The sequence below is a fragment of the Mesoplodon bidens genome, assembly GCF_964165515.1.
Source record: "Mesoplodon bidens genome assembly, chromosome: 7".
NCBI lineage: Eukaryota > Metazoa > Chordata > Mammalia > Artiodactyla > Ziphiidae > Mesoplodon > Mesoplodon bidens.
In genome coordinates this window covers 68,975,212-69,089,431 of record NC_138164.1, presented here as the reverse complement: position 1 = coordinate 69,089,431, position 114,220 = coordinate 68,975,212, and the positions used below count along the sequence as shown (strand labels likewise).

General features: G+C 39.0%; 3 protein-coding genes across 12 annotated transcripts; 1 reads left to right on the top strand and 2 right to left on the bottom strand.

Annotated features, from left to right (window-relative positions):
• Window positions 1-18,843: 18,843 nt before the first annotated feature.
• Window positions 18,844-39,220, bottom strand: DDIAS (DNA damage induced apoptosis suppressor). 6 transcript variants are annotated; one of them, XM_081240494.1, is made up of 7 exons: window positions 39,093-39,154; window positions 32,965-33,090; window positions 32,031-32,077; window positions 31,572-31,700; window positions 24,592-24,753; window positions 23,171-23,288; window positions 18,844-21,741 (listed from the first exon to the last, which is right to left on the bottom strand). In XM_081240494.1, the coding sequence occupies exons 4-7, from the start codon at window positions 31,682-31,684 to the stop codon at window positions 19,147-19,149; spliced, it is 2,988 nt and encodes a 995-aa protein (XP_081096620.1). In that variant the 5' UTR covers window positions 31,685-31,700; window positions 32,031-32,077; window positions 32,965-33,090; window positions 39,093-39,154; the 3' UTR covers window positions 18,844-19,146. The 6 variants fall into 6 exon arrangements, with proteins under 6 accessions (XP_081096620.1, XP_081096622.1, XP_081096621.1 ...); XM_081240496.1 differs by lacking the exon at window positions 39,093-39,154 and adding an exon at window positions 39,018-39,056; XM_081240495.1 differs by lacking the exon at window positions 39,093-39,154 and adding an exon at window positions 38,857-39,011.
• PRCP (prolylcarboxypeptidase) lies at window positions 39,211-108,835 on the top strand. 5 transcript variants are annotated; one of them, XM_081240504.1, is made up of 11 exons: window positions 39,211-39,284; window positions 40,804-40,986; window positions 75,389-75,529; window positions 78,626-78,727; window positions 81,812-81,993; window positions 82,230-82,387; window positions 83,081-83,253; window positions 98,167-98,331; window positions 99,278-99,465; window positions 108,090-108,306; window positions 108,408-108,835. In XM_081240504.1, the coding sequence occupies exons 2-10, from the start codon at window positions 40,819-40,821 to the stop codon at window positions 108,304-108,306; spliced, it is 1,494 nt and encodes a 497-aa protein (XP_081096630.1). In that variant the 5' UTR covers window positions 39,211-39,284; window positions 40,804-40,818; the 3' UTR covers window positions 108,408-108,835. The 5 variants fall into 5 exon arrangements, with proteins under 5 accessions (XP_081096630.1, XP_081096626.1, XP_081096627.1 ...); XM_081240501.1 differs by adding an exon at window positions 40,392-40,449 and having other exon boundaries at window positions 39,259-39,284; window positions 108,090-108,835; XM_081240500.1 differs by having other exon boundaries at window positions 108,090-108,835.
• Window positions 58,598-59,154, bottom strand: LOC308619751 (small ribosomal subunit protein uS11-like). The gene has a single exon (XM_081238873.1). The coding sequence runs from the start codon at window positions 59,112-59,114 to the stop codon at window positions 58,659-58,661; it is 456 nt and encodes a 151-aa protein (XP_081094999.1). The 5' UTR covers window positions 59,115-59,154; the 3' UTR covers window positions 58,598-58,658.
• Window positions 108,836-114,220: the final 5,385 nt, after the last annotated feature.

Genomic DNA, 114,220 nt, shown 5'->3' with positions numbered 1-114,220 from the left:
CAACCACTGCGCCACCAGGGAAGCCCCAGGAGCACTTTTAATATACAATTTCCTTTACATATATCGACTGTCTTTTAAAGTTTGGGTTTTCCTTCTTGAAAAAACATTGTCAAATTGCCAAACCACTTGACCGTCCATTGTAGCTTTGGTTTTTATTAAGAAATAATTCATACTGAGAGTAAAAGTAAAAAGAATGTATTTTGTGTGCAAAGGATGAATGTATTAACTTTTTATTTGTAACAGAATTTTTTAAAAAGGTGAATAGAAATTGCTTTCTCATGTACTTGTAAATAAATAAACATTTCCTGTTGCCCACATTTGGACAATCATATGCCATCAAACTATGTAAAAAGCATACAAGCTTTAAGTACACTAATGTCCTTCAGCATGAAGTGTGCTCTGGATTTGGGGATCTGGAGTTTGAGTTTGAATGTCGATTCTCTAACTGGCTAACCTTAGACAAATTGTTTAACATTTTGCACTATGGATTTCTTCTCTGTAAAATATGAGGCTATATTGAGTAAGGCCTCCTCCAACTATAACAGTAAATAAGATTCCTCTGCTATATTCAGGATGTGAAAATTATATGCTAATTATTTCTAATGGTGAGAAAAATGTTTTATCCTATCATATATTGGAAGGAGTATTACACTGAGAAGCATGAGTCAAATTCTAGTCCCAGCTGATACTGAGAAGCTGTGTGACTTCGGGGTAATCATTTAATTTCAAGCCTTAATTTTCCCAACTGTAAAATATGGGCACTAGATTAGATATCTTTAAGATACCTTCCAGCTAAAACACATTATATGGTTCTATTTTTTTAGAGATATCATTTAAAATATTATCCTTCATAATTAGGAATGAGACTACTTATGCATTAATAGTAAGGTACTCATTCATTCACCCATTCATTCATTCACCATTTATTGAGCATTTACTATAGGGTAGGTGCAGGAATCTTTTAGATGTCTCTCACCTCCACTGCAGGAGTCATGGATTTGCACCTTTTCTTGAAACTCATCCCCACTTCACCTCTTGCCTCTCACTCTGCCTTGTGATATGCATTTGAGAGACAAATGTCCTGGATTAAGACTGAGTACAGTGGGTCATGGAGCATCGTAGAGTTAACAGGATAAAAAGGAATCGCACTATGACTTTGGGCTCCCTGGCATGGTGTTCTTTAGTTAACTGAGCATAGGCAATCTGTAACCTTATTTGACATTAACATTTTAACATTCATAAATATTGGGCTTTGCAAAATCACTTACTATAATTTTGTTTTTGTCCAATAATAGCTTCTCAGCAGTTGGTATGAGACTCAATTTTGCTCTTTTAACACGTTTATTAAAAAGATGTATTTGCAGGAATTTCTCTTCTGAATTTATATATCCTGTGGTTTTAAGTGTTCTATTATTAATAGTAACTTGAACCATGTGAAATTGTGTTTTTTAGGTCAAAATCAGTCAGATATTGGCAATTTCATATGATTCTAATATGACCTAGTTAGTCGTAAGCAGCAAAGACTGGGAGGCAAATACCACCAGTTGGAGGAGAAACTTTGACTCTTAAGTGGTTTTTTTTTTTTTTTTTTTGCCATTAAGGGAATTTTGACAAGTTTATGTCAACTTGCGCATTGGTTTTTTCCATTAGTTAAATGGAACAAATTGCAAACTCGAATAGAATTTTTAAATGCTTATTCATATACAAATCAGTATAGATCACTGGAAGAAAATTATAAATGTGGTTTATTCCCCAAATACCTAAATGTTTAGGTCATTGTGTTTCTCATTTGGGCAATGTAATGATTCAGATACACAATTCTTTGGCAAATTGGAAATGAGTGTTTTGAAAAAACTTGAGGATCACTGTCATTAATTTACTCAATTATTTCACATCTTCTGACTGGCAGACTATACCTGCTATATGCTATCTATATACACCCAAACACATCTGCAGCTGAGAGATGAAACCTGGAGCTATTTTTTAAACCATAATCATGTGGCTGTACTTTTGGCCAGGTGCTCACCTCTGAAGATTTCAAGAACCAAAATATCTTATTTCCATTACTTGCAGGAAACCACATATTAGTAACATAAGACAGACTATCTAAATTTTAATACTTGGAATTTATTCAGGCTTCCCAGAGAATAGTTTTATTTTCACATCTATATAAAAATAAGCTTGAGGAAACAGGCTAATCTTTCTGATTTTGATCTTAAAGATGAAACCACAAGAACTAACAACTTGTATGTGGCCTAAAATTCTGTAAAGTTTACCAATGTTCATATTTACATTTAATCCTGATTGTAAACTTGTGAAATACTTTCAGCACGTTTGGAGTAGAAAGTGCACAGGTAGGGACTTCCCTGGTGGTCCAGTGGTTAAGACTCTGTGCTTCCACTGCAGGGGGCACAGGTTCAATCCCTGGTCAGGGAACTAAGATCCTGCATGCCGTGTAGCCAAAAAAAAAAAAAAAAAAAAAAAAGTGCACTGGTATAGAAGACAAAGATTAAGACCCTGCTTTGAACATGGAAAGCATTCTAGCAAGTTATTTAACCTCTTCTTACCTCAGTTTCCTCATTATAAAATGAGGGTCTCAACACTGGTATTCATTTATTTATCAAGCACCTACTATGTCCCAAGTAGTGTTCTAGTCACAGAAACTATAGCAGTGCACAAAGTTTAAAAAAACAAAACAGGGTGCTTCCCTGGTGGCGCAGTGGTTGAGAGTCTGCCTGCCGATGCAGGGGATGCAGTTTTGTGCCCCGGTCTGGGAAGATCCCACATGCCGCGGAGCGGCTAGGCCCGTGAGCCATGGCCGCTGAGCCTGCGCATCCGGAGCCTGTGTTCCGCAACGGGAGAGGCCATAACAGTGAGAGGCCTGCATACCAAAAAAACCCAAAAACCCAAAAAACCAAAACAAAAACAACTTACTTTCATGGAATTGATTTAGCATGGGAGGGGTAGAAAATATGAACCTGGGCAAGGAGGGAAGCAGTGATGGTAGTGTTGATATGTTATATAAGGTGGTTAAGGGAGGCCCTCATTGATAATATGTCATTTAACAGTAGACCTGAGAGAAGTGACAGAGTGAATGGTGTATGTATTTTGGTGAAAAGTGTTCTAGGAGAGGGAACAGAATGTACAAAGGCCTCAAGGCAAAGGGATGCCAACAAGGCTAAAACAAAATGAAAAGGTGAGGGGCAAAGGTTTGAGGGGAGTGGTGGCATGGATCACTGCACCTTGGAGTCCATTGCAAAGACTTTGGTTTTTAGACTTTGAGTGAGCTGGAGCCTTTGGAGGGTTTTGAGTAGAGGAGTGACTTTACTTACATTTTAACAAGATCACCCTGCTGCCCTGTTGAGGGTAGATTATAAACAGGCAAAGGCAGTACCAGGGAGACTATTTAAGGAGATCACTGCTATAATCCAGGTGAAAGAATGTGACTTGGGACATGGGAGTAGGTGTGGAGATTGTGGGAAGTGCTCCTATTCTGGCTCTATTTTATTTAACTTTTTTTTTTTTTTTTTTTAAATTGAGCTGGGGCTTCCCTGGTGGTGCAGTGGTTAAGAATCCACCTGCCAATGCAGGGGACATGGGTTCGAGCCCTGGTCTGGGAAGATCCCACACGCCGCGGAGCAACTAAGCCCATGTGCCACAACTACTGAGCCTGCGCTCTAGGGCCTGCAAGCCACATCTACCGAGCCCACGTGCCACAACTGCTGAAGCCTGCGTGCCTAGAGCCCGTGCTCCACAACAAGAGAAGCCACTGCAATGAGAAGCCCCGTGCACTGCAACGAATAGCATCCCCTGCTCACCACAACGCCCGTGCACAGCATTGAAGACCCAACACAGCCAAAAATAAAATAAATTTAAAAAAATAAATTTTTTTAAAAAATTAAAAATTAAATACTAAAAAATAGAGCTACTCATATTTTTTAAAAATTGAGCTATAATTGACATATAACATTGTATTAGTTTCAGGTGTGCAACATAATGATTTGACATATGTATATATTGCAAAATGATTGCCACAATAATGCTAGTTAACATCCATCACCACACACAGAAACATTTTTTTTGTGTGTGATGAGAACTATTTAACTTTTTATTATAGAAAATGTCAAACATAGGTAAAACATAGTAGACTAGTATTGATACGATGAACCTCCATGTACACATCACTCACCTTCAACAATTATCAACTCATGATCAATCTTGTTTCTTCTATATTCCCATTTTCTCCATTATGTATTGTTTTGCAGCAAGGCCCACATATCATGTAATTTCATCTAAAAATACTTCAGAATGTATCACTAAAAGAATTTAAAAGACAATAATATTATAATCATATCTAAAAAGTTTTAAATAACTTTTAATGCCCTCAAACATGTATTCTGTATATATTTTAAAGATAGAGCCTACAGGTCTTCCTCATGGTTTATTTATTTTTTCGGCTGCCCTGCACAGCAGTTTGTGGGAACTTAGTTCCCTGACCATGGATTGAACCCGGGCCCTTGGCAGTGAAAAAACCAAGTCCTAACCGCTGGACCACCAGTGAATTCCCATTGCTCATGGTTTAGATGTAGAGAAAGAGGAGTCAAGGATGACACTGAAGTTTTTGGCTTAAGCAACTGGTAGTGTTTTACTGACATTTATAAGGAAAACACTGTTGGAGGAGTAGTTATGGCAGGCAGGGTGAACCAGGAGTTTGGTTTAGGACCTGTCCAGTTTGAGATGTCTATTCGATATCCAAATAGAGATACTGATTTGGCAGCTATATATATGTTTCTGAAATTTGGGAAGATCAGGCTGGAGGTAGAAATTTGGGAGCTGATACCACAATGGTACTGAAAATCATAAAACTGTTTGATGTCACCAAAGAAGTGAATATAAGTGGAAGAGAGGACTGAGGACTGAACCCTGGAGCACTCCAACACTTAGTCAGGGATAAGAAAGAACCAGCAAGGGACAGAACACATGACCAGTGAAACAGGAAGAAAACAGAGTGGTATTCTGAAAGCCTAGTGAAGAAAGTATTTCAAGGAGGATGCAATCACCTGTGTCAAATGCTGCTAATATATTAAGAAAGACAAGGACAAAGAGATGACCATGGAGTTAGCAAGGGTGAAGGTCATGGGTGATGCTGAAAGAGTTATTTTATCAGAGTGATGGCAATGAGAGAATACCTTGCTTGGGTTTAGGAGAATCAGAAGAGAGATGAACAGTGGCTATAATACAAATCTTTTAAGGAGTTTTTGCTGATAAGGGGTGTTGAGAGGAATATGAAGTCAAAAAAGAGTTTTGTTTTTAAAGTAGGATATATTAGCACTGATGGGAATGATCATGAAATGAGATAGTGAGAATGTGAAATAATATAATATATATGGGTACCTAACACATAGAAGGCACACAAATGTTAGTTCTTTTCTCTTTGGGCCTTTTTAATAAAGAGTTAAACAACCTGGAGCCACAGACAGCTGTTTTACTAATTAGTGGGCATCGAGATCAGAATTATTTAGCTTTAGATAACTGTGCAAGGCAAAATGTGGGTGAAATACAGATATATGTGGCATATTTGGTTACATATAATAATTAACCCAAGAAAACAAGGCAGGGTTTTCTTTTTCTCATGTGGAAGAAGTCTAGAGGGTGGAAGCCTGGAACGGGTAGTACTGTGGTTTCATGGTGTTATCAGTGACTTGGGCTCTCTCTCATTCTGGCCTCTATTTTCAAGATCACCTTCCTGTCCAAGATGGCTGCTAGAGGCCTAGCCATCACGTCCCAGTCTCAGCAGCAGGAAGGAAGAAAGAAAGGAGGAGGAAGAAGGGCTTGATCCCTTCATTCTAAGGAAACTTCTAAGGGGGGGAAATACAGTCTTTCAATAGGGCATATTTCTCTCCTGAATAAAATCGGGGTTTTATTACAAAGGAAGCAGAGAATGGATATTAGGGTAGGCTGTTAGCAATCTTTGCCTTAGCATTTGTGGGAAGAGCATGGACAAAAGACCTGTGTTTGAACCCTAGCTCTACCATATACTGGTTGTGGCCTTGAACAAGCTATTTTATCTCTGTGCCTCAATTTCCTCTTCTTTAAAATTGAGCTAATACTAGTGCTCAGAATACTAGTGCTACTCTGAGGAATAAATGAAATAATACAAGTAAAGTGCCATTGTGTCTGGCATATAATAGGCACATAATAAATAACACTACATATATGAAATAAAAATTAGTCATCTAGCAGGTCATTGAGAGATGGTGTCTTAGTCTCTTCAGGCTGCTATACCAAAATTCCATAGACTGGATGGCTTATAAACACCAGAAATTTATTTCTCACAGTTCTGGAAGCTGGGAAGTCCAAGATCAACGTGCCTGCAGATTTGGTATCTGGTGAGGGTATCTTTCCTGGTTCATAGATGGCCATCTTTTCACTGTGCTCTCACATGGCACAAGCAGTGAGGGAGCTCTCTGTGACCTCTTTAATAAGGGCTTTTCTCTCATGACCTAATCACCTCCCAAAGACCCTACCTCCAAACATTATCACTTTGGGGATCAGGTTTCAACATATGAATTTCGGGGATGGGGGGACACAAACATTCAATCTACAGCAGATTGTATTAGTTAATTGGGCTGATTGGCTGTTTAGTTACAGGTTTAATATGAGAGTTACCATATCCACTTCCCCTTTGTTACATAAGAAATACCCCAAGATCTAGGAGAGTTGTAACATACTGTCAATGGCATTTATTGACTCCAGTTAACTTAATCATGTCCATTAAGCTTATGCTTTCAATGAATCCCTTCATCTGATACCAGCTAAATTGCAAGCCCTGAGACAGTAATCTGGTTAAGGCCTGCTGAAAAAACGCCTATTTTACCAAACACATGTATCTTTTTTTTTTGCGGTACGAGGGCCTCTCACTATTGTGGCCTCTCCCGTTGCGGAGCACAGGCTCCGGACGTGCAGGCTCAGCGGCCATCGCTCACGGAGCCAGCCGCTCCGCGGCTTGTGGGATCTTTCCGGACCGGGGCACGAACCCATGTCCCCTGCATCGGCAGGCAGACTCTCAACCACTGCGCCACCAGGGAAGCCCCAAACACATGTATCTTAAGCTTAGATCTTCAAAGAGCGGGAAAATGCTTCTCCAGCCCCTGCTGATTTTTAGGTCTCTGTTTTAGCCATCTTTGATAACATCTTTGGTTGGTTGACTTTGTAATTATTGGAGTCATAGTCAATAGCCAGTGTATACAGCACCTGGATCTAATTACAGGTGCTGTTGTGTCTATCAACCCAGGCCCTGAGCCCTTGTACTTGCTGTATACAAAATGAAATAGCCACTGGTCAGCCCTGGGTTTTGCAAAGTCATGAGTTATCATTTCCCACCCAAGGCAGGCAAGGGATGGACAAACACTTGGCTCTTGGCAGAGCTGGTAGCTCTAGTTAGCAGAAAATTCTTCAGCCGGTGAAGGAATTGTGATAAAGGGAGATAGGCCAAGCGGTCATACACTTCAGCTTGGCACCTAAAGGGAACTGCAGGAAACAGATTGAATCCTATTAGGGAAAAGGCAAGATTTTTAAGGTGAGTTCATTTCTCTCCCATGGAGATAATTTTCTCTTATCACATCACAAATTAATTTAGGCTGAAACTGCAAGTGATGGATCAGATAAAAACAGTGCAGAATACTTAACCTGCCTTCAATCTTAAATTATTCAAGTGGCTGCAGCCACTGGTCAATAAGAAGGCAGAAGCTGTCTCACAGAGAAATGCCTGGCCTAAGAGGTGAGGGCTCTTGCAGCATTCCCCCTAAGGCCTGAGAGGTGGTGCAGTGCACTGGAAAAATCAGAGCTTTGGCTCTGCCACTTAGTGATGTGGCCTTGGCCTTGAGTGAGTTACTTGACTTCTGTAAATGACAAAGTATGTAAAATAACTATGAGGACTGGCCCAAAGAGAGATGCTCCACCTGTCTGTGCCTTTTGTTTCCCTTGTTACAACGCATGTACTTACATTCTTTTCAATTATTTTTAAAACATTAAAAAATATAAACTAAAACATGAATGCAGAAAAACAAGTGTATCATTTAGTAAACTATTATAAGGTAAACACACTTGTATTTGAGTCAAGAAATAGAACTTTGCCAACCATTCCTGAATCTCCTCTCCTTCTCAAAGAAACTATCTTGACTTTCATAGTGATCCAGAAATTAACATACACAAGTGTGCATCTCAAGGCACTGGAGTTTAGTCTTGCCCATTAAAAAAAATTTCACGTGCCTTTTAAATGGTTTATAGGCTCCTCCTCCATCTTTTTCTTTTCCTTAAAATCATCTGTTGAAGAACATGCATTGTGTGATATGCAGTTTCCTAGTCTGGATTTTGCTGATTTCATTTTTACTGGTGTAGGTCTGCATGTTCTTTTGTCAGTCGTGTATTTTGCAAATTGACAGCTAGATACAGAGGCGAGATTAGACTCAGGTTCAATACCTTTGGCAAGATTAAAGGAAGTGATATATTCTTTCATCTGGAAGCACATAATATCTAGTCTTTTTGGTTTTTTTGAAGATCTAATTGGCTTTATTGAATGATTCATGAATCAGGCAGCAACTCATCAAGTAAATAGACAGGTGCTCCTTGTCTCTTTTTGGAATATTAGCAGCCATTGATGCTCAATGAGCACATCCATTATTCATTGGGAATTGCAAAATGGTGATATTCCATTTCTATCATTTATGAAATGTATTAGTTGGAGTCTTTATAAGGAGAACTTCCCTACAGCTATTTGGTTATCCAATGGTACAGTTTATATAAGAAAATTAAGATAAATGTTTAATTCTTTCCCTTTGTTTTTATCAGTTTTCAAGATAATGAATTGATTCTCTATCATCATTTGAAGGCACCTAGTGTTTAAAGTATCATTACACTCGTGAAAGATATTTATGTATATATGTCTATATATGTGTACGTGTATACATATAATGACATATACTCTGATTTTCACTTTTTAAAAAAATTTTCACTGGTTTTTGTGTAACCTTCCAGTAATATTCTACACATATAAAACCATTTATAAATGTTGATGATTATTTGTTTCACTATTTTGTTATTAAAAACAATGCTATATGGAATATCTTTAATACTTCTTTATATATGAATATAATTGTGGGATAACTTCCTACAAGTGGAAATGCTTTTATAATTTTCATAGATAATGCCAAATTATCTTACACAGAATTCATACCAATTACATTGCCATTAACAATGAATCAGTGAGAAGGGATCATTTCCAAAAATACTTTGGGTTGCAAGGGGGAAGCAAGGGGTCAGAAAAGGATTGGATTTTAATAGAGGGAGAAAGATGGGAAGAAGCCATGGTGGAGGTGAGGAATTGGAACTGGGTAAAGGAATTACAACCATAGAGCAGATGCTAATTCAAAATGGTATCTGAAGAATAAAGGGGTAGGTGAAAGCAAACAGAAAATTCTGGTATAGGAAGGTGTGGTGGTGTAGAAAGAACACTGAATTTGATGGCAGGAACCATGTTCCACACTTATTGTCTTATTTAAGTCTCACAGTAGCTTTAAGAGGTATTATTTCTGTTTTACAGATAAGATAGTAGAGGCTATGGGGATAACAATATCTATTTCACAGGACTGAATGAAAGCTAAATGATATAACGTATGTGACATCATGTATTAGAGAGTGTGAGCTTCTTGATAGCAGTTATCTTAAACCTAGCACAGTGCCAGGTACATTCTGGAACGCAACAATTTGCTGAATACTTTTAATGAATGATAGAACCTAACAAAGGTCTGCCACATAAGTTATGGTTATCAAGAAATGGTTATTGACTTCTTAAAGACCAGCAGCTAAAAGAAAAGTCTGGCTGGCCGTGGTATCACATTAGATTCTGGTACATATGCATACATAATCAGTCATCTAATAGGTATAGATATGACTTTCACAACTGATAATTATCAAAGAAATCTATAAAATGAATAATGCTGATTGAGAAAACCATGTATCTAAAATTTCTCCCTTAGATAAATTTAGGAGTCTATATTTTATGTTTTCCTTGGTAAACACTCTAGGGAAATAAAAAACAGCAGTTTACATATATTTTACTCATTAAATGGTAACAATCTATTAATGAATTGAGGTTGGTTTTTAAATTTAAATATAAAAAGTTACTTTACCACTTCCTTTCAAAACTAATAAAGGCATTTTTATAATAAAGGGCACTTATGTCATAATGTTAATAAAAATGGAAATAAAATTCAGATCACTTAAAAGGAGGGAGCAAACCATAAGACCCAGTACAGTGGCTATGACTGAGCATCATGTTTGGTTTGGAATTCTTTACAAGAAAAAGGAAAAGCAGTCAAGGATGCAGTTCTCATTATTAGAAAATAATTAAGCATATCAGTGTTAATGGGAAGACAGGTTCTTTTGTCCCTGGTATTAAATTATAACCAAAACATTTCGTTGCACCTTAGGTAGAAGATCCAGACTAGGCAGTGACTTTAAAGAACAAATGCTAACTAGATAATCCTTCTAGTTTTCCATCAGCTTTTTTCTAACCTTAAGTTTCCAGAGTGTTTTTCTATTTAATCATCCTATCATTAGTGCCAAGTACCCAGAAAACACATGATGTTTGTTGTATGAATTCTTGAATTAAAAGAAATATTGTTGCCAATCTTTATTTAGTATTCAATAATAAAGGAGGCAGAATGGGGCAATAGAGTCCTGGAGTAAGAGTTAGGGTACTTCACGTTCTAACCTCCACCTTATGTAAATGTGAATTTTGGGAAGACTTTTAGCATCTTTGGGTCTCAGTTTCCTCATCTATGAGGTTTAGACCAGTGCTTTTTAACCCTGGATTCACATTAGAATCACCTGGAGAGTTTAAAAAAACTACTGATATGTGAGATTTACCCTCACAAATTCTGATAAATCTGGTCTGGGATGAGATCTAAGCATCAATATGGTTTTAAAAGGTCCCAGGTGATTTAAATGAGCAGCCTATGGATGAGAACCACTGATTCAGATGTTTTCCAAGGTCCCCTCCAGGTCTAAAATGCTAAGAACTGATGAGATCCAATATTTAGAAATTTAATAACTGTTTAACAGTCTAATAAGGTAGCTGCAACTTTCAGGGTAGTTTTTTTTTTATCATCTAAAAGGAGTAAAAATACTGGGACATTTATTATTAAATGCTAATTCATGGCAGGTCAAATACTGTAATACAGTCACAAATAATTCAGCCATAAAAGACAGACAGTATGCTTAAGGGACAATCTTAACTCAGTTTTCATTGTTGTGTGAGGTATGGGGGACAGAAGATAACTTGCTCATGGTAAGGAATCTAATAGGATTAGGAATTGCCCATTAAGGCAGGACCTCAGAAGGTCTTCAGTGTAGGGGGAATCAGATATAAACCCTCAGCAGTGGAGGAAGGAAACAGTCCCTAAGAAGTTACAGTCATAATCTGACCCCTGTATGATTTAACAACCCAAATTCAGCTCATCTGGTGCATCTAAAAAACTCTCACAGTAGAAATTAACACATTATAAATCAATTATACTTCAATAAAATAAATTTTTAAAAAAAGCCCTCAAATATGAATTTAGTTTAAGTTGTTTTATACTGGTAGTGATTCCAGGCACTTGGCAGAAGCAAATGGAAATCTTTCCCCAGAAAACATTTTCTTAGGCCTCAGAATTCTCATAAATAATTTTTCAAAGAAAACAAGTAGCTCCAGCTAAACTAGGCCTCAAGGAAACATGGCACTATGAGTGAGAACCAGCAGAAAAAAAATATGACAATAGGGACCTATCAAGACTTTAGTTACTGAAACTGTCAAACACAGAATATAAAACAACTATGCTTACTGTGTCTAAAGTAGTAGCAGACAAACCTGAAAATGTCTAGAGGAAAAAGAAGACTTTAAAATGTGATCTAGCAAATTCGAAAAAAAAAATCCAGCTTTCAGAAAATATATAATTTTTGAAAGAAAAACTCAATGGGTAAGTAGAAAAGTAGATCAGACACAGATGAAGAGGTCAGAAGAAATTGTATAGAATGCAGCACAAACAGATATAAAGAGGAAAACAATCAAGGAAAGATTAAGAGAAATGAAAGAGTGAGAATGCATAACACGTTTAATTGGAATTCTCAAATGAGAGTGAATGGAGTAGAGGCAATATTTTAAGATTATGGCTGAGAAATCTTTAGAACTGGTGAAAGGCACTAATGCACAGATTCAGTAAACTTAATGAATCTCAAGAATTAAAAAAAGAAATCCATATGTCAACACATCATTAATAGAACTGAGGAACACTAAAGGCAGAATAAAAATATCCAGAAAGAAAAATATCAGATTACTTTAAAAAAAAAAAAAAAAAGGGCAGTTAGCTGATTTCTCAACAGCAATGAGAGCCAGGGACAGTTGAATGGCATTGTGAGTGGAAAGAGAATAACCCCTACCCTAGAATTCTACACCCAGAGAAAATATCTTTCAAGACTGAGAGTGAAAATTGGGAATTCCCTGGTGGTCCAGTGGTGAGAACTTGGTGCTTTCCCTGCTGTGGCCTAGGTTCAGTCCCTAGTTGGGGAACTAAGATCCTGCAAGCTGTGTGGAGTAGCCAAAAAAAAAGATTGAGAGTGAAAATAAAGACATCTTCAAACAAATAAATAAATATGCAAATTTAAAAAACCTGAGTTTTCCATCAAGAAAATCTCAACAGAAGAAATAATTCTGGGGACTTCCCTGGTGGCACAGTCATTAAGACTCTATGCTCCTGATGCAGGGGGCCTGGGTTTGATTGCTGCTGATCCCACAGGCATACCGCACGCAACTAAGGAGCCTGCCTGCCCCAACTAAAGACCCGGTGCAACCAAATAAATAAATAAACAGTAAACTGCTAAAGCTGGGACACTCAAAACTCAAAAAACAACTCTGGATTAAAAGAAAAAACTACATAGATAAAAGTTTAAAAAAAAATTCTGGGCTTCCCTGGTGGCGCAGTGGTTGAGAGTCTGCCTGCCGATGCAGGGGACACGGGTTTGTGCCCCGATCTGGGAAGATCCAAACAATCTTCCCACATGCCGTGGAGCGGCTAGGCCCATGAGCCATGGCTGCTGAGCCTGCACTCCACAACGGGAGAGGCCACAACAGTGAGAGGCCCGTGTACTGCAAAAAAAAAAAAAAAAAAAAAAAAAAAAAATCAAAAAAAAAATCTGAAGGGTATATTTCAGACCAAAGGAAAGTGATATAAGATCTGGGATAAAACATAAATTGAAGAGCAAAGAGAATGGTAAATATGTGGGTAAATCTAAAACATAAACAAAAAAATATATAAAAAACTGAGTATAGAAACTATATCTTGTGGAGTGAAAAATATAGAATTAAAACTTATGACAAACATAATTAAAAGAAATAGTAAATGGATTAAAAAGATTTAAGGTCTTTGGGAAAGGATTATAGGAAAAAGAAAGGAGAAGTCATGAAACATTGAATAGACAGGATAAACAGGAAGCATGAAATATGATAAACTCAAATATATTTAAATTATTACATTAATTGTTAATGGATGAAATATTCCAGCTAGAGGACAAAGACTGTCAAACTGGACAATAAAACAAAACCAAACTATATGAGGTTTACAGGAAACATTTCTAAGATGTAAAGATACAGAAAGATTTAAAAGAGAAATGAGGGACTTCCCTGGTAGCACAGTGGTTAAGAATCCGCCTGCCAATGCAGGGGACACGGGTTCGATCCCTTGTCCAGGAAGATCCCACATGCCACGGAGCAACTAAGCCTGTGGGCCACAACTACTGAGCCTGCTCTCTAGAGCCCGCGAGCCACAACTACTGAAACCTGCGTGCCCTAGAGGCCACGCTCCGCAACAAGAGAAGCCACTGCAATGAGAAGCCTGTGCACCACAATGAAGAGTAGCCCTGCTTGCCACAACTAGAGAAAAGCCTGTGCACAACAACTGAGACCCAATGCAGCCAATAAATAAATAAATAAAGGAGAAATGAAAAACAAAAACAAAACCCACTAACCAAGACAAAACTAATGTAGTACAGTAATGACAATTAGATTTTAGGACAAAAAGCATTAATAGCAATTAAACGGGACTTTCCCCATGTCCATCAGGAAGACACAAGATTGAATTTGTGTCTAATAACATAGCCTCAAAATAAAATAAAAATTGACAGAGCTAAAAGGAGAAATATACATATTCATAATCATAGAGGGAGATTTAAAAATCCCTCTTTCAATAATTAATAAAACAAGGGGAAAGTCGGTACAGATATAGATAATTTGAACATGATTAATATATTTAATAAACACATATAAAATTCTGTGCCCAATAACTGCAGAATATATGTTCTTTTCAAGCACACCTAGAACATTTACAATCTGGCTATAGATTGGGCCAGAAAATGTCTCAACAAATTTCAAAGGACTGAAATAATATAGAATAATTTTTCTGACCACAGTGTAATTCAGGTAGAAATCATTCATAAAGAGGTAGCTAGGGAAAGAATCCTTTCTGTTTGGAAATGAAGAAATACATTTGTAAAAAATTCAGGGGTCAAAGAACCCACATGGAAATTATAAAACATTTTGAGCTGAATAATAAAACACTAACATACAAGTTTGGTCTCAGGAGAGTCTAGATAAAAGGCAGACTTTGAATTAAACAGCTTACGGGTGGTAACTACAGATGAGTGGATAAATTCAACCGAAGAGTACATGTATTGGGTTGGCCAAAAAGTTCATTCGGGTTTTCGACAGAAGGGCCAATAACAGAACACTAAGAGGCACCATCTTTTAAAAAGCAGGCAAATGAAGCAGTCAAGGATAATAAGAGGGGATGATCAGACAGTATCTCTAAAACCTGAGTAAGAAAGGACCCTGCCCCAGCCCCATGCTTCAGGGAGACAGATGCTTTGGAGTGTCTTCCTCAAGATTTTCTAAATTCACCTCCAGTTCCTGGGACTAAGGAAGACACCCTGAGCCTGGATCTGGTCCCCACCTAGACTTGGTCGCCAGAATGCCTCTCTTGAGATTTTCAAGTCCCACTTGGATGGTGGGACACGTGCCATTTCTCCCATTTGAGGTACTCTCTGACCCTCTAACCCATTCACCTACTCTTCATGTGGAACAAATGCTCTAAGGAGCTCTGGGTCTTGTGCCTATGGAATTTCCCTGGGTCTGAAGAGTGGACCCTTTCTACTGGCCGAAGCAATATTTCCTTCACACAATAGTATGAAACTGAGCCGCCAGAATGGTGCTTTTAGGTGACTCTCATATTGGACACAGAATGAATTCAGGGTTTTGGGTTGCCAAACTATTGACCCTTGAGATTGAGTTGTATGTGTGGGTCTGTGCATTGGCTCCAACTGGTCTGTGTTCCAACTATGGGACTGTCTTTGGTCTGTAGACCACCAAGTTTGTGAGGATGGTGACATTGTTCTTAAATTCTGTCCACCTCCCACCACTGGCACCAGGGAGGTCCCCTTACCCTCTCTGCAGGTTCTGCACTGTGTGTCAGGACAGGCCCATCTAATCTGAGGCCTTTTAAGACTGCTGCTCTGCTATGCCAACTGGCTCTTCCAATCAATGTCCTCTCATTTCCAAATTGACAGCGACATTGTGCTCTCTAGGTATGGGCTTAAGCCATGCTGATGGAGGAGTGGGCATTCCTTGCACAAATGAAACTACTCTTCTTGCTCCATCCGTGGGCCTCCTGACTATTCTTCCTGGGTGAGGCTAAGAGATCACAGTTTGGGAATAGAGTAATTACAGCCTAAAAAGTTCAAGAGAAGATGTGGTTAGAATATATGCTCTACGTTTATGCTAGAAAAGTCCAAATGCTAAATATAATATAACCAGAAAATGAATTATTATTCACATTTTCCTGCATACTCTGTGTAAGACCTGCATTTTTGGTAATCATCAATGAAGCAGAGTAAAGACATTTGAGAGAGTTACTGGAAGCCAGTACTCACGGTGGCACAATGGATGCAGCATCATGAGTAAAGATGCAACCAGCATTAAATAAATGACATTAGGGAACTGTAGAGGTAAGATCTATACAGTTCAATACAATAGTAACTACATTACTACTCTTTAATCACAGTAGGAGATATGAAACTAGCCAGGAATGGCACATTGACAATAAAGAACATGAAGAGACTATATCCTTGGCTTGAGAAAGGGGTGCTGCCTGTATATTATAAAGAATCTTCACATGCACTGACTGGGCAATAAACGCACATCTTTTTCTTATCCATTATTCTAAATCTTCATTGACGAACTACTCTACCTTACATGGGACCATGAATTTCGTAATACATCTTAAAATCAAATTGTTTATATAGGGCCCTGCAAAAAAAAAAAAAAAAAAAAAATTGTCCTGCAGGCATACCTGATCAGAGACTAGGAGAAACCAGAATCCATGAAAATGTTACCTGTATATAGAGTGCAAAGAGATCAAATAAGATAAGGAATGACAAATCCATTGGATTTGAGGGTTAGAAAACTACCAACACCATAGCCACTGGAGGTGGGGGAGAGAATAGATTGCAGCAGGTCGAACAGTGAGTGATGTGAAAGTTGACAGTGACTATTTTTTGATGGAGACTGGCTATAAACAACAGTAGCTAGAAGTGAGGGAGCAAGTATTACATGGAGTATCAAAAAGAATGAGTGAAACCGACTGCAAATCATTGAGTAAGTAAAAATTCTTGAGTACATAGTGATAGAGAGCAGGAAATGGAAACTCATTAACACCACTGGTAGGCAACTGTAATACTGAATCTTTACTCTTAAAAAAAGGAAAAAAAAGAAAAAAAGTACCTGTAGACCAGAGAGATCTGGTGGGCAACATCTTAAGCAACCAATCTTACTTAGCATCATTAATAGTGGGATAACTTGATACTGTGTCTCCGTTGATACAATATGAAGTGCACAACATAAATCCATGAAATATCTCTGCCCAAACCCTAAATCTAATCAAGTCTTTAGACCTTATTTACAGGAAGTACTGGAGACAGAGAGACAAGGTAGTGATACTATAAAGCAGCAAATACAAAAATCTACATGTGGGACATCCTACAAAACAATGGTCTGATATTTTCATATACCCAATGTGGTGGAAAAAAAGAGGTGAACTTCTAGGAAAAGACACAGGAGACATAACCAAACACCATGGAGTCACCTTAATGAAATCCTGGTTAAACAACATCGACAATAATTACAACTTCGGGACAAGTAGAAAAACTTAAATATGGGCTAAACATTAGACAATATTGTAGAACTACTGTTATAGTTTTTAGTGTGATAATGATATTGTATCAATAATTATGTAGAAGAAAGTCCTTATTTTAAGAAAACTCACGTTGAAGTATTTCAAGGTAAAATGTCGTATCTGCAGCTTACCTTAAAAAGGTTCAGCAAAGGGACTTCCCTGGTGGTGCAGTGGTTAAGAATCTGCCTGCCAATGCAGGAGTCACGGGTTCAAGCTCTGGTCTGGGAAGATCCCACACGCCGTGGAGTAACTAAGCCTGTGCCACAACTACTGAGCCTGAGCTCTAGGGCCCGTGAGCCGCAACTACTGAGCCCGTGTGCCACAACTACTGAAGCCCATGTGCCTAGAGGCCGTGCTCTGCAACAAGAGAAGCCAACGCAACGAGAAGCCTGTGCACCGCAATGGAGAGAAGCCCCCGCTCGCTGCAACTAGAGAAAGCTCGTGCGCAGCAACGAAGACCCAAATGCAGCCAAAAATAAGCTGATTAAAAAAAAAAAAAAAAAGGTTCAGCAGAAACTATATGTATCTATAGACACAATGGAAAAAATACACCCATACACAAAAGGCAAAATGTTAAATGACTGAATTTAGGTCGTATGTATAGATGCTATATCATTGTATCATTCTTCCAACTTTTGGCAAGTTTTCAAAATTAAAAGTGGGGGAAGGGGAGAGCCAGTAGAGCGAGACAATAAAGATGGGTATAATGGATCAACAGCCCAAAAAGAAAGATTAGCACTAAATAGGAGGTGTACATTATTTCTGAGGTTAGAGGAAGAAGAGTTGTGGGTGAGTCGATACAGACAAGTGGGTATGTATGGGTGTGGGAAGGTAAGGGGATACAGGTGATCTCCATGAAGTACGAGGCAAGAGTAGGTAGGTCGGTGGCACGAAGAAGAGTGAAGATTTGGAATAGTTGCTGTGGGGAATGGCAAAGGGAGCTGACCAGAGACACACAAAGATTTTACAGGGTGCAGCTGAGGTGCTGCTAAGGATGTGAATGTCTAGAAACTATTCTTCATCTTTGCTCCTTATTAGCCCTTCAAGCTTATCTCCCTATCAGAGAACTGTTTACTCTTCTAGACCATGAGTTTCTGAGGTAAGGAGCTTGACTTTCATTTGTGAATTCCCAGCACCTAGCATAGTGCCTGGCATGTAGTAAGCATTCAACAAATAATTACTGGATAAAATAGTGAGTTTCACATTTAACTCTAAATTTTAAGTTTTTATTGACCTTTCTTCTTACTCCCAGCCCATAGATGCTGCTGGGTTAACTGATTCTCTGCCATGCTCCCAGAGCAACATAAATTTAATATCCATTAAAAACTTCTATCACTGCATTTACTGCATTGTATTGAAATTGTCCGTTATATTTCTGTCTTACCCAGTAGACTAAAATCTTTTGAGATCAGTGGCGTTGTAGCTTTGTATCACAAACTCAGAACAATAGTTGGCTTAATACATGGTAGACATTTTCTGATCTAAGCTGAACAATTAAGAAAGACTTTAAGTTTTGGTTTGCAAAGGCTTTATTTCTGAATATATGTGCGATTTTAAATACTTTCAACAAGCAAAATTGACAGTATTACATAAGTACAATCAATAATATAAGATAAAGTGCCAAATTATCTGAAATCAGAGTATTCTGGATAGAACACTGGGAAGAACAATGGCTTCCCCCCATTTAAAAAGGCACAACAGCACCTCTTTTCTATTTGCTTCTCTTCAAGTGTTCAAAATGGTAAGAACGCTTTCCATGACACTGGAGGCAAGAGTTTCCAAACACTTACCTTTAAAAGCTCAGAAACTGGGTTCAGGTGACATTTTATGAGAACAATTCAGGAGACCAAGCACTTTTAGTTTCAGGCACTGAAGGTGACCAACCTTCTGAAAACGGAAGGCAACATTTGACTTCTGAACGGGAACCAAGTCCCAAAACCGACTCTTTGAAAATCCAGCCTAACCCTGCACTGTTACAGTCAGGAGATTTCTGTTCTACTGCTGTAAGCGCATTCTTCAAATTTAACTTTTTCTTAATTAAGCATTTATCAGTTCTTTGTTTGACATATTTCAGTTTTTTTCTTGGTAACTCTTTTTGATCAGGAGAATTATAAGCAGCAGGGCATTTCCTTAGACCCACGGCCTGGAATCTAAGCATTTCTGAAGGAAATACTTTTTGTGTGGTAGGAGGGACCCATTCATCAACATCAGTTTCAAGGTACTTAGCAACAGAATAGTTGTTGGAGATCTCTGGTTGTGTAATACTAGATATAGTAGGGCTTCTGGATTTCTGGCTGGGTGTCTTTATGTTTTTTGGACAGCTAGGGGTGGCTTGCTGTGCATCATTCACAGTGGAAATCCTTGTCTTTTTATAGTTAGCATCAAGGTCCAAATAAAAGGCAGGTAATTTTTTGAAAGCTCCTGTCATTCCATGAATTCTAGTTTGGTGGAATCCTATAACTGGAGTTGACTGTGAACATGGAACAAAGTCTTGGCTATCTTCAAAATCATATTCTGAATCGGACTGAAAATGAGGTGGAGAGGGACATGTTTTTAGATACAGAGAGGCAGATGTGTTTTGCAAGGATAATTTTTGTGAAGACTGGCTGGAGTTTTCAGAGAATGATCTCAATGAAAAATCAGATTCTGTATGACTTTCTGCCAAAGACTTTCCCCACTGTAACAAAATATCCTGTGACTTTTTGGTCATTTCTGTTGCCATGTCCATTTCTTTAGGACTATCATCAAAGAGATCAGCAGAAGCATTGTAGCCACCTTCATGACCAGTAGAACAGTTTGCTGTTAGGTTATTACCAGTGTGCTCATAAGACATTTCTTTCAATGTGTTCATACTTCTATTTGGCATACTGCAAAGAGCTTCTAAAGGATATGTGAGTTTCCTGCAAATTGTCAAACTGTCACCCTGGTTCTTTGGCCGCCTACAGTATTGTTTATTTTCTAAGTTGTGAAGGTTGGAAACATCATTATACCTCCTAGAACTCAAAGTTGTCAACTTTTCACTCATTTCGGATAGTGATTTTTCTCCACATCCATTAAAATATTTGCTATTGAGACAAGAATGGTCAGTCTCTGAAGTATCGTGCTTAAGTGAAATTTCAGCCTCATGTGGTGGAATTCTGGTAGACTTAAGAGTAACTGTTGTGCCTGAGCCTTTTGAAGATGGAAACAGAGCTGACAGATAAACATTTGGTAGATTTTCAGAAATGCCTCTTTCACTACTACTTATAGAGACAGTCTCTGCTGTGTTCTCTGGTTGTGACTCCTTATGAACACTAGGACTTGGATTTGCTTCACAGTTGGAAAGGAAGTTATTTTTGCTGGAGTTTGCTTTGACTGTTGCTTGTGGTGATCTTAAGCCTATAGGTGGTGTATGCAAGGATCTAGTAGTTCTCTGTGGAGTCACGGATAACCTGCTGTGGTCTGCATGTAATTTACTGACGTCATTATCTAGATGACATTTCCTGCTACTGCCATCTGTCTGGGTTATAGCAATCTCACTTTCGATAGCTGCCAGAAATTTGTTTAGGCTTTCAGAGAGTGGAAGGTCAGCCCAGATCTCAGGGTCACAGTCCTGAGAACCCCCAGCTATCTCTTCAAGTCTGAGTGATGAAGGTGGATAACACATAGATCTCTCCTGAAAGCTAGTGGGGGTATCTATATCATGATACTGGTGACATGTTAGCTCACGCTGGGAATATATATTTTTAACTTCCACTGCACTGTGGAAGGATTTTGTATTACTTGGCTCAAGGGGCTTTTGCACTTTCAAAGGGAATAAATTAGAACCAGGAACTCCACTTTCATGATGATTGCTATGAACCGCACTTGGCTGATTAGCTTGCAAGCCAAGTTCTTCACCCAGCTTTTGTGCTGCACTCTTTTTATCCATATAAGAAACAGGGCTCCATAAACCCTGTATGGTATCGTGGCAGCTATTGGAACCAGTGGCCTCTGCAGAGGAGATGCACATTCTGTTCTGGTGAAGAGTATCAATGGCCTTGCTTTGTTCTGAAGCTGAAAAATCATCATCATCTGTTAGCTGTGAAACAACGGAAGTGAGTTCAAGTGATAGCTGCCAGAATCCTGAAAAATCATCACTGCCATGGGACTCAAAACAACAAGAACTGCTGTCAGGGCCACATATGCTGCTGACATCGCTATTTGAATTTTCTAAAGCAAGTAAGTGGCTATTAGGTGCCTGGGAGCCACAGCGAAGTTTCCTGATATCAGAAAGCTGCAAAAGCCGATGGAAATAGTCAATGACAGTGAAGCCTGCGACACCTGGGTCTGGTAGAACAATCTGGCAAGCTACTAGCGCTTTAACTTCTCTCTTGTGGTCTGAGCACTGCTCTAAGAGGTTACTGGAACCTGAACCTTGTCCATGTTGGCTTTCAAAATTCTGTGAAAGAAGTAAATGAATTTAAATCAGAATAATATTTTCTTCCTTTGACTCAAATGTGGAACAAAACAGGGATTTAAAAGGTTAAAAACAGATGCAACTATAACCCCCACCCCTGTAATTTCAATTCCTCTAGCGTTATAGGGTTTAACTCTAGAGGAATTGAAATTATGGGGAAGTAAACCTTGGAGTAAAGAGACTTGTCTTTAAATTTTGGTTCTAAAATTTCCTAGTGTTGGGACTTTGGACAAGTTATTAGGAGCCTTAGTTTTCTCATTTATAAAATAAGGATAAAAATGCAGGATTACTGTATTAGCAATAACACACAAAAAACTATAGTGCTTACCAAATAGTAGTTGCTCAATAAATGGTAACTAGTATTATATTTCTCATTAGCTTCCATAAGCTTTGAGTGTTTAAAGGAATGTTCTCACTTAAAAAAAAAAAAAAAAAGAAAAAAAAGCCGTCTGAGATTTTAAGAAAGAAGACCTCTGTAGCTCCTGGTTTCATCTTCCCTTTGGGTTTTCTCACGTTCAGCTGTGAAGTGCTGTATCCGCTTTTTAATTTTATTTATTTATTTATTTATGGCTGTGTTGGCTCTTCGTTTCTGTACGAGGGCTTTCTCTAGTTGCGGCAAGCGGGGGCCACTCCTCATCGCGGTGCGCAGGCCTCTCACTATCGCGGCCTCTCTTGTTGCAGAGCACAGGCTCTAGACGCGCAGGCTCAGTAATTGTGGCTCACGGGGCCAGTTGCTCCGCGGCATGTGGGATCCTCCCAGACCAGGGCTCGAACCCATGTTCCCTGCATTGGCAGGCAGACTCTCAACCACTGCGCCACCAGGGAAGCCCTGTATCCGCTTTTTAAAACCCTGACTGCAGTGTAGGCAAAATACTGATTTGTTCCCTTTAGCGTATAAGAGACAGAAAATGATTACTCCTTCAGTCAGCACATTCTCTTGACTTTTTCTATAGTCACTTTTATAATTATTTAAAATGATCCTTCCTAACCTATTCTTACAGTTATCAACACTCAGTTACTTTGCCTTCAATGTTAGTTCCCTCTTTCTCCTTTGATAGATAAGATTAAAAAGCCAGAGTTGACGAAAGTTTTACTACAGAAACTGAACTGAATTTAGAGGGTACAGTAAATACCAAATATCAAAACAAAATATCTAACACTTGTGAATTTATAATAAATTTAGATTTTTAAAGCTCTGAATGCATTTGAATGGGGCTCTTCTAACTTTTGAAAGAGGAAGTTGTTATACTTGGTATTTTAACAGATCACCTATAGCCTATTTTTACAAAGCTTAAAGTGTTTCCACAGGCTCTCACACTTATGACTCCTAAAAACTATTTAGAAAATTAAAATCATTTCATTACAATGGAAATGTTAGCATAATAATAAAAAGAAAGCTAGTCTCAATTACCGTCACTCCAAAAATAAAGCTTTGTCCAACAAAGCAAGTTTCAACTGCTTTAGTTAATAGGGTCTGAGTTGCATCACTGTCCAGTGTTTCTGGAATTTCATTAGGATCTTGAATGTACCTTGATTGGAAAGAAAACAAAAAATGGGAAGAGATAAGCTTTGAAATTTTAACTTTCCATAAAGTCAGAAGACACAATTAGTTTGAAAACACAGCATGAAACTTTTGAGTTACATATAGGGAAAAAAAAAAGTGACTTTAAGAGCTACGCCTTTTGTTCCCTCTAGGTTCCTATAGCCTAGAAAGACAAAAACAACTGATCAAGTGTGAATAAAGTAGATGCCTGCCTAGTAATCAAGCCCAGCAATTATTCTAAAAGTGTCAGTGGGAGTAGTGCTGGGATCTTTAACCCTTCTCCTCAAAGCAGAGGGGGAAGTCTTTCCTCATTGCTGGCAATCCTGGCTGTGGTCCCTTGGCCCTCCCTTTCTTCAAATCACTTTGCTCTCAACTATAAGGAGATGAACAGAGATTTCCTCTGTTAAGTATTAGGGGAGGAAGGCAGAAGATTGAAGGGGAGAAAAAGCTTCAGTTGCTTACATATATCCTTACATTCTCAGAACATCTTAACAGGTCAAACTATGCAGATGAACTTGCAATGCAAATGAAATAAATGACAAAATTCAATTTCTGATATGCAAATATTCCTTCAAATAGCTTCTTCCACCTCAAGAAACCTTAGCCACTTGATTTGAATAATCCTTCAGTTTGAAACAATTTTACTTTCTTATTATATATTTCTCTAACTTGGATTAGAGTTTTGTAATTTAATAGTCTAATTACAGTTTGGTTGGAGCATGGTTTAACGTCATCACAATATGTATTCAGTAAATAAAAATCTTTGTTTCTCACTTGATTATCTTTTAAATGAACTGATGATCTGAGGTCGAGTGATCTTTTTTACTAAATGCATATTACCTTAAAAACACATATCTTCGGGGGCTTCGCTGGTGGTGCAGTGGTTAAGAATCCTCCTGCCAATGCAGGGGACAGGGGTTCGAGCCCTGGTCCAGGAAGATCCCACATGCTGCGGAGCAACTAAGCCCGTGCGCCACAACTATTGAGCCTGCGCTCTAGAGCCCGCGAGCCACAACTACTGAAGCCTGCACGCCACAACTAATGAATCCCGCGCGCCTAGAGCCTGTGCTCCACAACAAGAGAGAAGGCACCGCAGTAAGAAGCCCGCATGCCGCCACGAAGAGTAGCCCCCGCTCATCGCAACTAGAGAAAGTCCACGAGCAGCAACAAAGACCCCGCACAGCCCAAAATAAAACAAACAAAAAACCCCCCCAAAAACCCCACGTCTTCAAATTCTATTGATGTACTAAAGTAGTAGCTAGGAAAAAGAATGCTTTAAATATTCTTACCTGTGCAAACCAGTGGCTGTAAGACCAAAAAATGCATCTAAGCAGCTTCCAAATACAGTAATACCAAATAATTTGTTTGATTCTGCAACTTTTAAGGCAAGCTTATATCTGTAACTGGCATTTTCAGCTTCACCAGTAGAGCCACATTTTGGACAATTAGACCTGGAAAAGTGGAGGAAAAAAAGCATAGAGATGTTCACTTACGTTTTTTTAATATGATGTAAAACAAATCTGGAAAAGTAAAGATTAAAAATAATATTTTGTGTACAAAATGTACAAGTTACGTCCTTCTTAAACGATTTCAGATCAACCTCTTTTGAATTTTCTCTATTCATAAGTTACTTTACTGATTTAAATTAAGTAGCACCAAATTGATAGAAATTGAAGGAAAACTGTGTGTGCGTGTGTGGGGAGAGAGAGGGGTGTGGGGAGGGAGGCTGGCTGGTTGGTTGTTACTGGGTAGCTAAATAAATCATCGTTAACAAATGAGGCATAGTATAGTCTGAGGTTGGGGGTGGGGGCAAACTAGATATAATGAAGCGAGCACCACACCAACAGAAGACCTGAGTCTATCTTCTGTTAAAAGGACAATGAATAATCTCAAAACATTTAATAAATATTTATACACAAAGTACCTAGTCATATTTTTCTCACTATTATAAGAATAACTTTAATTTAATTCATTGAAATATGCTGAGAATTTATTAGATTACAAAAACTAGGTACAAAACATCTTGTTTAACTTGTTTGTAAGGCAACTATGCAATTATGGCCAAAGGCATTGTTTTTTTTGGGGGTGGTGGTGGTGGTGGTTCATGTTTAATAGTGAAGATGGCCTAGGTCATGTTTAGATGTTAGCTGATTTTTTTTTTCAAGTTTGAATTCTATCAAACACTTTTTTTTTTTTTTGCCAAAGCCTTTCTTATAAAAAATTACTGGGCTTCCCTGGTGGCTCAGTGGTTGAGAGTCCGCCTGCCGATGCAGGGGACATGGGTTCGTGCCCAGGTCCAGGAAGATCCCACATGCCGTGGAGCGGCTGGGCCCGTGAGCCATGGTCGCTGAGCCTGCGCGTCCGGAGCCTGTGCTCCGCAATGGGAGAGGCCACAACAGTGAGAGGCCCACGTACCGCAAAAAAAAAAAAAAAAAAAATTACTGTGTATGGGCTTCCCTGGTGGTGCGATGGTTAAGAATCCGCCTGCCAATGCAGGGGACACGGGTTCGAGACCTGGTCTGGGAAGATCTCTCTACCGCGGAGCAACTAAGTCCGTGTGCCACAACTACTGAGCCTGTGCTCTGCAACAAGAGAAGCCACTGCAATGAGAAGCCCGTGCACTGCAATGAAGAGTAGCCCCTGCTCGCCACAACTAGAGAAAAGCCCATGCACAGCAATGAAGACCCAACACAGCCAAAAATAAAAATAAATAAATTTATATATATAAAAAAAACTACGGTGTGTTAAGTATAACACTACTGTTATGTACTAGCAGTCTGGTCTTGGGATAGATACTAAATCCCTTAAATTTAGATTTCCTCATCTGTGAAATCCAGGGTTGAAGAAGGATAAAATGAGACAAAGTATAAGAAAAGAAAGTAAAGAAAGAATCTAGTACAGATCTTGTCAAGTTAATGTGTTTAGTCTGCTTCTCCCTCATAATTATATTCAGTATTGTGATGGTTACCGTCACTTCTACTATGCTTTCCTCTTTTCTAGTTGTTTGCAATCTTAGAACTCCGCTATCCATTTTTCACATTCTTTTTTTTTTTTTTTTTTTTTTTTTTGCGGTAGGCGGGCCTCTCACTGTTGTGGCCTCTCCCCTTGCAGAGCACAGGCTCCGGACGCGCAGGCCCAGCAGCCATGGCTCACGGGCCCAGCCGCTCTGCGGCACGTGGGATCTTCCCAGACCGGGGCACGAACCCGTGTCCCCTGCATCGGCAGGCGGACTCTCAACCACTGCGCCACCAGGGAAGCCCCACATTCTTAATTTAACAAATTGACCCCTTAAAACATCTTATGGTAATGGTTAATCCTAGAACTGTTTTTTTCTTCATGTCGCTAATGACCTGGCTTAAAAATGTGAATAGAAAATAATGTTAGAGACAGTTGTATAAATTTGATTGCTGCCAGACAGCCACTAGGGGGAGCCTGAATTCCATGGCTCACAAGGTGACTCTTGAACAAAGGTTAACCCTTCATATAAGAAGTTACTGGGGCTTCCCTGGTGGTGCAGTGGTTAAGAATCCGCCTGCCAATGCAGGGGACAGGGTTCGAGCCGTGGTCCGGGAAGATCCCACATGCCGCGGAGCAACTAAGCCCGTGCGCCACAACTGCTGAGCCTGCAAACCACAACCACTGAAGCCCGTGTGCCTAGAGTCTGTGCTCCGCAACAAGAGAAGCCACCGCAATGAGAAGCCCGTGTAGTCCCCGCTCTCTGCAACTAGAGAAAGCCTGTGTGTAGCAATGAAGACCCAACTCAGCCAAAAATAAATAAATAAATAAATAAAAACAATAAATAAATTAAAAAAAGAAGTTACTGTTTCACCATCATTACATCTGTGCTAATTATTTTTTTTTCCACACTGATGATGGATCTGTGCCAATCCATTCATATAATCTTAACCAAATTGGCTGGAGTTTGTGGTGTAGTCTGGCCATAGAAGGAAGTGAAGGTAATCCACTTACCAGGGCATAAAACCTCATTAGTACCAAGCTCTAGTGAAATGAATTAAGTGTTTTAAATATATATTAGAACTTCTTTAAAAATTATGTACTAAGAATGCATTCAGATCTAATGTAAAATTCTTAGCAAATCTTAGAATTAATGTGCATCAGTGTTTTACAGTTTACAAATGTTTTCAACATACATTATTACCTTCGGATACATAAACAAGGCATTTACTCCCATTCACAAACTGGGAAATTGGGATGAATTTTTGCCCAATGTGACAAAGTTAGTGATTTTTATGACCAAATCCAAGGCTTTGGATTCCTTGCCTGGAGTTTTCTTGTGTAACTGTAAGAACAGTATGGTTAATAATGAACTATCTTACAAATACAGAGCATCAATGATAGCCTATGAAAAACTAGTATTAATGCATTATTAGCATTAATGCATATACACACTAAATTATTTATACTTTTATGTTATATATAAAATGAAGATATTTATGTACTTTAATCCTTTTGGGAATAAGTCTGAATTGAAATAAATGTTAGTTAGTATGGAGTAATACAGATCACAGCTTTTCAAACTTCAGTATGCATACCAATCACCTAGGGATCTTCTTAAAATTAAGATCCTGATTCATTAAATCTGGGACAAGGCCCAAGATTCTGCATTTCTAACAAGCTCCCAGGTGATGCCAATGCAGCTGTTCCTCAGACCACATTTTGAGAAGGGTAGAGACAACACATTCAAATCACAGTCCTCTGATTTAACTTCTAGAGGCACCCCTACTTCCAAAACGTCATTTGTTATGGAATAGCAGTTTTCAAACATATTTGGTCTCAGGGACCCTTTATACTCCTAAAAATTATTGAGAATACCAAAGAGCTTTTGCTTATGTGGGTAATATCTATCTATATTTCCAATTGAAAATGAGAAGTTAAATGAAAGTGAGAAATGGAGAATTCTAAAAAATACTTATTAATACCTTAAAAAATAGATCCATTGCATAGTTAACAAAAAGAACATATTTTTACAAAAAATAACTATGTGTTCCAAAATAAATTAGTGAGAAGAGAGTGGCATTGTTTTATATTTTGCAAACCTGTTTAATGTCTGTCTTAATAGACAGCGGGATTCTCATACCTCCTTCTCTGCTCACTCTGCTGTGATATTACATGTCATGGAGCCTCTGGAAAACGCCACTATGCACTTTTACGAGAATGAGAGTGAAAAGGCAAATTATGCCTTAGAATTATTATGAAAAGTTTTGACCCCAAGAAGCCTCTGAAAGGATCTAAAATAATATTTGTATTTGCTACCTTTTTTGTTTGATACCAGTTAAAACATTAAGTTTCATTCATTTTATTTTTCTAGGTTAGTGTACTTATATTTAGCCCCGAAGTAGAAAAATTGATGATTAGTAACCCTTTGAAAATCTGATGAAAGCAATGGACTCTCTCTCTCCCAGAAAACCGCACACATAACCGTAACACACAATACTTTACATATTTCACAGGTAAAGGTAATGAAAAATATTAAAAAATAACATAGGAAAAGAAAGTTCTTAGTGCTAGAGACAGATTTCTAGACCAAAGGGATAATGGGTCCCGTTAAGTGAATCAGAAGGGCAATTTACATGTTTGGGCTGGCTGGATTGCTTATATGGACAAATGAGTCCCCTTTCTTGCTCATAATTTTTGGGAGTACATACACCTCCCCCATACATATATAAAATCATATATATATATATATATATATATATATATATAGTTTGTTCCTTCATATGAGATTACCATATTCACATATACAAATGTGTATATATATACATATTCATATATACATATGAATACGATAATGAAGGACCAAACTAACTTTTATACAGCTGACCCTTGAACAACACAGGTCTGAACTGCAACAGGTTCACTTATACATGGATTTTTTCAGGAGTAAATACTATATAGTACTATATATTCTGTGGTTGGTTGAATTCTTGGATGTGGAACTGTGCATATGGAGGAACCACAGGTATGGAGGACCTGCATAAATGGAGGAACTGCACATATGGAGGGCCAACTGTAAGTTATACTATGTAGAGGGTTGGCACCCCGTGTTGTTCAAGGGTCAACTGTACATATACTTTTTACATTTTTATGTCTTTATTTGTATCTTTATCTATGCCATGGAATCTTTTTTGAAAAGAAATCTAATTTGGAACCCTAATTCAAGGCTGAGAATGGAGCTGTTGTTGAAACTAAAGTGGGGGCCCTAAAGCCCTACCTACTAGTCAGCATAATCCACTATTACTTCTCTAATCCTATCTCCTTCTAGAAGCATAGAACCCTAAGGCTCTGCAGAACAGTAATTTGAAAACCACCACTACTCTAATCTTGGAGGTTAGCAAGAGAAAAAAGTTAATCTCATAAAACACAAAACCTATTATGGTGGTTGTCACTAAGGATTTGGGGTTCAATGAAAAACTTTTAGGGAGCAGTCTTTTGTTCTTCACTGTCTCTAAAATCTTCTGCAAAGGCTACAGTGTGGGATTCCTCTGTCATAAACTTGCTGTGCTGCAGCAGTGAGGAACTTCTGTTTCCTGTGCTGGCTTACAACTGACTCCAGGTAAAAAAAAAGGAAAGCAGAGATAAAAGTAGAAAAGATAAGCACTGGAAATTATGGGAATAGACTTTGTGTAGCATTGTCAATGTAATATCTGTAGAGGAGAGGCAATATTTTTGTGGACTACATTTCCACAGGCAAGGACAAAGTGCTGTGGATTTTATGTGACTACATGGTCCAGTTAGAGCTCAGTTTTCTGGGGGCATCTTAAACTCTGGGAAAGAGAGGGGGAGGTATCATTCTAGATACAAATTTCACTGCTAATTTAGAGGTAATATAGTAATTATGGATCTAGATAGCAGTCAGACTGTTTAGGCTTGAATATGTTTCTGCCACTAACTTTCTGGCTTTGTGATTTGGGGCAAGTTATTTAACTTTTCTAAGCTTTAATTTTCTCCTTTGAAAGTTGGCATCAACAGTAGCATCACCTCACAGGGCTGTTGTATTAAAAGATATAATGCTTACAAAGTTCCTAGCACCATGTGTAGCATATAGTAAACATTCATTAATGTTATCTATTGTTATTACCAGTCTAAAGAGGTAAAAATGGCAGTATTGTTCAACCTAAATGGTTGTTATGTGCTTTTTAATCACCAGGACATAATGCAATAGGTAAAGTATACTTGCCCAAGATCATACAACTATCAAGTGTCAGAGCCTATCTACAACCCTGTTGTGTTTTCCAAAGCTTGAAATTGTTCCATTATACCACACTGCTTCTAAGAATAGGTCCTGATCAAAGGCAAACAGTCCCTGAAAATGAGTGAAGCGAAGTCTAGATCGAAGACAACCTAGACACTATCACACTGTCATTTATTCATTCATTTAACATTTATTGTGTATTTTCTAAGAACTAAACCATAGGCTGAATGCTGAGGATTTAATGATGAATAACACAAATAGGTTCTTTCTCTCAGTTTACAAATGAGTACTTGAAAGAATGGCTTAATAAAGAAATAGTGAAAACTACTGGAAGGATGACTTAGAGTCCAGGTGTGGGCTGGAACTGTCAATTCCTCCCCATACAATGCTAACTAGACAAAAAAGACTAGCTAAGAATATTGCTGGCCTACCACTCTACTTACATACTACTAGGTACCTACTAGATATTCTTATTCTCACCCCTAGGAAGAGAGAATGTATTCTTAAGGAACTCCAACCCTAACCTCTCACCTGTACTCTATAAAGATCAGAGAAGAATCTTAGGCTCTCAGGTCTACTTGGCCTGAATCTGGGCACCATAATAAAGTATTATGTGCCAAGCACTGTTCAGGTGCTGAAAGATACAGAGGTTACAATAACATAGTCCCTGTTCTCAGGGAGTTTATTCATTTATTAAAAAATAATCTGGAGATTATGCAAAAATAAGCAAACAATGAACAAACAAAAAACCCCTACACTATTTCCAGGGATATCCCAGAAGTGTACTAAGTTTTTGCATCAGGCTCGTGACTTCCTCTCTGAGAAATCAGTTTTCTTCTCTGAAGCAGGTACTTAGTAAAGACTTGGAGATAATTTGAAACATCCCTCTAGTAATAGAGGATTACCAGCCAATTCAATTCTAGGATTTACAGAAGAACCAATCTAAGAGAATCTTATGTCCTGGTACAAATTTAATCCTTCCTTGCCTTTGAGCCATAGGAAATCTACAGTGTACACTTGCATTTTCTTTCTCACACTTTCAGGCTTTATTTTTACCTTTTGGAGACCAGGATTATCCGAGAGAAGCACTTTTGACATGAAGGATATATAAAACTAGAATTCTGAAGAGCAAGAACTGAGGCAAGAAGAAATTTTCTTCTTCTGTTCATGTGTCCTTGCTGTGGTCTGCAAAACAAAATAGCCATGGGATGAATGGCAAATCTTTAATTGCATGTGTGTAATTTATTTCTTAGGAAAATCACTTAAACTTCACTGCAAAGCCAATAGATGTTTTCTTTGTAGTAAATGTTAGTGTATTGGAAATTTTCTTTTTCTGTTTAATTAAGAAAATAAGATTTAAAACAGAGTAGTTCAAGCAAATATTCTGTTTTTGAATAAATGCTTCACCCCAGTAATTCAAGAAAGGTATCATTTAACTTCTTTCAACATCTTTATAAGAAGAGCTATATAGAACTTGTTTCCACTATTAATAGAAAGGAACGTAAATGAACTTACAGGAATGTTTAAAAGAACCTAAATTGGTGGGAAATAGTTCTTTTCAGCTGGAAAAAAAAATCACTTCATTAGATTTCAGTATGTACATTTTTACACAGCTTGAAGAGGAAAAAAAGACAATTTAGAGTGTACAGATAGAAAAATAAAAATGTTGCATGGTCAAATGAGAGTTCAAAGTGCTTTATGAACCTTGTATAAAACACATCAGAGAAGTAAAACAATAAAATAGCAGTTCGCCTCTTTTATACTTTCCTTTTAAAAACTCAAATGTTGGTTTATCAAATTTTTTTTAATTGATTAGCTTATTTACAGCATAATATAAATGCTCTGAAATAAAAATCTCTGTACATGTTCAATATAAAGCTATACCAATAAATTTTCATCTGTAAACACACGGTAAAAGCTTTCAATTTCTGCAAATGGGTGAAACTGTTTCTGAGACTGGCATCAGCAAATTTTGACAAAGTGGAAGTCATCAGTTTAAAAATCATAAAAAACTCTTTTAGGTATAGCTCCTCCTGAGGATGATCACAAATTTAGAAATGTGATTATGGAATGGGTATCTTAAAATGTTACTAATCCTGTCCAACAATCAAAATATTCCTGTGAAAATAAAATCTTGCCACCTAAGGCAGTAAGATGGAAACTTACAAAGACTATAGATAAATGGATTTACATAAATCACCGATCTATGTCATTAAAGGGGGCATAGAAAAAAAATCTAACTCTGCTTAATTCTTGTTGTTATCCTTGTATACCCTTAGGTATACATGACTAATAAGGTTCTACCAAAAGCAGATATGCCTTCCTAGATTTGGTTGTCACTTTAGGCTACATGGCAATCTCTAAGGACAAGGTAGAGGAGGTGATACAGGATACAAGGAAAAGGCAGAGAGAAAGGCCAGAGAACACTGCTATTTTTAGTGCTACTTACCTCAAGTTCCTTCTTGCCAATGCAACAAATGATGGAATGTATGTCAGCAAAGGCCTCCTCCCTCTACATTTCCTCTAAAATCCAGTTTGGGGTAGGGTGTAACATGATGGTACACCTGCCTATGAGCTAGGGGAGATAAAATAGGGCAAACTCCCTCCAGAAAATGTTGTCTTTTACCTGCTTAAAATCTTGCAGTTTAGAATGAAGCCTCAATTCCTCACAATGCCTGTCAGGCCCTAGCTCATCTAGCCCCACCTTGACCTCACCTTGTACCACTCGCCCCCTTAATCACTGCACTTCAAGCCATGCTAGCCTTCTTTCTGCTCCTCAAACACACCAAATAATCTTTCTTAGGCTTCTGTGCTTACCTTTCTCTTTGTCTGAAATGCTCTTCCCTCAGTACTTCAAATAGCTGGCTCATTCTCATCCTTCAATCTTTAATTTTACCCCTTAGAGAGCTCCATTTCATCTCAGGTAAATACTTCCTTCCTCTTAGTTTCTAATGATATCACCCATTTTACTCCTTCATGGTACTAATCGTGCTCTGATATATGCAATCATGAAAATTATATATCAGATGATACATGCTTACTTGTTTTTGTTGGTTCTACCCCCATTAGTCTTAAAGTTTCATGAAGATGGAGACCTGGTCTATCAAGTCACTAATAAATGAAAAACATATATAAGCAGAAATATTTGCGAATTAATTTCTAAATTATTGTGCAAGCACTAATTGCTGTTATTCTTAAAGGAAGGATGGTTAAATTGTCATTATTTAAGGGTTTATTGCCCTCTAGTGGAGAAATAAACAAATTTGAGAACTGAAATGAAAAAGGTAATTGAAGTATTTTTACTATTTGTGTTTCACTTGGTAAATTCCAGCAAATGGCAAAAAGACTTTCCATTCATTGGCTGGTGAAAAAAATGCAATGAGATCCTTTTAGACAGTCACTATTAGTTATTCCTTTTGTTATTTTCATAGTATTTCCTTATGATTCTTGTCATCTAGTTTGTTTTGCCTCTCTCTCTACTGCCTGACTTAAAGTATGTTGAATTAATGTTTGATGGATAACTGAATGAAGCATCAGGAATGAGCGAATACTAAAGTTAGGAAAACATGATCACAGACTTAGGAACAATTCCGTATGTGGTATCTATTGCAATTTATCTTTCTTCTTGATTTTATTGGGAAGGATGGTGATATTGCATTACATTGCTTTCAGTTCCATCACAGTCAGCAAACCATATTCCAATTTAATAAGTCCAATATATTTACTTATTTATCAATCATTTATTGTGCAGCTGATAAATACCAGGTGATGGGAATAATATAAGAGATGGACAAAATATACAAGGTCCCTACCTGGTCACTAGACTTATAGTGACCAATAATCTCACCAAAAAACTGAAATTGTGGAAAATTCTATAAAGAAAAAGTACAGAATACCATGAGAAAATACAACAAGGGGACTGATCTAGTCTTAGCTTGGGGGGGATGGGGAGAAAGAGAATAGTTAAGCACACAGATAACCTTCTTTTAAAAAGTACTTTCTCTCAGAGTTGTCAGATTAAAGTTGATTTTTATTTCCATTTTAAATATTTTCTAAATATTTCCTATTTAAATATTTCTTATTTAAATATTTTCTAAATGTATTACTTTTTTAACTGGACAAATCAATAAATATAATAAAAACCTTGGGTCCTCTAGAAGTAGAAACAGGAGAATGAGATGGAGAGAGAGGGAGAAAAGTATAAATGTTAGGGAATTAATTAGGACCTCTGTTGGCTTTTGTTTTGATGGCCAGAGATTGCTCAAGTCAATGTCCAGGACTGAAGGCTCTGATAGACTTATGCTTATGAAAATATGCTGGGTCCAGGTGGACATAATATAGTGCATTTTTAATTTAACATGGAATACTCTGGAATACTTGCATTCTCTTGCATTCTCTGTTTCTAGTCATGGGAGATTAATTATAATCCAAGATGCTTTACTAATTTATCACAAAAAATTACTGTCACAAGGAAGGAACTCATCTTAAGCCCATATCTTCTTTTGGATAAAACTAGGTGTTAAAAAAATTAAGCTAAATTATAAACAAAGTTATTTGAAGAAGGGGCATTAGGTGAAGCAAATATTTATGGAATCATGCTAACACAGGTGATGCATCCTTTTCACACTAGAGATGCTTTGGGTTCCCAAACTTTAGTGTGCATCAAAATGACCAGGAGGGACTGATAAACCACAGATTTATGGGCCCCAAAGTCAGAGTCTCATTTCATTAAATCTGGGATGAAGGCCTGAGAATTTGCACGTCTCACAAGTTTCCAAATAAGGCTTATGTTGCCTACACTTGAAAACTACTATTAAAGCTTTTCAGCTTAATTCCCTCATTACCAAGTTTTTAGAAGGTACCTTAATAGCCTATAAAAAATCATGCTCATATATGCACACAAACTGATGCAGTTTTTTCCTCCTTTGGACTAGATTAGAAAATCCAAAATAATTGGGCTAGACCAGAGAATCTAGAATACTTCTTCTTAACTGTTAGATCATGGAGAAAAAATTTAATTAAGTATTTAATGTGAATTAGCCTATGGGGAGGGTGGTGAAGAGAAGTGCAAGATGTGGATTCTATTTTAATGAAGTTTATAATCTGGTTGGGCTCATAAATTCTTCTGGATGCTTTACAATTCTCTCTCTTATACGATTATCTGATCCACTCAGAGAAATTAAATAACTAATTAAAGGTCAAGAAGCAGGTAGCATCAGGTCTGGAATTCATGCCTTCTGATGAGTAGCTCACCGGTCTTTCTAGTCCATTACATTGTTTGCTCAAGCTTCACACAAACTATTTGTATTTGTTTCAAGACTGTGACCAAAGGATGAAATCACTCCTTTAAAAAACTAGTTCCCACTTCTAATGGCATACAGAAAAGAAGATATGACTAACTCTTCTCCCTTTCTTCACTCCTTCCCAAACTGTTCTTGCTTTGCAAGAAAATCTTTGTCACTTTGTTGCTCTCAGATTTCCTGTTTCACATTTTACAGGACAAAGAGTCCTCAGCCATGGAAACGGTGGGTATTCTGAGTTGCTTTATTAAAACTAACTAATGGCCTCCTCGAAGGGTGCATATTTTGTCTAATTTTTCTAAAGGCAGTCATAACAAGTCCCTGAGAAATGATTTTCTGACATTAACATGAAAAATCTGGAAAGGGGAGAGGCAGGCAGGAGATAAGAAAATTAAATAAGCAAAAACCAGACAAAACCTCTTTTGTTTGGAGAAATACTGGTGAAAAATATTTTAAAAACATTAGCCAGGAAAATCTTAGTGAGTATAATACAGTTTGTCCACTGCATTTATGATAGGTAAAGTACTATTCTAGGGATTGGGAAGGGAACACGGTTACAGATAGAAAAAACAGGCTCTATGTTCAAAGAATTTATAATCTATTGGCTAAGACAGACAATGTAGAACTACCAACGAAGTGACACAAAGGTACAGAATATGTGTAAGTTCCAGACTTCCATATCTCAACTGTTTATCTGACAGCCAAATGTATTTGGGTATCTCACAGTCATCTCAGGGCTTAATAGGTTAAAAAAAGAATCTGAATTCTTAGTTTCCTTTCAAACCTCTTTAAGAGTAATTTTCTCCATCTCAGTAAATGGCAGTACTCTCCAACTAGTAATTCAAGCCAGATACCCAGGAGTCAAGTCATCTTTCATTCCTTTCTTTCCCTCAAGTCCCACATCACATTCATCAGTCTTTTTTGACACCCTTGAGTGTCTATTTCTGCATCTAAAAACCATCATTCTGGGACTTCCCTGGTGGCACATTGGTTAGGAATCCGCCTGCCAATGCAGGGGACACGGGTTCGAGTCATGGCCCGGGAAGATCCCACATGCCGCGGAGCAATGAAGCCTGTGTGCCACAACTACTGAGCCTGCACTCCAGAGCCCGTGTGCCGCAACTGCTGAGCCCACGTGCCACAACTACTGAGGCCCGCATGCTCTTGGGTCCACGCTCCTCAACAAGAGAAGCCACTGCAATGAGAAGCCTGCGCACCGCAACAAAGAGTAGCCCCCGCTCGCTGCAACTAGAGAAAGCCCACGCGAAGCAACGAAGACTGAACGCAGCAAAAATAAATAAATAAATAAATAAGAACCGTCATTCACTCTTCCCTTAATATATTCTACCACCAGCTTAATCCAAACCACCATCATCTCCTGCTTATGCTGCTGTATTAGAATCCTAACTGTGTGATCTGGTCCCTGACCATTTCTCCAGACTCATCTCATAAAACTGTTCTTTCTGAACATGATCCAGCAACACTGGTCTTTTTTTAGGTTCTTAAACACTAAGATGTCAAGCTCTTTCCTGCTTTAAGGTCTTTGCATAACCTATTCACTCTGGAATGTTCTTCCTTTCTTCTGTTGCATGGCTGTCTTTTAGGCCTCAATTTAACTGTCAACTCCTTAGAGAGGCCTTCTCAGACCAACCTAAATCAAACAAATTCCACTTTACTCTTCTTAAGTCCACCCATAAAAGGTTTAAGTTCCATTAGAACAGGAATCTCAGACTTCCCTGGTGGCATAGTGATTAAGAATCCGCCTGCCAATGCAGGGGACATGGGTTCGATCCCTGGTCCGGGAAGATCCCACATGCCACGGAGCAACTAAGCCCGTGCACCACAACTACTGAGCCCGCGCACTTAGAGCCTGTGCTCCACAACAAGAGAAGCCACTGCAATGAGAAGCCCGTGTACTGCAACGAAGAGTAGCCTCCACTCTCCACAACTGGAGAAAGCCTGCACGCACAATCGAAGACCCAATGCAACCAAAAATAAATAAATAAAAATAAAATAAACTTAAAAAAAAAAAGAACAGGAATCTCACATCTTGGTCACCACTGTAATCCTAGTACCTAGCAGTTCTTGGAACAGAGAAGGGAGGCATTTAAAAACTATCTGTAGAATGAGTAACTAACTATTGGGTGCTTTGTGACCCAATCTTGCAGGGTTAGGAAAGGCTTCTTAACTTAGAAGGCTTCATAAACTGAGACCTAAGGAATGAGTAAGAATTAGCTGTGTTGGGGACGGGATTTAGAAGAGGTCTGGAGGTGAGGGATAATGGTGCATTTGAGGAACTCAGAAAGACAAGAAGGGCCCTGTGAACCATGTTAAGTTTAGACTTAAACCTGAGGGCAAATAGGAGGGACTGAAGGAAAGGTTTTTAATGGGGCATGCCCAGATCAGATTTGTGCTTTAACAGCCTCCAGTGTGGTGTCTGGATTGAAATGTAACAAGATTGAAAGAAGGAGAACCAGCTGGGAGGCTACTGGCCTAGTTATGTAGTAGTCGTGCTGAACCAAAGTAATGACAGTAAAAGTGGCGAGAAGTGTATGGATCTGAGATATTCAAGAGGCTGGTATGACTGGCTGGATGTGAGAGATAAGAAAGGCACCTAGAAAACTTTCAAGTTTCCCAAGGGGGAGGGGGAATAGGGGAGGAAAGGATTGGGAGTTTGGGATTAGCAGAGGCAAACTATTATATATAGAATGGATAAACAACAAGGTCCTACTGTACAGCACAGGGAATGATATTCAATACCTTGTGATAAAACATAATGGAAAAGAATATATGTGTATAACTGAGTCACTTTGCTGTACAGAAGAAATCAACACAACACTGTAAGTCAACTATACTTGAATAAAATTTTTAAAAAAAAGTAAAGTTTCAAGTTTCTGGTTTGAGCACACTGCTCAGTTAAGCACTTTCCCTCTGGGTCGTCAAAGCAGTTTGGAAGAGCCAGCTGCCTACTTATCTCCGAGCACCTCGAAAGTCCCAAGTAGCACCTTTTCCTCCCTGTATGTCCGGTTCCAGACGCTCACCCGTATCCACCTGATGGCACATACAAAAGCTTGCTGAGTGACTGCAGCAGCACTGTCTCAAATTAAAATAATTGACCTTCTTACTCTTTTACGCTCATAACCGCCCTTTTCTAGAAGAGACTGACTCCTGAAAAAACAACACAGAATGCACTGAGTCTCACTCAGAACGACGTTAAGGGTCTCGTTAGGAGTCTCCGGCCCTTGCTCCCCGAGAACCTCCTCTCCCAGCTCCTCACCTGAGGCTCAGGACGGGGATCCTTGCCCGGGCGAAGCACAGTGACGCAGACCCGCAAGACTCAGCGGCAAACGAGCGCCCTCCAATCGAATCTCCCGCGCTTCCTTCCGCCGGAAGTGACGCTTTGGCCGTCCTTCCTCAGAGCCAATCAGAAGAAGGAGCCGCCGATGGTGGAGATTTGGCGCAACAGCCTGTGAGCCTTTGCGGATGAACGTTTTTGTCAGACAGGGTTTGACGAAGGTTCTTTACCGACTGGTGGAGCACTAGTACAGTCTGTAAAGTTGGTTTTCGGGTAGCGTTGAGCCAGCTGGGCGTAGGGACCCCAGGAAGGGGTAGGGGTGGGGATGGGCGGGAGCGCCCCTTGGACCGCCCCTCGGACCGGGGTTCTGCGGGCTGACTGGAAGGAGAAGCGGACGTGGGTGCTGGGGGAGCCGCGAAGACAAAAGGGGCCTCTGCCGGCTGGGGATGGCACTGCCGGGGGGCGGGAGGAGGGGGAAGGCGGGGCTTGAAGCGGCTGCGGGTTGCCGGAAGAAGAAAGGGGGCGTAACGTGGAAGAAGGGCCCGGGATCTAGTGGGATTCCCGGGCGAACTCCATTGTCGGTGAGGGATGGCCTGTGTGGGCTGCACGGAGGTTTGGGGTGACCCACCGACAGAGTACCATAGGAGGTGGTTAGGCTGACATCATGGAGGTGGGGTGCAAAGGAGCCACACCCAGCGGTCTGCGAAGCCAGTGCTCCACCGCCTCCTGAGTGACCTAGTGCAAGTCCCAGCACCTCTCGATCCTCAGTTTCCTCAGCTATAAATGGGAATAACAATCATACAGGACCCACAAAATAGGTGGGATGGTTGAGTTAGATGAGATGGTGTGCCACTAAGCCTAGTGCTGTAGTGAACCATCAATAAATTGTTATGGTACTGCCCACTGGGGGGAAAAAAAGCACACCGTGAGAGTTGTGAGTTAACTTTTACTGGGGACAAAATGAGGACTAGAGGCCGAGAGACAGCATCTTAGATAGCTCTGCGGAGCTGCTCCAAAGAGGTAGGGGGGAAGGTCAGTGTTACATATGATTTTAGTGAAAGGGGGAATGCACAGTCAAGCACACATTTTGGCAGAGGCTAGCTGCTAGTCACAAGGAGCAGATGTCACCATTGATGATTTTAGTGCTTTTCTAGATATGAGAAGATGCAAGAATTTGGGCTCATAAAACCTCCTGAAACTATATCTGAAAGGCCTGTTCTGCCAGTTTTTCCCAGAGCACAGAGTGCCTCATTCCTGATCTCCACCCTGAACTCCTTTTAGGGTGTGTTAAAGGTCAAGGCTGCAGTGGCTAGTGACTTAATCCCTGTAGAGGCTGATGGCAAGTAGCAATTTTTAGTTGGCTGTACTATTAACGATATTATTACTGTTATATGGAATTTGCTGTGGCAATTATATGGACAAGGCTGTGGCAATGGAATTAGAGTGCGACCGGAATAAAGGTGGACTCTAAAGAAGGGATGGTACAAGAGAGAAGTAAAATCTGGCGGCACTCTCTGGGACGGGGACGGGGTCGGTATGGCTTGGGCGACCCGGGTTTGCGCGGAGTTGCCGAGGGGCGGGGTGGCTTTGGGTTTCCCCCGGGGAGGAGGAGCCTGTCTGCAGCGGGCGGAGCTGCGGGGGTCCCGGCTCGGGCTGCGCGCATCTGCCAGTCTCCGTTTTACCCTCCCTGCAGCAGCCGGCCTGAGCCATGGGGCGTCGCTCCCTCCTGCTCCTGCTCCTAGCTTTCCTGACTCCTGGGGCCGCCACACCCGTACCGCCGGCCCTGAGGGCCCTCAGCAGCCTGCACTTGTCAACCAGCTTCAGATCCCGCCCCGCTGTTGCCATGAAGTACTCGATTCACTACATCCAACAGAAGGTAAGGGGGAAGGGGTTTGGGGTGGCGGAGCGGGTGGTGAGGACTGGCTTCGTGGTTCCCAGGCACCGGAGCTCACCCGAAATTTCGGACCCCTAATGCCTAGGACTTGTCCGAACTTTGGCTTACACTTTACAGATGGTGGCCCCAGGTCCCCAGTCTGTTTAAATTCTGTCCTCCCATTACCAATGATTTATTATCAGTCCTGGCTCTACACTCTCTTCTGTGATTGGCCACAGCAGTGACTTCAACGCCTTCTGCTCCCAGAGGCTGCCCTAATGAAAATTCCTTTGGCCTTCCGCCAAATTCAAATTATTTAATCCCAACTCTGGCACCTACTTCAAGGTGACAGTCATCCTTTGTCCCAAAGCAGGCCCTAAATTCAAACTTCCAATATCTTATTAGATACTATCTAATATTTATTCAACCTAAATTGCCAGCCTGTTGTCTCATGTTCAGCTCAGAGTTGATTTTGTAGACCTTTTAAATTTTTTTTATTTTTTAAAAATAATTAATTTTATTTTTGGCTGCGTTGAGTCTTCGTTGCTGTACGCGGGCTCTCTCTAGTGGCGGCGAGCGGGGGCTACTCTTTGTTGTGGTGCGCGGGCTTCCCATTTCGGTGGCTTTTCTTGTTGCGGAGCACGGGCTCTAGGTGCGCGGGCTTCAGTAGTTGCGGCACGTAAGCTCAGTAGTTGTGGCTCGCGGGCTTAGTTGCTCTGCGGCATGTGGGATCTTCGCGGACCAGGGCTCGAACCCATGTCCCTTGCATTGGCAGGGGGATTCTCAACCACTGCGCCACCAGGGAAGCCCCGTGTAGCCCTTTTATTAAGAGTTTTTAACCTTCCCTATTCTCCGTGAAACTGAACATATATGTAGCTCACCCTTGTAAAGGAAGTTGTAGGAGTCTCTCAAGATTTGTGGAGGGGGGTGAGGGTGAGCATCTCTATAGTTCTGAAGCCTGAGTTTAGGGGTTTAAGGTAGGCCTAATGCCTTTGTGCTTGGCTGAAGCATGAGGTAGGTATTCCCTGAGAAGCCTGGATGAAGAAGTATATCCTGTGTGAAATGACAGGATCCCTTACAGTTCTGTATTTCTGGGAGCCTGTGAAAAGATAGGCAAAGATTTGGGAAAGGTTGGGATTAGAAGTGCAAGAGTCTGAGGTTTGGCTTTAGGAGTCAAATAGACCAGGATTCCAATCTACTACCTCTGTGACATTGGGAAGTTTCAAGTATTTCTCTGTGCCCAATTTCTAGATCTCCAGGGGATTTGGTGATGGTTAAATGAGAGCAGATCACATGTCCATAGCAGAGTACCTGGCCTCAAGTAGGCACTTATTAAACTCATGGTTACTGACCTATGAATTTTGAATAGGAATTTGAGATAGCAGGATGGTGTGAACTTATAGAATAATTTATAAGAAATTGTTTTTAACCCAGAAATTTAGAGATTATGAGGAAGAGAAAGCATTCTAGATTTAGCAGGAGTACTAGGAAACAGGGGTCTTTTTCTTAGGCAACTCTCTAGGCTACAGTTTCCTCATTTGTAAATTGAGAGATCAGGACAAGGACCAATGAGTTTCACATTTTACTGAGGAAAATTAAGGGCTTTTTTTATGGAGCTGTCTCAAAGGGATGGGGAAGGCCCAAGTGGAATCCAAGTTAGGGTACCCCAGAACCCCCTCTCTCCCTGACCTCTTTCAGCCTGAACTTTATGTTTTTATCTGTTTTATATACTGGGATATTGTAGAGTTCCATAATTAAAGTTAAATTGAAGGGGAACTATTGGAATGAAGATCTCTACAATCCTTTTAGGAATGATAAGAGAGAACTATCAGCAGAAAAGGGGGGTAGGGAATGAAAGGGTAGAAGAGGCTGAATGATCTCTTAGGTCCTAATTTATATTCCTTCATTGTAGATTCCTTTCTTGACCACTTCACTCTTTAGATATATAAGTTGAGACCAGTTCTTTTTCCATTTTTGGTGATTTATAAGATCTGGCCTTAGCCATGTTTTGCCCTCTGGCTTATATTTAGTTCATATTTTAGGACACAGATTCTACAAATGTTTTATTACCATGATAATTTTCTTTACATCAACTCCAATTGAGTTTTATTTCATTCTTTTTGAGAAGAACTTTCACATATGTATTTGTTGCATAATAATGGTTTTATAGTAATTGCCAACTTTTCTGGACCATAGATTTTTAGTTGGGACTGAAAAGTATGTGTAAACTCAACTTTAATTTTTTTAGTTAGAGCACATGAAATACTTTTATGCCTTTTAATAATAAACAGTTATTATTGTAACTAAGGTTTAGTTTTTATTCAAGGTTTAATTTTCATCAAACATTATAATAATTTTATTTATCTGTGGTTATATCTGTCCAGCTGACCAAGCGATTCCCAGCTGTCCTTATATGCATATAAGCTCCATGAATGGTCTTGGTAAAAAAGCTGAGTCCTCCTTCGTAACTCTGATTACTTGCAGAATGAAGGGCCAAGTCCTTGGTATTGTTCCTCATCTCATAACCCCAACTGGTCTTTCAGCTTCACATCCTGCCATAGGCCCCTACCTCCCCGCGCCTTCCCTGTACACATATACTTTTAGCAACATAGAACATAGAATTGAAGTTGACTGTGTCAGAAATTCTGTCTGGAATACCATCCCTCTTTTCCGCTAGTTAAACTCATACCTCTATCCCAGCTGAAATGTCAACTTTCTTGACTTTAGTTGGTCTTTTTTCACATGTACTATTTTGTATGTGTCTCCTCATCTAGATAGCACTGTCCAGTACCCAGAAGAGCCCATAAAAATATAAAATACAAAATAAATATTTGTTGAGGGAGTGAATGGATGACTATCCAATGAAAACCCAAACAAAGCAAAGTCTACCATTATTTAATTGACACAAATCAATTTTTGTTTATTTTTCTTTTTATCTTTTACTTCTGTTCTTTACCAATTATATTTCCTCTTCTTTCAGAGTCTTCAAATGTTGTTGATTTAGTAGGAATATTTGATTTCTTTTATCCAAATTAACTGAATCAGGAGACCAGACAAAGGATAGCACATCACTTGGGCACATCAAGGCTCTGGGTACATGTGTGATGCCAGTGTTGTAAAAGGCTCCTTGGGATGCATGGCTTGTGGTTATGAGGTTTCCTTGCTCCTCATTACCCTCCTACTCCCACCCGAGCCCCTCTGACTGGAATGTGAATGCTGAGGGCATTTTACTATGTGATGTAGTGAGGAAGGAGAATGGGTCCTTTCAGGCTGTCATTTTCTTCACTGGTGAAAATAGAAATCAGTGTTTACTGAATTAGTCAGGGTTCTCTAGAGAAACAGAATCGATAGGATGTGTCCGTGTGTGTGTGTGTGTGTGTGTGTGTGTTTATGTATCTGTTTCTCCACAGAGAGAGATTGATTAATTTTAAGAACTTGGTTCATATAATTGTGGAGCCTTGTAAGTCCAAAATCTGCAGGGTTGGCCAGTGGGCTGGAGACCCAGGGAAGAGTTTCAGTTTGAGTCCAAAGGCAGTCAATTTGCATAATTCCTTGCTCAGGAGAGGTCAGTCTTTTTTTTACTATTTGGACCTTCACCTGACTGGATGAGACCCACCTACGTTATGGAGGGTGAAGCTGCCATACTCGAAGTCCACTGATTTAAATGTTAATCCTATCCAAAAAACATCTTCACAGAAACATCTAGAATGTTTGACTATTCTGGGCACCATGGCTCAGCTGAGTTGACATGTAAAATTCACCATTACATCTACCAAGGTTGTTGTGAGGGTTAAATATGGTAATTCAGGAAAGCGCATGCATAGTGCCTGGAACATTAGGAAATTAAGGAACTTAATAGAGTAAATGCTGGTTCCTCCCCTGCTCTCTCTTAAAACCACACTCTCCATAGTGCTATACCTTTCAGGTTGATCCAGATGCTGACAGTTGTGGTAATGTCTCTTTTAAGAAACCTAGTGGTCAGTCATCTACACTCAACTATTCTTATTTAACTACTGAACAGTGTTTATGTGAGAGCTCTGCATCTTGGCCCAGCATTGAACTCATGGCTGCTGACTCCTGTAGGGCCTTCCCACAGCTCCTTCCTTATCTACTGTGAGACCATCACAGTGGACTAAGCTATTTTGATTTATGTACATCCCTTACAGTTCTACTTTCAATTCCTTTTCTGGGTTTCCCTTTCTTGTCATGGTGGCCCTGATGTCTAGTAAAATGGAGCTGTGTCAGGCCTCTTGGAAGGGCCTATTGCTTTTTCTCCTCCTCTTCCTCCTCTTCATTTTTTCCTTCTTCTCTTTTTCTTACTGGTTCATCTGTTGATGGCCTTCCCCTGAGGCCTGGAGCATACCGTCACAAATATTATGTGAATTCTGAACTGATTTCTGTTTTTGCTCACAGAATCATTGTCAGAAGGAGTCACTGTAGTCCACCCCTTAGATATGATGAATTGACTGTGATCAAAATTATGGAGGGTTAGGAACTTGATAGAGCTTGAATACCATACAGGTTTGAGAATGAATTCTGTTTCTAACACTACCTGAGTAACTTCAGACAAGTTACTCTGAGCTTCCATTTTTATAATCAGCCAAATAGGGATAATTATACTACTCATCTCACAGATTTCTTGTGAAATGAGCTGATATGTGTAAAGTGCTTATCAGGCACAGTTTAGATCACTTGGTAAACACTCAGTAAATGGTAAATGTTATTTTTATTTTATCTTGCAGTTTCTTAATATGGCTTTTAACTTACCTCCTCTCCACTCAGAATAAAATATTTAAGTCATTCCTTGTCATACCTAAAATAATTATTCTGGAACATATGAAAATCTTTGTGGATTCTTTTCTGTTACATAAGTAGTACATATGTGTCTTTTTACCAGTGGGATATAATATAGTTCACTTGTAAATATGGCATAGAAATTAATTTTTTTCTCACTTGAAATCATTTTCTTTCACATAAGACTGATATATAAAGAAAGTCATCTGAAGCTATTTCTATTTTTTTTCTATGCTATTTTGAGTTTTGGTAAATTGTGGAGGGGAAAATATATGATAATAAATGTATCCTTTTAGGTTTTTGCAAATACCTTCTCTTCTTGATAATAATACTAAATCTAACCTGTCTTTCTGATAGCAGAGTTTTGAATATTTTATCAGTTAATGCTAAGATGTAATTTCAGCAAAAATTTTAGATTTTGTACTGTCATGTTTGTATCCATCAGCATATTACAGGGACTTTGTGCTTTAGCCACATAAAACACATTTTCAAAATTTGAGTGCTATTGTCAGCCCTGCCACTAACTTGTGTTAATATTGATACCTTGGGCAAATTGCTTCGCTCTAGATCTCATTGTACTAATATGTAAGATAAGAAGATTAGATCTGCTGATCTCTGGTGCATCTGTAATTCTGTTCACAACTGCCTCCTGTCTATAGGGCATTATATCAGGAGCTGTGGGGATGTGAGCACAAGTTCTATTTTTTGCCCTACCCATTAATTGCCTTTGGTAAATCAGACCTAAACAATTTTTCCATGTCAACTTTGAATAAGATACAGACTCAAATCATGTAAAATGTTTTTTTTTTTTTTTTTTTTTTTTTTTTTTTTGCGGTACGCGGGCCTCTCACTGTTGTGGCCTCTCCCGTTGCGGGGCACAGGCTCCGGATGCGCAGGCTCAGCGGCCATGGCTCACGGGCCCAGCCGCTCCGCGGCATGTGGGATCTTCCCAGACCGGGGCACGAACCCGTATCCCCTGCATCGGCAGGCGGACTCTCAACCACTGCGCCACCAGGGAGGCCCCATGTAAAATGTTTTATAAATTAAAAATTAGCTCTCCCACTGACACCATATTTATAACATAGAACATTGTATTTATGTTTATGATTTTAAAGTTTGCTTGGTTGAAGGTGGATTGGAGAAGAAAGAAGAATCATAGGTAAGAAGAATAACTGATGATATGTGTTATTTGTTTTCCTTCCCAGTGCCTTGCATGGTACCTTCTACATAGTATTTCTTAATAAAGATTTTTTGAATGGAAAAAATTGGCTATAAATTAAAATGAATATGGAGTAAGGGGGGAAGAGTAAATTGAAATATGCAGTGCATAAGTGTCTAATGCATTAATAATAATCTGCTACCATTTATTGAAAGCTTTATATGCCCTAGATACTCTGCTAAATACTTAATAGACATTCACTTATTTAATCCCTATAGCCGTCCTACAAGGTAGATGCTATTATTGTCCAGCTTTCTAGGTGAGAGAACTATCATACAGAGAGGTTAAGTTACATATTCAAGATAAACCACTTAATCTGTACCATTTTGTTTTTCTAAAAATAAACTCATGAGTTTCGAGTTCTAAAATGAATGTCATTACCCTGCTTGTTGTACTAAGCAGGATAGGCTAGGTTGTGCTGCAGTAACAAAACTCCAAAATTTCAGTGATTTAACCCAACAAAAATTTATGACTCACAGTGTATTTCCATTCAGGTGAGCAGAGGGTTCTGCTCATTACATTCACTTAGAGGCTGAGGGTCTGATAGAGGCTTCCTCTCAATTTATGCTTTCACGATCAATGTAGCAGTGGAGAAAGAACATAGAAGGCTTCTGCTAGCATGTAAATGCTCCAGCCTGGAAATGACAGGTCACTTCCTTTTATAAGTCATTGGCCAGAACAGGTTACATTGCTCTCTAACCACAGGGTGGGGAGACAAAAAGTATTGACTTTGGAGTGCCTAGAAGGAGAGAAGGCACTAAAGACTGCCATACTTAATCAGTCACTTACTCACCTACCCATCCACCTACTCAATGTTTATCCAATTCCTTTTATATTTCAAGCACCAGGCTAGGTCCTGGGGAGGCAGAGATGATTACATCCTGGAGGACTTCACATTACATTTTTTGACCATTCCAATAGCACATACTTAACTTGTATCTGAAAAATATGGAAAAGCACTAATAAATTTGTAATGTCTTGGCATTTATTTGATGTTACGGAAAAACCCGAACGAACTTTTTGGCCAACCCAATATATGGCTGCAACTCACAGATTGCTTCAAAAAATAGCCCTAAAGTGAGGCTGGTCTACTTAGTATTTTCTTGCTCAGCTTACCATCATCATATATATGTGCATATACACATATATGTACACATTGAAGCACATAATAAAAAAGGGAATTAATTTATTCAGATTGTCATTCAGTAATTAAAAATAATTGTTTGGCTTTTTTTTTAAATAAAAGAAACAATATGTAGATTTATATAAAAAATCTCACTTGTGCTTTGTAGGTATTAGATAATTGTTCATCAAAACAGGAAAATTCTGCATTGATAATATATATTTGGGAATATATAAAAATCTTTTTTTCTTCTAGTTCACAATTTAAGAAAAGTCCTAGTTATTGTTTATGAGCAGTGAACAATGACATTTATTGATTATCTAATCTGGGCCAGATATTATGCTAAAATCTTTTACATACCGGTTAATTATTACAATCACTTTTAAAAATAGATGGCTTCATTGAGGTTCATGTAGGCTGAATGTCTCGATCAAGCTATTAAGGGACAATATTGTGAGTTATATTTTAATCTGTTGCTTCCGAGATCTATGACCTTTCATTCAGTTGACACCATGATGCCTCTGTGTTGTAAGCAGTAGTAACAAAACTGACATCTCTGTATCTATTTATATTCCACATTCAGTCTTTACAACAATCCTGTGAGGTAGATATCATCCTCATTTTTAGATGTGAAACTACCAAAGTTCAAAAAGATCAAAGAAGGAAACATCCAAAATATCCTACTTGTAAATCTACTGGTTTCTCACTGTAAATATGTCATTGTAAGTGATTTGTGGTGTATCCATTAAATGGAATATTATTAGCTGTTAAAAATGATGGTCTTGAAGTATATCTGATGATGTGGAGAAATAGTCATGAATTAATGATGTAAAAAAACAAAATAGAAAACTGAATGTACAATGTATTTCCAGATTCATTTACTCAATATTTTTTAAGTGCCTACTATGTGCTAGGCACTATTCTAGGCAGTGGGGAAAGAGCATTAAAAGCATTGGGAAGAGCAAGTACAAAAACCATGAGGTAGGTGTGTGCCTGATGGGAAAAACTGCAAGGAGGCCAGTATGGCTGGAGGGATGTGCCCAAGGGAGAGAGTAGTAGGGGATGAGGACAGTGAGGAGGAGAGAGAATGTTCATACTCCTCTAGTAGAGAAGGAAGGCAAATGAACTAGGGAAATAGAGTTTGACTGCCTTCCACCCTTTGGCTCCAACCCACCTTTCCAGTTTGCTAATCTGTTCTCCACACATGCCCATTGCTTTCCTGTTTCTATGCTTTAACCCGCATTGTCCCTTTGCCTGGAATGCCTCTCCTCTGGCCCTTCCCTCCTTTATCAACCCCTTGCATTTTTTAAGCCCCATCTTAGACACTGCCTCCTCCAGGAGCCATTTCTTAATCGCCCAGAAAGTGTGTGATTGGTCAGATCTTTCTTTGTACTTCTCTCATGGCATGTGTCTTACTCTAGCCTTGTGTTAAAACCTTTTGTTCCCCTTTTAAAGCAGGAAGCCTGTCTTGAAGGATCCATACCCCTCTACGGCATACTGCACACTGTTTTACTTAGAGTGTCATCTGCACAAACGTTTTTTGAATCTCTATCTCCCCCTTTCCCTTTTTCTGCTTCTCTGCACATTGTGGTAAGGAAGGGGTGTGTATGTATAGGGTAGGAAAGAGTGTGGAAACTTGATTCTCAACTGTCTAAAAGGCTTTGGGGGAACAAGGTAGGAAGCCAGGCAAATAAAAACAGGCTTACTTGTTCTTATCCTCTTATTTGGATGATCTGGGAGCTGGTTGTCTGTACTGACCCTTCTCCCAAAGTATCTACATAGAAGGAGTCGTGGGAGGGAGTGCAGCAGCCCCTGTTTTTTCTGCTTTGTGTGAGGATGTGGGCTAGGGGAAGGGTGAAGAATGAATGTATCAGGAACAATATCTCCTTAAAAGCTGCTTCTGTGGTGGCTGTGTACTGCCTTTGTTTATTAGAGAGCTAAAGTAAAGGGAGTACTTTTTACGGTTTTGGCTTTTCATTTGTAAACAGAGGCTAATTAACTGTGTATTTGTAAATCCTTGCTGTCTATTGTGTATGAGTCAGTTAGTTCCAAGTTGCCCTTCGGTGCTGTGACTGGAGAGAAGCAGCTGCCCTGTCTCTGTCAGGCTCATGATCTCTTTCTTGCTGCTTGTATTGTGAGGACTGCCCACGTGGGGTTAGGATAAGGCAGATTTATTAAAGTCAGATTTCTTTAGGAACTTTTCCCAGAGCAGCCCTGCAGTTTGGTTATATGATACAATTTATATGTATGAAAGTATAACTATTATAGAAGTTATGATAGCTAACATTTATAGAGTAAAGCAGCACAGTTATATATTCATTCAACAAATATTTATTGAACTCTCCCTATGTGCCATATACTGTGTCAATAGCTAGGGATAAGGGGAAAGCAAAAACGTATATCATGAAGCTTACAGTTTCGTGGGAAAGAAGATAGTGACAAGTAATTACAAGTGTGATGTGCGTTTTAAGGAAGTAGTTTGCTGTGGAATCTACGGTACGGTCCTAAGTCTTGGGTATTAGGGCTTCCTCTAGTCAGCAATGGTGTTAAAGCAGAGACAAGAAGCTGAGTAGGAGTTGGCAAGGAGAAGGGAGGTGATGGAGATTTCTGTCTAGGTAGAGGATGTATCATGTACAAGATACTAATTTAGGAAAGAGTAGGAGGAATTGAAAGGAGGTCAGTAAGACTGGGACAGGGGGCAGAGATGATGAGGCAGGAGGTGGGCGATCAACACTGTGAAGTCAGTGTTGTCACTATTTCCACTTACACACTCATGGTGTGGGTATTTCTTCTTTGAAGCTTTCATTGACTTTAAGAACATAACTTGGTGTTGAGTTGGTGCTGGGGCAGAGCACTGCTCTGTTCACCATAGTACGACATGTTCACCTTGTGACAGGTACTGCATATGTGCTCTTCATATAATTATCTTTAACCCTGCATGGAGGTACTACATCTCTTTTACAGAGGAATAGGGGGCTCAGAGATGAAGTCATTTTATTCATGACCACATAGCTGATAAATGATAACACCAGGATTTAAACTGAGCTTTGGTGTCATCAGAACCCATACTCCATGTTGCCTCTGTAATAGCTGTATTTCTGGAATAGATAGAAGATTTTGTAATTTATGGTCTGATTTAGAGATAGTTGTGGAAGTCACATTATATTAAGGAAATCCAGATTACACATTAATAAAGTTGAGGAATAAGAGGAGTTTCAATTCTCTTTTTAACAGCAAGTTGGGTGATTTCAGAGAGTAAAAAGAAACATAACAGAGTTTTTAACAGAGCTTTCTTCTGGCTTTGGTTTCGTGTTATGGAAAGAAGAATTTAAATGAATGGGATTGTAGGATTATATGGTAGCTCTAACTACCATATGATCCTGCAATCCCATTCCTGGGCATATACACAAAGAAAACCATAATTCAAAAAGATACATGCACCCCAGTGTTCATTGCAGCACTATTTACAATGGCCAGATACGGAAGCACCCTAAATGTCCATCGACAGAGGAATGGTTAAAGATGTGGTATATATACACAATGGAATATTACTCAACCATAAAAAAGAATGAAATAATGTCATTTGCAGCAACATGGATAGACCTAGAGATTGTCATCCTGAGTGAAGTAAATCAGACAGAGAAAAACAAATACCATATGATATTGCTTATATGTGGAATCTAAAAAAAATGTTACAAATGAACCTATTTACAAAACAGAAATAGAGTCACAGATGTAGAAAAAAAACTTATGGTTACGGGGGGGAAGAGGGGGGAGGGATTAATTGGAAGATTGGGATCAACATATATACACTACTGTATATAAAATAGATAACTAATAAGGACCTACTGTATAGCACAGGGAACTCTTCTCAATACTCTGTAATGACCTACATGGGAAAATAATTTTAAAAAGAGTGGATATATGTGTACGTATAACTGATTCACTTTGCTGTACAGCAGAAACAAATACAACATTGTAAATCAACTCTACTCCAATAAAAATTAATTTAAAAAAATGAAAGGGAACTACATTAGTAGCAGAAGGGGACTATGACACCTGAGACAAAATGTACTGTGAGATATTTTTGGGTGGCTCTGTACATTCTAGAGTAAGGGATGTTAAGAGACCTCCATTGATGATCACAAAAAGGCACTCTCCATGGGGAATAAAGTAATGAGGTCACTACTGTGGAAGTTTGTCCCCTTAAGCTTGGTGCTTAATACAGTTTACTATAAATACATTAACGAATCCTCGATTTTAAGCTTTCCCAGCAGTCCATGTACAAAATTTGGCTTGGAATAAGTTAATAAGAGTTCATATAAAGGTCCCTAATCTATGCTGCATGGACTAGTCCCTGCCATATCTTCATCTTCCACTCCACTTGCAGAGGGCCTTGCATGTTCCCCCTCCTACCCAGTAACTCCAAAGGACAGAGGTCACTGTTTGGCACTCTGTTTATGAAAGTCTCCCAGTCCCTGGGTTAGGGAGTCAAGTCTAGTTAACTCTACCCATGTATTTTGTTTTCTTTAGAAGTCTGGATATTGGTCTCATCTTTAAACACGCTGTTTAGAATAATAGTACTAGGCTCCTGTTTATTTAATAAAGTGTTATTGTTTTAAAGGATATTAGACTGAAAATTTAAGCTAATCTCTTTAACCAGTTTTATGGGAAGGCCGGCTATTTGAACCATTGTTTTGCCACCTAAGAGGAAATAAGTAGTTCCTTGAGATGTGGATTTATAATCTTCAGCATATGAAGTGATGAAGGGCATATCACAGATTATTTTAAATTTCTTTATAAATAAGATACCCAAAGCCACCGTGTTTCATTGCTGCAGTATGTACCTTTCCTTAGAGCTACGTAATTTATACAGCAATGAATGTGTACCAAAAATATATTGCACTGTCCTAGCACTGGTTACTGGTAACTGGACAGAAAAGCAAAAGCAAAAGCATATCCCATACTAGACCACAACATATTTGGTGTGTAAGATGCTCTCACTGTCACCAAGTCATTACCTAAAAGAGCTGAAAAAATTTTTATTTTAAATTTTACTTTGCAAGGTTATGGCTTTTTAAGTGAACACTCAGAACAAATTGCTGAGGTTTCATATATTAATTTCTTCCTTCTAAGTGGCAATATTAAACACGTAATATAAATTGTGTATGTTCGTGTGTGTTTTTGGAAGTGGTTTCAGACTTGGGAGGTGCATGCTAATAATACACTGAAAAATATATTAATAATACACCAAGCTCTCACTTCCTGCCGGCCCTTGCTGGGCACTTGCATGAATGTATTATCCAAGTTAATCATCACAAGACACATCTGGGATAGGTATCATTATTATTATTATTTTTTATTTTACAGGTAAGAAAACAAGCCCAAAGACATGAAGTACCTTGTTCAAGTTCAGATAGCTCTAATAGATGGCAGATTTGGCACTCAAACTCAAATCTGTCTTCAAATTCCCACCTCTTTCCACTACATCCCAAAACATTTGTGGTTTTCAGGAGGAAAACAAAAAACAAAGTGTTTGAAAGATGCCCTTGGTACTGGTTAGATTTTATTAGTGTAAAAGCATGTGTGTGTTTTGTGTGTGTGTGTATTTAAGCCTTGACACACTTTGGCATTTTTGATAAGTTTTGCTAATAGCATATGACTAGCATGTTTGGCCAGCATCATTGTGATTTAATAACCTAATTTAAACAAGGAACTGCAACCCAAACAATGGCTGATTCATCAGATAGGAAAGTGAGGAAGTACTTGTTATCATTTGTCAGTTAATTTTTATCTTTATGCAGTTTGAACCATGGGTCACACTGCAGACACTGTGCTTTAAAACTGTCGGAAACCTCTGTCACTTCCTAAGCGCTGATGGCCCCTTCCTTTGAGGGAGCCGCTCATACAACAATTTTGGAAAGCAGTGGTGATGACTCCCTTCTCCTTGGCGTCGGATGCTTCCTTTCTCTTGAACAATTGGCTTTAAATGACCATGACCGGTGCAGCCAGTGCAGACCAAAACAGGCTTTTTGTTTGCCTTTTTATATAGTCTAGACTATATAAATATCTAGAAAATGACCACACTTTAAAAGAGAAGGGAATTCATATTTACTGAGCATCTCTCCATGATCTCCTCAAAGGCAACAATCTTGGGTTTCACTCATCTGTGGATCTGGGAGGCCACAGCACCAAGCTCTGTATATGTGGGACTGAGCTGATAGAATGACACTGCATATTATGTCCTGTTTTATTGCAGACATTAAATGCAAATATCTGACCTTAGGCAAGGTATAGAAGAGCCTATTGCTGTTACTTATATACCCCCAGTGCTTTGGTCCAACTCTGAAGAATGTGAGTGTTACCATGGTGAAATGGATGTTGGCTGAGATGCTAGGGGAGTTACTTTCCAAAAAATATGGATCATGGTTTTTAAAGATTTCCAGAAAGGCTTTTGCAGTCAAATTCTATAACATTGCCAAATTCTTTTATTAATTTGAATTTATAGTCATTTATCTGTAGTGTCTATTCTTCATGTGACCTTTCTCTACTCCACACTCAAGGCAAATATATATGTACACTTTTTCCTGTTGGTCTTCCTGCAAAGCTTTATTCTTTAAATACTTCAATTTTCGAGGTGTCTGGCTTGTTTTAACGCTCGCTTGTTCCCTTCTGTTAAAAAATGTCTCCCTCTAGGAAGCCCTTTTTTGTTAATTGGAAAAGTAGTGAGGTCTTCCGTTGGTCTTTTGCTCCTAATTCATCCTTCACCTTTTTTTTTTTTTTTTTTTTTTTGCGGTATGCGGGCCTCTCACTGTTGTGGACTCTCCCGTTGCGGAGCACAGGCTCCGCACAGGCTCCGCACAGGCTCAGCGGCCATGGCTCACGGGCCCAGCCGCTCTGCGGCATGTGGGATCTTCCCAGACCGGGGCACAAACCCGTGTCCCCTGCATCAGCAGGCGGACTCTCAACCACTGCGCCACCAGGGAAGCCCTCTCCTTCACCTTTGATTACACATATCTAACAAGTGCAGGCAACTCTAGTTGACGTGCAGATTCCATGTACTTCATTTAATTCCAAACTGACTGAATCCATGCCTCTCAGGATATCTTGACTGCCCCATCCCTGGCTTAGCTAGTGTATGGAAATACATTTTAGGATCAACCTTTACAAATATAAATCTGCTAGGAAAATATCTCTAATATTTGTTATTTATTATTGACACTTTGTGCCATTCATTACACATTGGTCATCTCATTGTTTTGTACACACTATGCTGGGATGTGGTTTATACAGTGCTGGTATCTCTCTGCTTGGAATGGTTTGTCTTTCTCCTTTCTCTGCTTGGCACGCTCCTGTCCATCCTTTGCTGCTCATGTCTTGCACCACCTTCTCTGTGAAACTTTATGGGACTGCTTTTCTTCTTTCCGATGGGCTGGGTAATTGACTTCATCCCCTTTGTGTCTCCCATTGCACTCTACAGACACTTTTGTGCTACTACTCTGATTGCAATGATTTGTTTATATGTTTGTGTTCCCATTAGCCTGTGAGCAGCCTGAGTGCTGGGACCACATCCATCATTGTATCTTCAGTGTATGCGCTCAACAGCTGTTTGAATGAATAAGTGGCCCAAGCTGAAGTGATTACTCTGTCTTCTGAGTGCTGTTAACATTTGCTTTTATTATATTTTGCCTAGTGCTACCAGCGTGGCATAGACACTGCCCAGTCTAAGCAGAAACTGGTCATAGAACTGAGGCCTCTTGCAGTGCTGTAGGTTAGTTCTTTAGGTCTGTAGGTGTGGAGAAGGGACTGGGGCAGCTGGGAAGTTAGGCACAGAGAAGGGGATGGTGTCACTCAAGGTGCTAAGGTAATTATTTGCCAACAGGCATGGAAGTGTTTTAATATTTTAAGAACTGGCTGAGTGTCAAGCCTTGGTTCTTCCAGGTAATGAGTGCCTTAAGAATAGGATGCTACTTATATTGCCTAGTATCCCTCATATGGCTACCTAGATACAACTCAGAGGTATAAGCATTCAGAATAAGATAAACTTTTATAACAAATATTAATGTTTTATTACATCTTGCATGAGACTCCCTTCTAAAACGCTTTTGATTTTTTTCACATTACTGTTAATGGCACTACTCTCTTCTTGGTCACCCAGAATAGGAAACTTTAGAATCATTTGATTCCCTCACCTTCACCTTCATGCCAAAAATCCAGTCAATCATGAAGACTGTCCATGATTCCTTCCTAGTTTTTGCCCCTTCCTTTACATTCCCAGAATTATTACCTTGTGTAGGCCCAAAGTAAACTACTACAGTAGCCTCTTGAGTTCCTCTGTTCTTTAGGCCTCCGTCCAGGCCAGCTGGCACTGTGTTTTTTTCTCTTCTCCTCTTTTCCAATCCAGATCTTACTAGGCCCTGCTTAAGCCTCAGTTCTCAGGGAAACCTTCCCCAACTGACCTAGCCTAGCATGAGCTATCCTTCCCTGGGCTTCCCTAGTACTTAATGTCTGTAGCATTCCTTTGGCTGTTAACTGTGCTCTACTTTGTGAAATGGCTCTTGTTGCCTGAATTATAATTACATCTTGGAATGTGATTTAATAGGTAGCTATCCCTCAAGTAGAAAGCCTTAGAATTAATACACCCATAGGAGCATAATGATTCAGGCTATTAGATTTTTAAAATTTCTTGGTAGACATAGATTCTGTAGCTAGCTTGCTGAATAATGTGCAATTTTGTTAAAGAGAAATGCTGACTGTGACCCACTAAATTGAGTTTATAACCCACTAATGGATCACAACCTCCATTTTATGAAACACTAATCTAGACTAGATGGACCTTACAAAGATGAACCTTTCTCCTGTAATGGAGAGGTTAAGTCCTGGAAGCAAAAATCTTTACTAAGGGTGAGTGTAAAGTATTGCAGGAGAGGTATATAGCACAAGAGTTCAGAGGAGAGAGACCTGCACGGTGAAAACTATTCCTACTGTAGGAAGATGATTCTGTTTGGGGAAGAAGGGACTTGGAGACTTGGGTATCCCTTAGTAGTCTTACAGATTTTTCCTTTGGTAGTTAAATCATTCCTTTCAGGGGTTTTTCCTTTCACAGGGGCAGGTGGGAATAACACACATTCATTTCCTCTTTACTTGTTTTCTTCCTTAGTGTTTATGTGCTTGCATAATAGCAGGGCTTGTAACTGAGATTTCCTGACTTGGATTGTATTTCTAAATACTAAGGAGCAAAAGCAGGATACTGTAAGGGAGAAGGTTTATTTCTTGTTTAATACTCATCCATTTTGGGAATGAACAAAAAAGACTTTAAAATGGGGAACTCTAAGAGGTACTATGCTATGAGATGAAAACACCATCACTTACAAATGGTGGTAATTACCTTTTCATTGTAGGCTTCTTGAATTATAGTTTTAAAGGAAGGGGATATTCTTTTTTTTTTCTTTTTTAACATGTATTTATTTGGCTACGCCAGGTCTTAGTTGCAGCATGTGGGATCTAGTTCCCTGACCAGGGATCAAACCTGGGCCCCCTGCATTGGGAGTGTGGAGTCTTAACCACTGGACCTCCAGGGAAGTCCCAAGGGAGGGGATATCCTATAGTAAGTAGTGTTGACAGACTGTAATTCTTACCCCTGAATAATTTTCCTAAGAATGTGCTGTTTCTTTTCCACTGATTTTTTCCTTCCCTTCCTTTCTTTCCTCCATTCCTTCCTTTCTTTTTTAAATGAAATGAGCCTTTGAGGCGAAGCTTTTCTTGGTTATATACTTTCTGGCAGCTCTTTTCTCTTGTAGAAGATCCTTTATGTAAAGGCTATCTTGCATGATTTTTACTGCCTTAGTAAAGACAGAATTATACCCGGGGGAAATCCATTGTCAAATTGCTTTTTAGGTTCCCCAGGGTCACATGTTAAATGTTGTAAAAATATCCATATGGTTGTAATGTACTTTTGTGTGCTTTTTTAAATACAAAAAATAAAATTATTGATGGCCATCAATCCTCAGGGGTTATTTGCTATAATTCAATAAATTTTGAGCCTTTACTCTGGTCAGGGATTTGTATACATACTTGAATCCTCGCAACCTTGTCAGGAAGATATTAGTAGCCCCTTTTAGAAATGAGGCAACTGAGGTTCATAGATGTGAAAATATTTGCGGGAATCTACCTCACTGGAAAGTGGTACAATCAGCATTTCAACTCAGGATTGCCAGACTACAAAGCAGGGCTTTTTCCACTGGATAAGGAGCACTTTCCTCTGGGCCTGGGGTTGTCTTGGAAGGCTTTACAGAGGGGACAGTGCTTGAGTGAACACCTGGATGGATGGAGGGTGAAGTAGGAGTTTTCTGTAATGACGTGAGGGAGGAGGACATTCCAGGCAAGGGTAAATCTGTGTGCAGCATATTATATCCAGATGATATGAAAAAGCATGTTATATCCAGATGATTTCTGAATTTTGAAGACTTGAGAAAGCATTTTTTTTTTTTTACATCAAGGCAATTTATTAACAGAAAACAATAATTTGAGGAGTCCTGTTCACAGATGGCGACCACGGCGACCCCCCTTCCTGTGGGTGCTGTCGGAGGGGATGGGGGTGACATCCTCAGTCCGCCCAATCTTCATTCCTGAGCGGGCGAGGGCTCTGAGGGCTGACTGGGCCCCTGGTCCAGGAGTCTTCGTCCTATTTCCTCCTGTGGCCCGGAGTTTGATGTGGAGGGCAGTGATGCCCAGCTCCTTGCACCTCTGGGCTACATCCTGGGCAGCCAACATGGCAGCATATGGAGATGACTCATCTCGGTCAGCCTTCACCTTCATCCCACCAGTTACACGGCAGATGGTTTCCTTGCCAGAAAGATCGGTGACATGGACGAAAGTGTCATTGAAGGATGCAAAAATGTGGCACACACCAAATACATTTTCTCCTTCGGCCACCTGAGGGCCAAGGCTGATAACCTGTTCTTCCTTCTTTTCCTTCCCCTTGCGAGGTGCCATTTCTACTCGTCTTCTCCAGAATCAGCCACCAGAAAGAGAGAGAAAGCATATTATATCCAAATGATTTCTGAATTATGAGAGGGGCAAGTGGCAGAAGATGAGGTTGGAAAAGAGGTGGGCAGGGTCCCAGCACAGGCATTGTCAGCTTCTCTGAGTTTGCCTCTTCTCTAGCCTCCTGTACCAGCAGTTAGTTGGGTTGTGTTTCCTCTTGGCTGCCATAACAAGCATCCTGTGCATAATGTGCATCCCTTGTGTAGAAATAGTTTCTTTACTCACTTGTTTCCACTAGACTGTGTCCTCTTTGAGAGCAAAGACTGTGCTTTTTATCGTTGTATCCAGTATAGCCAGACACATGCAGTAGGCACTCAGGAAGTGATGGGGTATGAAAGGGCCTTGTCCTTGCTAAGGAGAATCAGTATTAATCATGGTCACCTCTGTTTGCCACTCTTCTACTCTTTCACAGTTGAGTAGGATTTTAACTTGGTAATTTTAATCTCTTCACATTTCCTGAGGCTAACACACCTGATAGAAAGCTAACAGAGCCTCACTGGTGACCCCAAGGGCCCAGAGTAGAGTTAACTGGTATAGCCCAAGTCCAGCCTGGGTTACTTGGTCTCCTGGTGTCACATCACACTTCTCACTTCTTCTGCTCAGTTCAACTCAGCAGTCATTGATGGAGCAAGTCCTGTGCCCATTGTACTTTGTGCTGTGGGGATTCAGACATGAACAGGAAAGGGGAGGCAGTATGGCACGGTGGAAAAAATGCAGCCTCTTCACTTCATAGGGTTCCTGTGACGAACAAATGAGAGAACGTACATTTAGCCCTTAGTGCAGGCCTTACGTTATTCACAGGGCAGGTGGGAATAATACACATGGTTTTGATCAATAGATTCTAGCATCTTATATAGGGTTACTTTAGTCTAGAGTTTATAATAGTATAGCATGTGTACGACATGTGTAAATAGGTAAATACAGTGCAAAGGCTACATTTGAAAAGCACTATAATAGAGCTGAAATTACCATGGAAGCACAAAGAAGGCAGGAAGACCAAGGAATGCTTTGTGGAAGAAGTGGCATTGAATAGAATCCCCTTTTCACACAGTTGACATACCTAACTAGAAGGCTGTGGAGATTAAAGGCTTAATTAACTATTGCCTGTTCTGAGACCCCTTCTCTGATCACCCTATTAAAATTAGGTCTATCTCTGTTGTTCTCTGTCAGAGTCAAACCTGCACAATTACAGTTTCTTCTTTTTAAAATTTATTTTATTTTATTTTATATTTTATTTTATTTATTTATTTTGTCTGCGTTGGGTCTTCATTGCTGCACACGGGCTTTCTCTAGTTGTGGTGAGCAGGGGCTACTCTTCATTGCGGTGCAGGGGCTTCTCATTGCAGTGGCTTCTCTTGTTGCAGAGCACGGGCTCTAGGTGTGCAGGCTTCTGTGGTTGCTGCACACGGGCCCTAGAACGCGCGGGCCTCAATAGTTGTGGCACGTGGGCTTCAGTAGTTGTGGCTTGCAGGCTCACTAGTTGTGGCTTGTGGGCTCTGGAGCGCAGGCTCAGTAGTTGTGGCTCCTGGGCTTAGTTGCTCTGTGGCATGTGGGACGTTCCTGGACCGGGGATTGAACCCGAGTTCCTTGCATTGGCAGGTGGATTATTAGCCACTGAGCCACCAGGGAACTCCCTCTAAGTGTTTCTTTATTTGTGTATTTGCTTGTTTATTATCTGCTTCTTTCATTAGACTATAAGCAGTGTGAGAGCAGTGACCATATCTAGCTTGTTCACTATTGTATCTCTATCACTAACCCCTGGTAGGCACTCAAGAAATACTTGTTAAATGAATGAATGACTGTAAACACTGACTGTCATTTATCTATATATCGTATTAGCTCTGGGCAGTTGCTATGCAGGACTGTGGCCTAATGACAAAAGCACCTGAAAGTAATCAAGGAGCAACTTGGTCCTGTTTGAACTTGCTGCTATTGTTCTGAGCTTTTTGGTTTCAGCCGAGGATATCCTTTTCCCTTCCTTTATCTTTCTTACAGCGCCCTTATCATTCAGACCGGATGAATGCTGAAAACAATGAGTAGTCTATAGAGTGTATTTTTAAGATGATGATTAAGAGTTTCTAGAGGCCATTTTATAGTGAAACCAGGACTGAAAATTGGATGTTGGAGTTCCCCAGAAGGAAAAAGCTCAGGCTGCTACTTTCTTCAGTTGCTTCCTTTAGTGTATGATCTTCATGTGGGCATTTTATAAAGTTTAATTTTTTGGAATGCTAAAAGCCTTTAAAGTCATGTATTAGTGTAATAAAAAATTATTTCTTTAAAGCAATCTCTAAAGAGAGAATGCTGTAAGTTTTCTGTTTCAGCAGTTCTCACAGTGTGATTCACAGAAGGTCCTTTGTGGGGGAGGAAGAGATGCATTTTAGCATTGTGTAGTAGTATCTTCTTTGTATGCACTACTTTTTAAAAATGTAGTTTATTGACTTGACAGAGGTAACCAGGTAAAGATAGTGGTCCCTGATGTCTTTTGCCACACCAGAGAGGAACAGAGACCGTCAGGTTTGAGAACAATTACATTCTCATGTTGTATAATTTCTTTAGTTTCTGGATGAAAAGGGTAGCAGTAAAATCTGCTTTATTCACGTCCATTAAATGCTACTGGGAGCCTGATGGCCTTGGAACTCTTTCACCATTTTAGTGGGGCTCTTGCTATTTAGAATGCCCAGAGTCAGGGTCAGTGCAGAATCAGTTATTAAAGGACAATAGTGGTGGTTATAGTTATTCAAAAGACTTCCTTTTGTTGATTGCTGTTATGCAAATACTACTGATGTCATACATTGGGTCTTTTTTCATTGTGATCTTTCCTGGGTGTATTATGATTTTAGAAAGTGGTGTATGATGTTATATATATTATATATATAGTGACTGAAGAAACCTGGCTTATTTATCAGTCTTGCCATGATCTCTTACCTGGACCTTTCAGTAGCCTTTTGTTTACTCTTCTCCCTTTCTTTATCATCTCATTCTCCAGGCCAGTCTCCACAGAGCAGCCAGAGTGATCTCTTTAAAACATAGATCAGAATAACTCCTACAGCTCTTTAAGGCTTTCTCACTGCTCTTTGTGTTAAACTCCCTACTGTGGCCTACCTGGCCCTGAGCCTCATCCCATACCACAATGCTTCCCCTTGTTCACCATGTTCCAGACACTGTGGTCTCCTTTCTGTTTTTACAACATGCCAAGTCTCTGAGCCTTTGTATTTTCTGTTCCTTCTTTCTAGAGTTCTTCCCCTGGCTGGCTTCTTCAGGCTTTACCCCCAGTGCCACCTCCATGGAGAGGCCATCTATGTTAGCTTCTTAGGGCTGTTGTAACAAAGTGCCACAAACTGGGAGGCTTAAAACAACAGAAATTTATTTTCTAACAGTTTTGGAGGCCAGAAGTTCAAAATCAAGGTGTCGGTGTGATTGATTCCTCCTAGGGAGAATCTGTTCCATCTCTCTCCTAGCTTCTGGTAGTTGCTGGCAATCCTCAGTGGCTTGCAGCTGCATAATTCCAGTGTCGTCTTCTGTCATCACGTGGCTGTCTTTCTTTTGTATATCTGTGTCTTCACATGGCCTTCTCTCTGTGTTTCTTCTCTTCTTATAAGGACACCAGTTATATTGGACTAAGGGCTAACTCTATTCCAACATGACCTCATCTTAATTAATCATATTTGTAATGACCCTATTTCCAGATAAAGTCACTTTCTGAGGTTCCAGGAAGAACATGAATTTTGGGGGAGACGTTATTCAATGCAGTACACCTTCCCTGACTCTCATTTTAAAGTAGGCTGCATTAGTGGAGCTATATCTATAAGCATACTCACAAGTTATTTATTTCTAGCCATTGGTGAGCAAGGCACTTCATTAGACCACATTTCATGCATTGTGCTCAATTCTGGGCACACCATCCATGAAAGGGAAGATAATTGAATGAGGATGTGAATGAGGCTGTGAAGATTTTAGAAATCATGTTATATGGGTAAGAACTGGGGTTTTGCTCAGTTGGAGAAGAGTAGATTTGGGAAGTCATCACAGCCCTCTGCAGGAGGACCATCCCTTCAGAGGAGGGGGAATACGGAAGGTTGGATTGTAAATTACATACATACACAGGTCTGTATCCTGTACTTGAGAAGTATGGTTTTGCCTTTTTGGGGGTGGGGGTGGGGGTCTTTATCATTTTACCTTTTACCAGATACCAGCCTCCATCTCTTCCATCATAAAGGAAGAAAAACATTAGTTTGTCCCCCTCATCTGTGGTTTTCCTTTCCACAGTTCCAGTTACCTGCAGTCAACCTTGGTCCAAATATATTAAATGGAAAATTCCAGAAATAAACAATTCATAAGTTTTAAATTATGTGCTGTTCTGAGTAGTGTGATGAAATCTCATACCTGCTCTGTCCTGCCAGGACCTGAATCATCCCTATGTCTAGCATATCCACGCTGTATATGCTACCCATCTGTTAGCATGGGAAAAAACATAGACTATGTGCCCTTTGTACCCACAGGGAATTGGTTCCAGGACCCCTCCGCGGATACCAGAATCCATGGATGCTTGAGGCCCTTATATATCGTACCATACAATGGCATAATACAGTTGGCTCTCTGTATCTGTAGGTTCCGCAGCCAAATATATGGGTAAGAATATGGAGGGCTGACTATATTGGGTTTGCTGACCGTATAGGGTTCAGCACTACCTACAGTTTCTGGCATCTGCTGGGGATCTTGGAATGTACCCACCATGGATGTGGGGGGATTACTGTATATGAGTTCTGGCAAGATTTTTCACTTAAAATGGAACAAATATAACATAGTTTAGATTTTCTTGCAATTCAGCAAGCAGATTTCGGCAGCATTTGCCTGTGATGGAGAGGACCTCATGACTTTGGGTATTCATGGCTTTGGGGATGCGTGGACATCAGGGATGACCTCAACTCCCTTGCCTCCTGTTCTCTGTCACAGCCTCTTTATGAAATTCCTATCCTAGTTTTATCCAGCCATTAAACTTCTCTACTCCTATCCTGGGTGGTGGATGTCTGTTGAAGCAAACCCACAACTAGGTAGATTGTTGTACCTGCAAATTTAGTCTCTAAACTCAGGGATCCTATGAAGGCCTGAGCATCAGTTCCTTCTTCCATGCTGCACTTTCACCTCTATCTTCAAATCATTGCCACACTATGTCCTTTTACTCTCTTTTAGTAGGTAGCCTTGCCCGCTACTTCACTGATTAAAAAACTTAGTTGTTGTACAAGAGGCGTTTTAGCCAGAACCCCGTCAATGTTCTCCTTTTCCACCTAGAAATGTAGTTCCTTCTGCACCCAACTGTTTCCCAACAGAGGAGGGTTTCCTCCTGTCCAAATCAAATCCCTTCATCTGTGTCTTGACCCCATTTTCTTCTGTCTCCTCAGAATCTCCCAGCATCACTAATCCCCCTCTCACCTATAGTCTCAGCTATTCCCTCTAATCACTTTCTGCCTTTGGGCATTATACCTCTACCATGTTTCTTTCTTCTTCATAAAACTCTTTGTGGAAAAACGTATCTTATACATTGATCAGATCGACATTTTGCAGCACATTTGGGTATACTGAACACTAGTATGCTGATGAATGATCCAGTATAATATACATTTTACAAGAAGTTGTCATTCAGGTTAAATAACTGTGCACTGCCAGAGAGCCACAGGTTTAAGTCCTTTACAGCCCTAAAAACTGTGACTATAACCCTGTCACAGGTCATACCTGACCTTTTAGGTTATATGCTTCAGTAAAATGCTGATTAGTCCTTCCCCTGCCCCTCCACCTAGATGCTGGCCTTTTGTCTATATTAATTTGTAGGTATTTATCTTCCTGTTTCTCCTCCCAGCAGAGGGCATGCAGTTCCTGGTTCCTTCAGCAGCCTGGATAAAGCTAAACTCTTATGAGTCGGGTTTAGGTTTTATTCTTGGGTTCTTCCTCAGGCACGTGATTTGTCACTGGGCAAAAGGCACATGTGACTACAGCATTCTGCAACTCTTCCAAAGCCAGTAACAGACCCATGCAATAAATGAATCCTCACAAACTTGATCTTGGGAACTTTGATTTCCATTCTCATTGCTTTGAGTCATGCTGTTCTCTGAAGCTGTGTTGGGTTTGTTTTAATACCAACTGCAGAGCTAGGATGTATGCATGCGTGCATTTATTCTGTGTATAGTCATTGATCTTCTACCATGTGCCAGACATTATTCTAGTCACTGGGGACTTAGCAGTGGACACAACAGATGGAAGTCTCTGCCTCATTAAGGCTCTATTTCTAGCGTACCTATTTCATTCACTGTTGGTTTAGAGAGGCAATCTCAGATTTCAGTTAGGTTTCTCTTTATAGGGAGATTTTCCTATGTACATCAGGTGGCAGCCTGGTGAATCTAATCTCATCTCCCATCTCTTCTCCTCATGAACTGTATATCTTCTGCCACAAACAACAACAGTTCCTGAATATGCTTGTTCTGCAGAGTTCCTCATGCTCCCTTTGCTTGACATGCTTTTCTGTACTTGGAAAAATTCTTGTTACTCTTCCGAGTTCACCTCAGATGTCACTTCCTTGGTGAAGCCTTGCATGATTCCTGCAGGTCGGAATGTAACTTCTAAGCTCCCACAGCACTTTGTATATAGAACTTAAACCATACCATCTTGTGATTGTTTATTAGTATGCTCATCACTTTTTTTAGATTCAAAACTTGAGAGGTGGAATTGTATCTTACTCCGTTCTCTTTCCTAATGCCTGTCACGAATGAATACTCAATACACATTTTTAAGTGAAAGAAAAAAAATTTTTTTAAACATCTTTATTGGAGTGCAATTGCTTTACAATGGTATGTTAGTTTCTGCTTTATAACAAAGTGAATCAGCTATACATATACATACATCCCCATATCTCCTCCCTTTTGGGTCTCCCTCCCACCCTCCCTATCCCACCCCTCTAGTTGGTCACAAAGCACCGAGCTGATCTCCCTGTGCCATGTGGCTGCTTCCCACTAGCTATCTATTTTACATTTGGTAGTGTATATATGTCCATTGCCACTCTCTCACTTTGTCTCAGCTTACCCTTCCCCCTCCCTGTATCCTCAAGTCCACTCTCTATGTCTGCATCTTTATTCCTGTCCTGCCCCTAGGTTCTTCAGAACCATTTTTTTTTTTTAGATTCTATATATGTGTTAGCATATAGTATTTATTTTTCTCTTTCTGACTTGCTTCACTCTGTATGACAGACTCTATGTCCATCCATCTCACTACAAATAACTCAATTTCGTTTCTGAGTAGTATTCCATTGCATATCTTCTTTATCCATTCATCTGTCAATGGACACTTAGGTTGCTTCCATGTCCTGGCTATTGTAAATAGAGCTGCAATGAACATTGTGGTACATGACTCTTTTTGAATTATGGTTTTCTCAGGGTATATGCCCAGTAGTGGAATTGCTGGGTCGTATGGTAGTTCTATTTTTAGCTTTTTAAGGAACCTCCATACTGTTCTCCATAGTGGCTGTATCAATTTACATTCCCACCAACAGTGCAAGACGGTTCCCTTTCCTCCACACCCTCTCCATCATTTATTGTTTGTAGATTTTTTGATGATGACCATTCTGACTGGTGTGAGGTGATACCTTATTGTAGTTTTGATTTGCATTTCTCTAATGATTAGTGATGTTGAGCATGCTTTCATGTGTTTGTGGGCAATCTGTATATCTTCTTTGGAGAAATGTCTATTTAGGTGTTCTGCCCATTTTTGGATTGGGTTGTTTTTTGATATTGAGCTGCATGAGCTGCTTGTACATTTTGGAGATTAATCCTTTGTCAGTTGCTTTGTTTGCAAATATTTTCTCCCATTCTGAGGGTTGTCTTTTCATCTTATTTATGTTTTTCTTTGCTGTGCAAAAGCTTTGAATTTTCATTAGGTCCCATTTGGTTTTTTTTGTTTTTATTTCCATTTCTCTAGGAGGTGGGTCAAAAAGGATCTTGCTGTGATTTATGTCACAGAGTGTTCTGCCTATGTTTTCCTCTAAGAGTTTGATAGTGTCTGGCCTTACATTTAGGTCTTTAATCCATTTTGAGTTTATTTTTGTGTATGGTGTTAGGGAGTGTTCTAATTTCATTGTTTTACGTGTAGCTGTCCATTTTTCTCAGCACCACTTATTGAAGAGGCTGTCTTTTCCCCACTATATATTCTTTTTTTTTTTTTTTGCGGTATGTCGGCCTCTCACTGCTGTGGCCTCTCCCGCTGCGGAGCACAGGCTCCGGATGCGCAGGCTCAGTGGCCATGGCTCACAGGCCCAGCCGCTTTGCGGCACGTGGGATCCTCCCGGACTGGGGCACAAACCCGTGTCCCCTGCATCAGCAGGCGGACTCCCAACCACTGCGCCACCAGGGAAGCCCCCCATTATATATTCTTGCCTCCTTTATCAATAATAAGGTGACCATATGTGTCTGGGTTTATCTCTGGGCTTTCTATCCTGTTCCATTAGTCTATATTTCTGTTTTTGTGCCAGTACCATACTGTCTTGATTACTGTAGCTTTGTAGTATAGTCTGAAGAAAAATTTAATATAAATGTGATTTAGTTTAATATAATTTACATAGGACTATAGTGAAATAGAAATATAAACATCATATGTACATAATACATGTATCTTAAAGGAAATCTTAAGTGTTTACAAATCTATTTGCTAATTGTCTTATAGGTATAGAAAAATGCGCCATCCTAAATCCAGAATCCTCTCATTCTCTTTTAGAGTGACTTCCTCCCACAAGGGTAATCACTAGTCTGACTTCTAACAGCATGCATTTTGAACCCTGACTTTAAACTATGTGAATATATCTTTATTTAAAAAGAAAGATGTGAAATAATTGACATTTTTGTATCTCAGGTTTTTTCATTTAAGAGTTTGGACTTGAGATTTAAGTTCCCTTACTGTCCTAAAATTTTATGAATCTAATATTTAAAACCTAACGGTTCTCCTACTTTACTATTGGATTGGCCAAAAAGTCGTTCAGGTTTTTCCCATAACATGGAAAACCCCGAACGAACTTTTTGGCCAACCCAATATTTATACAACAGTGCCCTCTGACGATGTAACATTTACTAAAATTTAGATATTTAATAATTGCAGTGACACTTTATCTCTAATTTTAGAGCTTAAACTGTGGTCAGGTAATTCTAGTGGTACAGAGCTTCCTGAAGCCACAGGAAGTTATTGATTGTGTGGTGCTCTCACAGAGCTGTTTAGCCAACAGGTGATGCCAGAATCTTCCTCTGCTGAAACACCTGACTATTGTTTGACAAAACATGTTATTTCTTGATTTACTGGAATATTTTAGGTGTTCTTAAGTGCAGGATATCTTCACCTTTGTTTTAGTAGTAGAGCAGAGAATATTTTGATGTCATAGAATTTTGGTAATTTAGAATGGGATTCTCCTTTTGGGGTCCAAAGTCTTTGGTCAGGGGAAAGGAGGCTTCCTGAACACTGTAGAATTGTGTTGAATCCATTTTCCTACCAAGTATATACTATTAAAAATAGTATATACTATTTTTAGATGCTGTTGTGATATTTATTTATACCACTATTGAATTTATAATAGCTTCTCTTATATTTTCTCAAGCACTGGCTTGATATAACATGATATAAAGTGTCTATGAGAATTTTAACATTAACAAGAGGACCTTTTACACAGAAATGTGGGGACCCACATTGGGAAGATTTGGACTGCATTCATTTAATAATTATTTATAAAGTATCTATCTTGTACAGGGACACTGTGGTAGCTATTGTGTTCTTGCCTTTCTAACAATTCATTTGTAGGTGTAGGAAGCTGGATAGCCAAACTTTTTCCACGGCGGACTCTCTCATATCCTTTTGTTCCCTTCCCAGTTTGTTTTATCTTTAAGTAAATAATTTATATCTAAGAGTTTCTTTTTTGAGACTAGAAGTAGGTTACAAATAATATACAGAAGGAAGGAATACAATTTTCTCTCTTATATTAATATGGACAGAAAGATGTGTGAAGATATGTAGCATCTTATTACATAGGAGGATGATTTCATTTGAAGGTTATCTCTGAGGAAACTTCCACCTCCCTTTTAAAATGGAAACTAGACCTGCTAAGGTTGGCAATGAAGGGAGCATCCCTGTGGGAAGGGAATGACATTCCTGTTTCTTGAACTCACCTTCCTCTTGGAGGGACTTGTGATTCTTTTCCTTATCACCACCACGACTCTGTCATCAAGGGATACTGTTTCCCTTTTAATTCTTTTAAGTCAGATTTACTCTCCAATCTTTCCTGGTATCTTTGAAGTACAGATGAACAAAGGTAGAACATTCAAGAGATTCTTGAAAGGTTCTGACATAATAAAGTAGAAATAAACCTAGTCACCCATGATCTGACTCATAAGATATGGCTTGCTCTCCCATCTTGACCCAGTTCTGTGGCTACTCCTGTGTGAGGGACAACTTAGTAGGACCCCACTCATAGGACTTTCCTCCAACTATAGACCTAGATCCTGCCTAAACCCTACCTTCCTTTCAGGTTTTGGTTCCTTCTTTGAGAAATTGTGTCCTTCTAACATGAAGGTGTCTACCCCTTCAGGGGAGATCAAGCTTGCTCAGAAACAATGTCAGTCTCCATTTAGGAACTCTAATAGAATGTAATGCCATAATTCCATAATTAATACAGGGTACACACATCAAATGGAAGAAAGGACATCTTATTTCATTTTAACATCTCTGGATTAGAATTGGAGACCAGAGAGCCCTCTTTCAAGGTGCTTTGATGTATTGGAGGTGTGAGTCTATTTTTTTGTCTTGTATATCTCTGAGTATACTTTTCATATGTTTAGTAAAATTTCAGTTAACTATTATCATATATCTGGGTATGTAAATGAAACCAACTGTATACTGAGTTTCTTAAAACTAAAAGCTACTAAGAGTCAACGTGATTTTTTTTTATAAGCCACCTGATTAAATGAGTTAAAAACAATATAGTAACAGTTCTTGAGTCAGGTCAGTGAAAAGACCATATGCTTTAGTATAACTGTTAGTGTGTGTTTGGGGATATGTACTTCATTTTGAAAATGAAGATACTCTAGTGTCCCCTGCTGAAAGTTGAAGTTTGTAGTCAGCCCTATCTGCCATAGTGTGTTACAGTGAAAAAAAGCAGGCTGGATTTTGTCAAAGGTAGGATTGGGTAGTGGATAAAGCACATGAAAAACAATTGTGTTTGACTCATTTATTAGTTATATTACCTTGGACAAGTTATCTGACCTCTCTGAGCTTCAGTGTCCTTATTATAAGACTGGTATAATGAACATGCCCCCAGAGGGTAATGGGGAGGATGGTGAGGTGATTTGTGTAAAGCACCAGCACAGTACCAGACACCAAGCAGGTGCTCTGTGTTAACCCTCACTCCAAGTTGCCACCAAAACTGTTTCTAATAGATGTGGTGTTCTTACAGGCTTTTCTGGGTGTAAGTTTTATTTTTGAGCAGTTTTAAAGTCCAAATAGTTATTTTTGCCACAATAAACTATTTAAAGGATGTTGTTCTCTTTATTCCTTCTTGCCTACCCATTCTCATGGATCTCTTTATCCTCAAGGTGAAGAAGGGAAGCATCTCCTGAAATTTATAGGACCACATTCTAGAAAGGACTGCTGTGTGTGACTAGAGGTATTTTTACTTTTTTGAGGTCATGCCTGTGTGGCTTTTACAGTACTATTAATTATTTTAGTTATCTCAATACACCAAATTGAAAAAACAATTAAAAATTCCAGGTTTGCCTCTGACTTGTAACCTTGACCAAGGCACTTGACCTCTTTGAGTCTGGTTTCTTCAGTTGAACAACGCAGATCAAATGGCTTCTACGTCCCTGTCTCCTTTTATGTTGTGATTTATAAAATCTCTGTTCAGGAGCACAGGGCTGTAAGTGGCATGCAGGCCTCAGTTCTCAACAGCAGAGGGCACACTGTACCTAGTATGCTGGGTCGTTAGGTATTGGAAAATATCTACAGTTGTGTAGCCCAAACTTGATATCGTTGATAATTAGGAAGAGTCAAGAAAATTCTGCAAACTAATGTTTTGTAAATGATATTTCACTACCTCTTTCTAGCTGTTTAATATTTAGGTGAAGCACTCAAGAGATAGGAGATTTTGACATTCTAAGGGTATGTCCTATAATTCTGTGAAGAGCTTCATCACTCTCTGCCTTATTTACCCCATCTAAGTACTCCATGCTTAGGATTGGTGTGCAGATGGGATGGAGTGGAGAGCTAACATTCACTGAGCATGTATTATATACCAGGGACTATACCTAATACTTTGGATATGTTTTCTCTAATCTTCATAGCAATCCTTTGAGTCATGTGTTATTATCCTTATTTTATATAGGACAACAGCGGGGCTCACAGAGGTTAAGTGACTTGCCTGAGGCCCCACAGTAGCAATTCAAGTTCAGATCTATTGACTTCTAACCTGCTTTCTTTCTGTCATACCAGAGTTCCACCCGCTTTCCCCCAAGCTAAACAGTTAGGGATTGCTAGGAGCAGGAGTGCCCTGAGAGCAGCCACAGAAGAAGGTTTGGCTTTCTGTCTAAAGTTCTTGTGGCTCTTGTAATTCTAGACACAAGCTCTTCCTCTGGTGAGAATTTTTTTACCATATACATTTAACATGATATATGCAAACACATACCCATGTTTTCAAATTTGAAACCTTTAGACTGTATTATTGAAATAGGTTTCTTTGTGGGCTTCTTTTAAAGGGAACGGCAATATCTCATTTTACAAGGCTAGGCTCTAAAGTCAGTGGGTAAGTTGAAAATCACTACAGCAGAATTATCTTTGAGAATATCAGGGGAAGGCATCTTGTTAGAGAGCTGTGTACGTCCTTCCTTTAAGTCCAACACAGCTAGTCCTTCTTCCTTTGTTGAAACAGGTGATGGTTTTTCCTGTTGAGCTTCAAGTGATGCAGTTGGCTTGTATTTAGGGACTGTGTTGGGGGGTAATTCACATCTTTAAACATCAGAGTTTCATTCAGCATAGTGAGATGCTTACATATTAGAAGTATTCTGAAACCTAGATCAAGAGAGGGAATAGCAGATTCTTGTCTTATTTGGGGGCTTATGCTAACTCATTGGTTCTCAAAATGTTAGCTGTACATCAGAATTACTTGGAGGGCTTGTTAAAACACAAGTTACTGAGTTCTACTCCCCACAGTTTCTAATTCAGTAGGCCTGGGATTCAGCCAGGTAATTTGCATTTTTAACAAGTCCCAGATGAAGCTGATACTGATATCTAGGGACCTCATGTGGAGAAACACTACTAATTTGAATGGAAGCAAGTGGAATCACTTGTCTATCTTCCCTTCACTGTTTGCCTGTTTCTCTTGCTCTTTTTTACTTTTAGGCTTAGTGGGTATAATTGAATTAGTTTACGTTAAATCAGGGAGCTGTGGCTCAGCTAACTCTTTATCCTGTTGCTTAGTTTACTACTTGGCCTAGAACAAGTACTTGGCCCATTCAATAGATGCTTGTTGAATAAGTGATTGAGAGAGTTAATATACGTCATAGGAGGGTTTTTTTAGCACATGGACATCATTATTATATACCTGTTCCATACAGACTGCTTATTTTACTGAAAGGTAGATAGTCTTTGTATTAGAATAGCTTGTATTTTAGGACTATATATAGTGATGATCGTGGACATTGGGAAGTGTGCATTAGGTGCAGTTTTGAGAAACTTGCATTTTGGGACCTCTGGTATGAATGTGAAGTGTGCATGTGTGTGTGTGTGTGTGTGTGTGTGTGTAGATGGAGTGGGTGCAGGAAGTTCCATCTGTTTTAGAACGGCCAAGGGAAATCTTACAAGATCTGGATTAGGTCAGAACCAGCTCCTGCCCCAGGAAGGCTGGAGCAGCACTGGATCAGCCTATGTGTGCCCCAGAGCACCCTGTATTCTCACTCCTGTCCCTCCAAAGCACCTAAGAATTCAAACACTATGACCCTAAAGGCTTAGTGGGCTCTGTACTGTTGGGTAACTCTTTAAATTCAGATAGTTGTATATGAACTTTACCGTATTATAGGGTTTAATAATTGTATTTTTTAAATGGTGAGTTTATTAAGAGAAGGGTGAAAAAACTCAAAAAATATATTTAAAGTTCAATGTAAGCTTAAAATTGTGTCATTCTGACGTGTTTTATATTGTATCTCACAAAGTCTCAGTATCCAGTGTGTTTTTTTCCTCTCAGTGTAGATTACATTTTTTCCTTTAAATTCATTTTACTTTTTTATGCTGAAGTATTTTCAAGTAAATTATAGACTGCATGACGTTTTCTCTCTAAATCCTTCAATGTACAGCTGTAGAAAAAGAAAAACATTTTTTTATGTAGCCAAAACAATATGATCACTCTTAACAAAATTAACAAGTCCTGGGCCTCCCTGGTGGTGCAGTGGTTGAGAGTCCGCCTGCCGATGCAGGGGATACGGGTTCGTGCCCTGGTCCGGGAGGATCCCATATGCCGCGGAGCGGCTGGGCCCGTGAGCCATGGCCGCTGGGCCTGCGCATCCGGAGCCTGTGCTCCGCAACGGGAGAGGCCACGACAGTTAGAGGCCCGCGTACCGCAAAAAAAAAAAAAAAAAAAAAATTAACAAGTCCTCAGTCTCACCTAATACCTAGTCCATATTTAAATTAACCCAGTTGTCCCTAAATTGTCATTTATATCTTGTTTGTTCAAACCAAGATACAATCTGGAATCATGCATTGCATCTGATTATTATGTTCCTTAAAATTTATTTAATCTAAAACAGTCCTTTTATCAGGATATTGCCTTGCCTTTTTCTTGTAAAATGTCTTACCTTTGGATTTGTCTGATTGCCTCTTCAGAGTATCTTCAGTTTGTTTTTCTACCCTTTGTATTTCCCAGAAACTGGAAATTAGATGTAAAGACTGGACTAAGCTAGAAGTTGAACATTTTTGGCAAGAATTCATCATAGGTGAAATGTGCTTTGTGTTGTACCATGTGAGGAGATACATAATTCCTGCTCACACCACTGTTAGTGATGCTAACTTTGATTAAGGTGATGACAGCCTGATCTTGTGACAGTATTCTCTATGGTATTACTTTGGTAGTAATATGAATGTTCATTTTCCTGTCATCCATTCTTCTAATGCTTTTAACACTATTTGGTAATTCTTGCCTGAATCAGTAACTTCACTAGGGTTTGCCAAATATCATTTTTCTAATTCTGTCATTCCTTCTGCATTAGCTGACATTTGGTAAAACAGAGCTCTTTTTCATCAACTGGAACTATTTGGTACCCTGAAATATAATTCTATTGGAAAGGCAGGTTAAATGTTGAGTTCTTTACTTTTTTATTTACAACTTCTAAGTGAGGAGTTGGTTTAATAAATAACTTAAATGGTGGCGAATGAATATTTTTCTTGCTTTTTCTTTTTTGATATCCTTATGGAGTAATGGATTTTCATGAATTGAACGTTTCAATCAACTACAATCATTATTCTTATGTTCAATTTGTTTTATGTTCAATTTATTAAAACTTTAGCTAATGATAGTCCTTTGTAGTTGGCTCCTATATTTGTTAGATATAACTCCATTAATTTTTGAGTGCTTCCTTGCACAGGAAGATGCATTGGTTTATCTTGTAGCTTTCTTGTCCCAAATGTCAGGCAGCCATTTCACTAACAAGCCCTATTCCTTTTAGTGGGGAATAGTATTAGATACCAAAATCCTGGCCCTTGGAATGTTAATTGTTATTGGGGTGACAATGTTTATAGACCTTTTCAGTTGTCTGTTTAGTCCTTGAATTTTGATATTAAAAGTTTCAATAATGAAAATTCAGGTAGTAAGGAATGTCTGTATTTTAAAAATGAACAGGTTCCAATTAATAGGTTCTACTGTTTCATTCAATTTTAACATTATTGTGTTTTTAAGTAGCTACTTGATTTTATAATTGTATCTTTTGTCTTACACTGAAAATCTTGACCACCAATAACATTGCTTTATCTTAAAATATAAAGAAAATAATTTCAAAATAACAATATCAATATTACTACTACTAATGAAACCAAATGAAGTTTAAATTTTTTGTGTGATTTTTGTAGCATAGATTGATTTTAATGGAAGAATAAATGTAAATACTTGTTTGATATTTAATAACTTTCCTTTGAAATATGTCTTGTCTGTTTCTTTTTTGTCATAGGTTGATCATTTTGGATTTCATACTGATAAAACTTTTAAACAACGGTACCTAATAGCTGATAAACATTGGAAGGAAGATGGTGGATCTATACTTTTCTACACTGGTAATGAAGGGGACATTATCTGGTTTTGCAATAATACGGTATGTGCAGATTTGTGAAACTCTGGGCTCAATTTCCTTTTTATTATGATCAACTGGAAAAAATCTTTTGCAGTATATATGACTATTTCTTTATTGTGAAGTTCTTTAAAAAATAACAAAAAGACAAACTCACGAATAATAGAAAAACAGCAAAAGTACATGAATAGGCAGTTCACAAAAGAATAAATACAGATATCCAACAAGCCTGTTCAGCCTTAAAGAATTACACACGCAAAGAATGAAATACTATTTTTGGACAATTGAATTTTAAAAGATTAAAAAAAAATCCCAGCTTATTTAACGATTGAACAAGGATATGAGGGAAATGGGAGTAGGAATGTTATGGATATAGTTTATTATTATTATTATGGTCTCTAGAATGTGAACACAAGGGCAGGAATTTTTGTTTGTTCAGTGTTGTATGCTCAGATCCAGGACTGTGCTAGGCATATAGTAGGTACTCAATAAATATTTGTTAAATGAATGAATTAATAAAATCTAAACAAAGTACAAATAAGAAAAACTAATACAAGTTTGATTGTCAAATAGGAATGGACAAAGGTAAAACTGTAGCTATATTTTAGCTTTCCTGTTCTACCATTTTTCTTATATTTGTGAGGGTAAAAAAATGTAGCTGTTATCTTGCTTCCCTGACTATATATTCTATCATCTTTTATAATAATGCTTGAATCTGTTAACAAAACTTAATTTAGGAGGACACATGAAAGGAAGAAATTTTCCTTTTTAATGTTCCAGAGCTAAGACTAGAAAATGGCAACTTTCTACCGAAAAGCTAGTCTGTGAATTACCTTAAAGTGGGGACTGAATCATATTTTCTCCACTGCCAATGTCTGGCATGGTGCCTGGTATTCAGGAGGTCTTAGTAAATGTTGAACTGAACTGCACTGAAAGCAAAGATATGAACCCAATTATACTGTGTTATCACATTCCACATTTCTGATTATTTCCTTAGGAATGCTAATAGTCTAAATATGTTAGTTGAAAATAAAATAATTCCCTAAGAGCTGAGATCCTAGATATCCGTCTCTCTTAGATGAGTGACAGATGAAATCAGGACTTATTTTCCATCAGATTCCTGCTCTGTTATTCTGTGAAACAACTGAGGCTGCCTTGTCTCCCTTTCTTTTTCTAATGTGATTTCTCTTTTATGCCAAGGCCACGGGGCAGCTTCTCCTATCCAGTTATTTTCCCAGCTCTTGTTCTTTATCATAGGTAGGCAACTGTTCCTGCCTCCACAGACCCCACTGCTCTGACAGGCACTGCAGCATAATTTAATAAGACTTGCTGGGAACCTCTGACCTCTGAAGTGGTAGAAAGGAAGAGCTACTCAGGGTAGGAAGAGTTCCAGGTACCTGATAGAGGCAGATCCTAGAAGGACAGATCTTGGCCCTTTATCAGCCCTAGACACACCTTCCTTTACATACTAAAATGTTTGGGTTGCATATTTACATATTCTGGACATTTATTTATTGAGAGGCAGTATAACATAGTGGTCAAGAGTGAAGATGTCAGCCAGTGATAAGATTTGAATTCTGGTTTTGCCACTATGCTTTGTGACTTTGAGTAAGTTTCTTATTCTGTGCCTTAGTTTTTATATATTAAATGGTTATAATAATGTCTAGTTAATTGAGTTGTTATGAGGGCAAATAAGAATTAGGAACTTAGAACAATGCTGGCACATAATGTTATTTAATATTAATATGTTACATGGACCTCTTTTGAAAAATAAAACACCCTGAAGTAGGTACAGGTAAATAATCACTTAATACAGTTGCTTCCTCTCAAACCCTGAGGTCAACTCCTCTGGCTACTTTGATGGATGATCCTTACCCTTAAGAAGCTCATAGTCTGGTAGGGTCAGACACACATGTAAGCAAATATTGCAACAAAGTAATAGAGATCTATACCTAGCACAGTGGTATTGAGAGGAGGGTGTGATCAGTAAGCCATAGTGGGGGCAGGCAGAGGAGGGCATCCTGAGCTGGTGTTACAGAATCTGTAGATTCATGGCAGGGAATGAGCAAGGTGTTAAGAGAGAAAATGGGGGTTATTGAAGCCATCACAGATACCAGGTTAAATTCTCTGTCCTCACATGCATATAGCTCTTTTAATTGTTCGTTTATTGGTCAAGACAAACAAAAAAAACTTAGAGTTTCTTAGTCTTTGTTAGGGAGCAACAGCTCATTAAAAAGCAATAATGTGCACTGGGAATGACAAGTAGTTTTAATCTGTGCTAAATCTAAATCTAGTTGATTGAAGTTGGGCACCTAGAATGCTTTGTTAAGAAGGATTCTGAGGGCACAATTTGAGGTAAGTGAAAAAATGCAATGGTTGATTAATGACCAGCATTATGTGTGGAAATAGGAGGTCTTACTGTACTTGATGATTGTGTTCTGGAGCCAGATGGCCTGTGCTTGAATCCTAGCTTTACCACTTTCTAGCCGTGTGACTGTCACAGGTTATTTAAACTCTTGTGCCTCAGTGTCCTTGTCTGTAAAATGGGTATAATCAAAATACCTATCTCTTAGATTGTTGTGATAATTAAGTGAATACATATAAAGTGTTTAGAAGGGTATCTGACAAGTTGTAAGCACTCAATTAATATTAGCTATGGTTAGCTACTATTTATCTTCATGTAAATAAGATTAATATAAAACCCAAGGGAGTCCAATATGTTTATTTGTACAGTTCTCTTTCATGTTATAAATAAAAGTTATCTGTGAGTAGACAGATAACTTAGTTATCCACAGCTCTTTCCTAGATTCTTTGGCACACAGTGCAATTTGAAGGCTATTTTAGACATAATGTTGATTCTGAGGCTAGAGTGTCAGAATAAGGAGAGTTGGAATGACTGGTAGTTGAGCAACTTGGGCTTATTTTTAATTGTTTCACTCTAATGCAGTGTGAGATTGATGTGCAACAATGAAACAGCAATTATATTATTTACCTGTGGAACAAATATGAATTGTGCAGCTTCTCAGAAAACTCTTTTTGGTCCATTTCATGAGTTGCAAAAAGATTCAGACTTTTTTTCATGACCTGATTTTATCCTGTGAATTTGTAAATTCCTCCTAGGGGTTCATGTGGGACATGGCTGAGGAACTGAAAGCTATGTTGGTGTTTGCTGAACATCGATATTATGGAGAGTCCCTACCCTTTGGTGCCAACTCCTTCAAGGTAGGTGTATTTTCTACTTTTAAGTTTAGAACATTTTCTAATTACATGTCCCACTGTAAGAAAGAAATGTTAGCTTTAAGTTGAACTGCCTGAAATTTCAGTAATTTGTATTTAATCTTTACTTTTTATGTATAATGATCAGTCTTTAACTCAGTGTGATGAGGCTAGCCTTCACCAGGCAAATCTTAATCTATGGCTGCAGAGATTGGAGGGAACTTTTCAGTGTTTAAAAAATGTCAGTAGGCCTTCCCTGGTTGCGCAGTGGTTGGGAGTCCGCCTGCTGATGCAGGGGACGCGGGTTTGTGCCCCGGTCTGGGAGGATCCCACATGTCGCGGAGCGGCTGGGCCTGTGAGCCGTGGCCGCTGAGCCTGCGCGTCCGGGGCCTGTGCTCCGCAGCGGGAGGGGCCACAGCAGTGAGAGGCCCGCGTACCGCAAAAAAAAAAAAAAAAAAAAAAAGTCAGTAAATAATCTGCTTTATAAATTATACACTTAAATTATTGGGTCTACCACTGGAAAAAATGTAATGAGTGCGCAAATGTTTGCTTAGTAAGGTGTTTTTCAATAAAATAAGGACAAATCATCGCTATAATTCAGTGAGGCCAACTGGCCACTTGGATTCCCTTCTGGCCTTTCTGTTCTCACAAGGAGCTTTGGCCTCAGCCACAAATCTACACTTAATAAGCCAGGACACCTTTTCCTCAACTGAGTCACTCAGGTACTACCCTTGTGATTCTGGCTATATGAATTTGCCATCTGTATTATTATTCACTGACTATTTTTCTTTAAATAACTCACTTTTTTTTTTATGTGGACCATTTTTAAAGTCTTTATTGAACTTGTTACAATATTGCTTCTGTTTTATGTTTTGGTTTTTTGGCCCCAAGGCATGTGGGATCTTAGCTCCCCACTGGGGATCAAACTTGCACCCCCGGCATTGGAAGGTGAAGTCTTAACCACTGGACTGCCAGGAAAGTCCCACAACTCACTTTTCAAACTTAGTGTTATCTTAGTAAGGCTTTATGTACTATTTTTCTCTAAATTACATTGAAATAAAACAAGTATTACATTAAAAATGTTTACTCACTACCTAAGATCATCATGCATACCACCGTTATACACATACCATGCTTTTGGAAAAATCTGAGTTAGAAATGATTGGGGTTAATCATTTTCTAGGCTTCCTGTTTTGAAAAGACTTTTAATTTTTATTTTCAGAGGTTTTATTAGCTCATGTTATAAATAAATAAATAAATAAATAAATAAATAAATAAATAAATAGTCCTTGTTTTATAAATGAAAAGCAGAGCAATTTGCTGATATTTGTTAGGCTATGTGGGAAACTCTATCCTTTAGCTTATTATTTTGCATAATTATCTGATTAGGGGAGTTGACAGGTCCTGAAACCACTGGGAGGTAGTCAGCTTGTTGCAGATAGAAACAACCTCCTCTCCTAGGTCGCTGTGGTTCATACGTTGCTAGCAAAATGGCGGTAAGGGCTGTCTTTGATATGCTTCCTTCCCTTCATGTGCTCACAGAATTTGTCAGTAGCGTAGGGGAATATTACAGATATATTGTGAGAATTGGCAAAAAACTGCACTCAGCTATACATAGTGCCATGAAAACTGGAAGTAAAGAATAGTGACAGACAATGAGAGAGAAGGTAAGAAGCCAGAAAGCATAGATCTTGGATAAGAGGGAAGGTTAAAGGAGTAGGAAAGAGGAAAGATGGAACTCTGGTTCCAAAATATACCAGGTGATGGGAGTAGTCAGAGTGGTGAGACTAAAGTGTGAAGGTCAAATAGGATAGTCTGATATGGGTATGTAGGTGTGTTAGTTATCTATTGCTACATAACAGTTTACCTCAAACCTTAGTGGCTTAAAACATTTATTATCTTACAGTTCCTGTGGGTAAGGAATTAGGAGTGGCTCAGCTAGGTGGTTCTGTTTCAGGGGATCTCATGAGCTTAAGATGTCAGTTAGTGCTTCAGTCATCTGACGACTTGATTGAGGCTGGAGGACACTCTCTGCTCATATGGAAGATCCACATGAGTGACAAACTGATGCTGGGTATTAGTAAGAGGCTTCGGTGTATCCCCTCTTGGGTTTTTCCAAAGGCCTGCTTGAGTGACCTTTTGACATGGCAGCTGCCTTCCCTCAAATTTGACAATCCAAGAGAGCAAGGTAGAAACTGCAGTGCTTTTTATGACCTGACATTGGAAGTCACATATCACTTCTGCCACATTCTATTCGTGTTAGAGCCAAGTCACTAAGTCCAGCCCAAGTTCAAAAGGAGAAGAGTTAGTTTTCACCTTTTCAAAGGAGACACTTCATTAGCCTTCTCAGCTAAGCAGGACTCTGAGTTCCACCTCCCTATACTGCAATGAGGAAATTCTCCCTAGGTAGAGAACTAGATGATCGTGGAACTTACTTGCGGAGTATCCTTCTCTCAGGGCTCAAAGTCTTGTGTTGCTTGTTTTCCAATGTCTGAAAATAGTTGTTCCATAGGTTGCTGTTTTTCTTTTTTTTTTTTTAACTCCAATTTTATACTTGTACATCAGGCAGGCTGATGTGTTCCAGTTGTTGGTATGTCAGACATAATAATCATCTTTCTGATGAGGAAGGGAGTTTTATTTTTACGGATGATTCTTACTTCAATTTTCCACAGGGTTTACTTTACCTTTGCCTATATGGTAGCCATTGTAAATGTTTCAAGATTTGAAATAAAAGTTAGAATAGAGTAGTTGTCTGTTAAGATTAGTATTGTATTCTATCACATTTGTTGTTAAATGTTACTTACAGTTTGTCTCTGCTGTTTCTACTACCTCAACAAGGTCTTTGGTAAATAGCATTTAATAGAAATTACATTTGAATGCAAAATACATTATCTTCTTCCCACAAACTTAAAGTCACTTTTTCATGAGTTTAAATCAGCATTGCTATTGCTTTGACTGGGCGTTTTAACTCAGTTACCTAGAAATTCTATTTGGAGAAAAGCTTATCTGGCTTTTTTCTGGATCTATGCTATGCCTAAGCTGCTATTTATGTGCACATTTATACCCATGTTCTTTGTTATTTTTCTTTAGGATTCCAGACACTTGAATTTTCTGACAACAGAACAAGCTCTGGCTGATTTTGCAGAGTTAATCAAATACTTGAAAAGAACAATCCCAGGAGCTAGAAATCAACCTGTCATTGCCCTAGGGGGCTCTTACGGTGGCATGCTTGCAGCCTGGTTCAGGATGAAGTATCCTCATTTGGTGGTTGGGTAAATGCACTTATGTTGGATGTGAGCACTTTCTTAATAATTGTCAAGGCAAACGTAGGGATTTGTTTTGGGTAAAACATGTTCTATTCTGTTGTACTGAGAGTTCTAATTTCTGTTTCATTAACAGCTGTTACTTTTCTCACCATTTTTGTTCAATATAAGTTTCAATTTTAAAACTTGAATTCAATGAGTTACATTTTTTTCTTTTCTCCTTCCTTGGACTTCTTACCATTTAGAGCTCTTGCATCCTCTGCCCCCATCTGGCAGTTTGAGAATATGGTACCTTGTGGTGTATTTATGAAGATTGTAACTACAGATTTTAGGAAAAGTGGCCCAAATTGTTCAGAGAGTATCCGCAGGTCCTGGGATGCCATTAGTCGACTCACAGAAAAGGGTAAGGTTTAATTTAAAGAATGGAATCTTGGGATTTTTTACCTTTTAAGTGTAAAATTTAACACTTCCCACTTTCTAAGTAAACTTTTTATATATTTAATTATAACATATGTATTTAAGTATAACATACAGAAAAGTACACAAATCAAAATACACAGCTTGGTGAATTTTTGCAAAGTGAATATATAGTGTAATCAGCATGCAGATCAAGAAATTCCCTCAGAAATCCCCTCAAGCCCTTTTCAGATACTACCTCTGCATTTATCAGGCTAATCACTATCCTGCATTCTAGAACCATAGATTAATTTTTCTTGCTCTTGAATTTTTTAGTAATCAGAATTGCATAGTATGTATTTTTTGTCTCTGCTGTCTTTTGCTCGGCACTGTCAGATAAATCCATTTGTATTCTTTAGTTGTAGTTTATGCATTCTCATTGCTCTATATGTTCCATTTGTTTATTTGCAAAAAGGAATGATTCAGAATACTAATTCTGGTAAGCTTCATGAGATAGGCAACTTATCTATCACGAGATTAACCAGTTCTAAAAATATTTTGTTCAATGTTGAAAAACATTCTTGGAGAAACTGTATAGAAGACTGAGTTTTCTAAAATACCAAGTGAAGAATGAATGATCTGTAAAGCCCTTCTGTTGAGCAGTGCTTACTAGATTCCAACAATTTGATTCTATTCTCAGGTACTGGCTTGCACTGGCTTTCTGAAGCCCTTCACTTATGCACTCCATTAACAGAACCTCAGGATGTTCAGCGTTTGAAAGACTGGATCTCTGAAACCTGGGTGAATCTGGCAATGGTGGACTACCCTTATGAGTCCAACTTTTTACAGCCTTTGCCTGCTTGGCCTATCAAGGTAATAGGAAAATGTCCTTTCATCACTTTTAATCACGTACTTCTCTCTCTCTCTCCTCCTACTTTTTTTTTTTTTTTTGGTGCATTCTCTGACTTTCAGCATCAGAGGAAGTCCCAGTGACAAAGGGGCTCTGAAGTTAGTCAAACCTCAAACCTAGGCAAATCCTGGCTTTTGTCACTTTCTGGTTCCTCAAACTTGGACATGTTACCTAGCTTTTCTGAACCTCAGTTTTCTCATTTGAAAAATGGAGATAAAATGCATAGATTACAGAGTTGTATAAATTACAACTCTTAGAACTAAGAACCAACTCTTAGAACTAAGACCAATAGTTGCTGTTGGGCCTCCCTGGTGGCGCAGTGGTTGAGAGTCCGCCTGCCGATGCAGGGGATACGGGTTTGTGCCCCGGTCCGGGAGGATCCCATATGCCGCGGAGCGGCTGGGCCCGTGAGCCATGGCCGCTGAGCCTGCACATCCGGAGCCTGTGCTCCGCAACTGGAGAGGCCACAACAGTGAGAGGCCCGCGTACCGCAAAAAAAAAAAAAAAAAAGTTGCTGTTAATGGAATAATTACTATGTACCAAATTCTGTGCTCTGCACTTCATATACACAGTTTATATATGTGAGACACATAGAGCTATATAATACATGGTCCGTACTTAATAAATGGCAGCTGCTATCAAAGTGCTATGATTCAGTCAACTGCTAACACATTCTAAGTGCTACATACATCATAAAGGCATGATCCCCACACAGCAAGGTAGAGTGGAAAGAGCACTGACTCTGGTTCCTTGTTCAGAACTACCATTTACCAGCTGTGTGATCTTGGGCAAGTCTGTTCTCTTCTTGGGCCTCTGTGTCTTCCTCTGCACAATGGGATAACGATACCTATGTTCTCAGTAGGGATGTGCTGAGGATCAAATAAAATATTGGATGTGAAAACACTGGAAAATTTAAAGACACTTGACACAATAAATTTTAAGGTTCTTTTCATGCCAGAATTCTTTATTGTATGTGTTCTTTTTAAGCATTCCTTTGTAAAGAGCATTCCTCTTAGTTTTAAAAACAAAAGCTGGCCAACTTGATGGTTATTAAATTTAGAGAATACAGCAGACTCTACAGCTAGAATGAATGCTGTGAATGTAGATAGAATTGGTAATACAAGAACCAGGTTTCAAAAGCACTTTTAATTTAACTGTCCCTTTGAATTATTAAATGCACACCTTGTTTAAAACTTTGTAACCGAAATGGAACAAGATCGTTTGCTATTAGAGATATTTTTCTTCATCTGAAAAGTAGGATGACCAGTGAGTATATTGCACATAGCAAGCCAGAGGTAAATGCATATTGAATTAAATTGAATTTTGACAATACAAAGTTATTTTAAAGAGCAGATCTCTCTCATGGTAAGAAAACCTAGATCAAAATAATGAGGAAAAACTCAATCTGAACCGATTAGTCTCCATAAATGTCTGTGTGCTAATAATGTCTTATCTTTCTATATTATTTTACTATTTACAAAGCACTTTCATATATACTATCTCATTTAATCCCCACAAAAATACTGTGGGAAAAAAGAGTTATAATTCCAGTTTTATGGAGAGGATATTTAAGCGCAACTAAGAGGTAATGGAAGTGGGATTTGAACTCGGGTCTACCATTGTTCAGAGGCTTTGATCTTCTCCCACATTGCACTGAACTAGAAGACTTGACTGAAGATTTGGGTAGATTGCTGGCCGCAGTGTGACAACTATCAGATTTAACTTTGAACTCTGTGTACAAAGTGAGAATTACATTTGCATCTTTATGCCCACTTGGAGAACAACTGAGTTGTCAGATGATAAAAACATATGGGCAATTCCCTCATTACTTAGAATAGGGGTTGGCAAACTTTATGTGTAAAGGACTATATAGTAAGTATTTTAGGCTTTGTGGGCCATGTAGTTTCTGTCACAGCTACTCAATTCTGTAGTTCTAGCAGAAAGTAACTGTAGACAATATTTAAATGAATGAGGAAGACTATGTTCCAACAATACTTTATTTATAAAACAGGCAGTGGGCTGGCTTTGGCCTGTAGTTTGCGGCCCTGACTCAGAAAAAATGCCAGAGGAATACAGCTTTTTAATATTCATTTGTTTATGATTTGGAACAGTGAACAGTCTAACTGGTTTTATCTCTGCTTCTTTAATGTTCCTTTTGAGATATTTTGCTGTTGAGTCTTAAACGTAAATATATATTCTATCCTATCTCTCTCCTAAATAATCACTCAAAATTAGTGGAGTATATCTCAAATATTTTGTCATCTGTTTTTGACTTAGCACAATCTTTCTTTTATCTTTTGTGTACATATATATTTTAAAAGTTTGTTTTTAAGGCAAGATAACTTTGTGTCTTTGCCTCACAATCACCTTTCACTTCTTTTATCTAGGACTTGTTCTTGTCATTTCCTCCAGTTAATATTTTTTTTACCAACTTTATCCTTTCTTTTGACATATTAAGGAATTCTTGATTGCTTATGATATATTTATAATTCTGTTTCCTGCCTGCACCCCACCAAAAGTAATCTCTCTTTGACTTTTGCTTGAGAAACTTTCATTGCCTACATCTATCTCTAATTTTATCCTATCTGATTTCAGAATTTTTCCACTTCTTGCCTCTCTTCCCAACTCTTAGCTTCAGATCACTTTCTTTCACTGTTCATTCTGTTTCTCCTTTCTTGACCCCCTCTCTGTTCTCCCAACCCCCTAATCCCTGGAACACTACCCAGTTGGGGACTGCTCTTTCACTTGGATAGTTCCATTTAACCAGGACTCCTCCTCCCTCTGATACACTTCCTCCTTTTTAAAGGGCTGACAAACAGTCGTCCTTTTCTGAGTCTGTAACTCAGGCTTAGGATGGTGAGATAATATGTAATAGTTGGGTTATGAAAAAAAGCAGGTGATTTCCAATTCTGCCTGGACCTTGTACAGTTCTGAAGTATCCACATGCAGCAACTGAATGCCATTTTCCATGTCAACTCAAATATCATTCTTTCTAATTTATCTTTGAGCCATGCACACTCAGACTCCATTTGCTTTTGTTTACTGTTAACAGAAGCTGCAACATTCATGCAGAAATAATCATGGACTTGGCTGATAGAACACAAGGAAGAAGAGAAAAGGGAAATAGAAAACCCCTCTGTCATTTGACTGCTCTGTCAGCATAAAAACTGCTAGTTCTCAGTTCTCAGCTTAAAGACCAGTTTTAAAGGATACTGTAGAGTTTATCTATTTTGGAATCATTTTCAGCTGATAACTCACCAAATCTTTTGGCTTAGCCTCCTGAGCATGCAGATAGATACAGTGAAATAATAAGATATAAGCTGGAAAACCTCTTCCGTTTGTCTTGGTGTTTGATAATGTATGCGACCTCTCTGGGTGGTTTAAGCGGTTTAGGTGCATTCTATGAAAAGGGAGCTTTTAATGACAAAACTAATGTGATTATCTGAGTGAGGGTGAGAGGCGTATTGAAGCCTTAGAGAAAGAAAATCTGTTAGAAAAGCTGAATGTATCTGCTTAATCCTTTCTCTAATGTGGATGGACCATACTCTCTGAGAAGAGATTGGTCTTTTTTTTTAACCTATCTTCTTTCCTTCTTCTTTAAAAACATTTTCTTTGCCTTCTTTTTCTCTCTTATTCAAATGCTTATCCTCATAGGTAGAGGGACACTTAAAGCTTTTAAACAATTCATTATCTTCACTTTCTCTGGTGTACATGGGTCAAAGGGCAGAACCTAAATATTTGGGTACAGAGCTGATTAGTTTGGTACTAAGATTATAATGTTCTACTATCTCCATAATTTCTACACTCTTTAAAACAGAATTATTAAAATGGACCTCTTAGGCTCTTTTTACATTTTTCCTGAATGTTCACATTTGTTCTAGGAAGTAGAAAGTGAATTAAGTCTGTCCATTTCCTGAACCTCATTTTGCTCTACTCTTTTACAGTTTCCTTTTCACTATTGCATAATAAGAAGTTTTATAATTTTATATTGCCACAGAATCCCTTCTATCTAAGTTTCTACCTAAAACAAATAAACTTAGGAAAATATAATCTAAGAATAAAAAAATATTTGTTTAAAAAATTAAGCATGAGGCTACAGGTATGTTTAGGTACTGTTTGTGTTGTTATTTGTCTCTTATATTATAACTTCTAGGTTGAGTGTGTGTAGTGTAGTGGTTACAAATGGAAGCTTCAGAGTGGGTCTGCATTTGAATCCCCGTTCTGCTACTTCCTGGCTGTTTGACTTTGGAGAAGTTTCTTAACCTCTCTGTGCTTTAATTTCCTCAACTGCAAAATGGGGGTAATAGTAATTATAATGCTTCTTAGGGTCATTATGAGGATTTAATAGGACCTGGTGTATAGTAAGCACTAAGTTGATGCTAGTTATATGCATATAATTGTTATTATATGATGTCAAAGAGACATTCGTATACCAGGACTTTGTAGCCAAAGTTTGGGTTCAGAACTTATATTCACAGTTTTAAATTTGTGTATCTGTAGCAGACCTTTCTGAGCTTATTTCCTTCCCTGTGAAATGCAGATGGTTATTATATGTTTCTCCCTGGGTCATTGTAGGGAAAGCACCTGACCTCAAGGAATAGTCAATAGTTTTACTAGCAGACTCAGCCCCAGCTGCCCCCTTATCAGTAGATTTATAGTCTAAGTAGGAATGCTGTGCCTTTTGTAGAAATTGTTTAGAAGACACTGTTTGCTAGTGTCTACAAAATAAATGGAAAGTGTAGTACAGGGCCTACCTCAGTGCTGAATATTTCGGATGGAAGTGGTTGGCAGAGAATCTTTCCTTGTCTGATTAGATCACAGTCCCTAAGTAAATAATCAACAGACTAAGTGCTTGCCCTCATCAGATGGGTAATACCTGCAAATTATCAGGCTTAAGCTGAAGTATTATATGAGGTTGAACCAAAAATGCCAGTATTTGTGTTTGACTTATAAACATGGCAATTTCATGTGGTTCAGCTTAATATTTACGTAAGTATTTTGTGTATCCTATAGATCTTTAATAAAAGTATATGAATATATCCTGTTGAATTATTAGTCTTTGAATAAGCATGGGAATAGTGCTGAGGTTTTGCTAGTATAATTTAAGTATTTGGGGGAAAACTTTATTTACTCTTGGCTACTAAAATTCTTAGTGGAATACAGTCTTCCCTCAGTATCCATGGTATCCTCAGGGGATTGGTTCCAGGAGCCCCTGTGTATACCAGAATCCATGGAAGCTCAAGTCCCTTATATAAAACGGTGTAGTATAGTCAGTGGGCCTCTGTATCCATGGGTTTCCCATCCATGAATTCAATCAACCTCAGGTGGAAATGTCCATCCATGGATGCCAAACTTGTGGATATGGAGGGCTGACTATATATTTATTGAAAAAAATCCGTGTATAAATGGACCCACCCAGTTCAAACCTGTGTTTTTCAAGGGTCAACTGTACATAGAGAAATGTAGAGAGTGTGTCTTTTATCTAGAGGATGATGCTTAGACTCACAGAATCTTTGAGTTAGAGAGGAAATTTAGAAACACCTAAAATAACAAAATTCTCTTATTTTAAATATTTGTAAACAAATTTTAAGTGATATTTTTCAGGCCTTCTCTCTATCATACGGGTAGAATTATCAACTGGTACTTCCTTCCTATAAGGCAGTTTGACATGATGTAGCAAAGGCCTTAAAAATGTTTATTTCCTTCAAACCAGTAATTCCTCTAAGAATTTATCTCAGGAAGACAAGGGTAGATAGGTAGATAGATACATAGATAGATAGATAGATAGGTTTAGCCCCAAGGATATTTATTGTAGCCTTACTTGCAATAGTAAAAGATTGGGAATGATTCAAATGACCAATTATAGAGTTTCTTCAACTATTCCTCAACTCCCCATCCTGACTGCTCCCCTCTGAATTTCCTCATGTTGGTCAGTGTCCTTATTAGAGTGTGGTGCTCAGAATTGGACACAGTACTCCAAGGGTGCTCTGACCTCACAGAGGACAGTGGGCCCAGGATTGCCCTTAATCTGGACATGGAATTTCTATCAGCAGAGGCCAAGTTTCTGACCAGGATGTTCTCTCTGTGTAAGTGGGGCTGCCAAAACCCAAGTATTGTCAGCTGGTGCCAGTCCCCAGCCATGCTTGTGTCTCTTAGGGAGTGACAGTAACTGCTGTTTGCAGAGATGGCTATTCATAGGGACTCCTTTTCTTTGCCTGACAGAGGCCCAGTGTTCTAGCTCTGAGAGGGGATCTGATGCCAGCATGTGAGTCACACTCACTTGTTACTGTTCTCTTCGAGAGTTTTAGGCCACTTGTTGCTGCATATCAGCACTCCCTTCTCCCCCTGCCCAGCTTGCACTGTCACCCGGCCTCATCTACCATGCTGTGCTTGAACATAATGCTCTTCTCTGCATTGCATGGGTCTACTCCATAGTTTTGTGCTGCATTTTGAAAGAGCTAAGTAAGTCCAGTGGGGGTGTCCACATGCAGGAAAGAATGCTGATCAACTGTTGGCATTAGATAGTTGAATAAATTCTATGATTGGTTCTTGATTTCCATATATTCTTGAGTATATCTAATTGGCATATTTCTCAGGAACATTTTCTGAGAAAAGGGCTATGCAATTAGGTATTTTTGACTTACCATGAATAATTGAGAGTTGTCAGAATAGTAAAACAATCTTTTGCCTTTTTTCTTCAACGTGCATTTCCTTATTGCTTTAGGCTTGATAGGTTTTTGCAGCTTTCAGTTTAGTTCAGTTCTGTTTCTTTTTTTTACATATAAATTTATTTATTTATTTTTAGCTGTGTTGGGTCTTCTTTGTTGCACGTGGGCTTTCTCTGGTTGCGGCAAGCGGGGCTACTCTTTGTTGTGGTGCGCGGGTTTCTCATTGTGGTGGCATCTCTTGCTGCGGAGCACGGGCTCTAGGTGCATGGGCTTCAGTAGTTTTCACGCACAGGCTTAGTTGCTCTGCGGCATGTGGGATCTTCCCGGACCAGGGATAAAACCCATGTCCCCTGCATTGGCAGGCGGATTCTTAACCACTGTACCACCAGGGAAATCCCAGCATGGTTTTTTAAATTAAAAAAAAAATTTTTTTTTTTGGATTCTACATATAAGAGAAATAGATCATATAGTATTTGTCTTTCTCTGTCTGACTGATTTCACTTAGCATAATGCCCTTAAAGTCTACCCATGTTGTCACAAATGGCAAGATTTCATTCTTTTTTTATGGCTTAATAATATTCCACTGTATACATGTACCATATCTCCTTTATTCATTCATCCATTGATGAACATTTAGGTTGTTTCCATATCTTGGCCATTGTAAATAATGCTGCAATGAACGTGGAGATGCATATATCTTTTTGGATTATTGTTTTTGTTTTCTTTGGGTAAATACCCAGAAGTGGAATTGCCTGATTATATGGCATTTCTAGTTTTAAGTTTTTGAGGAAGCCTCCATACTGTTTTCAAAGTGGTGTACCAGTTTACATTCCTACCAACAGTGCACAGGGTTCCCTTTTCTCCACATTCTTGCCAACACTTGTCATTTTTATAATAGCCATTCTAATAGATGTGAGGTGATATCTCATTGTACTCTTGATTTGCATTTTCCTTTTGATTAATGATGTAGAGCAACTTTTCATATACCTGTTGGCCATCTGTATGTCTTCTTTGGAAAACTGTCTATTCAGATCTTCTGCCCATTTTTAATCGGAATTTTTTTTTTTTTTTGCTGTTGAGTTGTATGAGCTCTTATATATTTCGGATGTTAGCCCTTTATCAGATATATGATTTGCAGATATTTTCTCCCATTCAGTAGGTTGCCTTTTCATTTGTTGATGGTTTCCTTTGCTATGCAGGAGGCTTTTAGTTTGATGAAATCCCACTTGTTTATTTTTGCTTTTGTTGCTTTTGTTTTTGGTGTCAGATTAAAAAAAATCATTGCCAAGACCTATGTCAAGGAGCTTACCACCTATGTTTTCTTCTATGCGTTTTATGGTTTCAGGTCTTACATGCAAGTCATTCACTTTGAGTTAATTTTTGTGTCTGGTGTAAGATAGTCATCCAGTTTCATTATTTTGCATGTGGCTGTCCAATGTTCCCAACACTGTTTATTGAAGAGACTATCTTTTCCCCATTGTATATTTTTTTAAATTTTATTTATTTATTTTTGGCTGTGTTGGGTCTTTGTTCCTGCACACGGGCTTTCTCTAGCTGCGGTGAGCGGGGGCTACTCTTCGTTGTGGTGCGCGGGCTTCTCATTGTGGTGGCTTCTCTTGTTGCAGAGCATGGGCTCTAGGCGCCCAGGCTTCAGGAGTTGTGGCTCACAGGCTCTGGAGCACAGGCTCAGTAGTTGTGGCACACAGGCTTAGTTGGTCCGCGGCATGTGGGATCTTCCCGGACCAGGGCTTGAACCTGTGTCCCCTGCATTGGCAGGCAGATTCTTAACCACTGCGCCACCAGGGAAGCCCTCCATTGTATATTCTTGACTTGTTTGTCATAAGTTAATTGACCATATATGCATGGGTTTATTTCTGGTCTCTCTGTTCTGTTCCATTGATCTATGTGTCTGTTTTTATGCCAGTACCATATTGTTTTGTTTTGTTTTGTGGTACACGGGCCTCTCACTGTTGTGGCCTCTCTGGTTGCGGAGCACAGGCTCCGGACGTGCAGGCTCAGCGGCCATGGCTCACGGGCCCAGCCGCTCCGCGTCATGTGGGATCTTCCCAGACCGGGGCATGAACCCGTGTCCCCTGCATTGGCAGGCGGACTCTCAACCACTGCACCACCAGGGAAGCCCCATATTGTTTTAATTAATACAGGTTTGTAATATAGTTTGAAATCAGAGAGTGTGATGCCTTTACCATTATTCTTTCTCAAGATTGCTTTGGCCATTTGGGGTCTTTTATGGTTCCACACAAATTTTAGAATTTTAAATTTTATTTCTGTGAAAAATGTCATTGGAATTTTGATAAGGATAGCATTGAATCTGTATATTGCTTTGTGTATGGATATTTTAACAATATTAATTCTTCCAATCCATGAGCATGAAATATATTTTCATTTATTTGTGTCTTCTTCAATTTTTTCATTAATGTCTTGTATTTTTTAATGTATAGGTCTTACATGTCTAAAATACCTCCTCCCAGGTATTTTATTCTTTTTGATGTAATTTTAAATGGGATTGTTTTCTTAATTTCTCTTTCTGATAGTTCATTATTAGTATATAGAAACACAGAAGATTTTTGTATGTTGGTTTTGTTTCTTGCAACTTTACTGAATTCATTAATTTTTCTTAATAAATTCATTAATTTTTCTAACAGCTTTTTTTTGGCCACACTACACAGCTTGTGGGATCTTAGTTCCCTGACCAGGGATTGAACCCATGCCTCCTGCAGTTCAAGTGTGGAGTCCTAACCACTGGACTGCCAGGGAATTTTCTCTAACAGTTTTTTGATGGAGCCTTTATGGTTTTTCATATATAATATCATGTCATCTGCAAATAGAGGTAGTTTTACTTATTCCTTTCAGATTTAGATGCCTTTTCTTTTTCTTACCTAATTGCTCTGGCTAGGACTTCCAATAGTATGTTGAATAAAAGTAGTGAGAGTGGGCATCCTTGTCTTGTTCCTGATCTTAGAGTAAAAGCTTTCAGCTTTTCACTGTGAGTATGATGTTTGCTCTGGGCTTGTCATATACAACATTTATTATGTTGAAGTATGTCCCCTCTATACCTAGTTTGTTGAGAGTTTTTATTTTTAATCATAAATAGATGTTGAATTTTGTCAACTACTTCTTTTGCATCTATTAAGATGATCATATGATTTTTATCCTTTATTTTGTTAATATGGTGGTTCACATTGACTGATATGTTGATGTTGAACCATCCTTGCTTCCCTGGATAAATCCTACTTGATCATGGTGTATGATCCTTTTAGTGTATCATTGAATTCGGTTTGCTAATATTTTGTTGAGGATTTTTGCATCTATGGTCATCAGGGATATTGGCCTGTAATTTTATTTTCTTGTGGCATTCTTATGTAGTTTTGGTATCAGGGTAATTCTGGCCTTGTAAAATGAACTTGGAAGTGTTCCCTCCTTTTCTATTTTTTTGGAAGAGTTTAGGAAGGATTGATATTAATTCTTCCTTGAATGTTGGTAGAATTCACCTGTGAAACCATCTGGTCCTAGACTTTTGGTTTTTTTGAAGGTTTTTGTTTACTGATTCAATCTCCTTACTAGTATTCAGCCTGTTCGGATTTTCTGTTTCATCATGATTCAGTCTTTTTTTTTTGGCCGTACTGCACGGCATGTGAGATCTTAATTACCCAACCAGAGATTGAACCTATATCCTTTGCAGGGGAAATGTGGAGTCTTAACCCCTGGACCTCCAGGGAAGTCCCCCATGATTCAGTCATGATAGGCTGCATGTTTCTAGGAATTTATGCATTTCTTCTAGGTTGTTGAATTTGATGACATATAATTGTTTATAGTACTCTGTCATGATTCTTTGTATTTCTGTGGTATCAGAAGTACACAGGATCTGTAGTATCTGTAGTATCTCCTCTTTCATTTCTGATTTTATTTATTTGAGTTCTCTCTCTTTTTTTCTTGGTCACTCTGGCTAAAGATTTGCTAATTTTATTTTTCAAAATCCAGGTCTTAGTTTTATTAATTTTTTTTCTATTGCCATGCTCCAGACTGCCAGTGTTTCCTGGAGGGGAGCTTTACATTTGTCTGGTGCCCTGGTTTTTATGTCTGGCACCCCAGTTTTTGTGGCTCCCACCCAGGGGACACCCCTTGATCACCTGGCTCTGGTGGCTGAGGGGGTGGGGCTTACATTCCTGAGTCCCATGGGACTGTGCTATTGGAGATATGGTTCTTGTCAGGCTGCCACCCTCAGGGCACTGCAAAGACAGCAGACTGAGGTACACCCCCTAGTCTTCTTGTGAAGGAGACTTCTTTGTTTGTTTGGAGCTTCTGCCTGAGGGGCAGGCTTCAGGTTTAACACGTATTTAGTGGCCTGCAAAGCTGCTCTTAAGGAATATAAGCCATGGATGCCATCTTGGTGCTTTCCCTCTGCCTTGCTTCAGCTTGCTGATATCACCTAGAAAAGAGCTTATACACTCATCTGGAACCCTGTTTTTTTGTGACTGCCCAGTGGACACTTCCAGATCACCTGACTCTGGTGGCCAACAGGGCTCATGCTTGCAGCCCCACAGCACTGTATATATTTGCATACTTTTAAAAGCTGGTGCTTGAGGGTCTGGCTTCTAGGCATCCTGAATGAAAGGGCTAAGATCCTCCCTTTTGGGATGCTGACAGGTTTTGGCATGTCCTCAACTACTTGGAGTTATTAAAAATATAATAGGCTGTTTGGATAAGCACAAAGGTTTGAAAGACACCCAAGAACTAAGGCAGGGTTGAACAACAAGGTCCATCTCCTACACGAGGCCACTCCTTCATGACTGGGAGAGATGGTTGTTTCTACTATATAGAAACTAACACAGAGAGTCAAACAAAATGAAGAAATAGAGGAATATATTCCAAATGAAAGAACATGATAAAACCTCAGAAAAAAATCTTAATGAGAGAGATATTAATTTACCTGATAAAGAGTTCAAAGTAATGGTCATAAGGATGCTCACTGAACTGGGGAGCAAGAATGGATGAACACAGAATTTCAGCAAATAGATGGAAAATATAAAAAAGTACCATGTAGAAGTCACAAAGCTGAAGAATATAATAACTGAAAAAAATTACACTGGAGGGGTTTGACAGCAGATTAGATGAAACAGAAGACAGGATCAGTCAACACAAAGACAGGGCAGTAGGACTTACCCAGTCAGAGCAGCAGAATGAAAAAAAGTGAAAATAGCTTAAGGGACTTATAGACTAACATTTACATCAGGTGGTCTAACATTCACATCATAGGGTTCCCAGAAGGAGAAGAGAGAGAGAAAGGGGCAGAAATCTTATTTGAAGAAATAATAGGTGAAAGCTTCCCTAATCTTCCAGATCCAGGAATCCCAGAGAGTTCCAAATAAGAGGAGTCCAAACAGACCCATACCAAGACACATTATAATTAAAATGTCAAAAGTTAAAGACAAGGAGAAAATAGTAAAAAACAACAAGAAAAAGCAATTTGTTACAGGCAAGGGAGCTCCCATAAGACTATGAGCAGATTTTTTAGCAGAAACTTTGCAGGCCAGAAGGGAAAGACACAGTATATAAGGTGCTGAAAGAAAAAACCTTTCAACTAAGAATACTCTACCTGGCATTTATCATTCAGAAGTGAAGGAGAGATAGAGTTTACCAGACAAACAAAAGCTAAAGGAGTCCATCACCATTAAACCAACCTTATAAGAAATGTTAAAAGGGACTTCTTTAAACTGAAAAGAAAGGGCGCTAAGTAGTAACAAGAACTCATATGAAAGAATAAGTCTCACTGGAAAGGCAAATATATAGTAAAGGTAGTGGATTCATTACTTACAAAGCTAGTATGAAGGCCAAAAAAATCAAAGGTAGTAAAAATAACTGATTACAGTAACTTGTTAAGGATACACAAGAGAAAAAGATGTAGAATGTGACTTCAGAATTATAAAATGGGGGAGTAATAATGTTGAGCTTTTCAATGGGATCAAACTTAAGTAGTTATCAACTTAAAATAGACTTTTATTGATATAAATTGTTATATGTAAGCCTCATGGTAACCACAAAACAAAAACTTATAGTAAATATACAAAAGATAAAGAGAGAGGAATATAAACATACCACTAAAGAAAGTCATCAAGCCACAAAGGAAGAGAGCAAGAGAAAAAGAAAGAAAGGAGCTAGAAGAGCTACGTAAACAGCCAGAAAACAATGAACAAAATGGCAATAAGCACATACATGTTAATAATTACTTTAAATGTAAATGGACCGAATTCTCTAATCAACAGACATAGAGTGGCTGAAGGAATAAAAAACCAAGACCCATCAATATGTTGCCTATAAGAGACTCACTTTAGATGTAAGGACACAAACAGACTGAAAGTGAAGGGATGGAAAATGATATTCCATGCAAATGGAAACCAAAAGAAAGCTGGGGTAGCTATACTTATATTAGACAAAATAGACTTTAAAATAAAGACTATAAAGATACACAAAGAAGTGTGTTACATGATGATAAGGGAGTCAATTCAACAAGAATATATAACATTTGTAAGTATTTATGTGCCCAAAATAGGAGAACCTAAATATGTAAAGCAGATATTAACAGACCTAAAGGGAGAAATAGACAGCAGTACATGAACAGTAGGGGACTTTAATACCCCATTAACATCAATAGATAGATTATCCAGGCAGAAAATCAATAAGGAAGCATTGGTTTTAAACAGCACATTAGACTAGATGGACTTAACAGATATTTATAGAACATTCTATCTCAAAGCAACCGAATATACGTTCTTCTCAAGTGCACATAGAACATTTTCTAAGATAGATCAAATGTTAGGCCACAAACAAGTCTTAGTAAATTTAAGAGGATTGAAATCATATGAAGCATCATTTCTAACCACAGTGGTATGAATCTAGAAATAAATTACACAAAGAAAACTGGAAAATTCACAAATATTTGGAGATAAAGCAACATGCTATTGAACAACCAATGGGTCAAAGAAGAAATTAAAAGAGAAATTTTAAAAATACCTTGAGACAAATGAAAATGGAAATGTAACATACCAAAATTTATGGGATGCAGCAGAAGCACTCTGGGAGGGAAGTTCATAGTGATAAATGCCTACCTCAAGAAACAAGAAAAGTCTCAAATAAACAATCTAAATTTATACCTCAAGGAACTAGAAAATGAACAAGTGAAGCTCCAAGTCAGTAGAAGGAAAGAAATAAAGATTAGAGCAGAAATAAATGAAATATAGACTGAATACTTCAGCTTTAACATCACTATTTAGAGTTCAATATTTGTTTATAATTTTTTGAGGTAAAATTTACATACAAATTGTGTGTTGTTTGTTGTATAATCCAGGCCCCTATGAAGATAAGAAATATTTTCATAACCTTGAAATTTCCCCATGTCCCTGACTAGTCAGTCCTGCCTTCGCTCCCAACCCCAAGTATTACCTGTGACTTTTAGCTCTGATTATAGTCGAGGGTTAGGAGTATTTTGAACTGGGGAGCTGCCTGATATGCTTCTTATAATGTTACAGATGTAGGAGCTTGGTGTAGTTTTTCTAAAAGAAATTTCATAAATTTTGCATTTTCATAAAAATATAGTCATTCATTCAGCAAACATTTAGCTGCCAGATGCCTTGCTAAGTGCCAAAGGAGACATTCTGGAATCAAATGAGTGCGCTATCAGCTCTGATAGAAATAAGCACAGGATGAGGAGGCACAAAGAAGGGAGTGATTTAGTTCTCCCTGACTTGAGGGCATAGGCAACAATGGCCTCATAGAGGAGGTGACACTTGAGCTGCGTTGAAGAAGATGAGTTGGTGTTTGCCAGGCAATAGTGGAGTGGGAAAAGGGCATTTCAGTGTGACCGAAGGCAGGAGGGAAAGAAGTTGGTGTGGTGGGAATGGTTTTGCTAGGCAGGAGCAAAGGCTGCAGAAGATAAACCTAGAGTGGTAAGTGGGGAGGACTTTGCATACCATGCAAATTACTTTGGTTTATTTCTATAGTTTGGGGAGTAATTTGAAAGGTTTATTCATTTATGAAGGTGGTTATATGCAATAGATAGAAATTGTCACACAATGCCGTTAGATGCTTAAGATTGTTTTATGATCAAATCAAACTCATATTTCTTCATTTTATTAAACTGTAATTTTATATTTATATTCGACTCTTCTCCCTTTTATCTCTCTAAAATGACAGGTAGTGTGCCAGTATTTGAAAAATCCCGATGTATCTGATACATGGCTGCTGCAGAATATTTTCCAAGCTCTGAATGTATATTACAATTATTCGGGCCAGGCGAGATGCCTGAATATATCAGAGACAGCAACCAGCAGTCTGGGAGCCCTGGGTTGGAGCTATCAGGTAAGTGTGTATATTTCCCCAAGTGGAACTTAGTTTTCACTGATATGATTGTGCTATAACAGAGAATTTGCAAGATTTTATCACCTGGATCCAAATCTGAGTTCTGTTACCTTATACTTTGAGACTATGGATAAGTTTCCTCATTCATACATTCATTAAATACCAATTCCATTTTTTTTTATTTTACTGAAGTAAAGTTGATTTACAATGTTGTGTTAATTTCTGCTATACAGCAAATTGACTCAGTTATACATATATATATATTCTTTTTCATATTCTTTCCCATTATGGTTTATCACAGGATATTGAATATAGTTCCCTGTGCTATAGAGTAGGACCTCGTTGTTTATCTGTCTTATATATACTATATATACTAGTTCAGTTTGGTATTTAATCATCACAGAATATATTCTGAGTACTTACCACAAGTCAGGCACTTTTCTAGGCTCCAGAGGCACAAAGGTAAATGAGATACGATCTAATCATCAACTATAGCTTGGTGGAAATGATAGGTAACTAAACTAATGTTACAATAGATCTTGGTAAGTCCTATAAAGGTAGCATTTTATGGACACAGAAAAGAAGGGGAAGTCTAACTTGATTCTGTCTGATCCTCCATTCCTTCCTTCATCTGTACAGTGAGACTAGTAATAAAAATAGTAATACTTTTCCTCCAGAGTTGTTTTGAGGATTAAATATGATAATAGATGTGAAATGAAGCAGTTTGCAAAGAAGGAATGTATAGCCCCAACTTCTGTGACTTCTCAGATGAGCCTTTCCAGGAATAATGAGAGGTAGTATGGCATAAAGAACAGGGGCTCTGAAGCCAGACTTCCTGAGTTCAAACCCTGGCTTTACTGCTTGCAAGCTGTACGACCTCGGTCAATTTCTTTAACATTTTATGCCTCATCTTCTCACTGGAATCTCTCCTGGTTTGCTTTTTCAGACCTGCACAGAAATGGTCATGCCCTTCTGTTCTAATGGTATTGATGACATGTTCGAACCTCACTCATGGAACTTTAAGGAATTTTCTGATGACTGTTTTAAACAGTGGGGTGTGAGACCAAGGCCCTCTTGGATCCCTACTATGTATGGAGGCAAAAACATCAGTTCGCACACGAACATCATTTTCAGGTGAATTTTTGCTGATCCAAAGAAAACTTTGGTTGACGGAGACATTTTTAGAATAGCTGAGAAAAGAGAACCAGGAAAATGCTGCAGTTACAACGATATAGAATACAGCAATGGTATCCATCATGTTTTTCTACTCCTTGAAAGACAGAGGATGCTGAGAGGTGATATGAATTTTTGCTCTATTACCAGTATGCTTAAAGGCTTAAAAACAACAGCAACAAAGTTAAAATATTGAAAAAATACTCTCCAACACAAAATGAAGCATCATCTGTTGTTCTCAATTTGTGTTACTATTGTTATCAATGATAATAAAAAATTTTAATATATATTTAACAAACACTTTTGAAGTGCCCACTCTGTTCTGTCTCAGGCACTGTATGAGGCGCTTTAAATAAATTACTTAATTCAATTCTCACAACAACCCTTGGAAGCAGTTTTTATAGTCCCTTTTTTTTTTTTTTTTTTTTTTTTTGCCATATGCGGGCCTCTCACTGTTGTGGCCTCTCCCGTTGCGGAGCACAGGCTCCGGACGCGCAGGCTCAGTGGCCATGGCTCACGGGCCCAGCCGCTCTGCGGCATGTGGGATCCTCCCGGACCGGGGCACGAACCCGTGTCCCCTGCATCAGCAGGCGGACTCTCAACCACTGCGCCACCAGGGAAGCCCTATAGTCCCTTTTTTACTGAGGAGAAAAGTGAAGGTCACTGTGAGCAGTCACTTGCCAAAACTCATCCAGCTTTGTTTTAGTTACCAAGTGATAAAGTCAGTTTTCAACCTTGGCGTGTCTGACTACAAAACCCGTGTTTGTTCTTCTGTTACACTGCTGCGCTAGTAGTGTCATATTTGCTATTGGTTCACGTTGGAGTTAATTGAGTAGACTCTATGTGTCTGATTGTGACTTCAAAATTTCCATGTTTTGGCTTGAATATTAGGTTGTTAGTTATTAAAATAGCAATCATTTAATTAAAAAATTTCCCCAAATCTATATGGAGATAGCAGAGAGATACCCGTACATATCCCTTAACCTGGACCTATTGTTTAAATTGTAAATGTCATTCTTTTACAAACTCTACTAAACAGAGTCACATTTGACCTTCTAGACATGGCCAATAGCTTTTAGGAGTGAGGAATGCTTTTTGACTGAAGGATCACTCTCTGGGTTTAGGCCAGTGGCACTGCCCATTTTGCAAAAGAGCCTCTGTCTTATTGGGTTCATGCTATTTTCTCACTCAGTAGGGTACCTGCCCCCACTATATGGAAAATTTAAAGATTCTTTTTAATTTCCTGAAATTGTTTTCCTTGTCCTCAATAGGAGTCTTCAAAACTATACTTTTCATCTCAGCCTTATGAAGTTACAGTTGAGCAAATAAGTATATTTAAGGTATTTAAGGAAACTGCCAAGTTAGGATGTTTGAAATCAGGAAAACATGAAAGCACTGAGAGGACTGAAAAAGGCTTACGTATAAGCCTTGGGTGTCCAAGGTCATCTTTGTTGCCTCAGAGGAGGAAGTATTTTGTCATGTTCTTGTTTTTCTTTAGGACCTTACCTCCATATAGTATTTATCTGGATTTCTCTAGCGTGCTGATGCTGTAAGCTCAAAGCTGAAGTTCAAGTTGAATTTTAAAGTGGAGTCTTTAAATCCTTGTATAAAGGTTTTAATATCTGAGTTTTTGTCAAATACATTATCCTTTTTTATTGGCTTCAACCATTACAGATGAGTATTTTAGTGATCCATTTGTCCTTTTATACTGTTTTCCTCAGGGTATCAAAATAACAATCGTCGTCGTCATCATCATCATCATCATCATCGGGGGAAAGGATAGATTTTGTGAAAAAAGGTTGAGGAGTAGAACTGAAGCCAGTAGGTGGAAATTATGGCTCAGTGTTAAAAACTTCTAGCTCAGTGTAAGAAAGGACTTCCTAACAGAGTTGTGCAAAGGCAGAATGAGCTGTCTTAAATTACTTAAGCTCTTTGACCCTCAGTTTTCTCTTCTGTAAAGTCACCCACAGAGTCGTTGTGTTGCTTAAAAAATTTAACCTAGTGAAGTACTTGGCCCGGACCTAGCAAATATATATGCTCAAAAAATGTATGTTGAATGAATAAATGGAAGTATACTCTCAGCCTGTACTTTACCTTCTAGCCAACAGGGACTATCTGTCCCTGAATGTCCTTTCCTTCCTCTTTTTTGTTTTTCCTAAGGCTCGGGCATCCTCCAAGAAACCTTCCCTGACACCTCCAGGGAGGTTAGGTTTCCCCCACACACTTAGCTCCGCTAAGGCCTGTGACTATCCTTTAGCGCCCTGTGTGGAAATTATCTGTTTGTGTTTTATCTGCCCCATGAGACTGTAAACTTCTCAAAGACAGAGACTTTGTCTTAATCATCTCTGTGCCTTTAGCACCTGCTACAGTGACTGGCACATAGTGAATGCCTAATATGTTTGATAAGGATGAGGACTGATACAAAGCTCAGAAAGGCTTCAGAGGCATGTGGAAGTTTAAAGGCAGAACTATATGAAAATGCTGGTTTATCTTTGTGCAGTGGCAAGTCTACTTTTAAAAAGAAATCTTTTCCCATATGCTTCTAGGTGTGAAGAATTCAATGTAAAACTTAAGTTATTTAAAAATTCAAAATTCTATTGCTTTTCTGAAGAAAGCATATTCTGAAAGTAAAAGAGCAGTTTTAGGTGTCTCTGTTCTGTCTACTTAGTGGCTATCAGCTAGAAAACATTACTGGTTGATGAGTAAGAAAATGTCCAAGGAACCATGTGGAAAGTGTACTTTATGTTCATGCTTCTCTCAAGTCACCTCACACAAATCCAACTGTGACTGCTTTTCTGGTTAGAAAATTCAGTCTGTTTTTAATTGTTGGATTAGAGATTTGCCAGTTAAGAGCTTGGGCTTTGAAGTCAGGGAGACCTGGGCGCCATTCTGCTTCTACCCTGAATTAGCTGCATGGCCTCAGGCAAATTGCCAATTTTTTTTTTTTTTTTTTTTTTGTGGTACGCGGGCCTCTCACTGTTGTGGCCTCTCCCGTTGCGGAGCACAGGCTCCGGACGCGCAGGCTCAGCGGCCATGGCTCACGAGCCCAGCTGCTCCGCGGTATGTGGGATCCTCCCGGACCGGGGCACGAACCCATGTCCCCTGCATCGGCAGGCAGACTCTCAACCACTGCGCCACCAGGGAAGCCCAAATTGCCAATTTTTATGAGTTAGAAATAATGACTACTTGCCAGAGTTACTTCGAGGAGTAGATAATCATAGAAGTGAGCACTGTGAGGGCAGAGGTTTTGTCTGTTCATGGTTAAGTCACCTGTACCCAGTCAGTACCTGACACATAGTAGGCACTCAGTAAATGTGTTGAATGAATGAGGATTTAATAGTAGCTATTAATAGTTCCATTTCAGCAATTTTCTTATTCCACAGTGGTTTTGTTGGATTTATTTTTTCCCCAACTCCAGTTGGTAAGAAATTATCTCACAAATGGTCATTTTCAGTTATTTAAATATAAGTTCAAAAAGGAGTCTCTGAGAAACTGGTTACTTTAACATCATTTCTCAGGCAAATTAATTGTTGCCAGCAATTAAGTGAGGCTCACTGTTGGGAATTTTATCCAGGCATCTAGATTCTCTCATGAAAGCCAGTATTTTTTTTTTCCTGTAAATTTCCCAGTGACTGGTTTAGCTTTCACATGTCTAGGACCAAGAAATTCAAGTCCATGTGCATCTTAGGTCTCTCAGCAACTCCAAACACTGTTGCTAAGCCACTAGGCTGATTCAGATGACCTTTTAAATCAAATGCAGTTTGCTTATTATGTGGCTGTTGGGATAGCTTTTTTGTTTTGCAAATAATGGAGAGTTTCCTATCTGGGTTGGTCCTGTCAAATTGCAATAATGATAAAGGCCATTTGTTCACTTAAGAGAATCCAACCCCTTGTGTAGTTTACTTTAAAAATTTATCTCATAGTTGAAAAATAAGGCTCCTATTTTGCATGTGAGTTTTTCCTCTTGTTTTTAACAACCCCCCCCCCCCCAAAAAGTACATTTTTGGAGTGATCTTTTTCCCCCAAGAATGATGTTGTTAAGTTGCAATTGAATTAATTTTTTTAAGAAGAAAAATGTGGTTAAAAGTGTGGTGAGGGTAGAACAGGGGTTTTAAACTTGCTTTTCAAATACACATGTATTTAACGTACCTAAATGCTTATTTCTTTTTTAATTTGTACATTTACCTAGAAAATTGATTGCATTAGTTTTCTGACCAAATTTCTGTGAGAAATGCTATTGCATCCCTTTTCATTATTCATTTACCTCTCAGAAGTATTAACACTTCTTATGCTTATAGAATATGATAATAACTATAATAATGCTGCACATTCATGTGTTTTATAGTTTATACCTTATTTCCACATAAATTATTCAACTTGGGCCTAACAATATCTCTGTGAGTGAGGGGCATTATCTTAAAAAATTTTTTTTTTGGTAATACACATGAGAATTAAGGTTCAGAGGGGTCAGGTGACTTACCCAAAGTCATGTGGCTTACTAGGGTATAAAACTTAGGTCTGCTGACTTAGTTCATTGTTTCTTGCCAGTATTACACATAGCTGAAGGTCAGTCTCTATCTATTTATTATGAATCACTTAGGTGAACTCTGCTTTCCCATGTAAAAAGTACTGAAGTGATTTACATGTTCCTAAACTTGCATGCGTGTATCTGTAGATCTCTTTTGTGTAGGGCATCTGATGTAAGGCCACAAATAACTAGATACATTCTTTTTTCACTCATTCAATAAATATTTGTATGGCTCCTACTGTGTGCCAGGTGCTGAAGATACAGTAATAAAACGGGCAAAAAGCCCTGCCCTTGGGGAGTTCTAGTTTGAGAGATGGATAATGAACAAGATAGCACTTATAAGCATGTTAGAAGGAGATAAGTGCTAAGGGAAAAAAATAAATAAGGGGAAGAGGGTTATGAAATGTTGGTGGGGGTGGGGAGAAGTTTGAAGTTTTAGATGAGATGACTAAGGAAGACCTCACCAAGGGGTGACTTTTGAATAGTGATGTGGAGGAAGGAGCTAGCTAGCCACGAGTTCGGTGGGCTAAGAATACTCCAAGCAGAGAGGTAAGCAGAAGCAAAGGCCTTGAGAGGTAAATGTCCCAGCATGTTCTCCTCCAGGTACAGTGAGAAGGTCAGTGTGGCTGGAGTGAAGTTAAGGAGGGAGAGAGTAGCAAGAGATGAAATCAGAGACGCAGCAGAGGGCCCAGATCATTTAGAGACTTGTAGGTCCTGCATGTTTGGTTTTTACTCTGAAGGAAATGGGAAAACTTGGAGTGTTTTAAGCAGAGGAGTGACAGAATCTGATTCAGATTTTAACAGCATCAAATTGGCTGCTGTATTGATACTAGATTGCAGGGAGACAAGAGTAGAAGTAGGAAGATCAGTTAAAAGGCTCTTCAGGCTAGAGATAACGGTGACTTAGACCAGAGCAGTGGCAGTGGGGTGGTAAGAGTTCAAATTCTGGGTATATTTGAATTTATAGCTGACAGGATTTGTCAACAGATTAGATATGAAAGAGAGATTAAGAAATAACACGTTTTTGGCCCAGCAACTGGAAAGATAAGGTTGCCATTGACAGAGATTGGGAAGATAGTGGCAGGGCTGGTTGGGAGTTGGAGAGTATAAAGAGCTCCGTTTTGGACCTGAAAGCTTTAGATGTCTCATTAGACTGCCATGTAAAAATGTCAAGTATATAATTGAATATTGGTCCTGAAGTTTAGGGGAAAGGTCCTGGCTAAAGATATTATTTGATAGTCATTTGTGTATAGATCGTACTTATAGATGAGAGGATTTTTCTTAAATGATTATGCAAATTACGGAAATAATTTCATATGTCTGATAATATGACCTTGAATATTTGTTATTCCAGGCTTTGTAACAATATCAGCAAAATAGAATGTGCATTAAACAAATGTCAGAACACACATTAAAATGTTCTGTAAGTGATTTCAAGTGATTTATAGATAGACATACCAAGAGGTGCTGTACGGGGAAAAGTGACCTAATACCTACCATGGGCCAGGTACTTAAATCCAGGTGTTTCAGCCCCTGTTATATCCTGAGGAATCTAAGCTTCCATGAGATTAGGAAGATGAGAGGCAGACCTGGGACTGGAACCCAGGTATGTCTGATCTCGAAGTTTGTGCTCTTCTTACTCTGCACCACACAAGCCAAGATGGTATGTGCTATTGATTTCCAACAGCAATCATGTGTCCATGAAATGCAATGTAGTATAAAATGAGCATTGGAATAGGGTTACAGGATCTGAGTTTGTATCTCAGAGGCTTGATTTGAGCTAAAGACCTGAGTTTGTATCTCAGAGGCTTGATTTGAGTAAGCCTTCTAACTTCACTAGGCATTAGTTTTATCATCTCTAAGAGTTGTAATTAAACCTACCTCACATGGTTGGTATAATGTGAGGTCAAATATGAAAGGCTTTGTGAACTTTAAACCAGTCAGAAATTGACAGACTGATCTTAAAATTCATCTAAAAATGCAAGGGACCCAGAATAGCTAAATCAATCTTGAAAAGGAAGAACAAATTTGAAGAACTCATACTTCCTGATTTCAAACTTTGTATAAAGCTACCGTAATCAATACAGTGTGATAGTGGCATAAACGTAGACATATAGATCAGTGGAAGAAAATTGATAGTCTAGAAGTCAGCCCTTATCTGTGTTGTTAATTGATTTTTGACAAGAATGCTAAGACAATTCATTGAGGAAAGAATAGTTTTTTTTAAGAAATGATGCTGGGAAAACTGGATATTCACAGGCAAAAGAATAAAGCTGGATCCCTATTTCAGACTATACAAAAAAATTAACTCAAGATGGATCAAATGATTTAATTGATAATTCAATTTAAAATTGAGCAAGGATCTGAGTAAACATTTTTTTCAAAAAAAGATATACAAATGGCCAATCAGCACATGAAAAAAATTCTCAATACCATCAGTCATTTGGGAAATGCAAATCAAGACCACAATGAGATTCCATTTCACACCCACATAGGATGACTATAATAAGAAAGACACATAATAAATGTTGGTGAGGATACAGGGAATTTAGAACCCTAAGATGTTGTTTGTGGGAGTATAAAATAGTGCACTCACTTTGGGAAACAGTTTGGCAGTTCATCAAAAGGTTAAGTCATTATATATCCCAGAAATTCCATTCCTAGTTATATACCCAAAAGAAATGAAAATATTCATCCATGTAAAAACTTGTACACAAATGTTCATAGGAGTAATATTCATAATAGCCAAAAAGTGGAAACAACACAAATGTGCATCTGATGAATGGATAAATAAATGTGGCATATCCATATACAATAGAATATTTTTGGCAATAAAAAGGAAAAAGGTACTGATACGTACTACAACATGGATGAAACGAAAATATGTCAAAGTGAAAGAAGCCAATCACAGAAAACACCCATTATATAATTCCATTTATATGAGATGTCCAGAATAGGCAAATCTATAGAGATAGAAAGTAGATTAGTGGTTGCCTGGGGCTGAGAGTGAGGGGAAGTAGTAGAGGGGAATGGGGATTTGACTGCCTGTGAGTATAGGTTTCTCTTGGGGGTGATGAAAATGTTCTAAAATTGATCGTGATGATGGTTGCACATCTCTGAATACACTAAAAACCATTTAATGTGTACGATATAAGTGTCCCTTTTGTGGGAGATGAATTATATCTCAACAAAGCTGTTAACAAATATTATTAGGGATGCTGTCTGTGTTTGTATTGGCTTTTTTTTCAGCTAAACTAAATATCCTGTTTCAATAACTGATCCTGTTTACATCATTCTGAAATGTGTTATGTGAACCAGCCAGGACTAATAACCTAATAGCATTTCCTTAATTTTAAAGCTAATGTAAAATGAGTATCTTGAGTAATGCCCAAAAGTTCTGATTCTAGATTCAGAGCAGTTTTTTTCAGTCCTACCACCCTATTTCCCAAAGTACTATACTAAGAGGGACATTTTTTTTTAAAAAATGAAGGTTTGTTTTTCTTTTAAAGAGCCAAGAGATAATTAACATTTTTAAATATGGAAATTTTTCTTTATCACTTTGGTATTTGGGTCTTAGGAAAGAAGGAGACTGGCTTTAATTGAAGGACTCCTATGTGCCTGACACTTATTAAACATATCCACATGTAGCATCTGATTTAACCCTTGAAGCAACCTTATGAGGTAGGCCTTGTTAACTCTACTTTACAGATAAGGAGACTGAGTCAGGTAACTTGTGTTAAGGCCATACAGCTTTTGAGTGATGAAGCCAGGATTGGAATTCAGTCTTCTAAATTCCAAGTCCCAGTACAATCTAGGTTGATTCATGGGGCATCACCTTCAGTCTTCTCTGGTCCTATTTCTGTACCTGCTTGCAGAAATATTGTCAAACTCCAGGATAAAGCACCTTTCTATATGACAGATTAAATCCTCAGATCAAATCCACCAGGTTATAAGCTTATAATTTTAGGTGTTATGCATATAGTAGATTTCTCCTATCTTATATTTGTGTAGATATAAAAAACTAATAATCTGTTTGTTTGTTTTTTCCCTCACTTAGCAATGGGGAAATAGACCCGTGGTCAGGAGGTGGAGTAACTAAGGATATTACAGACACCTTACTTGCGATCGTCATCCCAGAGGGAGCGCATCATCTAGATCTCCGAGCCAACAATGCCTTTGATCCCGTCACTGTGCTATTAGCCCGCTCCTTGGAAGTTAGACACATGAAGCAGTGGATCAAAGATTTCTATGCAAGTCTGAGAAAGATGCACTGAGTAACGTTCGATCATTTTCAGTTTCTTCTTTTAAGTTCATTCCACCCACACTTCCATTCACTTTGGTTTTCTGTACATAATTACTTTCCCTTGTTGATTAGATTTGGTGTGGTGAAGGTTGAGATAGAAGAGAACGTGATGGTGGTGATAACAGCCATCCAATGACCTGAGTCCTTGCCATCTTTGTGCCACCTCCAGGAAGAATCTCTTCATGACAGCTTTCCCACACCATCAGGGGCCTTGATAACGAGCAGAGTATTGACTGCCTTTCACAAGAGGGGGAGTCACTTCCTTGGTTTCTCTGAAAGCAGGGATTTATTGGTTTTGAAGTTGAAGTCTCTTTGGCCCATTTGTCACTAGCCCCTCCTCTACTTTCCCAAAAGGAAAAGCAGAAGATGGATAAAAATGATGTAATTGCAGCTGGTAGGAAGGATATCCAGTGCCAAACCAGGAAATGGGAACCATTTCTTTTGTGCTTGATTTAATGACTTTGAACTGTGCTGTAAATAAAGAATAGGGCTGGACCTTATACCTGTGTGTTGCTTCTGAAGCTCACTCCAGCTGTTGGGAATACTGTGTGCACTGGGCTTGGCTGTTTTTGTAAAGTTCTTTAATTTTCTCTCTTCTATTTGGCAGCTTTTCTTAGTTCTGGGATATTTGCCACCATGGTACTGCCAGTAAGAAATCTGGCCTTTTTCTGCTCCATTTCTCTTTGTTTCTGAGGTCAGTTTTGTGGTCGTTTGGTCAGGTTTTGCCAGTTTAAGAAAATGACTCTGTTTTCCTTTTCTTTTTACATCTGAGCAAGTTATATTCTGTGGTTACTGATGATACTTCAGTAAGAAGCCTTTAAAAACTGATGAATCAGCTATTCAGAAGGTAGACTATAATTATGTTCAACATTTTGGTTTTTAAATTTTATTTTCTGGTGATTGTTATGCTGTCATTAAAGCCAGAAGTGTCAGGACACTAAGAGGCAGGTGCACAGAACTTTTCTGTATGGCTTCCAAAAGACAAGCTGACTAATTCATGCAGGCAGCATATTTGACATTAATAAATAGCTGAGCCGTTCCTATTTCCAAGGGGTTGGCTTCTTTCAAGCAGTTCTTACACTGAGACCTTTCTTCAGAAGAGCTTTTCTAGGATAACAAATAGGGTTGGATCAAAACCTTTCAGGGACAGAGAGAGGGACTAACAGTTTCTACTCTGTTGAAAGATTTCTTTTCCCTTGTTTCCTTTTATTTTCTCTCAGTATTTTTTTTCTTCACTCTGCCTTGGGAACATTTTCTGCTTTTTAAAAACTGTATCTTGAGCTTGAGTATTTCTAAAGCACTTATTTTTTTTTTAATAAAATGCAGATATAATGTTCATTCTTGGGTGGGAGACTGAAATATTCCCCTACTTTCCCTGGCATCTGGGAGATACAGAAAAATCTTTGTCTGGTTTCGGAAGCCTTCAGTAATAAGTTGTTCATCAAAGCATTTGGTCACTATTTTCATTTCAGCATCAGAGAAAAGTCTGCTGGGGTGGGAATTTAAGGGTCAAGACAATACTAGTTTTTATTCTTTGTCAACTAAGAAGTTATATACTGCAGGGTTTATGGGCTTAATGGAGGATATTCTTACTATTTATTTTAGGCTATATTGATTTTAGGATATTTTCATTGAAACCTTTTTTACTTAAAATCTTTAAAATACTTTGCCACTCAATATTGATTGTTTGGATGAGTTGCACTTTTGTGAAGAGACAAGTTTTCAAAAAATGACTGTTTTTTATGTACATGTTTTTTCTATGTACATTTCATGACAGATAGCAACCTTAACTAAAGTTGGCCTAATTATAATATGCTAAAATTTAATTTTAAATTGAAAAAGAATTGAAGCATCAAATAAGTCTTAATTAAAGCATCCCTCTAATTATTAGATGATGCTTTTGAAGACCAGGAAAGAGAGACACAGAGAGTTGGAGTGTTTTTTATTCTGTGTCTTTGTTACTCTAACTACCTAGAGTCAATGGGCAGAACTAAAGAAATTTAGAGATCTTTCTTAAGAGATCTGTAGAGTCAAGAGATTATCCAGAGGAGCCAATGTCTAGTCTAGTATATTAGAGAGTTCTGAAGGCAACCTGATGTCATCCAGTCCAACCACATCATTCATAGGTGATGGCATTGTGGCCCAGAGAGAAGGGACTTGTCTAAGGCCTCACAGCTCATTTTTAGCAGAACCCAGCTTTGCATTCAGGTTTGTTTGTTGTTGTTGTTTTGTTGCTTTCACCTTATTGGTGTAGCTTGAATCTTTGTTTGAATTCAAGCAACAAAACCTCATTAAACCAGCTTAAGCAAAAGAGGGAATTTATTGAAGCTATGCAGGAATAGCTCCAGGACTTGGGTAATGAGGAATTGTGAAAGAATGGAATTAGGGTCTGGAAAGTCATTAAAAGTCAAGACTGCTACTTTCTGTGCTTACAGCAGAGGTCACCAGTTGTCAACCAGTGCATACGATTTGCTTCTCTTATTTGTAGTTTGGTTAGCAGTCTAAAGTGTGCATGTGCATCAGAGTTACCTGAGGGGCTTGTTAAAACATTGATTGTTGAGCCCCATCCAGAGTTTGTAATATGTCTTGGGGTGGATCCCGAGAAGTTGCATTTTTCACAAGTTTCCAGATGACGCTGGGGAATCACACCTTGAGCACCACTAGTTAAGAGAATTCTGAATTTGAATTCCTCAGACAAGGCATGTGCCTTCAGTTCTCCTCACTCCTGTTGTCCTACCTGATCCCATTTGAGTAGGGGAGCCCTGCCGAACTCTTCCTTCACATGGCTGCTTCATCTCAGCAGATCAGCTTCCTCTTCTCTGCTCGCAGAAGGCCTGTGACGACTTCCCAGAATGGTGTCCTCAGGCCCCTGAGGCTGTACCATCTCACAAGCCCGCAACGCTCAGATGGTTAGGGAGGGATAAGATCATAAACGCATGGCTTCAGAGACACACTATTTAGGATGAGGTAGAGGAAGAGCAGCTCAAGCAATTCAGTGTTTATCTATCAAACAGTGTTTCTTGGAACACAGGTGTTCAACCAAATGCCAATGACTCATGTAATAGTAAGATCCATAGTTAAGCAAGGTTGGAAAATGATGGGTTAAACAAAGTTAAATAGTTTTTTTTTAAAATCTGTAAATATGCATTGTGACTTTCCGAAATGGTGATCAAGAATACAACTTTACGGGCTTCCCTGGTGGTGCAGTGGTTGAGGGTCCACCTGCCGATGCAGGGGACGTGGGTTCGTGCCCCGGTCCGGGAGGATCCCACATGCCGCGGAGTGGCTGGGCCTGTGAGCCGTGGCCGCTGGGCCTGCGTGTCCGGAGCCTGTGCTCCGCAGTGGGAGAGGTCGCGGCGGTGAGAGGCCCGCGTGCTGCAAAAAAAAAAAAAAAAGAATACAACTTTTGCTTACAGAAATGCTCTTACTTACAGAGTATTTACAAGGCATAAGATGTTGTTCTGGAACCTGGAGGATACAATGGTGAAAAAGCAAACACAGTGTCTACTAATAAGGTTTACATTCCAGTGGGAGGAAGACACAAAATGTCAAATTATACAGACAGAGGGTACAATTATAAGTGTTATGAAGAGTGGGGTTATTAGGAAATTTAGCAGGGAATAGTCTGAGCTGGTCTGTGGGAGCAAGAGAATGCTGTTCTGAGAGGTGACGTTTTAGGTTATCTAAACGGTAAATGGGGGCTATGCTAGAAGAGGAGTGGAGAAAACGGCATGCGCAAAAGCCCTGAGTGTAGTATACTCAAGGAACTGAAAGAAGGCCTCTGTATGGGACAGCAGATGACCACATGACCACAGAGAAAGTGACATAGATGAATCTGGGGACCTGGGCAGGGAGGAAGCTCATTCAAGTAGACCATGATAAGGAGTCTTTATAAGGAATGTGAAACCGTTGACTGTCCTTATTCAGGGGAATGACATGAACAGATTTTCATTTAAAAAGATCACTCTGGGGCTTCCCTGGTGGTGCAGTGGTTGAGAATCTGCCTGCCAATGCAGGGGACACGGGTTCGAGTCCTGGTCTGGGAAGATCCCACATGCCGCGGAGCAACTAGGCCCGTGAGCCACAATTACTGAGCCTGCGCGTCTGGAGCCTGTGCTCCACAACAAGAGAGGCCGCGATAGTGAGAGGCCCGCGCACCGCGATGAAGAGTGGCCCCCACTTGCTGCAACTAGAGAAAGCCCTCGCACAGAAACGAAGACCCAACACAGCCATAAATAAATAAAATTAAAAAAAAAAAAGATCACTCTGGCTATAAATTGGAGAGTGTATTGGAGGGGGTAAGCATATAATATAGGAGGCCACAGTTGCAGTTGTCCAAGTAAGAGAAAGAGAGCTTTGACTAGGGTGGTAGAGGTGGAAATGAGAAGTGGATGAATTTGAGAGATTTGGTAAGGAATGCCAGTGGGATTTGGTGATGAGTTTTATATGAGATATGAGTTGGGCAGGTGTCAAGGTTGATGATTTCTGACTTGTGCGCTTGGATAGATGGTGGTGCCATAAACTGGAAAGAAAGCCCCACTGGGTGACCAGGTTTGGCAGGAAGATTATGAGTTCAGTTTTGTCATGCTGAGTTTTATATACTTTTGAAGTAACCAAGTGGAGCTAGCTGTCAAGTAGGACTGTTGGATGTAAAGATCTGGGACCCAGTCTGGGCTGGAGAACCATGGTGAATAGATGATAATCAAAGCATGGGATGTGAGCTCAAGGAACTAGTGTTCAGGAAATATACTTCAGGAGCTGCTACTATACTGTACTTACCACAATACATTCTTAAGAAGACCCCAAACATCCTAATTCTCCTACAACTGTAGTACATTTGACTCCACTGAGCCAACCCATCACTTGATCCCTGGTACAGCCTTTGCTAAAATTGGCATCTACCTCTCTGCACTCATTTCCCATTCTTACTGCTGCCTTTCACTTTCCTAATAACCTGCACTTCAAATACAAAAATTTCTATTATTCTAAAGTACTGTTCCTGGGCTTCCCTGGTGGCGCAGTGGTTAAGAATCCGCCTGCCAATGCAGAGGACACAGGTTCAAGCCCTGGTCTGGGAAGATCCCACATGCTGCGGAGCAACTAAGCCTGTGCACCACAACTACTGAGCTTACGCTCTGGAGCCTGCGATCCACAACTACTGAAGCCCGCGTGCCACAACTGCTGAAGCCCGCAGACCTAGAGCCCGTGCTCCACAACAAGAGAAGCCACTGCAATGAGAAACCCACGCACCGCAACGAAGAGTAGCCCCTGCTCGCCGCAACTAGAGAAAGCCCGTGCACAGCAGCAAAGACCCAACACAGACAAAAATAAATAAAATAAAATAAAAAATTATTTATTTAAAAAAATAAATAAAATAAAATACTGCTCCTCTGTCTGATTCCCTTCTCATCAATACCCTCCAGTGTGTTTTCACTGGCAAACTTCTTTGCATCCTTCAAAGCCCAGATCAACTTGATTACCTATCTGAGAGCAGGGACTATCAGCATCTAGTAATGGCATGGCGCTGGGCAGCTGGTCTCAGTAGGCCCTTGGTAAATTTATACGAATGGATACTTTCCAGGGTGGAAAGGCCAAGCTTTCTGTCCATCTCTATAGCCAAGTATCTTTCACAGCTCTGATGTGCTCACATGACCTCCTGCCCTGGGCTCCCCTGGATTTTGGAAAGTACTTCCTGCCCTGGGCTTCCCTGGGTCTCCAAGTACTCAATACCTCTAAAACTTGGACTCACTGATTTTCCCTCACTTCAACTACTCATGCCCCAGGCTCCCTCTCCTACTCCATCAGCCTGGCACTTTTATCAAGGGAGCTGAATATAACTCTGCCTTGATGTTAGGTGGGAATAGAACACTGACTAGAAATAGCCA

Excerpts from the sequence above, each read along its gene's own strand:
- PRCP (XM_081240504.1), top strand. The coding sequence starts at position 40,819 with ATGGGGCGTCGCTCCCTCCTGCTCCTGCTCCTAGCTTTCCTGACTCCT. Across the intron at positions 78,728-81,811 it reads TTGGTGCCAACTCCTTCAAG|GATTCCAGACACTTGAATTT; the intron begins GTAGGTGTATTT and ends ATTTTTCTTTAG. Across the intron at positions 99,466-108,089 it reads CACACGAACATCATTTTCAG|CAATGGGGAAATAGACCCGT; the intron begins GTGAATTTTTGC and ends TCCCTCACTTAG.
- LOC308619751 (XM_081238873.1), bottom strand. The coding sequence starts at position 59,114 with ATGGCACCTCGCAAGGGGAAGGAAAAGAAGGAAGAACAGGTTATCAGC.
- DDIAS (XM_081240499.1), bottom strand. The coding sequence starts at position 31,684 with ATGAACAGAAGAAGAAAATTTCTTCTTGCCTCAGTTCTTGCTCTTCAG. Across the intron at positions 23,289-24,591 it reads ACAGCCACTGGTTTGCACAG|GTACATTCAAGATCCTAATG; the intron begins GTAAGAATATTT and ends TTTCCAATCAAG. Across the intron at positions 21,742-23,170 it reads GCTTTATTTTTGGAGTGACG|AATTTTGAAAGCCAACATGG; the intron begins GTAATTGAGACT and ends CTTCTTTCACAG.